The sequence below is a fragment of the Eumetopias jubatus genome, unplaced genomic scaffold (assembly GCF_037043125.1).
Source record: "Eumetopias jubatus isolate StellerSeaLion01/CBP00866 unplaced genomic scaffold, mEumJub1_p1.0 scaffold_6, whole genome shotgun sequence".
Classification (NCBI taxonomy): Eukaryota; Metazoa; Chordata; class Mammalia; order Carnivora; family Otariidae; genus Eumetopias; species Eumetopias jubatus.
In genome coordinates, this window is record NW_028274812.1 from 91,639,271 (window position 1) to 91,783,449 (window position 144,179).

General features: G+C 36.3%; 1 protein-coding gene across 7 annotated transcripts; it reads right to left on the bottom strand.

Annotated features, from left to right (window-relative positions):
• Positions 1-20,564: 20,564 nt before the first annotated feature.
• Positions 20,565-107,599, bottom strand: PHF3 (PHD finger protein 3). Of its 7 annotated transcripts, XM_028097521.2 has the most exons (17): positions 107,278-107,599; positions 106,339-106,487; positions 96,819-97,087; positions 61,691-61,852; positions 55,376-57,158; positions 49,568-49,877; positions 40,614-40,797; positions 37,581-37,728; positions 37,342-37,498; positions 35,680-35,796; positions 33,871-34,002; positions 32,942-33,077; positions 30,309-30,504; positions 29,646-29,793; positions 27,282-27,371; positions 24,953-25,148; positions 20,565-24,508 (listed from the first exon to the last, which is right to left on the bottom strand). In XM_028097521.2, coding segments are annotated over exons 2-17 (6,156 nt in total). In that variant the 5' UTR covers positions 106,341-106,487; positions 107,278-107,599; the 3' UTR covers positions 20,565-22,382. The 7 variants fall into 7 exon arrangements, with proteins under 7 accessions (XP_027953322.1, XP_027953324.1, XP_027953323.1 ...); XM_028097523.2 differs by lacking the exon at positions 106,339-106,487 and having other exon boundaries at positions 96,819-96,995; XM_028097522.2 differs by lacking the exon at positions 106,339-106,487.
• Between the last annotated feature and the right edge of the window lie 36,580 nt (positions 107,600-144,179).

Here is a 144,179-nt window from a genome sequence, read left to right on the forward strand (position 1 = left end):
CAAAAAGTTAAAAATAGAACTACCTTATGACCCAGCAATTGCACCACTAGGTATTTATCCCAAGGATACAAAAATAGTGATTCAAAGAGGCACATGCACCCCAATGTTTATAGCAGCACTGTTCACAATAGCCAAAATATGGAAAGAGCCCAAAAATGTCCATCAACTGATGAATGAATAAAGAAGATGTGGTGTATATGTATATGGTATGGAATATTACTCAGCCATCAAAAAGAATGAAATCTCGTCATTTGCAATAATGTGGATAGAAGTAGAGGGTATTACGCTAGGCAAAATAAGTCAGTCAGAGAAAGACACCTATATTATTTCATTCATGTGGAATTTAAGAAACAAAACAGATAAACATAGGGAAGGGAAGGAAAAATAAAATAAGAGAAAAACAGAGAGGGAGGCAAACCGTAAGACTCTTAACTATAGAGAACAAAGTGAGGATCGCTGGAGGGAAGGTGGGTGGGGGATGGGCTAAATGAGTGATGGGCATTAAGGAGGTCACTTGTTGGGATGAGCACTGGGTGTTATATGCAAGTGATGAATTGCTAAATTCTGCTTCTGAAACCAATACTATATATTTTTTTTAAATTCAAGGTCATAAAGATAATGAAAGACTGGAAATGCTCTAGATGAAAATACATTTAAAGAGACATGATGGGGTGCCTGGGTGGCTCAGTTGGTTAGGCGGTTGACTTCAGCTTAGGTCATGATCTCAGGGTCCTGGGATTGAGCCCCAAGTTGGACTCCCTGCTCAGCAGGGGTCTCTTCACCCTTTCCCTCTGCCCCTCCCCCTGCTCGTGCTCACTCTGTCTCTCAAATAAATAAAATCTTTAAAAAAAATTAAGAATAAAAAGGCATGACAACTCAGTGCAACATCTCATTGTAGATGTAATTTCATACTCTAGAGGAAAATATTATAAAGGGTATTTGTATCAACTAAAAAAACTAGAATATGAATGTCAGACAAAAGTATGGTATTAACATTACACTAATAACTGTACTGTGGTTATATATAAAGAGAATATCTATAAGTCGTTAGGTGCAAAGAGCCATGATGTGTGGAACTTACCCCCAAATGATTCAGAAAAAAAAAAAAATCATATAGATAGCTAGATAGAGCTAGATAAAGGGGTTGAAAATTAGCAAAAGACAAATATGGGTACAATATTCTTTGTACTAGTTTTATTTCTTTGATTTTTAATAAGTTAAAAACTACTTCCAAACAAGAGAGTAAAAATAATTTTTAAAAGAATATGCAATAATTTGATTAAACTGGTAATTCTCTTCTCCTAGATTGGCTTAATATTGGTTTAATTTTGTACATTGTTTTCTTCCTTTGAGACACAATATTCTAAAATTCTTTAAACATTATTCACAGAGAATCTTCAGGCATAAATGTGTTTATTGGCAAGGTATTAAGTCAGAGGTTATTTGACTCACTGTGCAATGAGATTTGACTTTTCTGGTTGTCTGTTTCTGCTGAGGCCTCAAGGTTGAAAACAAAAGATGTCATATATACCCACAAGTCTAAAAAGAGTTTATAGACAATGAAATATCACTCTACACTTAAAACTTAAGAAATAGAGACAATACCAAATGCTGGTGAGAATATAGAGAAATTAGATCTCTCACACATTGCTGGTGAACTTGTATAGCCACTTTAGAAAATAGGTGGGTAGTTTCTTAAAAATTAAAATGTTGCTTGTTTTAGAAATCTAGGGTTTCCCTAAATTAGATGGAGCATCATTGCAATCCAAGTGTTTTTACTTCCCTAAGCAGCCCATTCTACTTTTTTTACCAGCTTGCACTGGCCTGGTGCCAGTCAATGCCACAGCTTTTAAACAGTGGTAAATATAAATATTAGTAATTTCTCAAGGAATCCTATTTATAATTAACAAGGTCATAAAAGTGATGGTCAGGATTGAAGTTTGTGTAATCTGGAAAATCACTTGAATTATTAGCTATTCTTCCTCTCAGAAAACTATCCCTTCTGTAACTGCCCCTCACACTGACCATCCCTGAGGCTGTTGGTCAGAACCCAGTAGATCATTTATCCAAGAAGAGGGGTGTTGGTGTTTTCTTCTTAATTAACTACATTGATTAGTAAAATCTCCTAAAGATGACTCACTGTCAGAACAACTTTGTGTCGCTGAAAAACCTGGACTTTTCCCAAATTCTCCCTTTTTTCAAGCCACAGTTCAAGTGCCCAGACTTTCATGAAGATTCCTATAGCTCTTAGCATGTTCCTCCCTTATGTCATTTGTTTTGCACTGTATTGTGTTACTGTTCTTTGGGAACCTGCCCTTGCTCTGCCAGCTACCAAAAGTGACCCAGGACAAGTTGCATAACATGTCTGATCCTCCATTTCCTTCTCACAAAGTAGAGGTGATAATAGGTTTTACCTCAGCGTTTTTAGGATTAGGTGAGATTACACGGGGCTCTGTAGTTTGTCGTTTGCTATAAAATGTTAAGTATTATCACTTCCCATAACTGCATCTCTTCCCTTACCTCCCAGCCACCCAACACAAGTCATGCTGCCCTGACTCTCTGACCCACCACAGCCCTGCATGTTGGAGGCTGAGTTCCTCACCTGTGCCCGTGCTGACATACTTTCATGTTAACCAGAAGGAAAGCACCTTCTCTGATGTTGTAGCTGAATGTACATTCAGTAGGAGACAAATGTACGTTATGTAGAAAGATTTGTTTCCTGTTTGAAAATAAGGATGTACTAAGGGTAACATGGAGTAATTGCAGCTTCAAAGTCCAAAGCCAGGAACATCATGACTGCTGTCCTGATTATATTACAAATTTAACAGTCCCTGGAAGTAAATGGCTACAAATAAAGCTATTGAGATTTCTCTACTGAAAAGATGATTTTGTCATTGTTCACTGTTGTAATGATGATATCCCAAAATCTAATATTGGACATAATCCATTAGTTGACTATCATATAGTATATGGTCCTCAAGGGATCTGAACTCCTGTTGCAGTTTCTTCTCCATGTCTCATTAAGTGCTTTTGTCTGGTTTGGCACCAGATCATGTCTGAGTGACTTTAAAGTGAAGAAACCTGTCAAACACAAATATGAGCAGGTACTCAAAGTTAATATTATCAGTAGTGAGGTGGGCCTACATCATGTACCTCTTTCACGTGCACAGAATCATTTTCTGCGAAGATTTGTGGTATTTCTGATTTCCGCAAAGATTAAATGATTTGAACCCGGTCATGCAGAAACATCAGATGGATCTAAGTGGAAGGTCATCCTATAGAATACTGTCAAGGGTATGGAAAACAAGTAAGATAGAGAAACTGTTCCAGATTGAAGGAATCTGAAGAGACATGACAACCAATTTGCTGAAAGATCACACATGAGAAGGAAGAAAGACAGGAGTCCAAGATAGCTGCAAAGTTTTTATCCTGAGAAACTGGAAGGATAATGTCACCATTAACTAAAATGAAGAAGACTGTGGGAGGAACATATTTTTGGAGAAATGAGGAGCTCAGGTTGGGCACAGTTGAGATGCCTTTTAAACTTTCTCAAGGGAGTAGTTGAATAGGCTGATAATGATCTGGAAATCGATAATAGGTCAAGTGACAGAAGTCAGTAAGGAATATAGAAGATTTAAACAACATAATCAACAAGTTTGATATAATGAACAGAAAGAACACAGCACTTCCGGATACACATTCTTGTCAAAAACATCCAAAACATTTACAAATATTAACTATGTTCTAGGCCATAAGACAAGTCTCAATAAATACCAAGAGAATGATACTATATAAACATTTACAGGTTTGCAGAAAGCTATAATTCAGAGGAAAAACAAGTTAATCCTCCCTGACCATCAGTAACAGGTAGCACTAGGTCTTATAATGATCAGTTTAATCTTCACCTTTGAGGCTTTTGTTTTGCTTTGGGTTTTTAATTTGCTGTACCTGAGCTTATTTTTGAGGTGTTTAAAAAGTCATTTTGTCCAATAAACACAAAAGGTAGTTTTAAAAAAAAAGGTGTATAATGAAAACAATAAGGAAAATAATTTTTATTTATTATTTTTAAAGATTTTATTTATTTTTTGACAGAGAGAGACACAACAAGAGAGGGAACACAAGCAGGGGGAGTGGGGGAGGGAGAAGCAGGTTTCCCACTGAGCAGGGAGCCCGATGCGGGGCTTGATCCCAGGACCATGTGATCATGACCTGAGCCGAAGGCAGACACTTAACGACTGAGCCACCCAGGGGTCTCGGAAAATAATTTTTAATAATTACTTTGAAATAATTCTTAACTTACAGAAAAGTTGCTGTAATAAAAAGAATTCCTATATCTCTTTCCCCCATACTCTCTAATTCTTTATTGCATTTTCTTCTCTGTGTCACACACACATGCCCATGCAGCATTTATCATTAGTAGTCTTTTTCTGAACCTTTTAAGAGCAATCTAAAGATGTGATGCCTCATCGTTTCTAAACATCCTTGTGGTTATTTCCCCAAAATGAAAGGCTATTCTCTTATATAATCAACACACAAACCTCCAGATCAGGAAATTAACATTGGTACAACACTACCATCCAACTCATAGACCAGATTCAAATGTCCTCAACTGCCCCAACAATGTGTTTATTCATTTTGATCCAGGATGCCCTCTAGGGATGTATGCATTTGGTTGTCATGTCTCTTCAGATTCCTTCAATCTGGAACAGTTTCTCTATCTTACCTGTTTTCCATATCTTTGACAGTATTCTATAGGATCATCTTTCACTTAGATCCGTCTGATGTTTCTGCATGACCAGGTTCAAATCATTTAATCTTTGCAGAAATACAGAAATACCACAAATCTTTGCAGAAAATGATTCTGTGCACGTGAAGAGGTACATGATGTAGGCCCATCTCACTACTGATAATATTAACTTTGAAACAAAGAGTTTGTTTCCTGCTTTGGAAGACAGAGATAGTGTCTTCCTTCAGGGCAAAGAGCAGGCATGCTCACTGCCAATTATAAAAGACTTAGACCTCTAAGCTCAGATTTCCTTTTTAAGCAATACACAATATCAATTGTTTCCTCTCACATTTTTCTAAGAGAATAGGGGTTCCTGGAACTGACAAAAAAACATTCTGATACTCTTGTTACTGCTTTGCTGTAATAAACTGTCCTTTGTCTCTGACCCAGGTGTTTCATGTTTTCTGCAATTATCTATGAAATGTGGCAGGCTCTTATTAGCTTACCAGTAGGTAAAATCTCAAACACATCACAATTTTTAACAATGTGATCTGGCCCCATAACCTCTTTGACCTTCTTTTTTAAAAATCTCCCCTTCTTGGGGCACCTGGATGGCTCAGTGGGTTAAGCGTCTATCTTCAGCTCAGGTCATGATCCCGGGTCCTGGGATCAAGCCCTGAGTGGCTTCCTGCTCAGCAGGGAGCCTCCTTCTCCCTCTACCGCTCCCCCAGCTTGTGTCTGCACTCTCTCTCTGTCAAATAAATAAATAAAATCTTAAGAAAAATAAAAATAAAACTCTCCCCTTCTTTATTGCCCCTTCAGTCACACTTCCCTTCTTCCTGTTCCTTGATCATGTCAAGAAACTTCCCACCTCATGGGCCTTGCATCCATTTTCTCTCTCCCCATAGATCCACAGAGGTCATTTATTCAACTCTGTGAGATCTTTATTCTAATATCACCTTCCTTGACTCCACAGGCATACATCCTAATTTTTCTCTTTAGGACGTATCAACATCTAACATATCATACCACTACATACCGTTTTAGGCTAAAATACAAAACACTGACAACACCAACTGCTGACAAGGGTGTAGAGCAGCGGGAACTCTTATTCATTGCTAATGGGAATGTGAAATGGTGTAGCCACTTTGGTAGAGACTTGGACAATTGGAAAGATGTTATAAACATCTTTCATAATTGCCAAAACTAGGAAGAAACCAGGATATCCTTCAGTAGAAAAATGAATAAATTAAGCTGTGGTGCATCCATACAATGGGATATTATTCAGCACTAAAAGAAATAAGCTATGAAGAAATGAGATATGAAGACCTGGAGGAACCTTAAAATGCAAGTTACTGAAGAAAAGCCAAGCTGAAAGGGCTACATGCTATGTGATTCCAACTATATGACATGCTGGAAAAGGCAAAACTATGAAGACAATAAAAATATTGGTGATTAACAGGGGTTGGGGAGGAAAGGGGAGGGAAAAATGGGTGAAGCACAGAAGATTTTTAGGACAGTAAAGCTATTCTGTATGATACTCTAATGGTAGATACATGCCATGATACATTTGTCACAATCCACAGAACATACACTGAAAATGACACTTAGTGTAAGCCATGGACTTTGGATGATAATAATATGTTAGTATAGGTTCATCAACTGTACACTTACAACTCTGTAGCAGGATGTTGATAGTGAAGAGGTTATATATGTGGGGTGGGGGCTGGGGAGTATATGGAAACTGTACTTTCTGTTTGGTTTTCCTGTGAACCTAAAACTTCTCTAAAGATGGTTTATTTTTAAAAATACTGTGCGTTTAGAAGAAGTAATAGGCAAAATATGCTAACATCAGAGTCTCAAGATAGATAGTTGAGTGAAAAAAATAATAATTATTTTTTAAATGATTTATTGATTTGAGAGAGCGCACACGCATGCGAGCTCAAGCAGGGGGAAGGGCAGAGGGAGAGGGAGAGAAAGAATCTCAAGCAGTCTCCTTGCTGAGCATGGAGCTTGATGCAGGCCTAGATCTCATGACCCCTGAGATCATGGCCTGAGCCGAAACCGAGTCAGACATTTAAGTGACTAAAACATCCAGGTGCCCTAAAAGTAAATACATTATGCATAGTTTGTATATAGTATGGTTTCTTTTATGTGAAATAAGTCAGGTGCTAGATATAGACACACATCAAGTGTATGTGCATCAGAAAATAAAGTCTGGCTACATATTCAATAAACTGTTTACAGTGGTTCATGGGAATTAAGAGAGGAAATAGAACAATGGAATTTCATCTTTTTTACTTTACTTTCTTCCATACTGTTTAAATGTCTTATAATGAATATGCATTATTTTAGTAATATTTACAAACACAATTCTAAAAGGACTCTCACTTTAACTATCCCTGTATTCTTAAACCTTAATTCAATGTTTATGAAAATATGGTCCAAGTAACACCTATGTCAGAAACACCTGGGTCTTTATTAAAATTTACTTCCCAGATTCCATCTCAGCTTTATTAAGGGTCTGGTCTAGGAACAAGATATAAGACTTTACACTGTTAGGAATCATACTGGGTGATTCCAACCTCTTCCATTTTGAACTACAATAAGTCACAATGAATGATGTATTGCTGAATAATCAGCAAATGCCAACACCTCTTGGATAAACACCTACCAGTTGCATATCAATCTGAAAGTGAAGAACAACAGTTAGTTACAGTCCTGGTCTAAAGGGAGAAAAGGCAAAATAACTAGGTCAGTGGTTCAAGACATGTGGTGAACCAACATATACTCTAAGAAGCACTGTCATATAAAATGAGGCACAAAGAATCTATAGAGATAAAGGCTGCCAAATGTTCAGAACTTCCCTTCTTCCCTTCATAAACACACAGAAGCAACAAGTAATATCTGAGGGACTATAAATCTATATAATGATTCTACTTCAATTCATGTTGAAATGAATTTATTCAGATTTAACATGAAGGAAAACCCAGAGGTTAGTATTTTCTGAAGAGATATGATCACTTTAATCTTATCTTGATTTGATTACACTCTACATTTTAATCAGAAATATAGAAACTAAAGAATAATTCATATAGTGATGTCTTCTACCTCCCACAATTGGAATCATCTTTTTGAAAGCATTGTTAATGTTAAGCATTCCCAAGAATTTCTATTTCTTGAGATAAGAATAAAACATTCTCAGAATCTATGCATCTGATGCCTCTCTATAATATAATCCAGAGCAGAGGGTCTGTGCCTCACAGTACCAGCCAAAAGGAGCATAGTTACCACAAGTAATAGGTGGCTTTTCAATAATTGGCTCCATTAATTAATCCTACGGTTAGTGGGATTAGAACAGATTTACCATGGTTCAATGTATTTAGCGAGGAACAACTCTTGGAAGATAAGGTAAGTTCTTAAATGATAAAATTATGTAACTTTACTGTATTTATGAGCAGTACTGTTTTCTTAACTCATTTTGTTGTTGTTGTTGTTAGTTTTATCTATAAGTGATCCATCTTTCAGAAGCCATGAATTATCCTGGATGTCTTTTGCTTCCTTCCGTTTTCGAAAAGACACATATTCAATTGCAGTTTCAACCTCTTTCTGCAGATGGCATCTTATTTTATGTTGCACAACACTTAAAAGCACAATCAGGTAAAGTTGGCAGGATGTTTGGGGGAGGAAATCCTAACGAATTCCCAGTAGTCTATTAAGTAATGTGCAATGGAGTATTTTTATTTTTTTAAGTCACTGAGCCTATAAAAAATGTACATACTTGATACTTGTATGTTCTATCACTGCAAGTATATGTTTATGAACTGACTCTCTAAATATAAATTTTAATAAAATAGCAAGAGATTTAGAATTAAAGTTAGCAAAAACCAAATATAGTATATTCTCAACTGTATAACAGTCCTATCACAAAAGAGGTTGAAGCCAAGCATAATAGTCCTATGTCAAAAGGAACAAAATATGTATATAAAAGATAAAGGAAAGGAAGGCATGATTGATATATTTCCAGTAAATCCATCCACATTTATAGCTCCAAAAATTTTCTTTAAGCTATTCAATATATTGTCTAAATAGTAAACCTAGGATTCACAGTCCAAAATAAGTTTGTAAAAATATGTTTAACTATAAGAGTAGCACAATTATTGCAAAACAATATGAAATAAAAATATCCATGTAGTATATTGCAGTTTAAAAATTGTTTTTTAGTTTTTATTATCTTACTCTTGATTTCCATTTTCATGTATCTTTCTCCAGAATTTTGATGAAGACATTTGCATTTATAGTTACATTTTTATTGCAAAATATTTATAAATTTTACATTTGGCTTTTCTTTCATCTTGTTTCTCAGAAAATGAAATTTAATATTGGGAAATAATTAAATCAGTTTTTTTCCCCATAGTCAACATAAATGGTACCCTGATTTTCGCAGTCTAATCTAAGTAGCTCTTTTGAAGATGTCTTAATATGCTGCTAAATGATTAGAATATCATTTCCATGTTTCCATCTCAATGCACTGGTGAAATACCTTTAAAATAATTTCAAGGAGAAAAGATAATTTCAAATAAAAAAAAGATAACATGATTGAACTACAAAATATACCTTAGAAGAGATTTGTTTTCCTGAGATTTGATGTTTCATTTTAAATTCATGATTAAATCTCCCTGTGAAAATGCCAAATTAAAGAATTGTATACAAATGGAAAATTTCTACTTCTAAATCAAGAGACATTAAAAAACAATCAGCTTTAGTTATGTTGCTCATTAAAAAACTCAGGATTAACCTTTGCATGATAAGAGCATAAAATCAAGATTTTGGATCAAGATTAATTTGGAACTACACTGGCAAAGAATGTTGTACTGTAGCTTTATAATTAGTGTACTAGATACCTATTTATGTTTACATATGTAAAAGAAAAAGCTCATACACATTAACACATACATATAGGAGTCCAAGAGCATATTTTTCTTACATCTGTTATTAAATGGCACTGCATTTCAATTCATGTCAGTCAAGATTTTCCTTTTTTCTGCCTCAGACACTGTTTACAAAGAGAGATGAAAATAGATATATTAGTTTCATGTCATGGTTGGTGCTACATTTGACACTTATGTAAGGAAATCATGAAAACTTTAAAATATTAAAAACCTAAGCTTTACATTCTCAGACTTAGATTAACCTAAAGGTATTTATCAGATGAAAAGCATAAACTTATTTATTAGCGTTCAGTTACTGTAATGAAGTGGTAAAGGATGTTTCATTTATTTATGGTTGCATAAAATACAAGTGATTTCTTGTACTTTGTACCTTCTTTAAGAGTTATGTCTGATGTAAACATTAACTAAGACTCATAGCTGATTCTCGCTGAGAGAAGCTTTTAGTAAAAAATGCTCACTTAACACACAATGTAAAAAAATAAATTTAGACATCAAAATCCAGTTAAGTTTTCATATGTGAAAAGCCGAATTTTCTGTTAACAAGGTATCTCTATCTCTTTAGAGGTTAATAATTTTAATAATCTCAAATAATATAAAATTACAACAAAATAATTTCGAAATTATCTTCAGTGATTTTTAGATCTTTGATTTTGGAAAGAGATTTTAAAGAAATAAACCCTTGGCACCTGTTTATCCATTGCTGTTAAGTATTTTATACCTTAAAGTGAGTGTTTTCATACATAAAAGGTATCAATATTATATTAAGCACAAATTAATCACAGACAGCCTGAATTCATCTTGATATAGTTATAATCCTCATTAATATGTTTTTTTAAAAAGCCTGGTCATCCACAATGTAACTAATGTTAAAGCATATTCAAACAGTGCAAGATAAGTAAGTATTACCTTCGCTTTCCTTTCTGGGAGATAAAAGTGTATAAAATTTCCCTAATACACTTCTTCTATAGTCCCTTCACGAATGTTAGATCTTAAAAGGTTGCTTTGATCTCTGATGCATGGCTGGGGTGGAGGTGAGGGGTGGGGGGCAGTGGCAGCACAGATGAGGGAGGGAGGGCCCTAGACATGGTTAAACAGGCATTAAATAGCCAAGGTAAATTCATTTATGATCTTCATTCCATTTCTGAGCTCAGTTTCTTAGAAGGACTGTCCACTAGAAGTCAACTTCTAACATATACTTACCCTAATGCCAGTCTCTACTCATGACCCATGACTACAGCCAGGGCCCATATTCTAGTCTCTAAAATAAAGGTTTGCATGACAAAATCTGCTAATACAGTTACAAGAGCAATTTTAGCTTCCAGGGACACAGAGGGGGAAAAGAAAAACACCTCTTTTTGGGTCAATTCTTCACAAGACAAGAATGTACCAGCAAAACTGTGTTAAAATAAGCCTTCCTTGGCAGAAGCTATTCCCTTTGCTCTTAGAGTTGGAAACTTGACCAGTGATTTTATAGATCACAGCTTTAGCTTTCCTAATCATTTTTTAGATACTTTATATTCCAATTGTAGCCCTTCACTATAACACTGTTTACCATAGGACACTCTATGAGACAAGGAGCAGGAGAAACTTCTTCCATAATCTGGTGAGAGAATTTGTGTCCACTTAGAGGCCGCAAAGTATATTCAGAGTGTTATACATTTTTAAAACTTAGTATCAATTATGTTTCATTGTTCTAGTTTCTTATGGTACAAAAATTTAGATGATTCAGTCCACATTTAATTTTCTTTTATATAACCTAAAAGTTTGCAAATGGTGCTTCTCTCTCTTTAGACTTAAAATACTGTTCATGTTAGAAAATATATGAATAAAGCGAATTTCTTCCTTTTGTTGAGATTTTTTTTAATTTGCTCATCATTACAGGAAAAAGATGTTTTAGTTCTTGCTTTCAGCCTCAAGCTAGTATTTGAGAAATACTCTGAGTCCTCTCACCCCACAACTATACAAAGGTGATTTCTTAACTCAACAATTGTTTATTTAGCATCTAATTATATGCCAGGAACTGTGCTCGGTGCTGGAGATCAACTGTTGGGCCAAATCAGACACAGACCCTATTCTCATCAAGTTTACAAGCTAGTGGATGAGGCAGCTGTTAATCAAATAGTCACAGATGTAATGGCAGATTATGTTCACTAGAAATTCTCTGAGGAAAATGATTTATGAGAACTATACTTTGCATGGACTCATATAGTTTTCTCAAGTGGAAATCATAGGTGTAGGGCTGTAGAACTGCTAAGTCTTCCACCATTCTCCCACTGGTCTGAAGTGGACCACAAGGGTGAACAGAAGAAAAGGACACTATTTGTGGGAGGGAGGTGAGGTAGTGTGGCACTGCCCAAGGAGAAAAGGAAGGAACAGTAGCATGTGCCAAGAAACATCCTTGGATAAGAAAAGAAATTTTTATTGGTTGTGAAATGTTAGGGAGAAAGGAAAATGCTGTCTTAAGGAAGATAATGTCCATACTTTGCTAACCTCTTACATTGAAGGGCTGCATTCTTTTTCTAGGCACAGAAAGTTGCATTTACTTTTCCTCTGAATGCCTCACTGCAACTTCATGCACATGCTGGATCATATTTGTTCAGATTTGTTTGCAGATGACTGTCTAATTTTAAAATGAGATAAATATTGTGAAGGAGAGAATCATGGTGCAATTAAAGTACTAAAAGAAACAAACCTGACCAACTTTGGGGAAACAAGGAACGCTTCTCCGAGGAAGTGGCGTTTGATCTCAGACCTAAAGGATAGTAGATGAGGTGGAATGGGGATCTGGTGGAGTGTTCCAAGAAAATGAAAACGTGAACAAAGGTTCTGAGCCAAGAACAAAGTCAGTGTTACTGGAGTAAAGAGAGTAGAGGAAGAGGGAGAATACACTCCAGGTAAAGCTAGAGAAAGGGGCTGAAAACCTCCAGAGCCTCTATAGATGTTAAGGATTTTGGGCTCTTATCAACAACAGTGAATGCCATTAAAGGGTAGTATAATGACCAGATCTTTTCATTTGAAAAGATCATTTTAGCTTCAGTGTAGATTCTAAAATCAATTAGAAAGGAAGGCTCCAGCAATAGATTAAGATAGAGATGACAGTAAACCTAATGAAGGTGGCATAAACAGATAGAATAAGAAGTTTACAGTGAACTAAAATGCTAGTAAATCTCTTTCATTAGAGACCTATCTTTGATAGACTGATTATTGTGGAACAAAAAAACATATGGAATCAGGGATCAAACCTAAATTTTTGAAGAACTGGAGGATGAGGGAGTGACTCACTGAGTTTGGAAAGACTGGAAGATGCCAGATGTATCAGAGGAAGTTCACAAACTGAGATATGAACTTTGGGATTTGATGTGCCTTTAAAACATCCAAGCAGAGATCTCAACTAGGGATTTGTGTAGTTGTAGACAGAACTTGATGCCAAGGCCATGGCTGAAACCTTGGAGAGCACGTAAGAGGTGTTCATGGCACCTGTATTAACTGCTCTGAATTCTTTCTTACTTCCTCAATCTCTTTCAAAAACAGAATCAGCAGCTTGGAGTAAAACATCTAAGTTACTAATTTTTACACATTCATCCTTAACCATACAAAATCATTAAAGGAAAACCTCACTCTAAGTACCACAATACTCAGTGTGAAATATTTACAACTAGGAAAAACTTATGTGGCCAATTCCTGAATAATACAAGATATATGTATGAAATACATACACATATATTTTTAATCTCTAAATGGAAACAAAATTCTCTAACGTTATTGTGATTGAGACTATTGCTTTTTTTCCCAAAACCAGAACTTACTCAAATGGCCAAAAGGGCAAGAGTTTTTAATGTAGCAACATTTTACCGTTACTAATTAACTGGTTTTCTTTCTCAACAGGTGATTTTTTATGTATCTCCTTAGTAAATGGCTCTGTTCAACTTCGCTACAACCTTGGTGACAGAACTATCATTCTAGAAACTCTCCAAAGAGTAACGACTAATGGAAGTACTTGGCATGTGACTAAAGCAGGAAGAGTTGGTGCAGAAGGCTACCTGGATCTGGATGGGATAAATGTTAACAGAAAAAGCCAATGCTAAAATGAGCTCCCTGGACACAAATACCGACTTCTATATTGGAGGAGTGTCATCCTTAAATCTTGTAAATCCTGTCAATAGCAAGTGAACCTACAGGTTTTCACGGCTGTGTCCGAGAAGTTATTTAAATAATCAAGAACTACAGTTAACCGAATCAGGAGCAAAAGGCAGTTCAAATGTAGGTGACTGTGATGGGACACCCTGTGGGTACAAGGTGCGCAGAAATAGGGGTGAATGTATGGTAAATGGCACAACTTTTTCTTGCAGATGTTTGCCACATTGGGCTGGAAATACATGTGACCAGTCTGTGCACTGTTTGAATAATCTTTGTCTTCACCAATCTCTATGTATACCTGATCAGTCATTTTCTTACACTTGTTTGTGTGCTTTGGGTTGGGTGGGAAAGTATTTTGAAAACAAAACTTCATTTTCAACTGCAAAATTTATGGGTAATTCTTACATTAAATACATTGATCCAGATTACAGAAGGAGAAACCTTCAGTTCACTACCATATCCTTAAATTTCAGTACTACTGAAACAGAAGTCTTAATTGTATGGATAGGAAAAGCTCAAATGAAGAAAATGATTTTCTGGTCATTGGGCTCCATAATCAGTCCTTGAAAATAGCAGTTAACTTAGGAGAAAGCATTTCTGTGCCTATGACCTAGAACAATGGCACATTCTGTCATAATAAATGGCACCATGTAAGAGTAATTCAAAATCAGACTCAATATTAAGGCCTACCTAGATGACTAGGTAATTCTAATTCTAGAATTAGATTAATTACCTAGATGACTAGGTAATCTAATTCTGAGGATATTGACCCACACAAAAAATTTGTTGCTCTAAACTATGATGGCATTAGTTATCTAGGGGGCTTTGAATATGGCCAAAAGGTAAATAAAGTGACTCAAGAGATTTTTAAAAGAGATCTTGTTGGCAAAATTAAAGATGTATTTTTTCAGGATTCACAAAGAATTGAGCTAATTAAATCAGAGGGATACAATGTTTTTAATGGAGATGAACAAAATTATACAAACTAGTACTTGTGATTTTAATTTACAAAATATATATGTAAATGTTAGGTATTTCGATACTCATTTCTTTGGCACATTGTAGTCTAAATGCTAACACATTTTTTATAAGTTTATAAAATATAGCTAAAGAAATGATTTTGGTTGTTTTCCTACATCCAATATATCTGTAAATATGTTGATTCCAAAGTTTTCACTCCATTTAGTGTTTGCACATCTGTGAATTGTTCTTAAGTAAAATTTAGGTGGGATAAATGATACAAAGAAAAATAAAATAAAAAAGCAAATTAACCATAGGAAAAATAAAAATCATATAAGAAAAATATATAACCATATTCTTTTGCATGGCTCAGCTATGATTATTTACATGATTGCAATAATGTGAAATTTAAATATGGACTTAAACCAAAAGTTTTTCCATGAATGTGGGAAGGTAGAAGGTGGAGGAAAGGAGAGTTGGCTGGTGAGGGTTAAACACTTACCATCCACAGTAAGACATTAATAGTTACAGTTTTTGCAACTTTTTTTAAAGCATATAACACGTCACAAATATGAAGGCAAATATCCTAAGAAATGGCTAAAAGAATCGAAAATAGTTACCTCTGGAGAGTAGTGCAAACACTGTTGGGTTTTGTTATAAACCTTATGGACTTACTTTTTAAACCATCGAATTATATAACTGATCAAATATAAAAGCTAAACTTTATTTACATTTAACTTTTCAAGTCTACAAGTCTCAAAATTGGGCATAAAGCAGGTTCTGAATAATGTCATTGAAAAGTTGTCATACTGATTCTATCTCTACCATTCAAAGCATTAACTTGTGAAAGTCCGTTTTACCCAACCACCGTTATTAATATAACTGTGAATAGGATTTTCTCCCCACCCCACTCCACCACTGCAGATGAGAAGGTAGTTACTGCTGCTGTTATTTAGCATTTTTAGTTTAATATTTATGATAATTTGGCCACTAAGAAAGCTACTGACCACCACTGACACAATGCAGTAATAGGGAGGACTATGTGGAGAAAAAAATTATCTTGGTATAAGCAACGTGTAAAGTTTGAAAGGAAAAATACATAATTATCTTATTAAATGGAGAAGAGAGTTTACAAATAAAAGGACTGGTGCATGGTTAACGTCTCAATGCTATTAAGCAGAATTTGGCATGTGCAGGGTCCAGTCTGTATAAAGAAACCAGGTAAGTAATTTATCATTTGAAGGATTTTAGATTGGGGGGGGGGGTTGTTTCTGCCACCATTGCAATCAGAATGCTGTAGATGCCCTTGGAGGGCCCCAGAACTCAAGTTAAGAACTTTGGCACCACTCAATGGGACACAAATTGCCCCCAGGTGTATTCAATTAGAAAACGTGAGCAAAGATATAATGTAAAACTGCAGAATATTCTCTATATAGATTCAAAGTAGTTTTTTTTTTTTTTAAACAGAAACCATGCAAGAAAACTCTGTCCAATATTTGCTGAAAAACTGTGACCTAAATTTGTTTTGGTCCATACTGTTTAACTTTGGTGATATTAAAATCATAACTGCTCTTAAATTGTTTTGATGGCTGATAATTAGATCTAACTTTAAAGATACACATTTTATGTATAGAGGCAAGAAAGTTGTTCTATGTAAGGCTACAAAGCTTCAGTGAACCACACCCCCATCACAGCAGGCTACATGTTCTCTCATAATAAACGCAGAGCACCTATCCTTAAAGCAGCGCTTCCCAACGTTTGAGGGGACCCCTGGAAGCCCATAAATCTTCTGGGGATCTACAGAGTACTTCTTTTCTCAATGACAATTCCATGTGAAGCCAGATTTTCTTCATGTATTTCAAACAAAATGACATACTGCGAAACACTGAATGCAGAAGCATATAAGAGAATCCCCGTCTTAAGTCAGACTTCAGATGTGCAAAAAGGAAAACAATGACAATCTTAGTGTAAGTTATTTTTCATACAAATGTCACATTAACGTAATAGGTAGATTACTGTCAAATAAACATTTTTTAAATTGTAACATTTAATTTCTAAGTTGCTAAATGATATAATCCATAAATATTTAGGGTTCCCAGTAATTTTTTAGATTAAAAAATTGGGTCCTGAACCCAAAGTTTGAGAATTACTGCTTTTGAGCTGCTTCTGACAGCTGCACTTTCACATTAAGATGTGACAGCTTGTCTTCTACACTACACTGCAAGCTCCAAGAGACTGGAGGCTAGCTAATGGTAAGAACTTAAAACTGCTACCTAGCAATTTCCTGTAAGTCAAAATGACTTGGTGAAAATCTAAAATTTCATGTGAATTATCACTATTCATTTTTGCTATCCTTGGGATGACAGCGTTGAAGATTTCCTATGATATGCTTCTCCAAAACAAAAATTGATACAGAATAACTTTGTTACAATGCTTCTGAAAGTATTGAATGTAAACATGTTTTATTTATTTTAAAGATTTTATTGATTTGACAGAGAGAGACATAGCGAGAGACAAGCAGGGGGAGTGGGAGAGGGAGAAGCAGGCTTCCCTGGGAGCAGGGAGCCCGATGCGGGGCTCGATCCCAGGACCCTGGGATCATGACCTGAACTGAAGGCAGACGCCTAACGACTGAGCCACCCAGGCACCCCATGTAAACATGTTTTAAAGTAAAGGTGAAATATCTACTAAGCCAGGTGATGGCAATGTTTACCTTTTTCAATATTTTTTATTTATTTGACAGAGAGAGCACAAGCAGGGAGAGCGGCAGGCAGAGGGAGAGAGAAGCAGGCCCCCAGCTGAGCAGGGAGCCTGAAGCGGGGCTCAATTCCAGGACCCCGGGATAATGACCTGAGCCAAAGGCAGACGCTTAACTGACTCAGCCACCCAGGTGCCCCAAAGTTTACCTTTTTAAAGATTTTTTTTTTTTTTAAAGATTCACTTATTAGATAGAAAGTCCAAGCAGGGGTAGGGGCAGAGAGAATCCCAGCAGACTGCCCGCTGAGTGCAGGCCTACTGTGGGGCTCAACATGCGGCTCCATCTCATGACATCATGACCTGAGCCAAAACGAAGAATCCAACGCTTAGAGCCACCCGGGCGCCCCTTAAAGATTTCTTTTAAAGAAGTTGCTGCAAAAAATCATTACTTTGCAGGGTATTCTTTTAAAATAAGGAATATTTTAAAAATACAGCTTGGGCAGATATATCCATCCACACAATTATTTCACAGAAAAAGCAAAGGTATTTGGGGATATTCGTAGTAATACTGAATTCACTGCCTTTTCTTTAAGTATATATGTTGGAGTTTCCCCCCATGACTCTTCTGAATCTATAAAGTAGACTGATGTTTTCAAGAAACTTCTAAGCTATTAACCTAGTATTTCTTGCTCTATACATGAATTACTGAAATTCTTTATGAAGCAGGAATCAAAGAATCAGGGTCGGCACCTTTTAAAAGAAGTAACCAATTCTGTTCATGATTTCGCTTGGGAGACAAAAGTCAATAGTTGATTATGTATATTGCCCTTTGTTGTCATTAGTTAGTTAAGTGGTAAACTGACCAAATGTTTTAAAGGGATCCGAGATTGGAATGGTGCAACTGATATATTTAAATGCTAAAATTAAGTAAACTATTTGCTTTAATAAAATGATTCATTAGCTCTCATAATGCATTTAAAATTAATTCATATCCATCTTTAAAACACAGCTACTGGGGCGCCCGGGTGGCTCAGTTGGTTAAGCGTCTGCCTTCGGCTCGGGTCATGATCCCGGGGTCCTGGGATCAAGCCCCACATCGGGCTCCCTGCTCAGCAGGAAGCCTGCTTCTCCCTCTCCCACAACCCCTGCTTGTGTCCCCTCTCTCGCCGTCAAAAAATAAAATCTTAAAAACACACACACACAACTACTGGGGCATGGGGAGGGTGGGAGGGTGCTCAGTAGGTTAAGCATCTGCCTTTGGCTCACATCATGATCCCAGGACCCTGGGATAGAACCCTGCATTGTGCTCTCTGCTCAGCCAGGAGCCTGCTTCTCCCTCTCCCTCTGGCTGCCACTCCCCCTGCTTGTACTCTCTCGCTCTGTCAAATAAATAAAATCTTAAAAAAAAAAAACTAGTTATTAAAAACTAAAAACATTAAATTTACCAGTTTTGTTAACACATATACATAAACCTGTGTCAACAGCCAAGTGGCTGAACTGTCAACTCCATTTTCTATTGTTGGTATTTTTCTTAATTTTTAAACATATTTACTCTGGCCTGAGAGCTGTTAAAACTCCAAAAACTTGGTTCACCTACACATAAGCTAAACTTAAGAATTGTGGTAAGTAAAATGGTCCCTCAAAGTTGTCTACATCCTAATCCATGGAACCTGTAAATAGGTTATATGGCAAAAGGGAACTGAGGTCACAGATGGCTTTTAGGTTGCTAATCAGTGGACCTCAAAATAGTAAGGTTATCCTGGATTATCTGGGTGGGCCCAATGTAATCACAATGGCCCTTCCAAGTGGAAGAGGGAATCAAAGGATCGGAGATGGCAACATGAGAAAGACTGAGCCCCCTCTTGTTAGCTTTGAAGATGATGGAAGGGACCATGAGGCAAGGAAAGTGGGTGGCCCCTAGAAGCTGGAAAAGGCAAGGGGAATGGATTTTCCCCTAAGACTTCCAGAAAAGGAATGCACTCTTCCAACACCTTGATCTCAGCCTGCTGAGATCTGCTTCAGACTTCTGATCTACATAAATGTACAATAAATTTGTGTGGTTTTAAGCCACTAAGTTTTGAATAATTTGTCACAGCAGCAATAGAAAATAAGACTTGAGAATTAGGATTTGAAATGAATATAAACTTAGCAAATCTATACAAGGGAACCACGGGTTTTTGTGTCTTCCTTCTAACTTTGAGCAGCTGGGTTGTTCAATAAAGGGTTTCAGACAGATTGGTGGAATAGAGAGGAAGGGGATACAAAAGGGACATACATAGTAATCAGGCTTTTGTCTCTCTCTCCTGCTCTCGGTTCTCATACAACTGGCATGCACACAGACCTTGGAGAAAACTAGCACTGAGCTAGAACTCAGTTCTGACAACAGCAGTCTAACCTTGGGCAAGTTTTTAAATTTTTCTAAGTACCAGTTTCATCAGGAGACCTCTAAGGTAAGTCTTCAACTTTCAGGCTGACCAAGGCGTATATAAAGCACCCCAACACGGTCTGACACAGAGGGTTCACAGAGACTTTCTTATTGCCACAAGGATTACAAGAGGTGGACTTTTTAAGTACTGAGACACCCTGGTACATTTTACTTAATAGACGTATGTATAAACCATCTTAAGATGGTTCTAAATTTATTTAAAAAGCATCAAACTGTTATAGAGCAAGTTTTCCTTAAGACAGGAAAAATAAAGATGAACTTCATTTAACTCACATTTATGTAAGGCTAGTTATAGGTGAGACTTAGACTGAGAATGGCTTTAGATGTACTTCTCACTGAAAACTTTTCTTTCTCCCTTTCCTCACAAGTTAAAATCTCAGTCATTATGCCTATACTTCTCCCACTCTCCACAATACTTCAATCAACGAGGGGTCAACAGAGTTGGTTGTAACACTTAACCCTGTAATCCCAGGAGATGGCCACTGCTACTAACAGGGGCCTCTACAGGAATGTATCATGTTCCAATGAGATAGGAAGAAAGAACTTTCAAGCAAGCATCGCAACAACATATACAAGAAGCTACTAAGAAGTAATCAAAAACTAACTTAAAGGCTTTCTTCCATTCTCACTCTTCTTCACTTGTACCTTGTTAAAAAAAAAAAAAAAATCCAGTGTCTGCTCAACCCCACAACCAGATAAATCAGAGAAAGCAGACTTACTAAAACATACATACTTGAAATAAAAAAGCTAACTTTTTGGTTTGAGGTGGTTTTTTGTTTATACTAAAACCCTGAAAACAATTTCTTCATAATTGTGCAAAAGATGACTTTAGGTTTTGTTTGCAAACTGACTAGTTTTCTAACAAGTTAATTTCCAAAAGAAAAGTAGACCAAAATTAAACAAACTTTATTTAAATACAAGTCCTGTTTCAGAACTTTTATGATGATTAATTTCGGAGGATAAGGATGACAAAAAAAGGGCTGCAAATTAGACAAAATATTTGGTTTTGAATTTACACCCCTTTTCTCTCCAGTAAGAATAGCAAAGCTGATTCAATTTCAAAAGCTTTAACTGTAATCTTTAGACTTTTTAAGAAAGCAAGCTTTATCTTTTTAATTTTGTGAAGTCATTTATATTTTTCCTCATTAATATAGATGAGTAAAAATACTGGTCCCCCCCCTTTTTTGGTCTCAAGTGTTGGTATCTTTTGGTAGCTACTGCTTTAAATTATAGCAATCAATACGGTAGGTAACTTAGGGTGTAAATAAATTTAAATTTGGATTAACAATAACCTCCATGTGCTATTTCAAGCAGAACTAGCATAGAGAACTGGAGAGTTATCCCCCCATCTCCACCAACAAATTAAGAGTTAATTATACATTTTACAAAGAGATTCACACCACGTTTCTCTTAAATAAGAGTTCTGTAATTAGTCAGTGTATCAAATTTTGATGGTATACAAGTTTTCAGAAACATACCTATATAATGGGTTATAGCTACACACTTTTTCATTGGTAGTTCTCAATTCTAACCTCTTTAGAACTACATGATTTATCTCAATAGCCTGTAATCCATGACATAGAAATTGTTTTTCCCCCCATCTATTGCCTGACCTAGAGAGCTATTACCTGTATGTTCTTGGTGGAGAAAGAGTTTAGTATCTGATAATTAAAGCTTTAAAGAAGAAATGCTTTTACTACTGAATTTCAAACCACACACACAAAATAGGTGAGAAATTCTTTTATCATATTTAGAATCAAAATATCCCTTAAAATATTTACATTTTACAGTAAAAAGGATAGCAAAACACAAGATCATGTACAAGCTTAAGTATTCAAGTTTCCAAAGAGCCAAAAATGAAAAGGAAAAAAATGGCCTACCACAAAGTTGTAGTATATGGTAATAAATGCCTTCAATGAGTGCAGATTAAAGCAATAAAAGTACTCCCTTGGGCGTCTGATTCTTAGTCAAAAACTGCTCAACTAAATGATTAATATAATCTGATTATGAAGTTGCTTGGCTTTCTGTTGCTCCTCTACAGTTTAAAAACAGTGCAATTTAAAACAAACTTACAGAGCACACATTACTCTCAAATTAGTCATTATATAAAGGACATTCACTAGAGGCAGTAAATATATTCCATAGTTAACCATATTTACCAAGTAAGGAATAAAACTAAAATTTCTAAGCCTTTATTGCATATTAATAAAACAAATCTTTGAATATACAGCAATGTAAAACTTTTAAAAATATTAAATTCCTATAACTAGGGACAGTTGGTATGAAGAAGGGGTGATGGGCACTGATACAGAGAGCACTCTGCACCAACACACAGATTTTATTGTTCTGCAAACCACCAATATTAAAAATTTAAAAGATGGCACAATCCTAGCAGGCAATCATAAAGTTTTTAAGAGACAACATTTCAGTTATTTAAATGTAATCTTGAAGCAGCCTGCAAATTTTACCTTTTGCTTTTAGCTCTGTCAGTGTGGTCCCTATCTTTGTGGTATCTATCTCTGTCCTTTTCTCCTTCTCTATGTTTACTTTTCTCTCGTTCTTTGTCCTTTTCATGGTCTTCACTTTTAGGTTTGTCTGGTTTCTTGTCTACATTCCTACTATCCCGGCTTGCTTTTCCATCTGCTCCTCGATCACCATGTGATAACCGTGCCCTCTCTTTATCTTTGTGCCCTTCCTCCCTGCTTTTCCTGTCTCTGTCCTTGTCTTGGGTTCTGTCTCTGCGTCTATGCCTTTCAGATTCTTGCTCCCATTCCTTTTCATGTCGCTCTCTTTTCAAATGGTGTGAATCACTATAAAATCTCTGTCGATCTCCTTTACCCCTATTAAATGGCCTATCCAGTTGCTGTTGATCTGGCCTACCCCAAGGGTCACTATGGCGCCTTTCTGGTCTTCGAATGTCTTTAACCTGGTAAAAATTTTGTGGGCCTATATACCTTGATGTTTGTGAAAGGGGACCCATCATACGTTGTGGCTGGCCTGTCAGATGAACAACAGGTGGCCAGGGAACCATGGGATTCTGAGCAAAGCCAAAGCCTGGAGGGGGAAGTAAAGGGGGTGGTAAATGTGGTGGAAATCCAAACATGCTTTGTGGGGGAAAATTAGGAGGCCCTGGAAATGGAAATCCAGGGGGGCTAGACTTGAGATGCTGAAGGTTGGGCTGCTGTGGCCTCATGGGTGAAAAGTTTGCACTTGTTCTGGGGCTGGTGCTTCTGGAAGTAAAGTTGATGCTTTTAGAAGGAAATTCTGATTGACATGTGTTTCCAACTTCAAAATGAGATGATGCTGCTGTCGATCCTCTTCGAAACGGGTGCACAGTTTCGATATTTTGCATTAAAATATCCTCCTGTAAGGGTTTTGCTTGTTCTGTTTGAGAAGTGTGTATGTTTTCTACCAACGGTGAGTTTTGTGCAACCCCTGAATTTTCACCCTGCTGAACACATGAGTTTTTCTCTACAGAAGACAACTTTTCCTCTACATTGATTTGTTCTGTTAAGTGCTCCTTGTGTGACAGACCAGGCAGGATGTGTTTCTCTCCATTCCGGCAATTATCTCCATCCTTGCTTTCTGAAGCAGTTATCTGCTGACTTCGTCCTGCTGCTTGTCTAGGATCCCGTTTCAGGTTGATAAACTGTGGGGACCTTGTTGTATTAGCAACAAGGTTTTCACTGCAACTGACATTACTGTCTATGTTTCCTTTTCCTACATTAGACCTGCATGGAGAACTAGTATTTGAAGTCCGATTATCTTGCACATTATTCTCTTGATCTTGCAGCAGCTGTCTTTTTAATGTTCTCTCTTTATTCTCCACAGTTTCCTCCTGTTTTGACTGAATTGATAAATTTGCTAAGAATGCTTCTGTAGAAACATCTGGTGGCTTACCTCTGAGGCTAAGACTTGCCAAAGGTCCAGGAGAAATGGAAGAAGACCCCATTACTGATGTTTCTTCTCCTACTACTACTGAATTAACTGTAGATTCTGAAAGATCATCTACTTTAACCTTTACCTCCTTGGCTTCACCATCAGTTGCTTCCACTTTATCTATTTTCTCTGCTTTGGGGTCAGCTTGCTCATTTATAAATGGAATTTCTTTGAGAGTGTTTTGTTCTATCACTGATTGAGCCTGTTCATATACCTGACCAGTAGTGCCCAAAAGGCTCTGAAGTATATCGTCCACAGGAAGAGGTTTATTTGCTAATTCCAGAGTAGAAGGTTGATTTTCCCAGCCAATCAATACCCCAGGAAGGAATCTTAAAGGTTTTGGTGGCTCTTGTTTGGTGACTTCCACTAAAGGTTCAATTACTGTTGGAAGGTCTTCCTGAAGAGTTTGCTGAGGCTTATTTCTCTGCTTATGTAATACAGTTGTAAAAGAATTAAAAAAGTCATTTTCTTCCTCTGGTGTTTCTTCTGTGGAAACGTCTATTTTACTTTTTTTATCAGGTGGCAAAGCCATTGGTACACTTTCAGAAGTCTCAGCTGTGTGACTAGTACTAGCACTAGCACTATGTTGCCGTTTCAGTTTTTGACGGATAATTAAGCCCAACAACAGATTAGGTCTATGCAGTTCAAGCCCTGTATGAAATAAAAAACATCAATTAACAGTCATTTTCGGGACACCTGGGTGGTTCAGTCGGTTAAGCTTCAGCTCATGTCATGACCCCAGGGTCCTGGGATCGAGCCCCATGTTGGGCTCCATGCTCAGCTGGGAGCCTGCTTCTCCCTGTTCCTCTGCCTGCCACACCCCACCCCACTTGTGTGCACGCACAGCTCTGTTAAACTTTTTTTTTAAATCTTTAAAAAAAAATAAAATAAAATAAAAATAGTCATTTTCAACCATTACAATAAAGGGTACATTTTTGCATCCAGCTTATTACAGTCTATTAAATGGGTGCCTGCCCCTGTCAAGTCAGCTCTAGAGGGCTGGATCCTGAGAAAGCAAGCAGAGTCCATTTTGTCACTCTGGTCTCACCTCCCACTTTATTTTATTCATACTCTATTATTAAAATGTATACCTACCAGGTCCATCAAAAGGCACAAGAGGGTGTGGAATTTTATCTGCAGCACCCAAAGGAATAAGGTACATATCTTTAACCTGCTTCATGTTGTTAGCAGCTACTCCATAGCGCTTTCTGCTACTAAAGTATGCAAACAGCAAAGTATAAGAAATTTGATCTTCTTCAGTTACGGGTGTGAAGCGAACCACACAAATTTCCTATTCAAGAAAATAATAAATGATTGTTTAAAATAATAACCTAAAGAACAGCTTGGTTTTAAATATCATTTCTCAATTATAGTAATAATCTAGTAAATTTTATAATGATGATTACCAAATAACATGATTTACCAACTTAAATGCAGATAAAAAGAGTAAAGGGAAGCAACTCTTAGGGAAAGATCTTCGCTGATCCACTGATAGATTTGTTTTACCTGAAGGTGTCCCATAAGACACTGAGTCCCGAGGCAATTAATTTGCTCAAGGTGACACAACTTTCAGTGACAGAGAACATATTTAAACCCAAGTCTTTTGGTGTCTATATTATCTCATTTATATGTTTATATGTTTTTATATTTATATGTTACAACCTTCACAAAGGGCTGCCTGTGTTTTCAGCATACTGAAAATTAATATCACCTACCACCACCACCCTGCCATGTACACATACACAAAAACACTCAAATCCACTGAAAATCCCATTTACAGGGACTGGATTTAGAAATAAAAGAAGCTGTGTGAAAGACCTCAAATACACAAAGGCCATAAATTTTGTAGAATCCTTTCTTTGGCTTACTTATTTGGCACACAAATAAGTGTGCCTCTGGGTACTAGGTTTTGTTTCCAATAGAAAAGAGAGTTCCAAGGTAGTATTAATTTGGTAATGTAAAAAAAATGGATGCCTTTTCATGAAGGTACATAGTCAAAATGGAGAGAGCCAGAACTGCTACAAACCTAAATTAATGCAAGTTCTAAAGAAAACGTACAGATGAGCTAAACTATGGCTCTCCCTCTTACAAAAGGTCATCTAAACTGTCCTCTTTTAGGAGTAACAACTATTATAGTGTTTCAGTCAGTTCAGAAAGGAGGCATACTATAAAGTGTTAGGCAGAAATATATGGGGTAGATCAAGAGTGATTCCCAAAATGTCCAAGGGTAGTACCTTCCCAATGCTTTCCCATGACTTTTACTATCATGAGAAAGTGATAGCAAATAAATATTGTAATATTTTTTATAGTGCTTCAAAGTTTACTTGTATTCTAACACTGTATCAATTTAAATTCTAAAATCAATTATTGAAAAATATATATTCTTTTTAGCTTGAGATCATCCATTTTGGATTATTTCTAATCTTACTAGACGTGTCTAATCTTAAGATAAAAAATTAATGTTCTCTTATTTAAGTTTATTTTTTGAATGTATGTAATATGCTAGGTACTATCATCCTTGGAGGTAAAAACAATTTCTTCTAATGTAAATTTTCCTGTGTAGTACTGTTCTACACATTAAAGAAATTATAGAAAATATAGAGAGAGAAAAGAAAAAAATAATATTCTGATAGAGGCTACTAATTATCACCGACTATTCTCTTCCTTTCCTATTACAAAAAGAAGCCTTTTTAGCTGGGCACATCACCATCCAATAGAGATAACATTTCCAGAGATTACATTTCCCAGCCTTCTTAGCAGCTTACATAAGGCTACGTTACTAAAAAGTTCTTGCCAATGGAAGTTAGAGGAAGTGAAAGGATAACAGCAATTTCCAGGTCTTGCTTTTAAAACAACTAGACAGGCATTCTTCCACTTTTCCCACATGAGTTGGTAAGTCAGCTTTGACCACGTTTGACTGATAAGGGTAACACTCTTGGAAACAGCCAAATAAAGACAGAAGGAGACTGGTCCCTGAATGATCTTGTAGAATCAGAGCCCCAAAACTACTCTGAACCACTGACATATTAAAAAAAATAAACTTCTATATTCTTTGAGCCACTATACTTTTAGGGTCTCTCTGTTGCAGCAGCTTAGCCTATGCCCTAAGTAAACAAATGTCTATAATCAAAGCAAGGCAAAATTCCAGGAGGAATCTCAATACTTAATTCTAAAACATTTCTTCCAAAACAATGACACAGAAATCACTAAGAAAGCATACCAGCAGTCAAGAAAAACCCACAAAAGGAGTGCTGGGCTGTTTTAAACCTTAGCAAATGGCTTTAGTTCAGTTTTGTCAGGCATACTATATAGATTTAGAATTTGTCTTGGCTCCTTCCCCCAAGGTACCCTGCATATAGAACTCTCAGTGATTTACTTTTCAAATATTCTCTCATTTTGGTATAACTAAAGAAATTTCCCTTACCTTGGTTCCTGATGCTTTAATTTTTTCAACATAATCCCAGACTGTCTGAGGCGATATCCTGCCACCTACTTGAATACTATCTGGTAGATCCTACAGTTAGAAAGAAAGGTGAGCGTCATATACAAAATATAGTATAATAGTCATAATTCATTTAAATTTAGCTCTAAGACTAATTTGAAATGGTAATAAAAAAACAAGTAAAAAGATTTGCATCACAGAACATAAGAAAGTACAGGGGCAGCAATCAGGCTTGACCTCAAATGTCAACTCCAAATAACTAAGGTGGGTACCCAAGATACAACTGAGATCAAATCTGAGGTCATGTCAGTTCTCAGCAGGAATGACAGGCACAGTAAAGGGGTAGTGGCAAGCATACGACACATTAAAAATCCAGAAAGAATACAACAGATTTCAGAATATTAGAGATGGTTTTTCTTCTCTGACCTCCCCCTACCCCGCCCCCTCTTCTTGGTGGTAGTGGGCAAGGATATCATTTATTAACAGCTGCATCTCAAAAGTTATTAAGTTTAATTATAGTGCATATTTTTACACAGTAGAGAATAACACTGTAATAATGCAAATTCATTTTTTTAAATGGTAGAATCTTTCTGAAAATAGATGACTATACATAAAATCAGTTAAGTGTGTAACTGAAAATATTTAAAACTAATCAGTATGTTTCTATTTTTCTAAGAAGCTGAGAACTCATAAAAAGCACAATTAATTGATATTAAGTTTATTTAAATTATTAATTACTTTAAATATTTATTTGGGATTTTAGTCCTAAACTAAAAAAAAGCAGAAAGCAGAGGTAGAATTCGGGAAAGCAACCACATAGAAACTGGCTTAGAAAGGAGAGTAATTTGTTTAAAATCAAATTCCATTGTTTAGGACTTCTTTCCCATTTAAAAGAGTTCTCATCACCACAGACTGGTCAAAGACTACATCTCTAAACAGATTTGTTCAAAAAGAATATCCTGGGTCCATTTAATTTTCCTCTTATAAAATCAATGTTTCTAAAATATTACTTGCCAAGCAAACTATATGTAAAAGTAATAATTAGGTTGCTTATTAAAACATAATGCTAAACAAACTGATCAACATTAGTTAAGCCACATTACATGTAAACTAATTTCAGCTAGGGGCGCCTGGGTGGCTCAGCTGCTTATTCCACTCAGGCTTTGCACTCAGCAGGGAGCCTGCTTCTCCCTCTCCCTCTGCCTGCCACTCTCCCTGCTTGTGCTCTCTCTCTCTCTAATAAATAATTATTTATTTATTAAATAAATGTTAAAAAAAATAAAAAATTTTAAAATGTGCTCTAATAATTTAAATATTTTTTTAAAATAAAAATTAAAAAATAAATGGGGCGCCTGGGTGGCTTAGTCGTTAAGCGTCTGCCTTTGGCTCAGGTCATGATCCCAGGGTCCTGGGATCAAGCCCCACGTCAGGCTGTCTCCCTGCTCCGTGGGAGGCCTGCTTCTCCCTCTCCCACTTGCCCTGCTTGTGTTCCCTCTTTGGCTGTGTCTGTCAAATAAATAAATATTAAAAAAAAATTAAAAAATAAACTAATTTCAGCCGAATACAAAGAAAAGTAACATTAATAGAAAATATAATCTCAACAAAAATGCAGTACCCATGTACTGATTTATTTTCCTTCTGCATAAACACAGAAAAAGAGAACTTTCTTCAAAATAGTTCAAAAATGTCATATTTTCTCATTTATCATAATAGTATAGCTGCTTACTTTCCATAAATATTCTAAATTAATATTCCATAAATATTTCTTCCTATTCCTGCAGGTATAAAACCAAGGGTACCTGCAGCAACTACAGTCATTGGTCTCATGAGACTGTCAACTTCCTGTAATGTTTCAACTATAACCTGCATCTCATTCACAGAAAGAAGCAGGAAGAACTGTATTCATGCAGTTGGGAAACATAAGCAACAGGAGAATGAGAAGAACTGTTAACAAGGAAAAATCTTCCTGACAGGCTAATACGGAAGACCATACTAAGTAGGTCAATCTTTTATCAAGTCTATATTTAAAGAAAAACTTAAGCTATCCATGCAGACTCTCATTAATTTTTAATTCTCTGACACTGGAAAGCACATCTTAAAGTATAGGACATGTGGGTTTAAAACTTTCAGAACACAGTTATCTACAGTTCAAACACTCCATTTGTGAACTCATAGTTCCATTAATTGAATGGTTTAAGGATCACTGTCAATATTTTTCTTATGAATGAAAATAAATTTATCATTTAATATTTTTATTATTTATAATATTGTTTTCTCTCCTGCTGCTTTTATAAACACATATGTTAATCCGAGCAGAACAGAAAGGGGCAGAAAAGTTCACAGTACCTCTGTCAAATACTCGGGGGAACCAGACACTGGGTAGGCTTTGGTAACAAATTTTGCCACAGAAGGCATGTTGATAAAACCTTTCCAGATGAAGTTCAATCGAGCCAGGAAGGTAGACTCAACTTCAACAGTTCCAGGCATCTCTGGACTAAAATATAACATTAAAAATTGTCAGCCTTAAAGATCTGCTCATGAATAAATCCATTTTCTACTAGGTCATTAATTATTTCTATTTTAGCATGTCAATAAAGCCAAAATATGTAAAGACTATTGATTAAAGAGTTTAGATTTTCACTTTATAAAAAATTACATTCATATTTACATGGTCGTGTTTTCAAAATCGTCCTTCCAGGGTGGCTTAGATGAAGGTACAGAGAAGTACAAGCAATTTTTCTTAAATGACCTATCTCTTGCCTCTTGGGACCAACATAATTAAATGGAATTTTAAAGTCAAGTCCCCACATACAGACTCAAATCTCTAAATTAATCTTGAGTCTTATTCTTTTATCTCAATAAGTTTAATGTTTTAGAAGGTACAGTTACTTTCTCAAAAGAAAGGTTCCTAAGAAATATGTTACCTTTTTGTTTTTGAAGACCTCCAAATATAATCTGGCAAAGATCTATAATGATTATTATAGAAATTGTAGCTAAGAGAATTATTACCGTGGAGCAGGAGAGAATGTTGACTTCGGAGACTCTTGTTTCTCCTCTTCAAAGAATTCAGAAGCCAAAATATTTGAGGTTGAAGACAATGCATCTGCTATACTTTCTGCTTCATTATCTGAATGTTTACGAGATACTCCAACAACAACTTTAACTTTTTTTGGAGAAAGATCATCTACAGGTGGTGCCATTCGACCTAACATCAGACGACATGAAAATAAATCTTTTGTAAACTGAAATTTCTATAACCTCATCCATTTTGCTTCTAAAGTTACTGTTTTTCTGACTGCATTGTTGCATAACCTTAGATTTCCTGGGGTAATTTTTAACTATCATCTCATGATGCGTTGTATTACACCTCTCCAACTGATGGGGAATTAGGAAAAGAGGGTGCTGAGTAACCTCGGTAAGCTGACATGGAAACATGGTAACTAGAACCTGAAGTCAGTTTCTTGACTCCCTAGCAATTTTTTTTAACTAAACTATACCAAATTCTGTCTTGAGAAGAACTGAGTAAAACAACTCTGTATCCTACTTTGTGTTACATATATAGCAGCAGCTCGTGACATAAATGCATAGTGCAGGGCTTATTTACTAAACATGAAAAATATTAGTAAAGTTTAAAAAATGACATTGGTTTTAGGCTATAGCATCAAGAAGGGAAAAAAAATCTCTCAAACTTTCTGAAAATAGGTTAGGTCTAGTAGTGTTTAACAACTGTTTTTGTGTGATACCATTAAATTTACTGAAATATTACCACGGAAATGATTAAAATTAATAGAAATAACTAAGAGTATTTTTTATTAAGACAGAACTAAATGGGTGTATTTAAGAATACTATTACATCATGGATGGCTTTCTTTAAGAATAACAAAGTCTAAAAACATTCTGCCCTTTAAGTCTTTATCATTGTACAGATTGTAAAATATGTAAACAGAATTTTGAGTAAATAGGATTTTTATTATAGGAAAATTACTTAATTTGTAATACATTTCATCTAGCCTCTAATCCAATGAGGGACAGCAGCAAATAGATTAACCTAAGAATTTTTCATGTTACTGAACAAGGTACATATCATTTCTTAGAATACCACAGTAAAAAAATAAAATTGAGAGCCACATCTCCAGACTTTACAAAACTCCTGATCCTCTATTTTTAACAATAAACTGAATATAGTTTAAATTCTTCCTTAATACATCCCCATTTTTTATGCCCTAAATCTAGTCAACCTCCAACATCTATCAATATTACCTAATGTATTTCAAAGCCTCCACTTATTCCTATCTCCAATGACCACTCTAATCTCTCGAATCAAAACTATCTTCATCTCCTACTTGGACTAGTGCAAAGGCTTCCTGTGCAGTTTCCCTCCTTCCTCTTCTGGCTTCTCCCACTCTAATCTCTTCTCAAAGTCAGAGATAGATCTTGATAAAATTCCCATCTGATCATGTCATTCCCTTGCTAAGAAACCCTTTAGTCACTGTCCACCGCTCTTAGATAAAAGACCAAAATCTTCAATGCAGCTACAAAAGATTTTCAGCATTTCTGATCATGATCTATAAAGTAATATTTTATCTCATAATCCATTACTTACATACACACACTCACATCTCTGCGGGTGTCTGTGTGCATGCGTGTGTGTATATAGATGTATGTGTATGTGTGTATATGTATTTTTGTTATACAAGTAACTGAAACTAAAGTCTCACAAAATGGTACTCATCTTTATAAGTGCAGTTCCCTGTGGTACTTTCTATTTTGTTTTTCTTTGTTTTTGAAATGCTAATAACTGCTTACTAAATTGATTTCACTACTAAGAAGTCACAACCTGAAATTTGAAAGGCAAAAAGATATTACAAGACGTGATCTCTAAATATCTCTTCAAACTAATGATGTGCCTCTCTCCTCCTCTCGAATTCACTTCAAGCTCATGCCATTCCCAGTATTCAGAATGGTCTTCCCCTTTCTCTTTGCAGGCTTTCAACTTTCATGACTCAGCTTAAATGTCAATTCTTCAGCCAAGTCTCCCCAATGCCCCAGTCTAGTCTGGGTCTTCCTGCTAGCTAAATACATTTACAACTGTACTTCTGTAACCCAAATCATCACCTGCCTGTCTTTCCCACTAGGTTAGAGTTTCTCTTAAAGCCTGGATAAGATCTGACTTTTTCACCACTATATTCCCTGCACCAGAAAGTGTGCAGCAAGAACTCAATAAATATTTATTGAATGAATGACCAAATAGAAGAATGCTAGAGAAAAGGTATTTTGGGATTTGTTACATATGATAATAAAATATAAATGCTATTTTACTCCTTCACTTAATAAATGACAGTACCATCACAACTGCCCAACATTTCTGATGCCTACTCTAATGCTTAAATTCTAGTCTTTTGCCCCAGGGTTGTTAAGTTCAGATCTTAGATAGTATAATTAATTCTAGATCACAAACCATACCACAGTATAAAACTATAACTCAACTCTGAAGACTACCACTCAAAAAATGTGCTACTCCTCAAAGGGAGTGAGCAGGTACCTGACCCCCAATTCAGAGAAAACAAAAACCTATTTAAATTACAAATACAAGTATCTCTCAAAATGAAAGCAACATTTCAGAAAGAAAAATTTCCAATTACCTATGCAAATTTTACAGTTAAGATCAAAAAGATGTTGTCTGTGTTGACTAGTGGTATCTTTGGACATAGAATCAATCTCTTCTTTTTGTTTTTCAGTTCCTTCTGTCTTTTCCAATGACTTGTTAGCTGTAGGTTCCTTAAAAAAAAAAAAAGAGTAAAAAAGTTTTAGCAGACAAAATTTGGCCCTAATTATTAAAATCAACTTATATTTCATATTGATTTTTTTCTAAAATGAAAACTATTCCATTCATAGGTTTTCACTATTTTTTTTTAATTTTAAAGAATTTTATTTATTTAGAGCGAGTGAGCAAGCCGTGGGGGGGGAGGGAGAGGGAGAGAGAATCTCAAGCAGACTCTATACTGAGCACAGAGCCTGATGCAAGGCTCAATTTCACAACCTGAGATCACCACCTGAGTGAATCCAAGAGTCAGCCACTCAACCAAATGCACCACCCATGTGCCCCCCTTCACTATTTCTTTAAAAAATAAATGCTAGATACTAATTATTACTTAAAGTAGAGCAAAAACTCAGACATCCTTCATTCTTTAAGGCCTCTAACAAGATTTCATATTATTTCCTCACTGATATTTGAAATAAGAAAAGCTGTACCAAGCTCTCACACCACAGTCTACCTAAGAAGCACTTACAGATTTATAGGCCTATTAAAGAATTCACCAAGTCAGAGACCCCAGGAATCTACATTTTAACAAGTGTTTAACAGGTGCTTGTGATGCAGATAGTCTGCACACTACAACCAGAGAAACAATATTGTAAACACTCAAAAAAACCATGAAACCAATAAAATTAACTACTAAAATATATACATTTTTAAAAATTCTTCTTTTACCTTTAAGAACATTTTAGACAAACCTTTTCTGAACCTTCATGTTTTGAGCATTACAAAACATGACATTTTTATTATTTTTACCTGAATCTCCATGGCTGCTTCCTGTTCTTTCATTGGGGCATCACTCTCAATTTCAATTTCACCTTTATGAGTTATTTTTGTGATTGGTCGTCTTTCCACTTCTCTCTGCTCTTTCTCAATCATTTCTATGGTCTAAAGGAAATATTTTAAAGAAACACTTCATAATTAAAGTATACATATTTCCAAATGTACAGCTTTAAATAATAGCTTACCTAAAAATGAAAGCAACATCACAGATGATTTTTAATCTTTAGGTGGTCTCTCAAACAACAAACATATATTGAGTACTTACAAATGCCAGATACTATTTTAAGTGCTGGGGTTATAAACCTTGAGAAGTTCACATGTAAATTAACCAGAGACAACTAAAGTGCAATGTAATTTGCAAAGGGTTGAAACATGATATTTATCTAGTTTTTTACTGGCTGCCACCAGGGAAATGAGAATTATCTTCCTCAGATTCCTAACTTGATGTTCTTAACATCCCCCCAAATAATGGAAGTTTATTCAAACACCAAAAATTATCAGGTAGTCCCTGTCAGCTGTCTCCTGACTAAGCATACTTTGTGACAGTGGTAATTTAGTTGAACAAACTTGGCAACAAAATGTTAAGCAAGTGTAGCAAGAACTACTGAAAAGTAGTCAAGAGTGGAATGGGTTAAGAAAGGTAAAGATGGGTCTGGTCATTAATCTTGCCTTTGTTAGGTGCAAATCATCCTTTAAAGAAAGAAATCAGGTACATGCCCTAAAGAACAAGCTGGTCTCCAAAGCAGATGGTACTTGCAGCCACAGTTTCAAAGCAGAAGAAAGCCGTGTGCATATTTGGGATATGGAGGGAAAGATGAGGTGATACTATTTTCAACATAAAAGGAAAAATTACACAGGCTGAAAGTGGAAGAATTATATGAATAAGTTTAATATAAGAAATCAAGGCCTCATGCTTCAAACTAGTTTGGGCAAAAGACCTACAGAGAGGTTTAATGCCTGAGATACAAGTATTTAGAATCAGGTAAATCATGTACAGTTCCTATGAACTATAAGTAACCAGTATTTTCTAGCATAAAAAGCTAATATTCTGAGGCCACTGTAATCAAAATAGAAGATAACGTGGTCATCCCACTGTCACAATAACCCTAAGTCATATTCACTTAATCTTTAAAGGTACGTAAAAGTTCACAACCCCCAAATGAAAACTCTTGGCATTGGTTACTTTCATAATTTTTTAGTTTTAAAAATGGACTATGGTGCACATACTATTTATGTTATATAGCACTTCAACTGAGCTGGGGCTGAGGTACTTAAGCCCACAACAAATATGAACACTCATACATGACAATTTGGATCAGGTTTCATCAATAAATGTGTTAAGGGAAAGAAAACCTTGTTTTTCTGAGCTTTTGACTTTTGAAACTTATGACTAGAAAGGAATTATACACCTACAAAATTTTCAATCTGACTTAATCTAGTGCTACAAATTACCAATATTCATAATACCTTCAAATTGTGTTCTGGAAAAGTACAGATGTGATTAAGATGTGCTTATTTTCCCACCTTTCTGATTTACAAAACATAACAAAATGCAAGTTAATTATGTACTCTCATAACTGGAAAAAATGAGAAAAAAGCAGCAGAGATAAAAACAAAAACTGAATTTAAGAACTCAGTTAAAGGGGGATAAGCACAGAACAGGAAGTTTGTATTACCGTGCATTCTGTGTTAAATTACCTCTGTGTATATATAATTTTCCCCCTATGGCTGAAAAATATAGGTTCTGATATAGTCAAACACCATATTCATAGATAATCTTACATGTCTGTTTTCTCTCCGTCTCCATGCAGCTAACTCTTTAGAAGCCAGTTCTTCTGGACTCATTCTTATAAGATGATCAGGGGTTACTTCTCCTTTCAGTACTTTTTTAAATAATATCTGGAAATATTTAAAAATGGGAATGGAGGAGAAAAACAGTTTTAAAATAAAGAAGAAATGCCGTATAAAAACTTGTAATAAATAAAGATGTAATAAAAAAAATCAGTTCTGAAACCTGATTTACAAATGTTTAATGATTTATATATTATCTACTACAGAGAAATTTATTGACAGCCTTGTATTCTAGGAACTTATCATCTAAGGCAGCAAAATATACCTTTCATATGAAAATCAACACACAGTGGAGAAGCATGTAGAACCATTATGTCTATCCAAAAATTGTACTGAGACTGTTCCCCGCACCCCCCCAACCAAAAAAGACTCTCAGAGTATTCCTAAGGACACACACTCGGTCTTATTAGCCAACCTGTAGTATAGCAAGGTACTCCATAAAAGAACTTTACTGAATGTGAGGTCCTTCATATTTTTAAGATTTCATGTTTAAGTTCTAACAGGCTTAGAGGGGACTCCAGAGCAAAGAACCCACTGCAAGAAAGAAACCTAAAGGAAATAAATGTTTACTAACTGAAGAAAAGCTTCCAGACTACATAATTCAAGATGTATCTGATCCCCTAGACCATGATGACGGATTGCACATGTAGATTTTTCTTAAGCAGCTGTTAGTATACCTCAAGGAAAACCTCATATCACATACTATCTATTGCAAATATCATTATACAAATTGATGAACTATTATCACTTATGTGAAAATCTTACAAAACTTAAGCAAATATACAAGGAGTTTGCATTTACACACAGTTTTTAGATATCCTCTAAGTCCCAAACAGGAAATGCCAGGAAATGATTAACAGTTCAAGTACTGTTTGCTTCACTGCTAAAAGATATTTATGTATGTATGTGTATATATATGTATTTATTTTTAAAAGATTTATTTATTTGACAGAGAGAGAGAACGAGAGAGGGAACACAAACAGGGGAAGTGGGAGAGGGAGAAGCAAGCTTCCCACTGAGCAGGGAGCCCAATGTGGGGCTCAATCCCAGGACCCTGGGATCGTGACCTGAGCCAAAGGCAGACACTGAATGACTGAGCCACCCAGGCGTCCCACTAAAAGATATTTAGAATTAAAATCATATTCAAATGAACAAAATGTTTTAAAATAGGATTCTTTTTTACCTAAATGTCAGTTTTTTCTTAAGGGCTGTTAACTATTTTTAGATTTAAATCAGAAGTACCAATATGCAATATTGTGTTTGTTATGAATTTTGGCTTAAAAGTAATTTTAAAGAATACATAATGAATGAATTTTTAATAAGTTGGATTAAATAAGGGACACAAAGGAAAGAAAATTCACATAAATCAGGTTAAGGCAGACTTGGTATTTTACATTTTAATACACTCATTATATAACACTAGTTACCATTATGCAGAATTCATAACTCAGTTCAGTAGCAAATTGACTATTAAAATGACAGTCTCACTTGGAGAAATAAATTATAGATCTATTGTATTATCATCTTAAATTCCAATGTATTCAGAAAAGCTGGAAGGATAGATATCTATAGATATGAACAAAACATACTTACATTGTTTTTAGGATCTTTCAGATTGAACATCAGACTTCTGTATTTGTTCTTATATTTAGCATCTGTGTCCCGAAAAAAAGAGAAAAGCTCTTTTTCAATTTTTGTGGCAACTTTTGCTGCTTTTTCCTCTGGTACCTTCAAATTTGAGTCTGTAAGTCTTAAAATTAGAATAATTCAATTATTCTTCAAATACATGAAGCATGTATTATTTAATCTTCTATAATAATAATGTGTGTTACCTTTTCATAAGAATGTCTTTGAGAGAATGTCTGACACTTTGTCTGATCTGATCTGCAGAAGGCTTGGAAGTAGACGTAGCAGGAGGATGCATATTAGGCATTCCCTTTTCAATTTTCTTCTTTTTTAGCTCTTGCTTCTCATGAACCCCTAATTTAAACAATTATCAAAACTCATTGTTTTTAAAAAGGTATCTTCCTTTTTAATGCATAATGTAAGTTTATAAACAAAATTGACTGATTAAAAATCACTATTTAGAAATAAGATCAGAACCCATATTCCATACTGAAATATTTCTGACATTAAAATTCTAATCTACATATGGTGACAGATGTTAACAAGACTTACTGTGATCATTTTGCAATATATAAACATCCAATCATTGTCATACACATGAAACTAACATAATGTTATATGCCAATTATATCTCAATTAAAAAAAAGAAATTCTAATTTAAATGAATTTTAATGACAAATTGACTAAAAAGTGGCTTAAAGCTATGAAACGCATATGCCCTTTTCCTATTTTATTTTTTCCCATTTTTTTAAGCTTTATTTAAGTAATCTCTATACCCCACATGGGGCTCTGACTCACAACCCCAAGATCAAGAATCACATGTTTTTCTGAGGAGGCCAGCCAGCCCCCCCAGCCCCCGCCCCCTTCCCTGCCCCAACAATTCTGAAATCTATCATTTTTATCATTTATGTCTTCATTTTCCTACATAACCAACTTTGATTTGACAGTCCAACATTATTACCCCACCCTTGCATACTAAACACCTTTATCCTCTCTCCTTTAAACATCTGCATTTGCAAAACTACAACCCCGATAAAAGCCAAATAGCCTACGACCAGCTGAAGGCAACTGGAGAAAAATAAACACTGATGCTAACAGATCTTGCTTTAAATTTATAACCACAAATCTGAAGTAGATAACAATCTGCTGTCCTAATCCTATTAAGTTTTCCCAGTAAATCGGCTCTCCACCACCCAACATCTATTTTAGACTTCTTTCTCCTTTCTTCTCAAACCAACAATACCTCCTTCCCCAACTTCAACCTCATTTGATTTTTTTCACTTCATATTTTACTAAGAAAACAGGAAAATGACAGCTATCACATCTTCCCATCACCAAATCTAACCTACCTGCATCTACCCTCCCTCCCACCATATACAATCATCTTCCCTACTATTAAAATGGATAAGCTGTCCTTTTCTATGACCAACCCTTCTATGTAAATCCCATCCCCTCTTGTTTCTTCATGGATTTTGAGCCCCTCAATTACATCATCAAATTCTCTCTCTCGGGGCGCCTGGGTGGCTCAGTCGTTAAGCGTCTGCCTTCGGCTCAGGTCATGATCCCAGGGTCCTAGGATCAAGCCCCACATCAGGCTCCCTGCTCCGCGGGAAGCCTGCTTCTCCCTCTCCCACTCCCCCTGCTTGTGTTCCCTCTTTCGCTGTGCCTCTCTCTGTCAAATAAATAAATAAAATCTTTAAATAAAAAAAATTCTCTCTACTGGATCATTCCCAGAGTCTCACAAACATGCTATATCTCCCTTAAAAAATTCTTGACCTCCCATATCCCTCTAGCTACCACACCATTTCTGTTCCCTTTAACAGCAAAATTCTTTAAAACACTAATCAGATTCCTGGCTTTCCATTCTTCCATAAACCACTACAACTGGCTTTTATCCCCAGTGCTCCACCAAAACCATTCTAGTCAAGGTCACCAATGATTTCCATTTCACTGAATCACATAGGATCTGTGCTCATCTTATTAGATGTCCAGACAACACTGAACTGATCATTCCCTCCTTCTTGAAACTTCATCATGGTCCCTTAGTTCTCTTACCTCACAGACCATCTTTTAGTCTCCTTTGCTGGAACCTCTTGTCTTCTCAACTTCTAATGCTGATGTGCCCCCCAAGTGCTGTGCTTCTGCCTCTTCATTATCAAACTCTTTTTGTAACTATTTATATCTAAGTCCATGATTTTAAGTAACTATGCACTGATAAATCCCTTGTTTATATACCACCCTTTAAGTCTTCTCTAAGCTCCAGACTCATCAGCCAAAGGTTTACTCAAACATCTTTACCTGGGTATCTAAAAGGCAGCTCAAAGTTAAAACACCCAAATATAATTTTTCAATTTTCCTCCCCAAATCTGTTTTTCTCAATAAATGGCACCATTTATTTAATCCTCTGCTAAGACTCTCTTTCCTTCACCTACCTATAACTAATCCACCAGCAAGTTCTGCCAATTCTACTATAAAATATATCGGAATCTGACCGTTTCTCAACCTTCCACTCTGCCTCTGTTCCAAGCTACCATCATGTCTTTCCTAGGCTACTACAGACTCCTAACTACCCTCGTTCTCTCCTATTCTCCTACCAGCCAATCTTCACAGGAAAACGAAAGTAACCCATCATTACCTTGTACAATATCCTCTGAAGGTTTCTCATTACATTCAGAATAAAATACAAACTCTTGGTCATGGTCTCAAAGTTCCCACATAATTTTCTCTGAACTCACCTCGACCATCATTCCATCCCATGTATTACTGTCTAACCACTCCACAGTGGCTTTCGTGCTCCTCAAATACCAAGCTTGATTCTACCTTGAAACCTTGAGACTGCACCCTACCCAGTCCTCCAAAAAAGAGTTCCTATCCCTTCAAATCCCACCTCACAATTTACCTCCTCCTACCTAAAACAAACTCCCACCATTCTCAACTGTGACTCTTAACCCCATTTACATTTTCTTCACAGTGCCTAAATGCTGTAAAAATAGCACACCATTTTGTCTACTTATTGTGTCTTCTATTAGTGTTTAAGTGCCATGAGGATGGGGTCTTACTAAGTTCATTAGTCCTTCCCAGAATTTAGAGCAATAGTTTTTAATTTCAAGAAATATCACCTAAACTATTTTTATTGCCATTAAAATGTTAAAATGGTTAAATTTCCCTAAAATATACTAATTGATAGTGTATGAAATATAACTTTATTAATACATAATAATTTTTATTAATCTTACTACCTGGTTTGGAACCTTTTTCTCCTGTGCAAATAACAGCTGTAGTCTCTTTTGGCATTTTTTCATTTTTTTCTTCTGAGGATCTCCGAGGTAAAACTGGTTGTCCCGTCTTTCGAAGAGGAGCTAGCTGCCATTTTTTTATTTCACTATCTCTACAGTCTGATGAGTTTTTGCCTTCACCAGATTCCTTGGAAAAAATAGTATGTAATTCATTAGAATGAAAACTACTAAAGCAAGGCTCCAGAGTATGTGGATGAGAAAAATTAAACCTAATTAGTATTACAATCTATTAAGATAGCAAACATTATATTCTTTAGCCTAATAAGTATTTAGAAGTTTTTTTTTTAAGATGTACAAAAATAACTCTCAATTAATAGCTAAAAGGAGTTTCAGTCTCATTCAAAATCCATTTGTTAAGCACCTATTTTGCAAAACACGTAACAGCCTATAAAGGAGAACTAAAAAACTTGGATACCATTTTCCCAGTAATGATATTAGAAAAAAAAAATCAGATATAAGATAGTAAGAGTTCTTTTAGTTGGCTGTAGATATGGAAAAAGGAGGGAAAGATTGTGGAGAAATAGGTATCTATGTTTTACACTATTTTCTAAAACAAATGAAATCACACCCACCTATAAGTTTATCACTTATATTCTCACTGTCTCAATTGGCACTTTTAACTTCCATAAATTAGAACAAACCATCAGGATACTTGCTACTCTCATCCTAATTATAACCAACAAAGAACTACTAGTGAACTAGAATTCTGAGAGCCTTTAAAGTAATTAATCACACCATGGTAGTGTTTGAAAGACAGGGAGAAGTTTTTCCATAGATGGTGGAGGAGTAGGAGACCTTAGTTTCATCTGGTCCCAGGAATTCAGCTAGATAGCTATCAAGTCATTCTGAACACTTGCGAACTCAACCAGAGGTCTAAGAAAAGGATAGCTGCAACTCTAAATAGAAAAGCAACCACTTTCTGCAAGGTAGGAGATGTGGAGAAGTGACTCTGAGGTGATATACGGGAAGATAAACTGTAGGGGGAGGGAGCGTCTGGCAGCCAACACCAGAAAGTGATATAGCAGCAGAGCACAAAATCAGAACTTTTAAAAGTCTGCTCCAGTGAGGGACATCCCTGCCTGAAAGGTGCTCAGATGGCGAAGCAGGGTGGAATCCTGGTGAGACAGTGTGGTCTCAGGATCCTCAGGGGACACAGGAAGACCGGGGGGTGCCTGAGTGCGGCAGTGCTCCCAGGCATCAAAGCGGGGAAGCCGGCCGCAATCAGGGAGCCCAGGAGAGGGCTCTCAGCTCAGCATTGCCATATACTGCGAACTGCAGCATGGTCGGGTGACCGCCTCTGAGCAGGGGCCCAGCAAACAGGAGAACCACCCCGAGACCCCTCCCCCGTGGAGGGGGGCACTACAGGAGTCTGTAGGGTTTGGAGACTCGAAACAGGGTCACGTGCCATGAAATAGGTCACAGTCTGGGTGAGCAGAGAGTGCAGCCAGAGACCAGGGAGACCAGAGTGGTTGACTACTTTTCCCTGAGGGCACACTGAGGAATTGCGGGGGGGGGGGGGGGGGAGTTCTGGGTTTTAGGACTGGAGACTGGGAGGCTGCCATTTTCATTTTCATCCTCTAAAGCAGCACAGAAAGCCTTCAGGAAACAAGAGTCACATAGAGCAATCCAGAGCCACTTACTTAGACTGGCCCCATGGCAAGAGCAGTGCAATTCTGCCTGAGGAAATGACACCTGATAATCAGCACAACAAGCCCTTTTCCCAGAAGATCAGCAAGAACATCCAGCTAACACCAAGTTTACCGATCATAGAGAACTGCAAAACTCCAGTACTAGGGGAAAATAATATACAGAAGTCATGGTTTTTCCCATGATTCTTTAGTCTTTCAATTTTTTTCTCTCTCCTTTCTCAACCAATTTCTTATTTTATCAACTTTTAAAATTCTTTTTTAATTTTCATTTTTACACTTACATTCTACCCTTTCATTGTATTTAATTTTATTTTTGTACATACGTAAGTTTTTCTTTCTTTATAATTTTGGGATGCAGTTTCTAACAGACCAAAATACACCCAGAATCTAGTGTATAGCTCGGTTCTCTTCACCTGTCTGATCATATTCTTTTTTATTTTTTTTTGTTTTTTGTTAAACTTTTTTAAGTTTTCATCTTTACAGTTACATTCTATCCTTTCACTGTATTTAATTTTATTTTTCTATAGATATATAAGTTTTTCTTTCCTTACAATTCTGGGATGTAGTTTCTTCTAACAAAGACCAAAATACACTCAGGATATAGTGTACTGCTCTGTTCTGTTCACCTGTTTATATTCCTTCTTTTTTGTCTTTTAATTTTCATTTTTATAGTTACATTCTATCCTTTCAATGTATTGAATTTCATTTTTGTACATATATAAGTTTTTCTTTCTTTAAAATTTTGGGATCTAGTCTTCTAACAAACAGACCAAAATACACACAGGATCCAGTGTATTGCTCTTTTCTGTTCACCTGTCTGATTATATTCTTTTTTTTTTTCCCCCAATTTCCAGTCTCTTCTAACTTGTTTAGTGTATATTTCTCTGGGGTCACTGTTGCCATTTTAGTATTTTATTCTCTTGTTCATCTATTCTTCTCTGGACAGACGATAAAATGGAAAAACTCACCTCAAAAAGGAGAACAAGAGGCAGTACTGACTGCTAGGGACCTAATCAATATGGATATAAGGGGTCAAAACTGGAGTTCAGAATAATGATTATAAAGATAAAGCATAGAAGACACTAGAGAATCCCTTTCTGGAGAAATAAAAGAAATAAAATCTAATCAAGTAGAAATCAAAAAGGCTATTAATGAGATGCAATCGAAAATGGAGATTCTAACTGCCAGGATAAATGAAGCAGATGAGAGAATTAGTGATACAGCAGACAAAAGAATGGAGAATAAAGAAGCTGAGAAAGAGATAAACAACTACTGGATCAAGAGGGGAGAAGTCGAGAGATCAGTGATACCATAAAGCGAAACAGTATTAGAATAATTGGGATCCCAGAAGAGGAAAGAGAGAGAGAGAGTGTGTGTGTGGCAGAAGGTATATCAGAGTAAAATATAGCAAGGAACTTCCCTAATCTGGGGAAGGAAGCAGGCATTCAAGTCAGGAGGCACAGAGAACTGCCCTCAAAAGCAATAAAATAGGTCAACACCTCAACATATAATAGTGAAGCTTGCAAATCAGGACAAGAGGTCCGTAACCTACAAGGGTAGAAAGATTAGGTTGGCAGCAGACCTATCCACAGAGACGGAGTGGCATGACATATTCAGGGTGCTAAATGAGAACAATATGCAGCCAAGAATACTTTATCCAAAGGCTATCATTCAAAACAGAGATAAAATGCTTCCAAAACAAAGAGAAACTAAAAGAATTTGTGAGCACTAAGCCAGCCCTGCAAGAAATATTTAAGGGGATCCTTTAAGCGAAGAGAGAGTCCCAAAGTAACATAAACCGGAAAGGAACAGAGACAATATACAGAAACAGTGACTTTACAAGTAATACAGCACTAAATTCGTATCTTTCAATAGTTACTCTGAATGTAAATAGGCTAAATGCCCCAATCAGAAGACACGGGGTATCCGACTGGATAAAAAAACAAGACCCGGGGGCGCCTGGGTGGCTCAGCTGGTTAAGCATCTGCCTTTGGCTCAGATCATGACCCTAGGGTCCTGGGATCAAGCCCTGAGACAGGCTCTCTGCTCAGCAGGGAGCCTGCTTCTCCCTCTCCCTCTGCCCTTCTCTGCCTACTTATCTCTCTCTCGCTGTCAAATAAATAAATAAAATCTTTAAAAAATTAGAAATTAAAAAAAAAGCAAGACCCATCAATACGCTGTGTGCAAGAGACTCATTTTAGACCCAAAGACACCTCCAGATTGAAAGTGAGGGGGTGGAAAACCATTTATCATGCTAATGGACAACAAAAGAAAGCTGGGGTCACAATCCTTACATCAAATTAGATTTTAAACCAAAGACTGCAATAAAAGATGAGGAAGGACAATATATCATAATTAAAGGGTCTATCCAACAAGAAGATCAATTGTAAATATTTATGCCCCTAACACGGGAGCAGCCAATTATATGAACCAATTAATAACAAAACTAAAAAAATACATCTATAATCATACAGTAATGGGGAACACTACATCAAAAACTAATGATGTAATGTATGGTGATTAATATAACATTAAAAAAATTTTAAAGAAAAAAAAATAATACAGTAATGGTAGGGGACTTTTAACACACCACTCACTGCAATGGACACATCATCTACGCAGATCAACAAGGAAACAAGGGCTTTGAATGACACACGGGACCAGATGGGACTTCACAGATATATTCAGAGCATTCCATCCTAAAGCATTCTTCTCCAGTGCACATGGAACATTCTCTAGAATAGATCACATACTGGGTCACAAATCAGGTCTCAACTGGTACCAAAAGACTGGGATCACTCCCTGCATATTTTGAGACCACAATGCTTTGAATACGGAACTCAGTCACAAGAGGAAATTTGGAAAGAACTCAAATACATGGAGGTTAAAGAGCATCCTACTAAGGAATGAATGGATCAACCAGGAAATTGAAGAAGAATTTAAAAAATCCATGGAAACAAATGAAAAATGAAAACTCAACTGTTCAAGACCTTTGGGATGCAGCTAAGGTGGTCCTGAGAGGGAAGTATATAGCAATACAAGCCTTTCTCAAGAAAGAAGAAAGGTCTCCAATAAACAACCTAACCTTACACCTAAAGGAGCTGGAGAAAGAACAGCAAATAAAGCTTAAACCCAGCAGGAGAAGAGAAATAATAAAGATTAGAGCAGAAATCAATGAAATAGAAACCAAAAGAACAGTAGAAGACAGTAACAAAACTAGGAGCTGGTTCTCTGAAAGATTTAATAAGATCGTATAAAATCACAGCCAGACTTATCAAAAAGCATTTGACGAAGTACAGCATCCTTTCTTGATTAAAACTCTTCACAGTGTAGGGATAGAGGGAACATACCTCGACATTATCATAAAAGCCACATACGAAAAGCCCACAGTGAATATCATTCTCAATGAGGAAAAACTGAGAGCTTTTCCCCTAAGGTCAGGAACATGGCAACAATGTCCACTATGACCACTGTTGTTCAACATAGTACTAGAACTCCTAGCCTCAGCAATCAGACAACAAAAAGAAATAAAAGGCATCTGAACTAGCAAAGAAGTCGTCAAACTCTCACTCTCTGCAGATGACACGATACTCTATGTGGAAAATCCAAAAGACTCCACCCCAAAATTGCTAGAACTCATACAGGAATTCAGCAAAGTGGCAGGATATAAAATCAATGCACAGAAATCAGCTGCATTTCTATACATTAACAATGAGACAGAAGAAAGAGAAATTAAGGAGTTGATCCCATTTACAACTGCACCAAATACCATAAGATACCTAGGAATAAACCTAACCAAAGAGGCAAAGGATTTGTACTCAGAAAACTACAGAACACTCATGAAAGAAATTGAGGAAGACATAAAGAAATGGAAAAACGTTCCATGCTCACGGACTGGAAGAACAAATATTGTTAAAATGTCTATGCTACCTACAGCAATCTATACATTCAATGCAACCCCCATCAAAATACCATCAACTTTTTTCACAGAGCTAGAACAAATAATCCTAAGATTTGTATGGAACCAAAAAAGACCCCAAATAGCCAAAGGAATGTTGAAAAAGAAAACCAAAGCCGGTGGCATCACAATTCTGGACTTCAAGCTGTATTACACAAAGCTGTAATCATCAAGACAGCATGGTACTGGCACAAAAACAGACACATAGATCAATGGAACAGAACAGACAACCCAGAAACGGACCCTTAACTCTATGGTCAACTCATCTTCAGCAAAGCAGGAAAGAATGTTCAATGGAAAAAAGACAGTCTCTTCAACAAATGGTGTTGGGAAAATGGGACAGCCACATGCAGAAGAATAAAACTGGACCACTTCCTTACACCATACACCAAGAGAGACTCAAAATGGATGACAGACCTAAATGTGAGACAGGAATATATCAAAATCCTAGAGGAGAACAAAGGCAGCAACCTCTGTGTCCTTGGCCATAGCAACTTCTTGCTAGACATGTCTTCAAAGGTAAGGGAAACAAATGCAAAAATGAACTATTGGGATTTCATCAAGATAAAAAGCTTCTCCACAGCAAAGGAAACAGTCAACAAAACCAAAAGACAACAGACAGAATGGGAGAAGGTATTTACAAATGACATATCAGATAAAGGGCTAGTATCCAAAATCTATAAAGAACTTATCAAACTCAACACCCAAAGAACAAATAATCCAATCAAGAAACGGGCAGAAGACATGAACAGACATTTCTCCAAAGAAGACATACAAATGGGCAACAGACTTGAAAAAACTGCTCATCACTCATCATCAAATACAAATACAAATCAAAACCACAATGAAATACCACCTCACACCAGTCAGAATGGCTATAATCGAGTCGGGAGGGAAAGGACAGATATTGGCGAGGATTCGGAGAAAGGGAAACCCTATTAGGATGTTGGTGGGAATGCAAACTGGTACATCCACTCTGGAAAACAATATGGAAATTCCTCAAAAAGTTGAAAATAGAGCTATCCTACAACCCAGCAATTGCACTACTAGGGATTTACCCCAAAGATACAAATGTAGTGATCCAAAGGGGCACCTGTACCCCAATGTTTATAGCAGCAATGTCCACAATAGCCAAATTATGGAAAGAGCCCAGATGTCCATCGACAGATGAATGGATAAAGAAGATGTGTACATATATAAAATGGAATACTATTCAGCCATGAAAAAATGAAATCTTGCCATTTGAAATGATGTGGATGGAACTAGAGGGTATTATGCTAAGAGACATAAGTCAATCAGAGAAAGACAATTACCATATGATCTCACTCATATGTGGAATTTAAGAAACAAAACAGAGGATCATAGGGGAAAAGAGGAAAAAATAAAACAAGATGAAACCAAAGGGAGACAAACCATAAGAGATTCTTAATCACAGAAAACAAACTGAGGTTTGCTGGAGGGGACGGGGGTGGGAGGGGGTGGGGTAAGTGGGTGATGAACATTAAGGAGAGCATGTGATATAATGAGCACTGGGTATTATATAAGTGATGAATCACTGACCTCTACCTCTGAAACAAATAGTACATGTTACTTGAATTTAAATTAAAAAGTGAAAATTTAAAAAAAGAATGACAGGGAAAAGAACACTATGATATATAATCATAGGTTTTTATAGGCTTTAAGAAGACAGAGTACATACAAAAAAACATTTTCTCTAGACTAGGAATCCTCTAATTTTTTATTTAATTATTTTCTATCTCTCCAACTAGATTTACTTGAGAACAGAAACATATTTCAATCAGTGCTATATACCCAAGTCTGGTACCATGCTTGGCACACAACAGGAACTCAAGAAATGGTTCAACATAAAATCTAGGTATAAGAAGTGATATTTAAAAAGCAGATTCCACAAACTAATTATCAGCAGAGTCCAAATAAGATTCAACAGTTCACCATCAAAAAGAAAAGGAAGCAGTAATTACTTGGATTGCACGTCCTTAAAAATCAAACTTCAATTTCTTTTCTGATACAGAGAATAGATAGAGTGGTTTCCTCAAAACATTTAATGTTTCATGTCTTTTCAGACAAGATGGAGACAACTTAGCTAAATGACAAAACAATGAGCTATATTTCTGAATAGCCAAGGGATTACATCCAAGAAGCAATGATTAATAGTTAATAATTAACAGAAATTTTCCAAAGATGTGCTATAAACTGTTCTCAATGGAGCTCTCAATTCTATATCAATTACTTTGGTGCTAATCAAATCAACAGAAAAAGGAACAGCAAATGTCAGAAGGACATACCCTAATTCTCAAAATGGCTGGGGAGCCAGAAAATACTGGATGCTACAAGGACTGGCAAACGGCAACTTAATCCAGACTTGAATATAAGAAATATCTCAAAGAACTGAGTTTATATATAATGAAGAAGATTTTGGAGAAAACATGGTTATGTTCTTCAATCTCAATGACTAGACTAAAAGATTTCCATGGTTCTTCTAACACTCCAACTCATGTTCACTGTTTCTTGGATTATTATATTTGACTATCCACATATATTTGTTGCCTCTGTTGTCTCTTTCCTACCATTATAAGAACAAAAATAGAAAAATCATAGGTATTAAAAAATATAAGACAATGAAAATTATAAAAATTTAATCAGATAAAGCATTGAATCTTTTATACATCTCTCTGGTAACTGACTAAGTATCCTGAAATTTCTATTTAGAAAATACATTTAGAAATTAGTTAAAAATATAAGGTAAGGGAAAACTGACTTTTTAAAGAGAAAAAGTAATGAAGTTCCAAGCAAACACTGGGACAAAATCAAAAAAATTAAGTCTACTTTTCCTTAAAGAGACAAAATAACTCTTCTACCTGAAAATAATAATGTCAAATGTGGTTTAAGAATTAGTAGATAGTTATGGACTAAAAAGTTTTAAAAACTTATCAGCAAGCACAATGTAGAGCCCAGTACCACTTTAATATCACAAAATCACACACACATCATATCAAAGGAAATCCAAGTATCAAACTAGAGACTAGAAACTGCACAAAATACTGTAAGAAATAAGATATACATATTTTGAAGATTTCCTGGTTTCACCAAGACTGCCAAAATACTTTGAATAAAAATCCATTTTTTATGGAAAAATACAAATGTTTGAATAAAAATCCATTCATTTTTATGGAAAAATACATACACTTAGAACAATAAAACCCAGAGAAATTTCAAATTGTCAGACCATACAAAGTTCTTAAACAAAAAGAATGCATTAATGAGCTTACCCGTTTTAAAATTTTGACCTTGTGCTTCACTGTATCTTCTATATATTTGGTTTTATCATTTGTTGCTGTGTGCTTTGATAACCCAAGCTTTTCACATTCCATTGTTCTGTCTTCACTATGGACTTCAACTTTAGCCTGGTTTTCCAAAATATCTGAATCTACTATTTCAGTCTTTTTATCTTCTTCAGCACAACATTTCACACACACGTATTCTTTGTCTTCTTCTCCCATTTGTTGTGCTTGACAAAGACTTAAACCAACACAATCACCATGAAACCAGTCATCACATCTCCCACAGCCAACCATAAACCTGGGAAGAGGGGAAAAAAACTTTGATTTAATACATTAAAAATAAATGTTAAAAGTGAGCCTAAATTAAATTTTTAATCATTTTCTGATATGTTTTCCATCTTTACCTATTCTATTGGTTCGCCATGGAGCAAGTTTTCAAAGAATATTCAAGACAGAACTTTTAAGTCAAATATACCCACTCTAGTATGAATGAGAAAATACACAAAACCATAAAGGCAAAATAAAGGGCAACTGACCTTTGTCAGCATATTGCATAGAGTAAGAAAGTATAAAGTAACATTCCTCCACTGAGAAGGGTGGTAAGATCTGCGAAAATCTGATCACAGACAATCCGTCAAAGTTACGGTAACATTTACCCCACACACCAGAAATCCCACCTAAAACTGAAGAATCGGTCATCCAATGAGTAATTTTGAATGACAAGATCGGAGCAAAAACGCAACTCAAAAACTAACAAAATGGAGACTCAGATTGTTTATTAACCACTTTAACTATGTCACTATTCTTTGAGCTCAAAATATTCTGGCTCGTGGTATCAGTGATTAAGCTGAAGAATCTTTTTACATACTTGTGTGTGCAGACTTCCTTACTACTGACCATGCTTTAGATAATAAACTTGTTTCTCTGAATAAAGATATTTTAACATGAAAATATTAATATTCAGGCTGAATTTTTTTTAATTTCCAATCTCTTTATAAAAGTTTCCCTTTACTACATTTTATCTAAATAACTTCACTAACAATGAAAAAAATCAGTGGACACAAGATTTAGTCTAACTTAATATCTGCAATTACTTTTTAAATAAAATGGTAAATAAGATGTACAAATGGCAATTTGGGGGATTTTTTTTTTAATTTTAACCCATTGTTAGGTAAACTAGAGAGCTCACTTAATCATGTTTAACATTTTTCTTTCTTCTTCAGGTTAGTAATTCATGGTATGTTTTTGAAAGGTTAAGATAAAAAGATTTAGGTATATTCTTTAATTAAAGACTTTCTGCTGATTTTGTAAGAGTGGCATCAACAATGCCAAAACTCATTTTAAGGTAATACAGTAAGTGATACAACCAACTCTCTTACACCAGAGATTTTAAGGTTGAAATTACACTTTCAATCCTTACAGGTCTTGAAAAAAGTCACAGCAACTACTCATTCCTCAGCAGCAGGTTTTTCTCTTCTTCTTGTGCCTTTCTATTGTGTATCAAACTATTGCTGCGCATTAAGGAAACTTGACTTCATGTTTGTAATTCACCATTCTTTACCCTCACAAGTAATGCCTGCGCTAGCTTTATCAAGTAAGTCCTCATTTCCCCAAAATGATGGGGAAAGAAACAGAAAGAAGAAAACCTCCTGTCTTATGTCAAAACAAATGTTTTGGATTCATAAGCCAGCAAGAAAACTTTCAAAAAATGTGGTATTTGTTTACAAGATAGAAATGGTCTATCTAAGCTTGGGGAAATTTTAGATGGGTCCATGCTTCAATGATACAAATCTTCCAGCCAACAAAGTAAATGAAAAATGCAAGTGCACAGTTTTTCTATTGCAAAGTTGTAAGAACTATTTCTTCAAAGTGGGTAATATGAATGTCTTTGAAATACTGAAAGCAAACTAGCAGTCGTTTCCCTTTACTTCCACTATCAGAGCTATAGTATGATTTCTTCAAAGTAAGTCTAAACTAGTTTCAATAAGACACTACTTAAAAACCTACACATTATGGCCATAGCTATACTGTTAGCCCATATTCAAATTTAAATATCAAATTATAAAGCACATATTTAAAAATTTCAAATTCTTAATCAGGAAAAGAGTTGTTTTATGATGACAAAACTAAATATTTCATCATGCTTCCTTTCAAGCTTACTTTGGAAATGTCTCCTGAAACTTGACGCTCTGAAAAGCAAATCTCTAGTGCCATCTACAGAGTTATCGTAATAGTTTAGGATTTTATATAAAAGATATTGTGGTTATATAAATTCTGAAAAGTCATTTATAAAAATAATTTCCATATGTCCTAGGGAAAAATAGAACTAATTCATCTGAAAATAAAACTGATTTTGTAAAAATGTAAATATGGATCATTTTTAGGTCTGAAAGTTAGAGGTACTACAAATTTTATGAACCATATTGGGGGAAAAAAGTCCTACCACAAAAAGGGAGTATTATTTTCCTTCCTTTTTGTATTTTTCTTCATGGTTTAAAAAAGGGGGGAGAAGGGCGGGAGTATGAATCACATAGCTAACAGAATTATTCCATTTTCTGCTCTGGCCATGAATTTCTGATTACTAATAGGCAAAATCACTTACAGAAAAGACTATAACCTGGATGTTAACTATTTCACTAAAAAAAAATAATGTTGTATGGAGTTTACCACTGGCTCGGTTAAGTAAACCAGATAGACATGAATCAGTTAAACAGAAGAGTTCAGAAATATTTGTTGTATTCTTTTACTGTTAAATGTTCATACACAAAATTTAAAAATAAAAACTAATTAGGCTTGTTATAAGACAAAAACTAATAATCTTTTTGGCATAAGCCAAATATATTCTTAGAAAACTTCCAAGTTTCTTCAAAGTAAATCACAAAGGCAAGCAACATTTGAGAACTCCTGTTCTTAGCATATCTGTGTTATAACTACTAACAATGGACCTGTTACAAGATGGGTGTTCAGTTCTGATAAGTGTGTGACAATCTATACCATATTACTGTGAATGTAGATGCACTTTTTTCTAAAATGATTCTATTCCATATAAACATTAAATCACTGTTTTTGTCACTAACAATCTAATACGCAGACAAAAATATTTATCTGTCAAACTCTTAAAATCTTGAGAAAAAACAGAAATCTTTTATTCTGGAAGAAAATTTCCTTCTCAGAAAAAATTTCTTGTTTGAGTATAAAGCTATGAATTCATCCTGCTATGGAGATTTTTTTTGTTTCTAAACTTCATCCAATATACTAATCATCTACATCTGGGCAAGAAACTGCAATACAAACTAAAAACATAAACACCTTCTGGAGGAGTAGGGAAATACCAGAAACTGCAAGATAGGTAATATGAAAAGACCCACACTTCTTCCTTCCAAAATGCCAACTGGCTTATGTAAACATGTCCAAAGATCATTTTTTAAAAATGACTATTAAGTAGTCCGGTTTTGAAAATAATGAGTTTACCTTTGTTACAAGGCAAATGAGGAAAATAAATGGAAGCAAAAACAAAAGCTTGATGTGTAAATTGTTAGAGTCCATACCTACTGTCTTTAGGGTGTGTACAGAAGTTGCTTATGGTCAAATATTTATTACATCTGGTGATGCCATGAAGAAATCTATATTTAAAAATGTAATTTCCAACTGAAGCGCAGACAGGAAGCTAACTTCAGTTGTAACACATGTAAAATGCTGAAGTTATAAAGTAGTCTTACAGAAGCAAACCTGTCACAAGTGCTAGAAAATGTCATATTAACAGCTTTCCATATGGCTAGTGCATGAAATGAATGAAAATTATTTACAGATATGCCCTTCCTAATAAATTCAAAATCTTACACATGGATTAAAATAGGAAAATTACATGCTGTATGTCAGGTACATTTTCTGAGTAAACTCAATGTATACAAGCACAATGTATCAAAAAAGTAGTGAAGGCTAGTTAATATGTAAAGAAAAAACAATTACTTAGGCTTCTTTATTCACAAAATTGAAATAATGTGAAATGTTGCTTCCTAAATTGTTTCCAGTGTCATTATGTATGATTCATGTTAATTACATTGGGTAAACTCAAAATCTACATATCTACATATCTAATATTCTAAGTCATTTTCCACAATGAGGCAAAGAAACTCTAGGTTTTATAGAGTAGATACAGAAGGTGGCATGGGGGGGGACCACAATGGGACTTAAAATTTAATCTTCATTTTAGGAAAATAACTGATGTTGGTAAAGTGAGCCATGGTTAAAAAGCCTAGGCAAACTCCTGAGGACCAGGCCATCAGAAGAGCGGCTTATCTGCAACAAAGCTATATGGTAATATACCTAACATGACTTCCAACTCTAGGCTCAAGTTTCACTTTAGAAACTCTTTCAAGTGAAGGTTCCTATTCTACTACTCTGACCACATGTCAGTGTAATGATTTTTAGAAGATTCTGGCAGAGAGAAAAGTGTTGGCTTAAAAGAACACTTAAAAGCACCACCCAGCCCTTAATTCTGAAAATTTAGCAGGCCCACTTTAGAATATCTGAATAAGCTGTTAAAAAAAAAACCAAAAAACTTAAAAGAGCATATATGTGAGGACAAATGTAGAACTATACTCAAAACACAATTTTTTAAAACTGGAATATGCTGTTATGAAGAGTAACCACTGACATTTAAAAATAGGACATGGGCTGAATCATAAATGAAGTAATAAAACTTTGTTATGTCTTTGACATAACAGTTGACATAAAACTTTTTACAGAATAACCTCACAAACTCCCACCCACTCTCCCCAACCACCAGCTCCCACACAAAATAATTACACAACGTACTTTACTAAATTTTCCCTATCTAAGAAGTTCCATATTTTTATGTAATCTGATAGTACTGGGAAAAGTCATCCTAATATTTACTTTCATGAGTAAGGATAATATTACAATGTGCAAGTTATAATGTTCTTTTATCATGTCAGCGTTGACAGACGTTCCAACAGCAATCTCAACACTTGAACAGGACAATCTTGTACTGCAAACTCCACTTCATCTCCTGTTTTCCTTTTCTTAAAAAGCTAGCAAATAAAAAATTCATGGGGGAGGGTCGGGCAGTATCAAAAAGCTATAAACACTGAATCCTAAAATGACTTAAAAGATTAGAATTCATAAGAAATCTTTCAAATCATTAAAACATTCAAAAAAGAAATACAGCTTTTCTATCGTGTTACATACACAATTCACCAGGATAATTTAACAGTTGTTTTAGCTACCAAACTTCATTCCAAGGTTAAGTTTGATAGTTATGAAGTGGTGGTATTAAGTCATGGTTAAGTGTGCTTCATTTACCCAAAAAAAAAAAAAAGTCTTCGAAAGAAAAATAGAATTTCCATTATGACCGTTACACTTTATTACTAGTTCTTCTCAAGCCAAATAAAGTAATATATAACTTACAGACCCAAAGCAGTGTAACAATTTTCTGATTAGCAGCAAGCTTTTTTTCTCTTTCAGATGCAGTAACTAAATCACACTAACTGGTTACAACGACAAAACATTTCAATATATACCAGCCATTGGTCAGGCTATGCTTTTTCACATGTTCTGGGATGATATATTTATAAATTCAGTGGCTCCATCTTTCTATCATTTATCCAGGATTGATGAGGGGTTTTTTTGTTTCTGCAAAAGTCTTTGTATGTTAAGTAATTTTTCTATAAAAAAGTTCTTACATAACCCCACCCTAAAAAGCAAGTTCTCTTTAATGCACATGTCACACAAACACACACACACACACACACACACACACACACACACACACACCTGTTGCCATGTGGTTTTTTGCAAAACCCACACTGCTTGCTGGGAGTCCACACATATTTGCTTTCGAATGAAGAGCTATGATCTGAGCCTTCTCTTTTTATAGTAGCTATGTTGTCTGGAATGAACAATGGTGGCTCATCCAAAGAAAAACTTCTGCTGCTTCTTCTCTGGCGGGGTTGTAGGTTCTTCTCAGGTTTTTTTAGCTTCAGTTTATCTTCCTCCTTAAAAAGCTCTACACCACCTATATGTTCAAGCTCTTCCTTCACGTGACTATTGGTTTTCATTGCTGCAGCCAGCTGCTGGGGCTTATGGCATTGTTTCTGGCTGGAATGTAATAAATGTCCAGTTTGTGCAGGATGATGGGGTTCTTTAGAGCAACCAGGGTGACCATGAGGCTTATCACTCAAAGAATGGGTTAAGGGTTTGGGAACCTGTACTAAATTTTGATCCTGTGATGTTTTTTTCAATACAGAATGAGCTTGATTTTTCACAGATTTAACACCAGAATTGCAACTCTGAATTTTTGAATCCTTCTCAACTTGTTTTTTTCTCACTTTGACCGGCCTATGAAAATTTTGCTGAGATTCTGGTTCATCAACATTTCGTTTCACACTTTTGACATTAACTTTAGTTTTGTTATGCATTAATTCATGCTTTGCTGCGACAATTTTTTTCAGAGTATCTGTGGTCATGTTTTGCTTAGAATGAATTATAGGTTTTGTTTGTTTGGATTTTACAGTTTTTGACTCTAAGCAAGAAACACTACTTGACTGGCTGTTTCTATCATCCTGAAGGTTTGCTATTTCATGAGACTCCATTTTAATACTTTCAACAATATTCAACTGTTCTGAATTTTGGTCAGGTGCACCACAAATAGCATTTTCTAAAATACTACTTTCTGGTTCAAAAGCATTAGTATCAACCATCTCTAAGCTTGAGTTATTAAATTCTGCGTTCCCCAAATGCTTATCATTAGACTCTGTGTCTTTACAATAACCCAACGGTTCTATTTCATTTCTTGGAAGGGAGTTCTTAGCTTTATCAGCAACTTCCATGGTATTCTTCAATTCCAAATTACATTTGTTTACTTCATTCACAGAACAAGACAAACCTACAAGGTTCTTTTCGGTCTTAATTGGATTTGTACAAGCAGCAGCATCAGAGAGAGAAGCAGAAGATGCAGGTTCCTCAGTAATTTGGTCATCTTCATGGGATAATTTTACTGTCTCATGTGATTCCTGTTCAACTTTCCCCTTTTCCCTCACTTCTTCAACAACAGTGGCATCCGTTTTATCTGCAAGAGAATCATTCTGTTCTTCTTTATCTGAAAACTTAAACTGTGGGCTACTAACAGTCTTGACTTTACATTCCATCAGAGCTTCATTTTTCTTTTCTTCAATACTAACACAAGTCTCTGAAAGGAGTGAACAATTTAATTCATGAGATGGCACATTTGCTTCTCCCTGATTATTACACTTCTGCTTAGAATCTAATACAGCTTCATCCTTCATTTCAAGACAAGATGACACTGAAGAATGACTTGAAGACACTGATACTTCTGGTACCACTTCAATTTGTCCAATATGTCGGCTGCTCCTTCTGCTCTCTTTATGGTACTCAGGTTTCGGTGACACAGAAACTTCTTTAATTGGACACCTTTCTGGATGTTTCACCCCTGCTTTAGGGGCAGATACAGTCTTCCCAGACGCCTTTTTTGTGCTATTTAAAGGTGCTGCATTTGAACGCTTGGCAATAGTGCTTTGTCGCAAACTTCTTACTTGTTCTATCACAAGGGAAAAAAATAAATAAAAATAACTTAGCTATTTTGCCATGTGTTTTTATTTCAATACAATTTAGAATATATTACTTCTTTACTCTGAGTTATAAATTTGCTCATTTCAATGAAAATGTACTGAATAGTTAACTCATGATGATGATTTTATATATATATACACACACACATACATATGTGTGTATATATATATATATACACATACCCATGTTAAGTTTTATATTTATCAAAGGTCTATAAATTCTGGCAGGAGAAAAAACTACAAAATTCAGACTGTTGTTATACTTTACTACAAAACAAGAATGTTTACATCAAGTTTCTTTTCTATAGTAAGTAAGCCAGGAGTAAAATAAGCTTCCTTCACATTAATGGCCATCATAAAGCAAGACTGTCATACAGTTTTAAACACCAAATGTCTTTTTTTTAACATTAAATATCTTCAAATAAATAATACCAAACAAGTTCCGGTCCCAGCCAAATATGAACTAGACCACCTATCATAAACAGGATCTGTGTGAATTTCAAAACACAGCCTCACAAGAACACTAACTCCTTTTTATGAATGTCTTTCACTTGTATCACCATTTTAGCATACAAGCTATTCCTAAGAAATGAAGCACATGCTAGAGTACTAAACACAGATAAAGAGAAATTACAATCAAAGAAATTTAAGCCAAGAAAATATATCATAAAAGAAAATGTGGAAAATATGAAAATAATTTAATAAAGCTTCCCACCTTTAACTATATTCCTAACTAAGAATCCACTATATAAGTTTTTCCTCTTTTCCCTATCTGGATAAACCCTCCAGGAGAACAAATGGAATGAAAAGAAACTAGAAGGAAAGAGAGCTAAAGTAGATTCATTAATTAGAAAAACCCACAAACTGAAATACAAAATAAGCTATTTCCAAGCCTATGCACATCCAATGCCTCTGAATAAACTCTGCATGAAAACTGAACACTATCAATTACCAAAAAAAAAAAAAAAAAAGACTCCCTCCCTTCAATGCAAAACCCTACTATGCACCAATACTTAACCACTTGCTTATTTGTCATATACCACTAAACTCTTAAGGAAGGTATCATGTGTCTTCATTTGTGTATAACAGTCTTAGGTGACACGTACAGTCCTGATGTGATTAATAGCACACTTTTACTTTCAAAAAGTGTCCTAGTTTGAAAAAAAAATTATTTGTTCATCCTAGTCTTAGAGACTCCTTCTAATTCTCCCAGAACATGGCACAGTATTTCATCATTAGATAAGTACCCAACAATTTTTAAAAAATTACTTAGTGTGGATTATTAACCATATATCACATGTCCGGATATATAACATTTTTAAATAACTAAAAACTTAATGGTTCAATATCAATATCTGGATATTTTTATATACTTTAATAATATTTTTATATATTTTAAGCTTTGAATACAGCCTGACATAAATTACAGCTCTACCCTGTCTGCCTTGAAATAAGATAAATGAACTTTTAACACCCATTATCTAGGTTGTTGCTAAAAATAACAATGAACAGCATATTCAACTATCAGGGTAATTAAGATGAAAAAAACATTTTCCAACAGTAACTGATTTATTGAGCCAAAGATCAAGCTGTTTTTCCTCCTCTAAATATAAACTGCCTTAGTCTGAATCCTGGCTGAATAGGCCAAACATTAATCATTTGTCCATAATTTTCATCCTATTCTTTTCATTACTCAAAATGACAAGTATTACCAAATAACATTTAAAAAGCTGATCAGAAATATAAATTGAGAGTGGGGAGACTGGGTGGCTCAGCTGGTTAAGCATCTACTTTTGGTTTCAGCTCAGGTCGTGACGTTTGGGTCGTGAGATCGAGCCCTGCGTCAAGCTCCACACTCAGTTCAAAGTCTGCTTGAGATTCTTTCCCCCTCCCTCTCCCGCCCTTTCTGCTCCTCCGCGCACTCACTCTATGAGAAATAAAATCTTTAATCTATATACACACATATATATACACATATATATACATATAAATTGAGGAAAAGAAGATAAAGTAAATACATGCATCTACCCCACACTAAAGCTATACAAAAGCATAAATCTAAAATGAAAGGAAGAACAGGAGAAAACAGTAACAATTCTGGAAGTCAAACAAGAGATGCTCAAGAAGTAACTGATGCAGGAGAGACCCCCCAAAAAAAGACAATCCCTAAGATGGCATTGTCAGCAAGAACCAATACAATTAATACTTCAAAAAAGGGCTAGGAATTGGTGACCCCAGATGATTCTAAAGTGTGGATGAAGGCAGTGAGTTAAAATGAAGATGAGATGAAAGCTTCTTACACAAGAAGCACTTAGATCCCTAGCTCCCTCTCCTCCACTCCATCTGCCAGGCAACTGCCCTTTCCTGGCCCTAATCCAAGACTGGAGGCTTGCTCTCTGGAAGAGTATAAAACAGGGTTTCTAGACTAAGGAACATCAGGCACAGTTAAAAGTGGCAGTAAAGTACACTGAAATTTGTGACATTAAGTGAATTTATATATATTGAAAGCTGAGACACCCTGTCAGCTTCCCTGAAAGGTTCCCATAACATGTTACCAATCTAATGAGCCTAAGGGAATAAATGACCTCAACTCTAACATCAGGGATTCCTCAAAAAACAAACAAAACCCCGCATGACCAGAGAACCATACAGTGAAGCTCACAGTAGACAAAACCCAACTCACCCTCTCTTTTAAGTGTTAACCTTTTAGTTTCGTACAGTTTTAGCTCCCTACTCTTAAACACGAGCAAACTATCATATTTTAGAAAAGTCTCTTCACATGAAAGATGGAGACAGAAAAAGAGAGACAGAAAGACAGACAACATGGAGAAAAAAGAAACTATAACTATGAAAGGAGATTAAAAAAAAAACTTTTTAAAACATTTTTTAAAATGTAAGTACCTTATGAAAGATAGCAGAAGATACTGTGTCCATGAAACAAGACGACAATGCTACAAAAGGACTATTCCCAAAACAAAAAAAAGACTATTCAGAAATTAGAAATGTAAAATTTGATGGAAAAGTTGGAGGATAAACATGAAAAGACTTCAAGTAGAGGAAAAAGACATAGAGGTACAAAAGTAGGCAATATAAAGAAAATGGAAGGGCCAGTCCTTCCTACCTAACACTTGAATAATGAGTTCCAGAAAGCAAGAGCTGAGAAAAAAAAAGAGAGGAATTACCAATGAGATAATACAAAAAATTTTCCCAGAATTGATACTTTTCAGACTAAAAGGACCTATGGAGTATCCAGAGCTCAATACTTAAAATACACTTACACCAAGATACATTACCAGAAATATCAAAATACTCGAGCTGAAGAGGAAGATTCCACAAACTTCCAGAAGAAAGTAAATAACATCAAAAAAGAAAAAAAAGGAATCAGAATAAACTTCTCAACAACACTTAAGTTAGAAGAAAATAGAGGAGCACTATTAAATTTCTGAGGGAAAATTATGTCCAACCTTGAATTCTATGTTCAACCAGACTGTAATTCCAACATTATACCAGATTAAATACATTTGCAGACACACAGTTTTAAAATAACATATCTCCATGTTCCTTTTTCATGGCAAACTACTAGAAGAAGTGTCACCAAAATGAAGGAGTTAAGCCAAAAAAAAAAAAAAAAGGAAATAAGAACTACACCACCAAACAGAATCGTCAGAAGAATAGTAAAGGGAAATCCCTGGATAATAGCTATGCATCACGCTTATACAGGGCTAACAAACCAGTACACATGGAAGCAGATCAGAAAGCTCCAAGAGACTTCAATAAAATGAAAATGACAGAGTATCTGATATGCACACGTATTTTTAGGAAAGATTTAGACAACTACCAGAGTAGCTGAGGTGTTATTACTGATAATGTACACAGAAAACTGTGTGTACAAATGTACAAAACTATAAGCAAATGAACAAAAACAATTATTAAATCAGAAAGACAAAAAGTTGTATAGGAAAAGTACCCTTAGTTTATTAAATCAATCATCTCGAACAGCACAGAGTCACAATAACATAAATAATTATTACTGATCTAACAAAATTACTTATTAGAAGGATGAGAAAATATACTTTTCTGAGATGAGGACAAGAAGACAAACACTAAGTTCATCATCTAGAGTGGGAAATCAATAAATACCTACACATCAGAATAATCAAAAAGTAGCAATATACAGATGTTACTTAAGAGACATGGAAATAAATACCAGAAAAAATTAGTAAAAACAGCTGGGAAAGTTAATAATGATTTCCTCTGGGGAAAGGAAAATAGACATTAGAAACTTAAAGAATTAGTGAACCCTTCAAATTTTGTAAATATATAATTTCAACAAAAATTTTTAAAAATTATACCAACAAATTGATATAACCTCAAAATTATTATCAAAATGCTCAGACTAGCAAACATCATGAAAATACAGTCTCTGCTTAGCAAGTTTACGAACTATCACATCTGTCCCTGTACCTTTGATTTTCTAGCTCAACCTCTCTGGAAGGATTACCTTGTGCCATTAAACGAGGTGATTTTCTTGGTGATCTCACTGAATTTTCTTCTACTTTGTCCCTCAAATTCCTGTTAGGTAAAATCAGTTCTTCTTCATCAATGGTATCATTGCCACTTTCTTTAACAACTCCTTCATCCATAATATCGTCAAGACCAACAACTAGAGAAAAAACAAAAACAACAAGAAAATTAATTTTTAAAAATACTGACTACCTTAAGTATTTAAAGGCAGTTACAGAAAACATTGTGAGACATTTTAATGCAATACTATACTACACAGTCTTGAAAATCTAGGTCTACTTCTATTATGTGATATTGCCACTACCAAGCTCCCAATTCAGCTTTACAAACTTTTACCTTATGAGGTAACTAATCAAAGAGTAGACTAGCTGTAATTGTTCTTGATTTGACCTCCACTGTCACTCTCACTTATTATTCACTGTACCTCTGTGAACATCATAAGCAACTATACCTGAAATACTCAATTATCCCAATTTTAGTTAAAGTAGTACAAAATTTTAATACCCTGAAAACCTTGTGATTCTAAGTTCATGCTAGACCCAAAAGATTCTAGTTCGAAGTATAACTCTATTAAAGACTTTATACTACATGTGTAGAAAGTAATATAGGTACACCTTTAAGTGGTAGCAAAAAAAATATACACAGAGAGAAATGAAAAACATAACATCCCCCTCTCCCAAATGCCAGGTAAAATGGTAGGTGTATAGCTATATAATTAAATTATCTTCTAGTCAAAAGAGAGAGCATTTCATTTAATGGGGAGGGGGAGATATAGAAAAGGACTGGGGGACATTGAAGAAAATATAAACACTGTATTTATATTGTCATTGGGTTTATTTCTGTATATAACAAATTTATTTCACTTCACTAGCTGACATATAGCAATTCTAAATGTGCAGCTGTATGAAATCTTGTAAAAAGAATGTGATTATTTAGATCAGAAGGCTTGGATTCAAATCCCAGCTAAAACACTTAAATAAAACTTGACCAAGTCACTTAACCTCTCTTTCAGTTTATCTCTAAAATGAGAATAACAATACCTGTCCTACCTACCTCACAGGGCTGTTGTGAGGATCAAGTGAGATGATGTATGAGAACTCACTTTGTAAACTTTAGAGCACTATACAAATGTTAGTTATTATCTTCATCCTAGGGGTTAGAAGGAACCTCAAGAAGTTATCTAGTCCTCATCTTTGTATCCAAGAAGAACTTCAATTAAAAGAGCTCAACAAGATAGTGGTCTATCCTAAAATTTAAAGAGAACAAAATTCTTTATAAATATACTTTCAAATGGTACAATCTTTTTGAAGAGCACTTTGACAACAAACAGAATAATGAAACTGCTTATATACTTTGACCAATAAATTATAAATAGAATAAATTATGGGAAAAAGGCTGGCTAGAAAACACAGTGTGATCTTTGTTAGTAAAAAACAAAATGCATGTGTATGTACATTTAGACAAACAGAAAAAAGATTATTAGCAGGAAATAGATGAAAATTATAAGTTATTCTATAAAAGATAATATACTTTCCTGTTTTCCAGATTTCCTGCTATATGCATGTATTACTCTCAAAAATAGTCTATGCTTCAATCACTATCCTACGCACTAAAAGCTTAAAGAATATCACTTCAGGAAAATTCATCAGGACTCACTTAAGATATAATTAGGGGATAAATGGGTGGAAAGTTCATTTAGAAGGCTATTTCACCATGATGAAATACTTATGCTGTCACACATTCACACACATTCTCAAAAAATTTTAATATTTATTTAAAAAAGTAAAATTTAAGACTACTTTTCATTCCAATTTTATATAAAAGTATATATACAATATATGCATTACAAATATGCATAGATAGAAATAGGGGGAAAAAAGCACTGGAGTGTTATCAGTGATTATCTCTAGTGGTAAGGCAGATAAGGAATTTAAGTTTTTTACATCATTGTTATACTGTCTCTGTGTTTTCCAACTTTTTTTACAATCACAATGTATTTTGTATTGTAATCAGGAGAAAAAAGAAAAAGTCAAGAGTATGAAAATAGTCCAGGAGAAGGGCAATTAAAGCCTGATTAATAGTGTTTGTTGGCAGGGAGTGAAAAGGTATGTTCTAGATTTTAGGGCTATATTGCAAAGCAAAAATCAATGGGATTTAGCAAGCCAAATCCAAAGGTCAATTATTAGGTTTTTATCTTACTCCCTTTCCTCCCGACATAGCTGACCCATCTCTCCCTTCCTGAATCCCTTTCTCCTCACTTAGCTTTTGAACATCACACATCTTCCTATCTCTCTAGCTATTTTTCAGTTATCTTTTGATAGAACTTCCTCTTCTTGCAGAGGTCTCCACACTGGAGAACTTAAGGGTTCAGTCCTTCTATCTCTCTTCTTTATCTACACTCAAACCTCCCTAAGTGATCTCATCCAGCACACCTATACTTGGATGACTCCCAAAATTATCTTCTCCAGCCCCAAGCTTACATTTGACCTCTGGAAGAGTACAATTTGACATCTCCACTAGGTCTAACAGGTATCTCAAGCTTAACACACTGAAAATAAACACTGCTTCTACCCATTCCTCAATAAAACTGTCCCTCCTAAAGTATTCCTGGTAATGGAACCTCCATTCACCCAGCTGTTCAAACCTAAAACTCTAGAACTATCTTTAGCCCCTCTCTCCTCATATACCACATTCAAGTGATCAGCATATCCTGCTAGTTCTATAAAACACTCGGGGTACCTGGGTGGCTCAGTCAGTTAAGCAGGCCAGCTCTTGATTTCGGCTCAGGTCATGATCTCAGGGTCCTGGGATGGAGCCCTTCCTTGGCTCTGCTTGAGGATTCTCTCTCTTCCTTTCCCCTTCCCCCCAGCTCGTGCACACACACTCTTTATCCTCTAAAATAAATAAATCTTGGGGTGCCTGGGTGGCTCAGTTGGTGAAGCACCTGCCTTCAGCTCAGGTCATGATCCCACGGTCCTAGGATCAAGTCTCCCTCTTCCGCCCCCCCTGCTTGTGCTCTCTCTCTGTCAAATAAATAAAATCTTGTTTTAAAAAATAAAAATAAATCTTTTAAAAAAGTAAATAAAAAAATAAATAAAACCTATCATTCATCTGACCATTTACCACCTCCACAGCTGACATTCTACTCCAAATTACCACCACCTCTTACCAAAATTATACCATAACAGCATCCCAAGTTCTTCTGACACACCCCCTACACACATACACAGTTTACTCCCCACACAGTCATCACTGTGATCCTTCTAAAATATAAAGTCCTATCTTGTTACCATTCTTCTGTTTAAGACCCTCCAAACTCTTACCACCGCACTTAGATTTAAGTCCAAAATCCTAGCCAGGGCCAACTTCTCTGACTTCTCACCTACCAATCTATGACTCACTCTACTCCAGTCACACTGGCCTTTCCTGACACAGGAAAGCCTAAAATTATCTCATGGTCTTTGTACTTGCTATTCCCTCTGCCTGGGTGCTTTTCTCCCACATTTCCATGTGGCTCACTCTCTTCAAGTTATATCCAAATATCACCTTCTCAGAGAAACTCTTCATAACAATCTTATCCAGAACAGCACATACTCCCATCACTGCCTACTGATGCTTAGTGTACTTCATTCTTTAAAACATTTTTCACAATACCTGATGAAATATGTTTATTAATTATCTTCTCCACTAGAATGTACGCTCTTCAAGTCAGAACTCTATCTCTTTATTCGTTGCTGAAACTCCAGAACCTAGAATAACCTATAATACAGGAAGCACTCCAGAAATATCTGCTGAGCAAAAGACCTAGGGAAAAGAAGGGGTCAGGAAAATTTAATGTTGATGAGTGAGAGAACATGTTTTCACTAACCAAGAGAGAAGTTGGAAAGAACAAATTCCGAAGTGAGGCGCTGACTTCACTTTTTGGATATACTGATGATACAAAGAAAAAGAGCAGGCAAAAGAAGAATCAAGATAATACAACATCACACACACATAAAAAGGCTAAGGAGAATTTCAATGAAGTAGGGATAAGGAAGGTTAATGCAAAAGAGAAAACAATGGAGAAAAATTCACTATTTGACACACAGAAGCAGGATCAGATGACAAGAAGTTAAAAAGTGAGTAAAGAATGACAACTGCAGTCTCTTTTATTTTTAAAGAAGTTTAATGGTAAAAGACAGAAAGGTGGACAACCAACTAAAGGAAGTTAAAGGGACAAAAGATAATTTTTCTGTATAAGTGACAAATGGGAAAGGGGAAATGGAAGGAGGTCAGGAAGAATCACCTTTACCAAAAGAGAGATGAGGGAATGGGAATGGGAAGGGAGAGAGAATGTGGCCCAGAAAAAAAAAAAAAAAATGGTGGGGGACAGGAGGTAGAGAGAGGAAAGGGAAAGAAGGGAAATCAACAAAGATCCCAGCATGTTTGTGTTGGTAAATAACTCTGAAGATAAGTGATGCTTTGAGGTCCCACTATCATACAAAAACCTCCTAGGTCAACAACCTACAATTAGAATACCTAAGACTTCATTTGAGATATCTCTCAGAGTTGAGATTACCAAGAATGCAGCCTTTTTTTGTACTCCTGCTCTATCTGGCAACACATACATTTCCTTCACCTCAAAAAGCCCATCTTTATATTAAATCAAGCTCTACATGGTCTCCTAACATTTCCTGTGCTCTCATCTGAACAAGGCCCCCAACAAGTAAAGCACCTACTTAACTTCTCTGTGCCTCAAATTCTTCAATAAAATGGAGAAAATACTAGTGGGTCAGAGAGCTACTGTGATGATTAAACTATTATGTTTAAAAGGCTTGGAACAGTATCTGGCACTTAGAAAGCCCTACATTTCCTGTTAACTTCTGTTTCAGTCTCCCCGCCTCCATGTACCCACCATCAATAATTATGTATTCCTTCTCCCTCATTCCTTTCCTCAACTCCTCCTAGAACAAATCAAATTTTGAAAAGTATCTGAAACTTCTTTCTTCTAATCTATTCATCTGATTGCAGTAATTCACAGTGCAGAATGAATACTCTGGGGCAAAACCTTCCCAAATAGGTTTTTGTGTTTTAAAGAGTTTAATCCAGCTGGTTCTGCTAAGAAAATGAACAGAAGTAAAGGAGAATCTGGGCTCTTTTCAGAACCCTGCCTATTCTCAGGGACCTCCCACATCTCCCCCTCCCCCTCCTTCTGCCACAAGGCTAACCAAGATTCAATATTTGATATCCAACTTTTTAAATTCACTAAAATGGGAACTTTGAGTTACCAAAAGAATGCAATGGTCCAGATTCTCTAGGAGACAAGTGTATGGTCACGGCATACAGAAAAAAACAATACACTTTTTCCTCCCTCCCAGATTCCAGAATTAGATGTCACTCTCATTTTGAAATTTTGGCATAAAATCTATCATCATACTCAGAAATCCTTGAGCTTGAGTTTAGATCACATTAAAATTCCTCCCACCCATCCCTATCCACAAATGGGCCTAATTAAATCTACTGAGTTCTGGCGCCAGTCAAGTCTATGTGACGTCCTCCTGACACTAATATTACTTTATTCCAGACTATTTCCAATCTATCTTTTTGGGAAGAGGAGGTAAATGAGATAAAGAAAATAAAACCAAATGATTTGGAGTTAAACTTACTGAATTTCTCAACAACTAGGATTAGTTTAAATCACTTTAATACCATATAAAAGGGAAAAAACCACAAGTACAGTAGGAAATTCTTCACATTTGACATGCCTTAATTCACACTGGCAGTACAAAGGCCAAACTAAACTGCTTTTATTTCCTCAACTACAATTATTTTCTGTTATAAAAGTTGGCATTAAGTATCAGACTTGAGATAAACCTAACGAGCATGATGTTGCAGCGTTCCAATAAAGGTTAGGTATCTATTTACAGGACTTGTGTTTGAAGTAGAAAAAGAAATTATATGGTAATATCCTCCTAAGAGAGGCACCACAACTTTCTCCTCCAATATTGTAGAATACCACCCAGCCTCTACTTAAACTCCCTTCAGTGAGAGTTCTTTCCTTTATGGATGATTCATCCATTCATTCCTAGAAGAAGCTGTGGCATGATATATATCAAGTTGTATGTTACATAAAATAAACCATTTTGGGTGAATTTATCCTTTTAGATATTAAATGTTCCTAATTTGAAAATATAAATATTGCTACTATGCACACGTATCTTTTTTTTTCCTCTTCAATTCCTTCTCTACAATAAACTTTAAAACATAGTCAAAGAGTCAAAGAATGAAAATATACTGAGTCAAAGAATGAAAATATACATATTTTATTATTTTATATATCTCATCATGTCTTTCCATAAAGATTATAAAGAATTACTGTGCAGAGAGCGTGTTAGTAAGAACTCACTGGCATTGAGTTTCAGATTTTTAAAAGAAACAGTTACTAAAATACCTTGAACACTTCAGATGTGTATACTGACTTTTTGTATTTCTTTAGCTCTGCCTACTCCCCCACTCAGGTGTTAAGGTGTTTTTCTCTCCAATGTACAGGAATATTTTTTTTGTATATGAATATTTTATGTAATATCTATGTTACCTATCTGACACAAGTATTTTCCCTTGTTTACCTTATTTTAGTATTATTTGGTGTCAATCTAAGCTAATTTTTCTTCAGAATGTTATCTTCAGTTACTCCAATACTATCAAATTATCCATCCTTCTGCTGTAATTTAACAAATTTATAAAGTTTTATATTTAATTGTGCACAAATACTTCAACTTTTGCCAAACTCAACTTCATACTTTGGGTAAAACTTATCACTTTGTCTTGGAAAGGGGATTTTCCATCAAATAAGTATAAAAGAAAGACACTGAGTTAAAGCAAATTAGAACAGTTTTTTCACTACAGATCTTCAGTCTTCAATATGCCAAACAGGCATTATACGAGGGAAAGAACCGCATGTGGTACAACTGTCTTCCAAGCTTTATATTCAGACACACAAACCCCAAAAAACATACACCAAAAAACTAATAATAGTTATTTCAGAGATTTTTCCTAATAGTTATTTCAGAGATTTTTCCCTTTCTTCTTTTTCACATTTGCTAATCCATTTCACAAAAAATAGTTCTAGAAAAAGAAACTAGAAAGATACACACTGAACAAAGGTTTTCTATGTAGAAGTAAGCAGTATTATTGATGCCTCTTTATTATTTTTCTTTTTTATCAAAGTTATACATGCATATGGTTTTAAAGAGTTGTCTCTAGTTTTATAAAGTTTGTTAAGAAAAACATTAATGCCCAGGAACCACTTCTCCACTTCCCCAACTAACTTCAATAACCTCACAGGGAAAAGGAAGACACTGAACCCTTCATTGAAAGGCTGCTGTGAAAACTGAATTGACTAATATATAACTTCTAATACTGTGCTTGGTATGCAAATAATAAGATCTTAAATGGTAGCAATTATTAATATATCTTGGTAGATTTTTTCAAATAACTTTCTGTAGCCCTAAGTGCCCTGTATCTGACCCCTTCTCAACTGTCTAAATAATTTCTCTTATTTTTTTAAATAATTTCTCTTATTGCCAAGATCATTCTATCAAGCTAATGTAAAAGTGAGATGGTAATCATTCCTTAAAAATTTAACATTTTAATTCCATCCTAGAATACTATAAATTACTTACCTTTCAGTTAACTCCTTCAAAAACATTTACTGAGTACTACTATATATCACATGTTGGCCTCAATTATTCTAGATACCAATGATACAGAATACTTAAGATGAAATGACCTGGTTTCTTCAATAAATAAGTACCAAGAAAGGAGGTTGGGGGGACTTATATAGACTGATACATACTTACATACTAACCAGATGAATATATTGAACTTATTTCAATTCCAATTCAAACTTAAAAAAAATTTAGGGAACTGGGTTAAAACTGAAAGCTGACAGACTGCACACTTGAAAATATTAAGAACTATCTTTAAATGTTTTAGACTGGATAATATCATTTTGGCGTTTTTAAATAAAGAATTCTCTTATTTTATTTATTTATTTTTAAGATTTTATGTATCTGAGAAAGAGAGAGAGAGAGCACAAGTCGGCGGGGGGGGGGGGTAGACTCCGCACTGAGCAGGGAACACAATATGGGGCTTGATCCCAATACCCCAGGATCACGACCTGAGCCAAAGGCAGATGCTTAACCAACTGAGCCACCCAGGTACCCCAAGAATTCTTATATTTTAAAGATACATGCTGAAATACTTACAGATGAAATTATATGACTTCTGGGCTGTGCTTCAAATAATCTTGTGGTGGGAGGTAGGTAAGGAGAAGTGAGTAGGGTATAAATGAAATAAAACCAACTACTAACTGTTTAAGTTAAGTAACAGGTACACGTAGGTTCATTACACTATTCTCACTGCTTTGTTTGATGTTTTCCATAAAATACAAAATTTTTAGGGCACCTGGGTTGCTCACTGGTTAAGCGTCTGCCTTCGGCTCAGGTCATGACCCCAGGGTCCTGGGATCAAGTCCTGCATCAGGCTCTTGCTCAGCCGGGGGCCTGCTTCTCCCTCTCCCTCTGCCTGCCGCTCCCCCTGCTTGTGCTCTCTTTGTCAAATAAATAAATAAAATCTTTAAAAAAAAATAAGAAATTTTTAAAAACTGTTTCCATGAAGCTTCAGCTTCATTTTAATGAGGGTGAGATGTTAGATGGTAAGTCTTAACACTTAAAAGGAAAAAGTAATACAGAGTGTGAGAGGGGAACAAAGTATGGTTTGTAATTTTAAACAGAATAGCCAGGGAAAGCCAGGGATACTTGTACTCGTTGTTTGTTGTACTGGTTGTTTACTGCACAACAGCTTCGGGCCCAAAGGAAAAGTGAAGACTGACATCCAGGCCTCTGTCTGCTCTCCTAGAAGTGCACAGGAGTAAAGGATGACTTTTTCTAATTCCCCAAAAGATACTGTATAGTCTAGAAGGGGTCTGGGGATGACAATGCTGAGATGACTGTGCAGCAAAATCCTGAGCAAGTTGAGGCAACAGCTATCTAGAAGCATATTCAAATACCTAGACTCTGAAGAAGGAACATGCCTAGGATGTCAGAACAGATTCGGGGGCAGGTCTGTGTGGCTAGATTAGGGAAAGTGAGGGGGAGAATAACAGATAAAACTGCAGAAGTATCAGGGGAAACTAAGAAGGGTCTAGGCTACAAGGACTTTAGTTTTTTTCTCTGTGTGAAATAGAAAGTTACCAGAGCACTGTGAACACAAGGGTGATATGACCTAACTTTATAAAGGATTACTTATGGTGGTGCTCTTTTCAGAACAGACTGTTAACAAATCCCCAAGGGCAGAAGCTGGAAAGCTTATAGGCTTTCCTCTTACAGGCTAATGGGATAATCCAGGTGAGAGATGGCAATGGCTAAAACCACAGCGGTAGTGAAGAAAATGAGTACAAGTAGTCAGATTCTGGATATATCCTAAAAATAAAGCCAACAATATCTGCTGACCAACTGAATATGAAAATGTGAAAGAAAAGGACAGGTAAATAATGACTTCAAAGTTTTTTGCCAAGCAATTCAAAAGAAGGAGTTGCCATTTATAGAGATGGGAAAGACTATAGGAAGAAGTGGTACTAGGGGAAGTGGGGGGTGGGAAAGAAGGCACTGATAGTTCAGTTTTAGACATTAAGCCTAAGATGCCCAACAGACACCCAACTTTAGACAAGAAGTTAAGAAGTTGAGACTAAAGATATAGATAGATAGATAGATACAGGTATTTATATGAGCTTAATTATAAAGAGTATTTTTTTTAAGATTTTAAGTAATCTCTACACACAACATGGGGCTCGAACTTACAACCCTGAGTTCAAGAGTCACATGCTCTACCAACTGAGCAAGCCAGCTGCCCCACGAAGAGTTTTTTAAGTTATAAAATTGGATAAAATCAGCACAACAGTAAGTAGAAAGAGAGAAGATACCTTAAATCTGAACCCTGAGATACGCCAATGTTTAGAGGTCAGGAAAATGAAGAGGAGTACCAAAAGAAACTGAGAGAGAGAGGACAGGAAGTCGAAAGAATAAGGAAGAGAGTTATAAACCAATCAAGTGAACAGATCATTTCAAAAGGCAGAGATCCGCTGAGTTGAATACCACTGATAGAAGAAAAGAAAAATGGCCTTGAAAAGAAAAATGGCCTTGGTAGAGTGACAGTAACTATAATCCAGGGGAGTATGTGGGGTAAAATCAGAATTTGGAGGAAAGATACTGGAGATAGCATAGATAATTCTTTCCAGGAATTCTGCTGTAAGCAAAGAGCAAAAGAATAGGGTAATACAAATATATGACAAATATACAAATGTATACAAAATGAACTTCCAAACCATGATGTATGATAACAATAAAATTCAACTGTAAAGAATTTGACAGGGGTGCCTGGGTGGCTCAATCGGTTAAGCGTCTGCCTGGGGCTCAGGTCATGATCCCAGGGTCCTGGGATCAAGTACCGCATTAGGCTCCTTGCTCAGCGGGGAGCCTGCTTCTCCCTGTGTCTGCTGCTCCCCCTGCTTGTGCCTGCTCGCGCACACGCACGCTCTCTCTCCACGACAAATAAATAAAATCTTTGCGGGGAAAAAATGCACGTAACAAATTTTCACATGGATTAGCTCCATCCCATGCTTCTAAAAACAAGCGCAGAGAAGAAAGCACTTGGTCACCCACTAGCTAACTCTGGAAAAAAGTTATAGTGACCAGGTAAACACTGTTAATATAAGCATAAGTGTTTAGGGAATACTGGGGAGTACTTAGTTGCTTAGGGATTGCTTCTGGTTATCTAAATTTCATTTTTTATTTCTTAGTTTTTTTCTTGTTTGGTGGGACAGCACATGGGGAAATCTGTGTTTCATTATTCATTTACATATTCTACCAATTATAGAGTCACCTGGGTGAAAAATTAAGTATGAATGTAATCATGTAATCACAATCCAAGGGGACAGTAGAGCTATTTATTAACAGTGGATTACTTTAATTTGACAAAAGGACTGACTAATCACCACTTAAATTAATGCATACTTTTCACTTGCTATTTCTCTACATGGAATGTACTTCACTTACCCAGGAACCCAGGATCTTCAAAGGCTGGCCACTACAAGTCTCTAAGAATGCTGCTATTTTAATGTCACCTCCACAGAGACCTCCTCTGACCAGCCCAACTCAAATAAACCATGGCCTCCAGCACCAAACAACCAGACATTCTCTATTGCCTTACACTTTTTGTAAGCTCCATGAGGACGGGCTTTATTTGTCTCAAACAAAACTGTACCCTCCAGCATTGAAAACAGTCTGGTACCTGATGCATATGCAATAAATACGTGTTAAATGAACAAACAGTACCAACCATTTTTATGCCAGAACAAATCATTATACTTCACACTGTGGACTATGCCATAAGCTCCTGAAGTCTGGAATGCTATTTAATGAGAATGATTCCATAAAACAAAAATCGTTTGAAAAAAATGTGATATAACCATCTTGTAATATGGATCTTACCAGTATTAACTGAGTTTCCCATTTCAGTGAATCAGAACCCAGTTATGCACTTTGTTCTGTAACACTTGGTTCACTTTTACTCAAATACAAGAGAAAACCAAAGGCAAATGAGGCCAAGAAAAAAGTTCGCAGAAGATTACGTATTTTTCAGTAGTTAAAGACTTAATTAATATCTCTAATCTGTAACAGCCCAAGGAAAGACTTTTTTTTTTAAGATTTTATTTATTTTTTAACAGAGACACAGTGAGAGAGGGAACACAAGCAGAGGGAGTGGGAGAGGGAGTACAGGCTTCCCACGGAGTGGGGAGCCCGATGCAGAACTCGATCCCAGGACCCTGGGATCATGACCTAAGCCGAAGGCAGACGCTTAAATGACTGAGCCACCCAGGTGCCCCCCAAGAAAAGATTTTTAATGACATGATAAACAATGTAAAATAAAATGTAAACTCCATGAGTGCAGGAATTTGTCATTATGCCTTCTGATATATCCCTAATTCCAAGAACACACCTGAACATAGTGTTCACCCTTAAGCACAGTCTGAATGAACTGCATGAAAGTATACAAAAATGTTATTGTTCCCAAGTTTCCATCTCAAGAGATCTGAACTTAAACTTTGACTCTAATCAGGAAATTACCCATAGCAAGCAAAGAAACAGAATAAAACACCTCTACTTCATCATAGTAGTGCTGACTGACCCCTTGCACTCTGACCCCTTGCAGGACTCAGAGTAAGAATGCCAACAGTTGTTTTCTAAACAAAGACCAGAAATACCCCACCACGGAACAACCAACAACAAAAACCTACTCACTCAAAAAGATACAACCGGTAGCTTTTTTTCAGGATATATGCACAGGAACTAAATCCTCTAAAAAGTAGAACGGATAAAGTCTCTAAAAGGAACTTTGGCCAAGTATATTACATAGAGATTAAAGACATAAATTTCCACTTACAACGGCTTCAAAAAGAATACGATACTTAAGAACAAGTTTAACGAATGGGGTAAAAGATCTGTACACTGAAAACTGTAGGACACTGATGAAAAAAAAAGGAAGAAGACACAAATAAATGGACAGATGTTCCATCATGGATTAGAAGAATTAATGTTAGGGGTGCCTGGGTGGCTGAGTCAGTTAAGCGTCAGACTCTTGATCTCAGGGTCCTGAGTTCAAGCCCCGTGTTGGGCTCCATGCTGGGCATGGAGACTACTTAAGAAAAAAAAAATTCCTGGGTGGCTCAGTTGGTTAAGCGACTGCCTTCGGCTCAGGTCATGATCCTGGAGTCCCAGGATCGAGTCCCACATCGGGCTCCCTGCTCGGCGGGGAGTCTGCTTCTCCCTCTGACCCTCTTTCCTCTCGTGCTCTCTATCTCTCATTCTCTCTCAAATAAATAAATAAACAAAATCTTAAAAAAAAAATTCCAAAAAAAAAAAGAATTAATGTTAAAATTCCCAAACTACCCAAAGCAATCTACAGATTCAATGCAATCCCTATCAAAATTCCAATGGCATTTTTCACAGAAATAGAACAATCCTAAAATTCCTATGGAATCACAAAAGACCCCAAATAACCAAAGCCATCTTGAGAAAGAACAAAGCTAGAGGAATCACACTCCCTGATTTCAAGCTACTAATTACAAAGCTATAGCAATCAAAACAATATGGTACTGAGCACAAAACTACACACAGATCTATGGAACAGAATAGAGAGCCCAGAAATAAACCCATGCATATATAGTCAATTAATTTATGACAACAGAGCCAAGAATATACAATGGAAAAAAGATATTCTCTTCAATAGATAGTGTTGGGAAAATTGGATAGCCACACGCAAAAGAATGGAAGTGGACCTCTATCTCACCCCATACATAAAAATCAACTCAAAATGAATTAAAGACCAGAGCATAAGACATGAAATCATAAAACTCCTAGAAGAAAATATAGAGGGTAGGTTCCTCATATAAGCCTTGGCAATCCAGGGCATCTGGGTGGCTCAGTCGTTAAGCATCTGCCTTCGGCTTGGGTCATGATCCCACGGTCCTTGGATCGAGCCCCTCATCGGGTTCCCTGCTCGGCGGGGGAGCCTGCTTCTCCCTCTCCCACTCCCCCCTTCTTGTGTTCCCTCTCTCGCTGTGTCTCTGTCAAATAAAATCTTAAAAAAAAAAAAAAAGCCTTGGCAATCCTTTTTTGACACCAAACACTAAGGCAACAAAAGCAAAAATAAATAAGGGGAACTACATTAAACTAAAATGTTTCTGCACAGCAAAGAAAGCCATCAACAAAATGAAACAGCAACCTACAGAATGGGAGAAAATATCTGCGTATCATTTATCTGAAAAGGGGTTAATATCCAAAGTACACAAAGAACTCACAAAATAGCAAAAACAAACAATCCAATGAAAAAACAGGCAGAGGAACTGAATAGACATTTTTCCAAAGACGACATACAAATAAATAAGACAGGTATATGAAAAGGCGATCAACATCCCTAATCATCAGGGAAATGCAAATCAAAACCATAATGAAAGACCACCTCACACCTGTTAGAATGGCTATCTTCAAAAAGACAAAAAAATAACAAGTGTTAGTGAGGATATGGAGAAAAGGGAACGCTTGTTCACTGTTGGTGTGAATGTAAACTGGCATAGGCACTATGGAAAACAGTACAGAAATTCCTCAAAATACTAAAAACAGAACTAACATATGATCCAGCAATCCCACTTCTGGGTACATATCCAAACCAAATGAAGACAGGGTATCAAAGAGATATCTGCACTCCCATGTTGCAGCATTATTCGCAATAGCCAAGATACAGAAACTGAAGTGTCCATCAATGAGTGGATGAAGATGTGGTGTCTAGATAGAGACAGACAGATAGATACACACACACATTGAAATATTATCCAGCCATGAGAAAAGAAGGAGATCCTACCATCTGGGATTACATGGATGGACCCTGAGTACTATGCTAAGTGAAATAAGTCAAGAGAAAGACAAAGACAAATACTACATGGTATCACTTATATGTGGAATCAAAAAAAAAGTCAAACTTATAGAAACAGACTGTAAAAATGTGGATGCCAGTGGGTGGGGGAAATAGGAAGAGGCTGAGGTTTGTAAAGGGTACAAACTTCCAGCTATAAAATGAATATGATCTGAGGATCTAATGTAAAACATGATGTCTATAATTGATACGACTTTATTGCATAATTGAAACTCAGTAAGAGAAGTGAAATGTTCTTAACAAAAAAAAATATGAACATGAATATATCAGGTGATAATTATTAACTAGATGGGGGAATCCTTTCACAAAGTATACATGTTATCAAATCACCATGATATACACTCTAAATACCCTACAGTTTTATATGCCAATTATATATAACTCATTTCCTCTAATGGTTTTATGCGTCCATTGATGATACTTGGTGAATCATTTGTAGTAAAGTGGTGATTTTCTAATTCTATCTTTTCTTTTACATTTATTTGTTGAAATTCTTCTGGCAAAGAAAAGTTTTCCCTTATTATCTGGTTATTCTGAACTAGTTCCTCCTGAAGAGGCAGATTAAGGGGAAAGAATGAACATTTGATTATCAGTTTCCAGATCACATCCAGTGCCAGAGGTGGCAGATTATTTTTTTGGCTCTTTCCTTTTAGGTCGTCCTAATTGGTGCACAGATTTAAAAAATACATTAATTGTGTTACTTTTTTTTTTTTTTTTTAAGATTTTACTTATTTGACAGAGAGAGAGCAAGAGAGCACGCACAGGCAGAGGGAGAGGGAGAAGCAGACTCCTGGCTGAGCAGGGGGCCTGATGCAGGGCTCAATCCCAGGGTCCTGGGATCATGACCTGAGTGGAAGGCAGACACTCAGCCCACTGAGCCACCCAGGCGCCCCTACGCTTTTTTTGTTGTTGATGCTCAAATTGTCCTTTTTGTTTTATATGCTCAAATTGCCCCAGCTGTAATCAGTGAGATGGAATATTTTAAATGTATGTATTGATGTCCAGTTATATACATTTTTATAGGGAAAATTTACATACTTTGGCTTTGTTACAGAGGTAGAGTGCTTCTTAAAGTACTACTGATTTCCTTTTTTCATTCTGAGATTAAATATTAATTTTGGCCTTAGAACCATATTTTCCTGTTTTACATGTGTAATCCAGTCAATTTATTGAAAGATTTCCTGATAAGCAGCTTTACAAAAGTACATCTAATGTGTAAAAAGAAGTCATCTTGGTAACGAATCTGTTGATAGGATTTGACAGAAAAATTTTCCTAGGTTTAAGGTTTAACATTGATAGAAAAGCTTTAAATCAAATTTGATACACTGTGGTCACAGGAGAATTGTCAAATAAATGACCATGACTAATGGACAAGCAGTACTGGCTTTTTAAAAATATATTTTTAAAAAGATTTTCTTCATTTATTTGAGAGCACAAGCGGGGGGAGGGGTTAAGGGAGAGGGAGAAGCAGACTCCCCTGCTGAGCAGGGAGCCCGCCACAGGGCTTGATCCCAGGACCTCAGGATCATGACCTGAGCGTGAAAAGCAGATGCTTAACCAACTGAGCCACCCAGGCGCCCCAATATTGACTTTAATAGAGAAACACCGATGTGATGTTTTAGGAAAGTAATTATCCCATATAAGATAGTCCCCAAGAAAGAGTAGTTTTCAAATGATTTTTTTAAAAACTATTTTGGGTGGGTCATTTTCTAAAATATGTTACATAACCTTTTTTTTAATCAATATAGTGAACATGAATTTAGTAACTGTTGACTGAATTAGGAAATAAATTATTACATCATTCAATATTAGTGATATCCTTAGGTACTGTTGTAGTAGGTAGGGCTTTTGTTCCCTATGTTAATTAGACCTGAGACAAATATACTTGGAAAAAAAATTTTCTTAGTGATTTACTTTTCCTTTTTAAATAATAATGTCTTTGGAACTATTAGTGTATCTTTCTCAAGCACTGAGTATATTTTGTTAAAGCTCAGGGAAATGAGATTGTTAAAAATACACGAAATAAAAGTAAGGGAGTGCATGCTTGTAAATAAAGGTGTGTGTAACACAGACAAAGATAAACTTTATTAAAGTAGTTTTTCACTGAGGTCTGCTATTAACTTTTCCTTAGGGAGGGCTCTAGAATTAGAATCTTAACTGAAATGAACTTGATAAGGACTCACCCAGTCCAGTTTGTTCATAAGAGCCCAGAGAGACTTAGTGAAATGACAGAAAGTGTGTACTGACTTCTAAACCTACATTATGAAATGGAATGAGATATGTTTTACTATATATACTGTTGCTTCAAGGCTAAATACATAAAGTATTAATTCATGTTTTGCTCATTAAATCAAGATCTTTACCTAGGTATATTTAAGTTTATCAGGTATTTTTATGCTCTTTTCTTGTGTTTTCCAAGTTGTAATAATTCTCTTATGTGTTCTAAATTTACTGGAGTTGACAGGTTTTTTTAATTTATCTTTTTTTAAATTTCAGTGTTAACTGAGTTATAAAAAATCACCACTTTACTTCAAATGATTCTACCAAGTCTCATCAATGGATGCCTAAAACCATTAGAGGAAACGCTACTGAAGAACTAATATTTTAACGTTGCCAAAATTCTATCTCTACAGATTACGTGCTATCTCAAGTATTTAGGAAGCACAGTTTTGGCTATTGCCAAACCCAGTAATTGAATTTACCATCGAAATGAAACATTGTTAAGACTTCTTGATGTTATATAATATTAACTACAAAGCTTCACCTATGAAGGAATCTTGCCAAAATGTTTAACCTGAATCTAATCACGCTTTTAAACCTAACTTCCAATTCGCAGGAAATAAAAGGAATAGAAAAAGCTAACTAACATCACAAAGAAACAATATTAAAAATCCAAAACTTGGGGCATTCCTAAGAAATATTTGGTCTTATTTCTTCAAAAAGCCAGTATCACTGGAAAAGAATGTGGGAGGCTTCAGAAACAGTATTAAATACAACACTTAAATCCCTTGATTTTATCTTGATTTGAACAAACCAAATGAAAATGATATTTTGTGGACAAATGGCAAACTTGAATATGGACAGAATATTACATTTAAGGGAATTATCTATTTTTTAGGTGTGCTTATGACACTGTCATGTAGAAATCCTTTTTTTTTTTTGTAGATGCATGATGAAGTTATAAACTGATTAGATGGAAGGAGTGGGTAGATGATCCGGTTCACTGATAAATGGATGCAGCCAACAGAGCAGAACATTAATAGTTGAATCGTGCTGATGGTGCACATACACCATGTGTGTATACTGTACTATTCTTCCTGTTTCAGTATGTTTTAAATTTTCAAAATACAAAGTTAAATTTTTAGAAAAAAAGAGAAGCTCGGGGCACCTGGCTAGCTCAGCTGGTAGGCAGAGATTGTGACTCTTATTCTCGAGGTTCTAAGTTTGAGCCCCACATTGGGTACAGAGATTACTTAAAAATAAAATCTTTAAAAAGATAAAAAAGAGAAGCTCAAAATAAAATATACCCTTAATCAGGTATCTGAACAGCATACATTTGATTTATAGCCCACTTTGTTCCAAAACAAACTTAAAGTGGTCTTACAAAAGATAAACAAGCTAATATTTAAAAAGAAAAAAAAAAAAACCTAAGCAAAAGAAAAATATAAGTAAGAAACTAAGATTAAGTCAAGGATAATGTAAGTACCCAGAATGAGTTACATGTATTTACATTTTATGAAGCTTAAAAGTCAAACTTTGTCAGGTATTTATCAAAAACTCTTTAAAAAGAAAAATATGAAAAAATGGTCAGTATACATTAAAAAGGTACTGCCTCTAGCTAGTATTTGTAGATGAGTTTTGTCAGCCTTTATTTCTATGTGTATATAATGAGGATCATACTAAATTGAGCGTGTATCCTGATTTTTTTTCCTATTTTATTTTTAGGGGTTTTCCCCCAGTTTTATTGAGGTGTGATTAACAAATAAAATTGTACATATTTAAGATGTACAACATGATATTTGGGTATACCAAAAAAAAAAAGGTACTGCCTGTAAATAAAATACCATTTCAACAGATACCCTTATAACAACTTCCATTACACTTCAAGTATATACTAAACAAAATGGTCTCTTAAGGAGGTATATAGAACTAAAGGCGTGTACACACAATCTCTGTCCAGGAATGAAGTAATATTACCTACTGTTATCTAAAAACTAAAAAGAAATTAAACTTCACCGATATTTAATCAAACTGACACTAGTATCCTTGCTGAATTGTCAGTCACAACTAATCTAAAGAGAGATACCCCAAGAGAAGAGTGAGAATTCCATAAAGTTGTGGAGTTGGCACCCTTAAACCACTTGTTTGTCTTCAACATTTTGCAGTTACAGGATGTCATCAACACAGTTCTTTTTATATTTAAAAACAAAAACAAAAACAAAACCTTTATAAAGGGTGGACTGTTTACAGTAAGTTTCATTAAATGGGAAAGGACCATTAAAATCTTTATACTACAGTAAGATTCTCCATTAATTCATAGCAAAGTCCTTAAGAAGTGTTATACTTGGGGCGCCTGGGTGGCTCAGATGGTTAAGAGTTGGCCTTCGGCTTGGGTCATGATCCCAGGGTCCTGGGATCGAGTCCCGTGTCGGGTTCCCTGCTCAGTGCAGAGCCTGCTTCTCCCTCTCCTTCTGCCATTCCCTCTATTCCCTCTGCTTGCGTTCTCTGGCTCTCTCAGATAGAGAGACAGAGGGAGGGAGGGAGGGAGGAAGGAAGAGAAAGAAGTGTTATACTTAAGGGTGAGTTATACATTTTTTTAAAATAAGATAAATGTTTTATAAATGAGACAAGTGTTACAAGCCTTTTCTATTATAAGCAGCTGTAAGGGATAGGTCACATGAAAAAATAAGCACCCTTAATCTGTCCTTTTTAGATAAAGGTGACAATTTTAGTAATGAGTAAGAAATTGTTTTTCAAAAAGAAACTTGGGCTAACAGACTCTTAACTATAGAGGACAGACTGATGGTTACCAGAGGGAAGGTGGGCAGGGGAAATGGGTGAAATAGGGATGGGAATTGAGTGTACTTGTCATGATGAGCACTGGTGATGTATGGAATTACTGAATCACTATACTGAACACCTGAAACTAATATAACACTGTATGTTAACTATACCAGAATCAAAAGAAAGAAAAAAAAACTTGGGCTAAGAAAACTGAAGTTTAGAAATGCTTCCATTATTACATGATTTGTAACTAAAAATGAAATCTGACACCTACAAAAAACTCTTATCTGGACACTTGAGATTTTATTTATTTATTTTATTTATTTATTTATTTATTTATTTATTTGGGAGCAAGAAAGGGAGCGCAGACAGGAGGAGGAGAAGGGGGGGAAGAATCTCAAGCCCACTCTGTGCCAAGTGCGGAGCCTCATCTCAGGATCCTGAGATCATGGACCTGAGCAGAAACCAAGAGTCAAACTCTTAATGGACTGAGCCACCCAGGCACCCCTCTTATCTGGACACTTTAAAATTTTTCCAAATAAAAAGGTTTAGTGAGTTCTGAGCTCAAATGATAAATATTTTAAAAGGTAAAAACTTCCTATTGGTTTAAAAGAATAACAGACACAGTGAAGATCGCAGAAATGTTCCCAGTTTAGTTGCAATAAAAGCCTTTGTATACCTGATAGATAGGAACAAAAACCTAGGATTATAATCTGTTATATAGAGCCTACAGTAAATTTCTTCCATTTAAATACATGTATCTTTCTTGAGTTATGGCTTTCATCCATGAGAGCCATTAAAATAAAGATCAAAATAAACTCAACTTGGAACCAAATGTATAAAACACTGTATCAAAGTGACAAGATATAATTTTCAAAAATAATTAAGTATAATTAAACTGCACTCCAAAAAAGTTATTGTACAATTTATAATTTTTAAAGTGCAAATATCATTTATGTTATCTATAGCTTATTTTAAAATATCTTTATAAAAAATAAAATATCTGTTACATGTTATATAATGGACATTAATATATTGATGAACTCTCCAAAATGTCTAATAAACATGTACAGTCAAAAAGGTTTGGACACCATTATCGTAATGAAATAAAGGCTCAGATATACAAGCAGCAATTCTGACACCCATCCCTTCAGGGTGAAACAACAGAAGAATTCTCCTAAAATTTTTGAAATGAGCAATCATGATCTATGAACAAGACCTGGAATTTTATGAACTGGGACCCAAGTTCCATTAGTTGGGGGTAAAAAATAGATATACAGCCTTGGAAAGTCTTTGGTGAGTGAAGCAGAATCAACTCTGAAAACAAGCCAAGTATTCAAACCTCCCAGGATAACCTGTATGCTGAGGTCGGCTTACCAAGAAAAAGATCCTGATCTTAGCCTCTCCACAGAGTGAACTACAGAACGTGTGCTTGCAAGGGCTGGCCAAATGTTGCCCAGTATCTGTTCATCCACCCTTCCTCATGCAGAATTTCTGTCTTCTAGCTGAGTATATGGTCACCCAAAATAAAGACTACACTTTTCAACCTACCTTACTGCCAGATATGGCCACTAAGTTATGGCCACTGGAATGAAAGGAGAAATGGTACATGCAACTTTCAGGACAAAGGAAGGGGGCATACCTTCCCACTCTTTTCTCTTTTACTGACTAGAATCCAGCTTCATAGCTGGAGGAGCCATCTCAAACTATGAGGTGAACCCGAAATTAGGGATCATACATGACAGTACAAGGTAGAAGGAGCTTAGGTCCCTTACACTGTGAAGCTCCACACCAACTCTCAGTTACCTTCTGAGCTACTACTATATAACAAAATACGTTTTTCTTCATACCACTGTTATTTGGAGTTTTCTGTCACTCCCAAGCTGAACTTAATCCTAGGCCAAAAAGCCAAAAAATTTTATCAAGATGACCCAGTAAATCATAATCTATGAGAACCAAATCCATCCCAGCAACAGACTAGGGAAAGAACAGAGCCTGGAATAGGGAAAGTATTTCTGGGATCAACCAGTAGGCTGAGGATGCCTACATCTATGATTTGAGTAATTCTAGGTAATTAGGCTTTCCCAATTCTCTAATAACAGGAATCCCAGTGCCAAGGAATTATGAAATTCAATTCCTCTGGCTGGCAGGTACAACAATCACTAGGACAGGGAAGGTACGCCAGGACAGGGCCTTAAAACAAGTTACTCTCTCCAGGGTCACTAAAAGTCAGCCAAACTGTCTCATCATTGAGATCCCATAAGAAGTGCAGATGCAGCTCACACTCTTTTATCAGAATTCCTTTTGGTCAACATCCTAAAGAGATAGAAAAATCAAGAGATAGCAAAATGAGAGTTCATTATTCATTTTTCTTACCAATGGAAAAAATGGTAAGGAAAGGGCGCCTGGGTGGCTCAGTTGGTTAAGTGACTGCCTTCGGCTCAGGTCATGATCCTGGAGTCCCAGGATCGAGTCCCACATCAGGCTCCCTGCTCAGCGGGGAGTCTGCTTCTCCCTCTGACCCTCTTCCCTCTCGTGCTATCTCTCATTCTCTCTCTCTCAAACAAATAAATAAAATCTTTAAAAAAAAAAAATGGTAAGGAAAAAACTATAGGATTAATTAGACAAAGGAACAGAAGATCAAAACCAAAGCCAAGAGGGGCGCCTGGGTGGCTCAGATGGTTAAGCGTCTGCCTTCAGCTCGGGTCATGATCCCAGGGTCCTGGGATCGAGCCCCACATCGGGCTCCTGGCCCAGTGGGAAGCCTGCTTCTCTTTCTCCCTCTGCCTCTCTCCCTGCTCATGCTCTCTCTCTCTCTGTATCTCTGTGTCTCAAATGAATAAATAAAATCTTAAAAAAAAAAAGACTAAAAAAAAAAAAAACCAAAGCCAAGAAGCATTTGCACAAGGACCCTTGATTTTCTTTTTATACCAAAATTTTTAAATTGCAAAGCAGAATTCACTACTTTAAAGATTAAAAAGCTGTTCACAAACCATCTAATGCTGATTAATAAATACGCTAAATATCAATGTTTTCACATCTAGTATATAACAAATATTCTGTGATGAGAAGTATATTTGATCAAACTGCTACCACATTAAACAGCTGTCAATTTAAGAACTCGTCTTTTAAACTGCAAAGTTTAAACTTTTAAACTTAGAACATTAGCTTTCCTGCCCAAAGAATACTACCCATCATCCACATATAATCCAGAAAACTTTTTTACCAACTATGTTAGAATGTACAAACATCCAATAACTGCAAAATCATTTGCATTAGAAAGCATTCTCTTTTAATAATATAAGTAGTTCTGGAACTGTTAAAGAGTTACCAGTCATGTCTAAATTAGCCAGATAAGCTTACTTTGCTTAAACTGTGACTTGAGATCACAAACAAGGTAAAAAATACATTTTGATAATAGAGTAAGCAGTTAATTCTGGAGAAAAAAAAAAAAACCTCACAGATAAAGAATGAGGCTGAAAGGGAATCAGCTAGGAAGAAAGAGGTAGGAAGGTGAGAGAACTGAGATAATAAAATATAAGATGGTCAAAAACAAGTATATCACATATTTTCAAAATGCACCAGGATAAGGGGTTTAACAACACTTCTCTTTCATACTTCTCCACAAAACCAGGCACCAAGGTCAGGCTTACTCGATTATTCTAATTCAACAGAGAATGCGTTTAAAAAGCACATGAAAGCTAATATGAAAATCTGACCATTCCTAACCCTATTAATGAGAAAAGTAAATTCAAATTTATACATCATCAGAACAGACTCCTGTTTATGTTCTTCATTTTAACTATAATTAGGATATCTTTAATATGTGACATTATTCTCTTCAAAATACTGTGCCAGCCATATTTTATAAATTTTACATTTTTCTTTTTGAAGATTTTATTTATTTCAGAGAGACAGTACACAAGGGATGGGGGGAGACAGGCCCAGGGAGAGGGAGAAGCAGACTCCTTGCTGAGCTGGGAGCCCCATCCCAGGAACCTGAGATCATGACCTGAGCTGAAGGCAGACGGCTTAATTAACCGTCTGAGCTACCCAGGCACCCCAAATTTTATATTTTTTAAATAACAAGAATATTTCCTGTAATGAAAGTTTTTAAAATTAAGACTATACTTAGCTCTGGGAGGAGAAAAAAATACCTTGCTTTTCTGACTCAAAATACAGGAGATATTCTTCTCTTTTCTTGCTATTAAAAAGCACCACCACTAGGTCATGGTAGTCTAATCATCACAGACAGAAGTCTAGTTTTAGACTAGTTTTTCAAACTAGTAGTTTTTTAATGAGATTTATCAGATATGATGTTCCTCCTATTTAAGAAAATTAAAAACTATTAAAATAACCACAGTGTAATTAAATAATTATCAGACATCATTTTCAATAAAAATATCTAAATATAAACTTAAAATGTTTACTTCCCTAAGCTATCCCAGGCAGCTGTTCACTTAAGGAGGTATTTTTCACACTGTATTCCTGGACTGGTACTTACTGAAGATTAATTACCCAACTAATGCTTTCACCTTAATCTGAGACTCTGATTATAGGAAATAGCTTTACCAGGTAAAAAGGAATTACACCAATTATGCTCAGAACAATTTTGGGTATTTCTCTGCTTTAGTAAATAAACTTCTAGTTAATCATCCCATGATAATTTACCTCTTTTATTAGAAGTATACATTTTGTAACTAATTACCATTCAAGATGCACTTAGACTTAATAAAGTCTATGAAAAAAGAAAAGCAAAATTAGAGAAAGGCAGTATTTTAGAGAAGAGATGGCAGAGGACAATACCAACACTAATAGCTAAAGCTAAAAAATCTTTTTAAAACATTCACTAACTAAGGCAAATAAATATGGAGGGGAGAAAGGTACAAGGGGCAGAAGTAGAAAGAACAAGCCTAAAGAGTTCCAAAGGAATCTGGGCAGTGATAATAGTGAAAATAGCCACAAGGATTATGCAATCCTCCCATGACTAGAGGAGAACAGCAAGAATAATCGATTGGAACTAAAGAGGGTAGAATCTATTAATTTTACTCAACAAGTTGCTACTTAAAACAAGGGCTATAAAACAAAGATTAGCTATGCCAAATGATCTTCATTTATATCTGAAATATGAGGCTTCTCCTGTTCATTTATGCATTATGGAGGATCCCAAAATCATTTTCTAAGGAAAATAATGGCTCTGTCCTCCTCTGCTATGGAGGGAGAGAAGCCTCCTATTCAAACAAATACCCCCATCAGAGCTTTTAAATTTACACAATCCCATACACAGCCCTGTTTATTTATAAGGCTTATGTCTATGCATTTACAGTGGCAAAAAAAAAGGGGGGGGGGTAATTGCATTCCCACCAGTTCTCAGACAGTATTATATAACTCACCCTCACATGAATACATTTAAAAATCTGGTGTAAGAAATGACATCCAAGTAAGGTTGTTTGAAAGACAGTGTAAAATCTAACGTAGGATTGGGTCAGACCATTCTATTAGTCCTTGTGATAGTGCTCATACTGGGATACATATTGAGTGTTGAGCCCTATGTTTATTGAGAGTATGTTGCTAAGGATTTTTTTTATGATGAGACTGAAGCGCTACCTACTGTGCTAACGAGGCACCTACTAAGAATTTTTTTTTTAAATTGCATCACACATTAGGACAAAACTTTGTGGATAAAATTTCTTTCTAGTTTTAGTGTCAGAAATAGTTTTCCTTTTCCTGGGTACTGGATTTGGTTTTACTTTAAGACACTAATTTTTCACCTTGGAATGTTTTCCTCTTCCACAATGACTGCTAGCAATCTGAGAGCCAAAACTGTGCCCCACCTGCAGCAAACATTTTATTTACTACCTTAACTTCTGGTCCCACTACCTGGCCCTACTGTTTTTCCTTTCTTTGTCCCTTCCCACCCACCCCAGTTAAAATTTACTGAACACCTACTATGTGCTAGACTAGGAACTATTCTAATGCCAGTATAAACAACATACGGTATTTAAAGCTATCTTTGCCTTCACGGAAGTAAATCATTTTTTCATATTTAATAATTAAAGTGCTTGGTAATAAGCCCTCATATTATCATTTCTGAACTTCAACACAGTAATGCTGAGAACTATGAAGGGTTTGGGATTTTACCCTACTTGCAAACTAAAAAACTAGCCTGTTACTGATACATGGTGTTGACAAAAGACATGAGACTACTGGGTCAGAGACAAAGAATTCTGTCATCATGGCAGAGCAAGCAGCATGACCTCGATGTTGTCAGTCCTCTTTGCCCCCCCCACCCCCAAGTTCCATAGGGGCAACAGGTGGGCCTACATAGTGGGCTGAGATACAGAAGAGGAACAGTGTGGAGAATTTATCGTTTTCATAGTAAGCAATAAGCAAACTTGCAATTTGTCTGGTGTGGGGGGGGGGGTGAAGGAATAAATGTTATCTTAGTCTTCAAGGTTGCTTGCACAACCTTAAAAATACAATTTTTTGTATTTTTCAATATGCAACCCTAAAAAAATAGTCCGGTTTCAGACTGGTTAAGACCTTGCATTCTTGGCACACTCAGCAGGAACATTCAGGAACACATAAGACCCATGACAGACTACCTCTCCCAGCAAGTACATGTTAAATAACTAGACTTATTAAGCAACCTCAAAATATCAGAAACGTTACTTCTATACTAAACTTAAAGCTCCATTAAAATTGAAACAGTTTTGTTTTACACAGCATTGTATATCTACGGTCTGGCACACTACCTGATATAAAATACACACTCAGTAAGTGAATAAAGCCAAAAATGACCCACTGTTAACAAAATTTCTTCAAGTTAATGTTTAACTCTTAATCAACTATAAAATGAGAAGAGGTTTGATTTTTTTTTCCTTTTATCTAACTGAATACCATCTTGAATCAGTACTCTACCTGTTGAAGAAAGTTTTACGTAGCTTGTAGTACACTTCTACCTGTTGACAATGAGTTAAAAAGCACATCCTTAGAGCAACTTTCTAATATTTACAATTGCCTAAATCACTGGCTAATGACTATCTCTCTCTAAAACACCTAGTCTTTAATAGTGAAGATTCATATCAGGCATTCATAAATCTCTCCTACAAATCCACAAATTCTTTGAAAGGAAAAGAAGACAACTATCCCCTTTGTTCTTTTAAAAATGGAACTTAAAACAAAAAGAAAAACAAAAACAAAACAACACGCCTCATGCTACTTTTGCTGACTATGAAGCCGAATGAAATTTGGGATACAGTTTAGAGCCTTGACCAAAAGAGCACTCATGTACTTGAAGGCAAAAAAGACTGAAAATCTTTTCTAGCCTAAGTTACTATGACATACTTATTAGTGAACTTGGAAAATGAGTTAACTCTCAAAATCTCAGTTTATTTACCTATGAGATTAATAATAGTTATTTACAGCTTTTAAGGTTTTTGTAAAGAGTTAATAAGATAATGCCGGCCAAATAGTTTTGTACAGTACTTGTTACATTAACATCCACAAATACTAGCTTTTCTATCAACTTCCTTTATATATAATCCCTTACAAGAGAAAAGACCTGGGGGCTTTATAAGATACCTCTGCCTGCAAACTCCCCATGAAACCACTATCTCAAAAATCCTGAGATTAAAAGTTGTTTTCATGACAACATACATAAACTAGCACTAATAGTTCAAAGAATAATCTATCATGTTCTGAGAGTTTGGTACCTTGCTCTGATGGTTAATATTATGTGTCAACTTCATCATGCCACAGAACTTAGTTATTTATTGACATGCCTATCTAAATGTTACTGTGAATATATTTTTGATGAGATTAACATTTACACCAGTAGACTGAATAAAGCAGATTACCCTCCATAACATGGATCGGGCCCATCAAGTCAACTGAAGACCTTAAGAGAAAAAAGATGGAGGTCCCCCAAGTAAGAGGGAATTTTTCTTCAGACTCAAGATTCTTCAGACTCATGATACAACATCAATTCTTCCTATGGTCTCCAGCCTACCAGCCTACCCTGCAGATTTTAGGCTTGCTAGCCTCCACAATCACATAAACCAATTTCTTAAAATAAAACAATCTTAATTTTAATATCTCTCCCTATCTCTCTCTCTCTCTCTCTCTCTCTCTCTCTCTCACACACACACACACACACACACACACACACACCCCCTACTGGTTTCTCTTTCTTTGGAAAAATCTGACTAATAAACCTGCAAACTCTGAGGAGTTTGTTAATAGCTTTATTACTAACAAAAAACTAGCAATTAAGATTAATACTACTAATAGGTTAAGAAATCTTAAAAGGAAGGGAACAAATGCAAACTGACCATAGAAGAAATAAAGAACAGGGTAAAATTCTACACTGACAAAGGCAAGATAACAATGGACAGGGTTCCAAAATTCTTAAGCAGGAATTACTGGTTATCAGAAATTTTATCTGATCTAATTAAAAGAGTCATTGGCTCCATATGGCCAATTTTTATCTCCTATTTCTACCTAAATCCCATTAAAATGAGAATAAAGAAATAAAAGGTAAAGCCCATAATAACAAAGAGTAAGGAGAAGCCCAAAAACAGATGAAAGATTGTAACACACTTCTGAAAGATGAAAACTGAAGAGAAGAGATTAATGAAACAGAGCATGAAAAAGTTACAGCCTAGAGCCAAAAGGAGCTGCAACTCAAAAGGGAACAACCCCACCCAGCAAAGGGCATTGGTAGTGACTGGGTTAGAAATGAAGAATTAACTTAAGGACTAATGTGCTAAGTGGTCAAGCTCATCTTTTCTCCTGACTTCATTACCATCCACAGCAAGGTCTGCAGCCAAGCACTGAACTCCAAGCAAGAAAATCTTTTCTTAACCCTAAACTGAAACTGAATGAACAAGCTGGAGAGACTAAGACAGTTAACACCTCATGATAAAGGGCCTCTCACCCTGGTATTCAGAGGTTCCCCCAAATAACTGCAGGCTATTTAGCTAACATTCACTTATCCCACAGCAAACCTGGCATAAATTTCCAATTCTCCCAGTTTAAACATCAACAAACAACCAAAAATAACTAGACATTTGAAAAACACTTGCAACACAATGAGAAAGATCAAAATATACAAATACACGAACCAATGTGGACTATAAAGAAACTCTTACTATATCCCTATAACAACAGAATACTATTTTTAAAATGGTACGAACAGGGGCTCCTGGCTGGCTCAGGACATTACTGCTTGTGACTCTTGATCTTAGGGTTGAATTCAAGCCCCACACTGGGTATAGAGCTTACTTAATAAAATAAAATAAAAAATAAATAAATAAAATTTTTTAGAAAAATGGTACGAATGAACACAAGAGTTCTTAGAAACTGTAATATAGTTGTCAAAATTAAATATTCAAAGAGAAAATATGGCAGTGAACTTTAAAAAGACAAAAGATGGTAAAGATGCAAGAAAGTGATTAAAAAAAAAAAACACCACCAACCATGGGCTCTAGAAAGAGGAAAATCTGTCTACTAGCAGTTGCAAAAAAAAAAAACCAAAAAAAAAAAAAAAACAGAAGAAAATTTCACAGAGCTGAAGGAATCACTCTTCAAACAGAAAAGGACCACCAAGTACCCCGCAAAAATTAAATGCTAAACACCAAAAGATAAAGAAAAGATCCTAAAGCAGAGGTGCGGGGAGGGCCACCTAACAAAGGCCACCTAAAAGTCTCATACAAGAAATCAGACAACCCACCCACAATACCAGGTGCTAGAAGCTAAGAAGCAATGTCTTAAAATTTTAAGAAAAGGAGATATTCAAATTTGTTTTCTATATAAAAGCAAATTATTACTGAAATATGATGTTATAAGAAAGTTACTAAGGATGTCATTAAGAGGGCACAGATAAAGAAAATGAAATACAGGAAAACAATAGCTCTCTACTCCAGGAGCACAGTGAAGCTCAGGGATGACAGATATTCAACAGGCCTAGAGAACAGCAAATCCAGACAAGAACAAGACAAAGGACCCTGTGAGGCAGACCTCCAGAAAAAAGGTAGATTCAACAGAATCAAATGTCCAAGACCTTGAAAAGAGAAGCCTGTTTTAACAGCATAGATATGCAGGTTAAATTAAAAAAAAAAAGATTCAGTCAGCAACCCAAAGAATAAAAACTATTCTAGTCTTGATCCAAGGTTTGTATTTTGTTTTTAAGTGAAGTAAGCAATGGGTTACAGGAATAAAAATAGAGATAAATTTTAAGTAATAAATAAAAGAAAAAACTAAAAGACATTAATTAGGGATATAGTGATGAAGACATGATTTCAGATTTCTTTTTAAATTTTATTAATTTGAGAGTGAGCGAGAGTGAGTGAGCACAAGCAGGGTGGAGGGGCAGGGGGAGAGAGAGAAGCAGACTCCCCACTGAGCAGGGAGCCCGCCCAGGACCCTGGGATCATGACCTGAGCCAAAGGCAGAAGCTTAACTGACTGAGCCAACCCAGGTGCCCCATGATTTCAGATTTTAAATTGAAAAGACAAAAAATTAAAGGCTCAGTCAATGCAAACTAAAATTAAAATACACTTGGTTTTATATTTAGCTCAAGCTAAGCAGAGCAAAACTCAATTGTAAAAAAAAAAAGTGTAAATCTCATATCCCCGCGAAACTATTACTCTATTTTTGGGGAACCCCAAGTTCCTCCTTTTAGCCAAACTGTATCTCTAACTGCTACATAATGGATCCAGCTCTTTCCCATTACCCATTAAAAGGTCAAATCTCTTGCCATGTGACAAACTCTCAAGGATCTATGGCTGCTACTATAGCCTACTCGTCCCACCTTCCAGCATTTTCTCTCCTCCACTATGTTACATCTCCAATTCCACAAACTTTTGCCAATCTTTTCTTCTCTTTTTTTAAGATTATTTATTTATTTATTTATTTGACAGAAACAGAGACAGCGAGAGAGGGAACACAAGCAGGGGGAGTGGGAGAGGGAGAAGCAGGCTTCCCGCGGAGCAGGGAGCCCGATGCGGGGCTCGATCCCAGGACCCTGGGATCACGACCTGAGCCAGAGGCAGACGCTTAACGACTGAGCCACCCAGGCGTCCACCAATCTTTTCTATTTGCTCTCTTCTAAACATATCCTCTTTCACCAAAATCCCTCTAAAGTAGAACTCAAAATGATATTTAACATTAATCAATCTTAAGAAATTAAGTTTTATTCTTAAAGGGCTATGAATGTTCTTACAAGGCTGATCAGTTACTCTACCAATCAATTAACAGAATACACTTTGTCTTAAACAGTATACACTTTGTCTCAAACAATATATTTCATCTCATTTGTATAACTACTTCACTTACATGTATTAGATTTGTATTTTCTCGTTCAAATGCAATTCTCAAAAAGAAGATCAACCACACAAGAGGTTCATTGATTTTGACTTCTTGTAATGGCACAGGAAGTTAAAAAAAAAAAAAAAAACTACTAGAATAATAAACAAAAACAGTGAAAAAGGACCCCAGTGCAAATATGGAATGAATTTATATGTGTACTTGGATCCACGCGCCTAAATAATTTGCACAAAGAGTTTGCCATCCCTGGACAAGAACAATAATTAAAATTTGAAAACAGAATTTTATTGGACCAAAGGTCCACTGTGTTTAGTTCAATGTACTGTCTGATTGGATATTTGTCTAAGAGAAGCATGAAGCCATAAAAACTTATAAACACCTTTTAAACAAATCTCAGTGATGCACTAAGACAGAAATTATTTTTTCAGGACAAGTACAACACCATTTTTCTAATATTACATAGATGAATTCTACCTCTAATGATGAAGAAGCCCCAACTATAGCGCTATGATTGAAAGTTAAAACTTGTGTCCCAAAAAAGGGACTAAATCACACTACTGCTAAGAGGCTTATAAAACCAGTCTTAACAAGTATTATGATACTTTGGTGAGAGGAAAGCAGTATAAGCTAAAATTCTTTTAAACAAAACTGCCTAATGTCATATATTATCAATGTCATTCATGATAGGAAAGTAACTATCACATATGCATGCTAGCAGAAATTTTCCTTTACAGTTGAAAAAAATACTTAAGTATACAATATGAATCAACTTAGCAAATAAGCAAGATACCTGTAAGAATTTAATGACTTTCTGAGTTCTTTAATCTCCAAACAGCACACTACAGGAGGGGCTTTTTTTTTTTTAATTTAGTGAATGAAGATTTTGTAAGCCATGATGTAGCCTGGAAAGAACACCCTGATATTAATGAAGGGTGCAGTAACTATGAGTGCTATCTGAATGAAAGGCTACTCTGAATACCCATATATATACAATGTATCTGTCTTCCTGGTCTTAAGAAAATAAATCAAATTATAGCCACTTAACTTTTCAATATACCATGTAAAGAAATAATTAAATACAAGGTTTGCTTCACATTTATGAATCCTGTCATCTATGTAAAAGGGGAACATGTTTGTAAAATGATAAACTATTTCATGACACTCTATACCACCAGTTTTTCAAAAACCATTTCAATGATTTTACATATACTCTTCATGTGTTTATATAAATAATATATTTGGCATCTTGAAACTATTACGTGGGCAAATATTTTAATTTTAAGGATAACAGGATTTTTAAATACCAATAACTGGCTTGATTGAACATCAAGACCAAACATTTCCCCAACAATACTTAATGATTTTCCTTACTAGACTTAAAAAAAAAAAGTTTACTGGGCAAATCTAAAAACCTATGTAAATACGGCAATATGTATATAAAGAAATACTTTAGAGTCAAAAGCATTAAAAAAAGGGGTGGGGATGAGAAATCTACTGGTTATCTCCCAAAATGAAGCAATTAGCATCCTAACTCTTTTGCCTTGAACAGAGCCCTAAAAGTAATCTTCCATGTTTCTTTCCTATTTTTGTACTTGTTAAAGCTATCCTATGATTTCTGGAGACAACTGAAATGTATGCAAGCTACTCAACCGTGTCAACAAAAAACTGGTCTTTAACAACTAAAGCAAATCAACTTGGTTCAGCATAGCAGAGAACAAGACATAGCAGTTACTTTGTTTGCTAGTTTTAGCACTATCTAAACCAAGGTTACAAAATAACCATAATCTATAGCTTTCATTGACATGAGTAATACTGCCAGGATCATTTCCCTGCTAAAGGTCAGTAAGGACAATTAGTAAAAACCTATGGACCCACAAACAAAACATCTGGGCAAAAACTCTGTCCTTTTTATAACAAAAAGCTGAAGTAGTATGTGAATAGCTAAAACATATAAAAGTTGTCCATATAAGGTTTTCACTAGTTTATAATAAAATTTCTTCTTTCCAACTTTCTCTTAAATCTAAAATTATGTCAAAACAAATTCTTTTAAAATTGAAATGATTTCCATTTTGCTATCATTAGAAAATATACAGGTCTTTTACTCAACCAAATATCCCAAACCGCAGAGGGAACGTCGAAGCAATCCAGATAAATGCCCTACCTGGTGGCAAAGAAATCTCAACAATCCAAGACAGAAAGCTTTATTATTTAAAATTTCCTCTACAAATTCCCTACATACCTTAAAAACACATATACTACATACATGTTAACACAAACAATTCTGCTTCAGAACAAAGATAACTGTAGCAATTTAAAAAAAATTTTTAGAATTCACTTAAGTTCTTAAATAAAAAAGTTAGTTTGTAAGATAAAAGAATCACAAATGAGTATTAATTAATCATACTTCAAAAAAATTGTCAAGTATCTTCAAATAACAAAAGAAATGTTCACCAAACTGAAGAGACTTTTCACATCAATAAAAACTTTTCATATCAGCAGAAATAATTTTTTTAAAAAAGGGGGACAGCAAGTAGGAATACCAGTAGTATTACTAAAGGGCTGAAATTTTATAAATAAAGTCTAACAGGATGATACATTTGCCAATTTCAGACCTAGAATAACATCCTTAAGAGGATCTATATTTCCAGTAACAAGCACATTAAGTATGCAATAAATGTTTTTCCTGAATTTGGACTGAACTGTGAAACTGTGTATACAACCAAGAACCGTCAAAAGCACTTGACAATAAAGATAATTAGGTATATTGTACTGACACAGGAACCAAAGTAAAAAACTTGAACAATGCATACATAAAACAAATTTTAAAAGCTTTGTAACATTTAGAATACAACAAAAACAATAAACCTATGCAATAACACAACACAATGTATATAATTCAGAGATACACCATTAGCAAGCAATTCAAAAGATCTCAGCATTAAAGAGTTGTTAAAATGAAAAAATTCCTAGTAGTCAAAGTGTTGAGGTCTTCAAGCAGAGTAATCTGACAGATTTATGGATGAATAGCAGGCCAGCCTAATCCAAACTTTAAATATCATTAAAATATTAGGTAGAAAATACTAAAAGGAAACAAAAACTATACTGAAAAACTACAGTGCAGAAGTCTAGAGTCATTGAAAGACAGATCGACACCACATAAACCTGTGAACTATTCTAGGGAACAGTGAGGGGAAGCCTAACTTCTCCATGTGAAGCTGATTTTCCTTTATTTAATTTTAGCTTAAGGAACAGCTAATTGCCCCAAGATTTGTTGTAATATTTGCTTTGCTTTATAAAAGAAAGCCTACATATTCTTCCACATATTAATATATCTCTGAAGTAGTAAGAATTAGTTTAGCCTTACAGAAAGTTACTATCCTCAATCAGTTACTTCAACTACAGAACCTAGAGCAGTGTTATCCAATAGAAATATAATGGAAACCACATACATAATTTTAAATTTTCAAGTAGCCACTTTAAAAAAAGGTAAAAAGATGAAATTAATTTTAATCATATATTTTATTTAACCAAAAGTATCTAAAATATCACAAATGTAACCAACATTTAAAAAACTCTGGTAAATATATTTTATATATTTTTTCATATTGAGTCTTTAAAATCTCATGTGCACTTTATAGCACATCTCAATTAAGACTGGACTCCTCTCAAGTGATTAATAGTTACGTGTGGCTAGTGGTTACTAGGTTGGACAGCACAGGTCTAGAGTTCTCAAAATGCCAAAATATCTGAAATGGAAGCACACAATATATTAAATTTGAAGGGCTGGAAGGAGCACTGAAAAAGGTCTATTCAGCAATTCCCCTTGACTCCAGCAGGCCTAGGGTAATATAATGTCCCAATTTGCCAGGAAACCCCTATATACTAGGGAGAGTCCCAATTTATACTCTTTGTCATGATGTAACTATTAACAGCACCCCTGTAATTCTCAAAAAGTATCCCCCTTTGGATAATAAATTATATGGTCATTGGTCATCCTATCTACATCCATAATATCCTCAAAGATAATTCCACATTCCTTGGAAGAAAATTTAAAGTCTAATTCTGATGTCTAGAAAAGAAGCTCTAAATTCAAGTTAAAGAATCCTAAATTCACTACCCTCATCAAAAAAAAAAAAAGAAAAAGAAAAAAAAAGATGCTGCTGAAAATTCTTTTTATTTTAAATTGCAGACTAAAAAAAAAAAAAAAAGAAAAAGAAAAAAGAAAAAAAAAAAGTAAGAATTACCTGTTGAACAAGGCATCTGGAAATTGGGATCATTGCTATCCAAAACAGGCAAACAGAACTGGTTACTTGCAGATCCTAGCATAGGATCCTTATCGCTGAGCATGTTCTTCAGCGAGTCCTCTAAGACATTTTGACTTGTACTAAAATCCTCACAGACTTCATTCTCCAGGTTGGATCCTAGAAATAGGGCATCATCTAAGTGTTCAGTAGGAATTAAATGATTAAATGTATCAACTATATCCATGAAGACTTCTGTGTGTCTTTCAGCCCTATAGAAAGACAAAAAAAATACCATAAGAAATAAAGCTATCAATTGATAATCACCTAAAACCAAATTATTTTAATAGTTTTGAGTCTAAGAACACACTTAGGTATTTCTGAATTGTTTAAAAAAAATCCTCTCTGTTTTTAAAATAAACATTTGGACATGTAGAACGAATCTTTACTAAATGTTTCTTTATCACACATGTAGAGTATCATTTTACCAGAAATCCTATTAAATGTTTACTCAATTCATTATTTTGAGGGGGGGAAACCTATGTATATAATCCATTAATTTGATACAGTTGAAAGAATGACATGGCTTAAACCATAAAAACCATATGTTTTTAACCATAATCTTCTCATAAATTAAGAATGACACTGCTTTTACAATAAATCCATATAGAGGAGCCAAAATCAAATTATTTAAATTATTGTCCCATACCTATTAAAACTGTAAAATAGCCTTGTTTTATTTATAAAGCATTTACATTATTTAAAGAAAGGTAATATAGAGAGAAAAGGTTGTTTGCAGGGGTAGGAGGAAAAAATGGAAAGAAACTATTAATTAAACCCAACAAATCAAAACTCAAAAAACTACACATATGCAGGAGAGATGTGAACATACACGCATTTTAGTGGGGGGGGGGAACTCCTTTAGTATAAATTGAGATAAATGACAAGAAAACAACATAGCAGAGATTTAATTTTATTTTAGTGAGTTATGTGAGATATATACAGATGTCAAGCTAGTTACCTACTGATACTAGATACTGCTCAGAAAGGTGATCTAATGCCCTAGAAGATCCTCGATTAATCAAAAGTTGAATTATCTTCAATACCGGTTTCAGAAAAAACTGAACCAATGTATTCTGGAAGGTGGGGGGGGCGCATCAACAAAAACATCTAATAATATTCAGTTAGCTAGAAAATCAATTAACTGATAGTATCTTGGGTTCCAAAATTCCAATGATTTTTAGACTGCCTCCAAATCTACCAAAATTTCCTCAAACTGTCCTTGATTCTTTCTCCTATAAAAATGATGAAAGAAGAGGAAGTCCAAAGACACTCAACAATTTACTGGTTATATATTATATGCTGCTAAACATTTTACTTAAATTTAACACATTTATTTCCAGTAATAGGCTCTATATAGAAGATACATGTAAATAACTTGTTTTATAAAATAAAATTCATTTAAACAATTTAAATGTCTTCTCCCCAAACCAAAAAATAGCCAAGATTCAATCCCAGGTTCCAAGGCTCCATAGCCCATAGCCACACCTCTTCCTCTTTCACACTGAGCTACAAAGCTAGAAATTGACTAGATTTGACTCATCAAAGGCTCTTTAAAAATAATTGTCCATAACTTTCAACAAATCAGTGGTTGCCTGGGTCCTCGGATAACAGAAGGCTAGAGTGCAAAGGGACAGGAAGATACTTTGGGAGATGATGAAAATGTCCTAAATCATAAATGTATACATACACTGAAATTCATCAACCTGTTCATTTTAAGTGGAAAGTTTATTGTAACGCAATTTAAAATCCTAAAAAAAAGGAAAGAAAATTTCCTCATTCTCACAAAAGTTAATCCCCTTCTAAACAGGATTTTACTACCTCTTCTCAAATTTTGCAATTTACTTATATTAAAATATTGATAAAACACTGAAATAAAATGTTAACTATTTGATTGATCTGCTGGTTATTTTACATGCATTCTCTAACTATACCATTAAAAGAAAATTATAGCTCACAAGGCTGACGAAAAGTCAGGAAAAGTTTTAATTCCCTAATTACCTGATTCTCAGTAACTAAGAAAGGCTCAATTATCATACATCACCAATACTTCCACCAATATGTTTTTAAGTTCAAAAAAAAATTTTTAGTATAATAAATTTCTGGTAATTAAAAATAATTTACAAAGATGTTAACTAAATGTTTACACAATCAAGTAGCTAGAACTACAGACAAATTAGTTTATCTGAATGTGCTGGAACCCAAGACTACCTCCTCTTCAAAGTTGCATCCCAATTAGTAATCTTTTCTTTCCTCAGATAAATCAAAAAGAAAAAAAGGGCAACTCCAGTTCTAAAAGCAAGTAGTTAACTTTCCTTCTTTAAAAAAAAGTATGCTGAACCTACTAAAAATGCACTCAGTCTCACAGCAACACGAGTCTGGTAAATTCTACAAACTTCACCTGAAGTCAGCCTTTCTGTTACTACTAGCTGTGTGCTTTCAAGTGATGGAGACATTCAGAGTATTGAGAAATTATGATCACACAGCTCAAACTCACAAAGCTATAGGGAAGACCAGCCCACTCAAATAGTGACCTAAATAGGCAACATATTTTTTTCAGTAACACTGCTATTAGTGAACCATCCTTACCTTAAGAGCCTGTGGCATATTTTTTAATCTCAATGGTAAACAATATTTAGTCTTTAAAGAACAATTAAAAAAAAAAGTAAAACATATTGTAAATAAGATGGGTGAACCAAACTTTCCAGTACAGGTATTTGGCCAAAACTGGTATATGACTTAAAAGGCGTGTTTTATCTGGATTTAAAGAAGAACATCAGGGAAAAAGCTTCCATGGTCAAATGTTGAGAAGGACTGGCAAAACAAAATTACATTTCTTTAATAATACCTTTAATTCATTCAACAAACATTTGCTAAGCATCTACCATTGAGACATCTTTAATATGCCAACAGAGAACAGGGTATAAAGCATCCCAAACTTAAGGGTCCCAAGAAGACAATTTTTACACAGCACATCACAAGACGAGTTTTCTTGTAAAACTGCTATAAATTAGTAAGACTGACTTTTCATAAGCAGTTGCAACTGGCTCTGGGGGCAATTCCAAAGAATTCCAAAAATGATAGTATATAGTCATCCCACAAGACTATCTTGAAAGTAACATTTAATGGAAGTATAAAGTAATTTATTTTAAAAAATCAGTTTCAAGCATTATCAAAAATAAAATAATAACATTTTATTGTTATTTCCATGCTAAACTGGAAAACAAGCTGACTGCAGGAGTATTAAGTCACTTAACATGAACGTAAAAATCTACTAAACGCAGAGTGGTAAACTGGGTTGGATCATGGAAGAAAAAAAGGACAGTAGTAGAAAAACTAGTAAAATCAAAATAAAGTCCGGAAGTTAGTTAATAGCAATGTACCAATTTTAATCTCTAGTTCTGATTAAGGCACTAGCATTATGTCAGATGTACCAATCAGGAAATTGGGATGAGGATATATACGAACTCTATACAATGTCAGCAATTTTTCTATAAGTCTAAAATTATTCCAAATAAGTTTTTTAAAACACTAACCTAAAATTAGAGAAGGGGCAGCTGGCTGGCTCAGTCAGAAGAGCAAGCGACTCTTGATCTTGGGGTCATGAGTTCCAGCCCAAAGTTGGGTGTAGAGATTATTTAAATAAACAAACTTTTAAAAAATGATATTGTTTAAAGGTTTATTTTAAAAATAATAATAAAATAGAATTAGGGGAGATACCTAGTATTGTGGATAAACAATCAGATCTAATTAAGAAAAAAAATTAAGAGTTGATTCAATACCTGTTAAGTAAACAGACTGAGTTAAACAAATTCCTATTTCTTACAATGACATTATACTTAAATGCTTCCTTATATTTGCCATTATAAGTTTAATAATTAAAACAAGGGAGCCTGGCTGGCTCAGTCAGTGGGCATCCAACTCTTGATCTCTTGGTTGTGAGTTTGAGCCCCACGCTGAGTACAGACATATTACTTAAAAATAAAATCTTCAAAGGGCACCTGAGTGGCTCAGTCAGCTAAGCGTCCAACTCTTGATTTCAGCTCAGCTCATGACCTCAAGGTTGTGAAATCAAGCCCGCATCGGGCTCTACACTGGGTGGACTCTATTTGAGATTCTCTCTGTCCCTTCCCCTCTGTCCCTCCCCCCAATAAAAAAAATAATAAAATCTTCAAAAAAATAAAGAAAAATAAAATATAACAAGCCTATCTAGGGTGTACGCTATGTGACTAATGACACGAATATACCCAATTAAATCGATACTAATAATTTGGGAATATATATATGCTAAAATCAGAAATTATTTCTCAGTTCACAGTCACAACTCATGTTTACAGACCATAAAATATATCCAACTAAGTCAGGGAATTGGATAATCCACTTAATCAGTTATCACAGGTACCTGTGAAACAAACACAATTCTCAAAATTCAAGGAACTTACAGACATATAAACAAATACAACAACATGTAAACATCACAACAAAATATGAAAGTGTCATATTGAAGGACTGACATCATCACAGAGGAAGGTGAAACTTATGAGGCCAAGAAAATCTAAGCAGCTGGATCCTCAAGGTCCAGAGGATACTCCAGGCAAAGGGAACAGCATATGCTAATTATGAATGACAGAGTTTAGTCCTAACAGACCATTTAGAAAGACTCAGAATACAATTAAAAAATAAGTATTACTACCAACATTCTGAATAAAATTTAATCTGAGTTTGAAGATATTTACCACTTTAAAATACTTATTTTATCTTAACTCACAAAAAATTATACTGCAGCCAAATTTAGTTTATGCTGAAAAAAAACCAGCATGTATTTTTCCATGTATGACTAGAAAGCAGAAAGATTTAGAAAGCACCAACAGCACACACACACAAAATTACACTTCTACAAAAATCCCCTTTAAATTAAGAGTACATTAAAATTATCTCAACTTTTCAGAAGCATCTTCAAAGTAAAACTACGTATTCTATCATGTTACCTCCTTAAAAAAAAAATATATATATATATATATATCTAAGCCTAACAATAAATCACTAAAGCTATCAAAGGCCCTAAGAGGTTATCCCATGATGAAGCTCTGTCTCATACAGTCTGTCTCATACAGTCTATATTTGTGTGTAAGTGTATGGGGATGGCATGGGGGGTACAAATATATTCAGGAGATTATAAAATCTATGATGAAAACTTAGAGTAATAGTGATGGGGGGAGGAGAGTTTCTATATACAATGCTAAATGAAGATCTTATTACAGGGCAACATGTAAGCCAAAAACTGGAAAGAGAGAGTGATCCATACAAAAATGGGGAAAAGCAATCCAGGCAAAGATCTAAATGCAAAGCCTGGAAATGGAAACTTGGTGCCTTCCAGCCCCTATACTACAGTTTAAATTAAGCCATCAATTCATTAGTCATGCTTACCATAAACAAATTTCTAATAGGCAGTAGTAGTAGAAAAATAAAAGTACCACTAATGGTGACGAAAAACGTAAAATGACGTGCTCTAATTTCACACCAGGCAATGTTCTACATGCTTTACATCAGTAATTCTCAATCAGAGGTGATTATGCCCCTCTAGAGGACATTTGGCCATCGCAACTGAAGGGCAGGCTACCGGCACCTAGTAAATATACTACAATGCACTAGGAAAGCCCCACAACAAAGAATTATCCAGCCAGAAAACTGCTAAAGTTAAGAAACTTGCTCTATATTTATTAATTTAATCCTCACAACAATGCTATATTATAATCCAGTAAACAAAGGAAGAAACAAATGAAGGAAGGAAGAAATTAATTGGGATCAAGGAGATTAAATTACTTGTTATAGTAAGTGGTGTTGAAATCTGAACCCAGAAAATTTCATTCGAGAATCAATGCACTTACCACTACCCTATAATATCTGTTTATAAAGTAAAATGCATTGAATATTTATTATGTGTCAAGCACTATACTAAAGCTAAATGCATGTCATTTAATCTTCACAACCACACAATTAGTAAGGTACTATCATTATTCTCAAGTCATAAGAGTGGGGCTAAAGCTTAGCGAAGTTACACCCAATATTATAGAATAAGTAAGTGACAGGGCTGGGACTCAATTCTGCTCTGAGACAAAGGTCAGTTCTTAACCACCATAATATAACAACATTAAGGATGAATAATAAATTATCCTTCCACGATAGAGGTAAGGAAAATCACTAAATGGTTAAACCATGTGGTATGACACAATTCTAGAAGTATAATCCTATAGAGCAACACAACCTCATCAACTGCTCTAAACACACACATCAAATTCTACTCCAGTTTCACTGGTTAGAATCTGTAAGAAGCACCAAGGTTCATAACTTTTCTGAATTTATCAGGTAAAAGAATATAAGAACCCAAGGTGTCTGCCATACTAAGACTAAAGCTGACCTAAGAATCTAGAAAAAGAACTATCAAGTACAAGTTGAAACTGGCAAAAGCAGAATCACACTAGCCAACTGTACTGAGTTAACTTCAAAGTTTATAACTATATCCTATTGATATTATGGAAAGCATTAGCAGTTTGGATTAACCACAGAAACAGTGGAAGTAGTTCATCATTAGAACTATGGCCTAGGTAATAACAGTCCTGCTAACACGTACTTTTAGCATATACTATGTGCCAGGCCCTATGCTCAGTGTATTGTATGCATTATCTCATTAGTTCCTCCCAACAACACTGTGAGGTAGGTGCAATTATTGCATCTATTTTACAGATGAACAAACGGAGGCCCAGACCATTATGTAATTTACCCAAGGTCACATATCCAGTATACCCAAACTGGAACCCAGGCAGTGTTGTGATTCCTGAGTCTGCACATTTAAACTACCATACTTTATGCACTCTACTCACATAACACAAACTAATTTTTCTGTTCTTAATATATCATTAATGAAATCCTAAAAATACTAAAACTAAAGTGACATACACTTCTTCCAAAATAAGTTAGAAAATACGCACTAAGCCACTCCCTACATATAAAAAATACAGTGGCTATCTATCCTCAGTGTGTATAAACATCATTTTGGAAGTTATCCACTACAAACTCTGCAATTTATTTTCACAGTCTACAATTTTAGAATTTTTTCATGTGGCCAACTCTCACGAATTATGAATGAAACAAAACTATTACGTTTAGCCTTTCTGTACAATCTACTATGCCATTTAAAACTTCATCTAATAGATTGTGTGGATTAAAACTTCTGAATAGTATTTTGAAATTTTTATTCAACTATTTCTCTTCATCCATCACCTCTCTTCATGGTACAAATGATGATAAAAATGAAAATCCCGACCATTAAAAAATGATCTAAATTAAACATACAATGCATAGGAGTAAGTATCCAGTCTATACATTTGACAATTCCTCACACAATGCCTTCTGTAATTCTTGAAATTTCTTCTTTTAACTCTAATACAATGATTTAACGCCTCACGTCTTTGAATCTTGTTTCTCAACCTAGGTTTCTTGAGGGTTTCTTGAGGGTACAAACAGCACCTGGGTGTCAAACATTTTGAATCAAATCAATACCCTCAATTATCTTTTCCCAGTAATCAGACAGCAGAAACTAAAAGGGAGTTACCTTTTACTGTTCAACATACAACTGTATTTTAAGTGTCTAACAACTTGCCAAGACATTTTTGTAGTTAAAAAATAAAATGTCTAAGCTTCTGAAAAGATACTCCAGGATTCTCAGAGGTGCTCCAAGAAGAAATGAGAGAGAAATAAAGCCCAAGATGTACTGCTCCACACAAGAAAGAAATCAGCAGCCACTTGTCAGAAAGAATTCCTGAAACATGGATGAATGAAAATATTTTGAAATCAGCCCTCCTCCTGATACTTCATGACGCTGGTGAAGTAGTTATGGGTAACCTACAAACCTGAGATGGTGATTAATAAATTTCATTACCTCAAAAAATAAAAAGATTTTATCTCTAGACAAAAAATTAAGTAAAAAGGATTTCATGAGAAATCTGTGTAAAAAACAAGGAAAAAAGTGCACATTTAAGAAAGCAAAATGTATCAAAAAGGCAACACCATATTACCAAGGAAGATAACCATTACATTTCAGCACTCAAAACAACAGAACTGTATGCCTAATTTACATTCATCAGTTTTTTCCAAATATAATCCATACTATGTAAAAATCTAAATTCAAGATAATTTTGCAGTAATCCAAATTGTCAATTGCTGCTTTCCAAACTTTTATCAATAATAGTTTTATTAATATGCTATGACAGAACTCAAAAATTACCAACCTTTCTTATCTAATTCCAATCTCAATACATTTTAAATTTTAATAGTATGGCTTTAAGCCATTTTAACATAGAGACAACTTCTTTACCACTTTTCTATTCTGAAATTTGCATTTAACCAACGCTAATTTTCACCTACATTTACATACCACTTCTTTTAGATTTGACTTATTTGAATATGCAACAGATGAGTATACCAAAGGATCAACTAAAGTTATGTGAAGTCTATCCCAACGGCATGTGATAGATAAGGAAATTCACTACCTTCCCCAAGGATGCAAAAGCAGTATAATAAATTACATTTTCATGCTCTTCAATAAACGGACCTATAAAGCATGCAAGGAACAGGGGAAAACTGGTCCCATCAGTAACTCATTTGTTATCCTTTTGACAAATCACCAATACAGCTATCAAATAAAGCTTAAAATCTATTGTTGAAATTCTGCATACTTAAAAAGTGGCCCACTTCAGTTGAGTAGAAGTCTTTCTGCAGCTCAAGAATTGACTGAACAGTGTGTGGCTTAATCAGAGCGATAATAGCTCCTAAGTCCCCTCTCAAATTATATTACTATCATGGGGAAGTTTGTAATTTAAAATAGTGATAATGAAAAAAGATAGTGATAATGATGGAGAAAAAATTCGTTATTGTACTATAGGGCTAGTAAACAGAAGCACTGGACAGAAAATAATAGAAAATTAAGAAAAGGTCGAGTGGTAGTAAAGGTAAAAACTACCCGAAATAATATTTACACATCTCTTGTGCTCCGGAATGAATATACAAATTCAAAAACAGAAGAATGCTGCAAAGATTTCTTGGTTCTTTGACTCATGTCTCTTTCCAACCACAAACACATCTACAAACATTTTCACAATCCCAAACACTTCATTCAAGAATCAAAAAATGGTAGGAAATGAATGAGTAATGCAGGCGTAGTTTCGGAAGATCTCAAACAACCAGTTTGTAAAAAGGAAGACAAGTCCGACCCCAAAATAGTAACTAAGTAGAACAATGTACTCCCTAAATAGTTTACTGCATCTTTTTTTTTTTTTTTAGCTTAAAATAAGGTAGTAAAGCATTTGGGAAAGGCTCAGTAACCAATGTCTGATTTTAAATTAAGTACCTCTACACGTAATTAAGATTTTAAAAAGGTAGATAACAAAGCGTTGTTGCCACTTACATTAATGATTATCCATGATCATAATCTGCGAATGATTCCTGAATAGCACCAATAACCATGCATTCAAACTACCTCGAATCATAGTCTCTAGGAAATGGCACTTAAAAATCCAAAGATGGGAAAAGGTCGTCGGACCCGGCAACACATTGCTGGGGGAAAGAAGGGAAACAGGACTATGCGCCGTACCAACATTCTCTCCCTTTCTTCCTCCTCCCCGCCCCCCCCGTGTCAGGTGATCAATTATTTAGCACCATTAACACACACGTATCGACAAGTGGTTCATTAAATTAATCGTATTACCCGAAGGCCAGATTCTAGGCTTCCCATTTCAAACTAAGCAAAAGGAGTCGACAGTTTGGGTCCCGAGCACAAAAGCGCGCGGTTGCAGGAGGATGGATAGAGCGCCAACTCCCCCCTCTCCAAAAGCTGGGACGAGGCTGGGCCTCGCGGCAAAGGCCAATCCTGGCTTCCCAGACCCAGGGCCCAAAGCTCAAAGCCGGACTCCTTTGGAGAAAAGAGGTCCGAAGGGCCGGGTCCGGGGGCCTGCGGACCAGGCCTTCCTGGCAGCGCCCGCGGTCCCTGCGGGCCTGCGCGCCCGCGCGGCGGCGGCGCCGGCTGTAGGGCACACTCACCGCCGAAGGCCCGGGAGCAGGAGCCGGGGAGAGGCCGCGGTCCCGACCCTCCCCGCCTGACGACCTCGCCGCCGCGCCTCCCTCCCAGCCCAAGGTCCAAACGGTCCCGGGCTACAGAGGCGCGGCCCGGGCAGGCCGAGGACGTTGCGCAAGAGGTCGGTCAGGTTTCCCGGCTGCGCGGGAGAAAGGCGCGGAGTGCCCGCCGCAGGAGGGGCGGGGAGGCCCGCGGAGGCGCTGTGCGTGTGGAAGGGGATGGGGGAGGGGAGGATTGCCCGTCTCCCTGGCCGCGGCCAGAGCCGCAACTCACCCAGCTCCGCCAGACGAGCGCTACCACTGGCAGCAAGAGGAAGATGGTGGCCGCTGCCGCCGCCGCCGCCGCCGAGGAGGAGGGGGCCCGGTGGGTGCCGAGGAGAGGGGGTACGCGCAGGACGTCGGCGTCGCTGCCACAGCCTCTTTTCCTCACCGGGCCGAGCGGCTGCTGCTGACGACACTAGCCCGGCTTCCGCGCCGCCCTCTTTATCTTCGTAGCAGCCACCGCCGCCCAGGGCCCGAGGGTCGCTCGCCTCGTGGGGACCGTGCGGCGGCGCGAGACCCCGCAGCCATCGGCGTGCGGCGGCGGCGCGGGGGCAGGAGCCGGGCCGCGTCACGTGACCCCACTGTTTACCGTTCCGGGGGCCGCGGCCTGCACGCTGCGCCTGCGCAGTGTGGGCCCTCCCGCGCCGCGCCTCCGCGGGGCCCAGGCAGTCGCACTTCCCTGCGCTTCCGCGCCCCTCCCAGTCTTCTGAGGGCGCGGCACGCCTTCGGGCCTTTAGCTATCATCTCGCTGGCGGCCCGAAGAGGTGAGGCAAAGATCAGTTTTTCTCGATTGTAATAAGCACGAAGGCTTCATAGATAATGTAATATTGATAGTCAAATTTGCCCCCCCAATACTTTTCATTAATTGGGTTTGCTTTCAAAAATGGAAGACTAGAGCGGAGTAGATGAGCCCCTTGCCCAAGAATCCCGGCTGGGTGTGCACAACAGTCCCATCATTAACCACCTCCATTCCCCTCCTTAGTCATCTTCAGGACTCAAGTTGCCTTCTCCAAGAATCATTCCTGGTCGAAGTCAGCAGTTCTCAAAATGTATCAAGAGGATCCTCTGAAGGATTCCGGAAACCTTTCAGAGAAGCTTTAACTCTTTGACAATTCCATATGTTTTAAGGCCAAATTTTCTTCATCTTCTTCAACCAAAACATGTAGCAACTGATTAAATTCAGAAGCAGGAGAATCCAGCCATCTATTCAGCCAGACCCTGAAGAAATGTGCAAAAATTTAAAACAATGCCACCCTTTTCATTAAATTTTGTTGGAAAATGTATTTTTCATAATCGATTATAACAATGAATTTTGTTATTTTTTAAAATGTTTTATTCTTAGATTTAATTCCTATGATGGTAAATAACTAACCCATATAAACAAAAGCTCTTGGAAGTGTATAGGGGTCCTGAGACGAAAAAGTTTGAAAACCACTGGTCTAGATTACTTGCTTCCACAGCAGCTTGGGCTGACCTCTATCTCGGTCCATTATAAACACTGTGAGATCATTGTTGCTAGTCATCACTAGGACCAAAATGAGCCCGTTTAAGGACAGGGATTGTGCCTTCTTTTTGCAAAGACCATTACAGTACCCACTAAAGAATGATAGCCAGCACCTGCTAGGCTCTTCAGAAACCTTTACTTGTTAATTTAAGCCTCATGCCAACCGTAGTCCACACTGTAGGTTTTGTGCAGAGTAGAATAATAGCTCACAGGCATGTGGTGAAGAGCTGTTCTTTACTCTCTCCAGACTTCTGGTATTTCGAGCACTCCCAATACTAAATGCTCTTCCACAAAGGAGGTTTAAGATTGTCCTAATTCTATTGGAATCCTAGAATTCCATCCCTTGCCTTGACTCATCAATCCGTAAAAACTTGGTTTTACTATCTTTTTTTATGTTGTTTTTTTTTTTGAGAAAGGAAAATAGAAATGAGTAATTTTTTTTTCACTTGGAATGTCTGGGATGAATTGCATAAATAAATCATAAATTTATTTTTACTCTTCTTCTGGACCTTAACGTGAAATTTGAAAAAGGCCTTGGGGGGCGCCTGGGTGGCTTAGTTGGTTAGGCGACTGCCTTCGGCTCAGGTCATGATCCTGGAGTCCCGGGATCGAGTCCCGCATCGGGCTCCCTGCTCAGCAGGGAGTCTGCTTCTCCCTCTGACCCTCTTCCCTCTCGTGCTCTCTATCTCTCATTCTCTCTCTCTCAAATAAATAAATAAAATCTTTAAAAAAAAAGAAAAAGGCATTGGGAAAGAATAAGATTATAAACAAAATCCAATCCTAAGGGACTTACTAGAGTAGAAATCAAATGGAAAATCATTAGACAGAAAATTTCCTTGGAAGATCTGGGGAAAATTTACCTTGTTAAGGAAACTTTAGTAAATTTATGAAAAAACACAATGGAGGTAAAAAGAAAATACAGAAATGACAAGCCTGTCACATTCGCAAAACAAAGATTTCTCATCCTAAAAAAGTCAACAAGCTTACCACAAAGCATGATGTTTTGACTCTTATTTTGAACCAGCCAAGCACCCAGGTTCACATTTGTTCATTAATGATCTTTGCTTTTTACTTCTAGATATAAACACAATCTGTCTTTACCCAGTCTATAAAAAGGTTACAAGAAGAAAGAACCATCATAATCATACTGGGAATGGCTTTAACAACATGGAGGACACTGCTTTGGTTAAAGGACTTATTGGAAAATCAGATTGTATTGATAGTGTTGAAACCTCCAAATTAACGCAGGAAAATTAAATTTGGTAGAAGACAAGACAAGACAACTAACAGTGGCTAATACTGACCAGTATACTTGTAAATGACTAAAAATGATGGAAAATGAAAATTGACAAAATTTGGATCTTGCAAAACTTTACCCAGGAATATTGAGCCTGGCAGAGAGTGAGGCTCACCAAGCTGGTATGCAGGTTAAGTCTGATATGAAAAATGCTTGTCATCACTGAAACACTGGTCTCTACAGTATCAGTTCACTAAAGATGAAAAAATGGGAAGAGTTAACTGCAGCAAACAAAATCAATAAAAATATCAAATATATTTAATGGTTTTTTTTCTGGAAAACACTTTCTGTATACACAGACACACTTTCCTGTTAGTTTAGAATAGATGTAAATGTTTTTATTCTTAAACATGGGACCAAGGCAGTGAAATCAAAATATTCTGAATTCATTTTACTAAGATCATTGTGGAATTTAGGGGCTTAACCCAGAACACCATCGTTCCTTATGTCAGGCTTCCTCCCTTCCACACAATTTTTTACCTACTTTCTCCAAAAAGATAGCTCCTAGCTACTCAGGCTTTCAGCAGGAAACAGTAGGTGAAAAAGAAGTGCATATCCTGACCCAGGGTAAATCATTTGGACAGCATACTAGAGATCAGGGGGGCCTAGAGAGGCTAGGTCAAACAATAAAATAAAACTTTTCCATGCACAAGGCATAGAAAGGACCTTTGCAGACTTTAGCACAGGGAAGGATCAATTCTGTCATTAAGTGCTTTGACAGCGCTTGGCACAGAGGACATGTATTCATGTTTTAACTGGCCTGGAGTGGAGAGAAGGCATTTCTGACATAGCAATGCCTTCAAGGACAAGAAAATTCCAGAAAAATCTCTGTGGTTCTGGAGCTGCAAACAATTCATTATCTGGTTGGACATACTGCAAATGAAAATAATTGAAAATCTTTTAACAAAAAAATATGTTAATGAGGGATGCGTGGGTGGCTCAGTCAGTTAAGCATCCAACTCTCAATTTCCGCTCAGGTCATAGTGTTAGGGTTGTGAGATCAAGCCCCACTGTCAGGCTCTGTGCTGACCATGGGGCCTCTCCCTCTTCCCCTCCCTCCCATCTCTCTCTCTCTCCCTAAAAATACATAAATAAAATAAGTGTGATAATGTCCCTCAGTGATAATGTCATCTCCCTACTTGAAATCTTTCCCTGGTTCTCCAAAATAAAAAGAATAAAATCCAAACTTCTTAATATGATCATTAAGACACTTTAGGATTGGTCCTTGTCCAGTTCTTCAGCATCTTTTCTCACTATTCCCTGCTTTTTAAATTTATGATACAACAACATGTAAGTTCATACTGGTTCCTACACACATCCATACTATCTTTCAACCTAAAGTCTTTGCTCATGCTGTTATCTCTGACAGGAATGCCCTCTTCTGAACTGACCCCAAACATCACCAAAGACCCTCCTACCATGTTAAGTGGATTGCTCCTGCATCCTCTTAAGAGGCAGCTCAACGATAGCTATAGATTTTATTTATTTATTTGTCAGAGAGAGAGAGAGAGAGAGAGAGAGAGAGAGAGAGAACATAAGCACAAGGAGCGGCAGGCAGAGGAAGAAGCAGGCTCCCTGCTGAGCAAGGAGCTCCGATGCGATGGGACGCGGGACTCCATCCCACAACCCTGGGATCATGACCTGAGCTGAAGGCAGACCCCTAACCAACTGAGCCACCCAGGCATCCCAGAATATATAAATGTATCATAATAAAAATGGCATGAGACTGTCTGGAGAACAGAGACATGGTCGATTAACAGAATAGGATGGCCAGGAACAGTGGGAATGAGGATTTGCTATTTAATGGTTACAGAGTTTCCATTTGGATGATGAAAAAGTTTTAGAAATAATGCAACATTCTGGATGTAATTAATGCCGCTAAGTTGTACATTGAATCATGGTTAAAATGGCAATTTTTAAATATGTTTTACCACAGTCTTTAAAAATAAATAGTATACCAAAAACATTTAAATTGCACAGTTTAGATGGGTTAATTGTGTAATTTGTGAATTTACATCTCAATAAAGCTGTTAAAAAAAGTCTGGAAGCAGAAAAATGAATATAAATAAAATTTTTGTCTCTAATAAAGATGCCATCTCAAGTCTGTAGGGAAAGGATTATTTGCTACATGGCAACAATTGCGGGGAAAGTTGAAGTTGAATCCCAATCTCACACTGTATGCTAACAGTATTTCCAGATATGTTTAAGACTCCAGAAGAAAATGAATCTTTAATAAATGTGTCAGAAAATGGTCAAATGGGGCACTTGGGTGGCTCAGTCAGTTAAGTGTCTGCCTTCAGCTCAGATCATGATCTCTGGGTCCTGGGATAGAGGGAGTCTGCTTCTCTCTCTCTCTCTCTGCCCCTCCCCACTGCTCGTTCTTTCTGTCTCTCAAATAAATAAACAAAATCTTTTAAAAAAAGAAAAGAAAATGTTCAACCACATATCATATATCAGCAGGCAGATAGGTAAAATATTTTTAAAAGTCACCATTTAGTGTTGATGTGGGCATGTATAAACTCATATACTAAGGATGGAATATGAATTGATGATTTTCTAGAAAAAAATTGGCAAGGTGTATCAAAAGCCTTTATTTTTTAAAGATTATTTATTTATTTATTTATTTATTTATTTATTTATTTATTTATTTATTTATTTATTTTAGAGAAAGAGATAAGCAGATGCTTAACTGAATGAACCACCCAGGCATCTCTGAAAAGCCTTTAAGTGTGCACACTTTTTGATACAGAATTTCCATTCTTAAGACTTTATCTAAAGAAATAGTAGGAGAGGAATCTAAAGATTTATGAATAGGGATGCTCATAATATAAAATTGAAAACAACCTATAAGTTCAGTCATCATATTAGTATATATCTTACTGACTTTTTTCTATATAACAATATATATGCACACATGCACACACACACACCCCTGCACCCCATCCCATATATATTTTAAACTTTTAATCTTCTGACTTTAGAATTCAACCTCTAGAAATTTATCTTAAGAAAATAAAAGTTGAGTATGCAAAGATTTATATACAAAATGGGATTTACTGTATGTATTACTTTAAGTTTGTTTTTTAAAAATCAATTATATATAGTAAAGATTCCTCCCAGTTAATCATGTAGCTCTACAACAACATTTTAAAGGATGCGTAAAACTTAGGGCACCTGGGTGGCTCAGTCAGCTGAACATCTGGCTCTTGATCTAGGCTCAGGTCTTGATTTCAGGGGTCATGGGCTCATGAGCCACATCGAGCTCTATGTTGGGCTCCAAGCTGGGCGTGAAGCCTACAGGCATGAAGCCTACTTAAAGGATGTGTAAAACTTTATTTACAACTTCTGAATATTTAGAACATTTTCTCTGAAGTAGTGACTAAGTTATTGGAATGACCAAATGAACAGAATGGTGAGAAATCCTATCCATTCTTCCTCCTAGAGATCTCCAAAATCTGCCCCTCCTCTGGACTTTATTGTGGAAGTAATCTCCCCTCTAGTTCCCCTTCAATCTATTGACCACAGGCCAGGACACAATTTTTCCCAAAAACCAAAGCTGAGTTAATAATGTTAGTCCTCTCCCTATGACCTTTCAAAGTTCCACACTGACATATAATCTTATGTTTAATTTATTAGCATGATTTATAAGATCATCCATGATCTGATCTCAATCCACCAGTATCTTTTTCTTGCTCTTATGGTCTAGCCACCAAATTCCTATTATTCTGTGGGGCAATCTCATGCTTCCATTCCTTTGCACATGCTTCCTCTACTGGAAAATTCTATTTGGCAAACTCTTACTCATATGTCTCATTCATAAAATCTTTCCTAATTGTCTCCCTCCCACAGCAAAATACTTCATCCTCCACTTTGTATCCTGTACACACTTCTATTGTAGAACGTACTAGGCTGCTGTCTTTCCAGTTAGAACTTGAGCTCTTGGGGGCGCCTGGGAGGCCCAGACGGTTAAGTGGCCGACTCTTGACTGGTTCAGGTCATGGTCTCAGGATCCCGAGTCAGGCTCTGCACTCTGCGTGGAGTCTGCTTGAGATTCTTTTCCTCTCTTTCTGCCCCTACCCACCCCCCTGCTTGTGCACTCTCTGTCTCTCAAATCAATGAATAAATCTTAAAAAAAAAAAAAAAAGAATTGAGCTCTTCGAGGACCAAGACATCATTTCTTTCCTGTGTCCCTAGCAGTAAGCACATCTATTGCCTGGCTTATTTGGTTAATGTTGCCCCACACTGCACTGATTTTTATGTTACTTGGTTCTGAAATATTTTTCTTTAAAGATATGTATATTTAAAGCAGCCATTAGTAGATATTGATATATTTATGTATTTATGCATGTTCTGAGTGCTATTGCACACTCTAAGACATTGAGAACTAACTTTGGGTAGACTGAACTGTAAACCTTTAGTCAACATGCGTTAGCACAAATCCTGCTGAACCCTCTCTTGGGCACTGTAGGTTCTGCTGCTGTTCTCATCATTATGTTCTACAAAGGGTATGCTTTGCTTTGCTGGAATTCTCTTTCTGTAATTTATTTTAGGTTAATCAAGAACAGTTTTTGGCTCATAGTGTCTAATAAAAGATGTGCAATTCATAGTGATGGCTTTGCCACCTAAGAAATAAAAGAATAGTATCAAGCTTGAAATGAAAAAACTAGCTGATTTGCAACGAACGCTCCCTCCATAGAAACAGAAGAAGAAACAGTAGGTAATGAGCACTAAATAGGCACGGAGGCAGAGATGTTGTGCATAGCCACTGATTTGAGAAGTTTTGTTGTTAAGGGAAGCATAGAAACAGAGCAACAGCAAGAGGCAACAGAGCTCTACTCAAAGGAGAGTTGTGTGTGTATGAGTAGTTAGTTTGCTGGTTTAAGTGGTGACCCTAAACCTTTGGAGGTTGGCCTTATATAGGCATAAGGATACTCTCACCATTTTAAAGGAGGGAAGAGTGGATAAAGCTACAGTTAAAACTGTTGTTTTGTTGTTGTGAGAGGATGAGGGAGTTCTTCCTAATGACTAACAGCAAGCAAAGGAAGCATATTGGAATATTTGAGGAGAAATGAAAAACAATGAAGTTGATGTTTCTAGGAGTGGAAAAGCAAGCCTACCAAGGAAAATGGAAGAGACGTTTTGGGTAGTTTTGGGGGTCTATTTAAGGTTTCAGTGATGATAAAATGAAGCCAGTTAGCCTGGTTGTGTGATTTACCTCAGCAACAGTCTACTACACAGCAATAGGTATTGAGAATGTGGATAATTGGATTCAATTAGAGTTGAGGTTTTGCCAGACAAGTGCAGTGGAAGAAAAGAGAAGCAATGAGTGGTAGATAATTTTTAGGGAGTAGTAACATTGTTAGACCAGAGACTATAAACAGAGGGATACAGGAAGTAAAGACAAGAAGAACATGCTAGATAATGAGAAAGTAGTGAGGTTCAATAGGCTGGCATCTGAATGAGGTAGAAAATAACAGTACAAAGGATGATAAAGTAAGGATGGTAGAAGGCCAGGCTGGTGACCAAATTGAGGATTTCTGAAATCAAGACTATTGGAAGTGTTATAATTTCAGGCGATTACAAGTTTTCAGGTATGACTATGGGAATGAATACTTAAGGTGAAGTGGGAATGAGTGTCAAGGATGTGAGAGTTCAGTGTATTAAATGAGTCTTTACATGAAAACTTACACTGTGAAAATGACATGGTGGTTGGAGTACAGATGGCTGAGCTAGAAGCTAAGGGCATCATGGAAAGACCAGGGACAGGTAGATGATGGTAATGAGAAGGGGGGTAGAGCTGTAGCAGTTTTGCTTTGCGCCCCCCCCAAATGGAAAGAAATGAATGAGCTAGAAGAAGCTGGAGTGGAGAAATGGAAAGCCAGCCCAAGGTAAGAGGGGTGTGAAAAATAGGTAGTCTCTGCTTGAGAGAATTGCAGAGCAAATAAGGTCCTCAGGGAATAGCCAGATTTCAATTAAGTCAAGAACATGAAGGGGATCTGCTGAGAGGTGGTTAAATATAACTTTCAACTAGTTGAAGACTGATCTCCCAGTTGCTAGAGCTGTGATTTGTTCTCTGAGTAGTAGAGAACCAGATTTATCAGATATGATTAAGACAAGTTTTATGCTGCCTGCACTAGGCCCACTCGCAGTGGAAAAGCAAAAGGGTAGATCCATAGCCCAAAGGCATGGGAAGGATTACAACTGTCTTCACACCAAGCAGAAGATAAAGAAGGAGATGGTAGTCATTTCTGCAGCTTTCAGTTTCCCAAGATGCACTGAGTCTATGTCACTCAGGCCAGAGGTAGAGAAGCAACTTCAACAGGAAGCTCAGCAAGTTACAACAGAACATAAGCCCGTGAGGCAAGACTGACTTGGAATGAGGTGTGAGGGACTTCTTTTTTTTTGGTACTAAATGTAGTCATGGCTTTGTTCAAAAAGGACCAGTCCTGGCATTCCTAGGCCAGGTTGCCCATTTAAAACTTTTTCGAATTATATCACTGAAAGCTAATAACTTGTTTATAATTTGTGTTTGAATTCAAACTATTGCTGAAGAAAATAAGTTACAAAATATTATGTACAACCTAATGTCTATAGAGACAGAGCCTCAAGAAAATGTCGCATTTGCTAGAAGGGTCCAGGCTTTATGAGAAAAGTTCTCTCAGGTAGTTCATTCAATAGAAATATGTAGGAAATGAAAGAAAGAAAAAAGAGAGAAAGAAAAAGAAAGAAAGAAAGAAAGAAAGAAAGAAAGAAAGAAAGAAAGAAAGAAAGAAAGAAAGAAAGAAAGAAAGAAAGGAAGAAAAAAGAAAGAAAGAAAGAAAGAGAGAGAGAGAAAGAAAGAAAGAAAGAAAGAAAGAAAGAAAGAAAGAAAGAAAGAAAGAAAGAAAGAAAGAAAGAAAGGAAAGATGTAGATAACTTAAAAAAAGTGGGGGGAAGAACACATGTACCTGGCTGACTCAGTTGGTAGAGCATGTGACTTTTGATCTTGGGTTGTGAGTTCAAGCCCCACGTTGGGTATAGACATTACTTAAGAAATAAAATCTTTTTGAAAAATTAAAAAAAGAAATATATAGGAAACTTTACTGATCCTAAGTTGGAAATTAGAGCACATACTGGAAAGACTGGAAGGGAGAACCAGAGAAAAAGATTTCATCAGACAAGAGGAAGTAAGGGGATGAGACTGTGTGACAAGAGACAACCAGGGAGGTCACAACGGAAGAGTACTCTAGGGAATGAAAAGGCTAATTCAAGACTGTGATGGTAATGAATTTGGGATGCTCTAGAAACAGAAAAGGCTAGTGTGACTGGAGCATATGGTGCAAGACAGAAAGCTGAGAGATTGGCAAGAACCTGGTAGGCTAAAGCAGAGAAATTAGAATCTATTACAGACAAAATTGAATGCCACTGGAGAATGTGTTAAGCAAGGAATGACATGATCTGATTTTTTTTTTGTAACAGCTTTATGGAGACATAATTCACATACTGTATAATTCGTGCATTTAAAGTGTGTAATCCAATGATTTTTAGTACACTCACAGTTGCGCACCATCACCACAATCAATTTTAGGAGGTTTAAATCATTTCAAAAAGTAATCTCATATCTTTTAGCGATCACTGCCTAACTTCCATCCTCCTGCCAGCCCTAAGCAACCAGTAATCACTTTCACTAATCTAATTTCTGTCTTTGTAGATTTGCCTATTCTGGATGTTTCATTTCAATGGTATCATGAAACTATATAATTTTTTGGTTTTAGCTCAAACATCACTTCTTTCAGGACACCTACATCACAGGTCCTCTGTTATATTCTCTTGGGCATCCTTCAACTTTTTCCTAACCCTGCCCACTTGTAACTATTTTATTAAGCATGTATATATTAATTTTTTAGTGTTCCTTCTCTCTTCTGGATTGTAGGCTTCAAAAGAACAGAGACCATATGCAGCTCAAATCTTAGTCTCTAGCCCTCAGCGCAATATTTAGCTCATAGTAGTAATTCAATAAACATTCCATGGCCTGATGACTTAAATCTGCCAAGAATGGATTTGCAGGAAGAATTTAACCTCTACAAAAGGATTTTTGTTGTGTTTCGTTGTCATGCTTTCCTCTGTCTTTATCCCACCAATGCCCCAATCACCCCACTCCAGCATCCCCCAAGCCAGGGGTCAAAGAAAGTGGTGTCTGGACAGCATATTGGCTCATAAGCCAAGGAGACCATTATTTTGTTCCAATGCTTCTGTAGGTAGAAGCCAAAGAAGTTCTCAATGAAGGCACTCATAAAATGTGAAGATACAAAGCACTGCCTCTTTGGTATCCAGAAGACTAAGTGTGGTGTGGACGGGGGAGGAGCTCATTCCTCCATGCCTGGAGTAGAACATAAACAGCTTTGGCACCTACCCTCAGGGAATGTGGTGCTTTGTTGGCACTTTAAGTGTTCACAGTTTTGATAGCTCTGAAAGACATGACCTTCAGCCCGCCATCACTATTTTCACAGTGCTTCTCCCTCACCAAATATATTTGTAGTGATTTAGTAGGCAATGAACATGAGGAGGAAAAGTGGGACATGGTAATAGGAGAAGACTGTGAGCATATATGAAACCCACAAAACTTCCGATTAAAGCAAATACATCTAAACCAAAAATTTTAGGGGCAAGTGGGTGGCACAGTTGGTTGTGCATCCCACTTTCGGTTTTGGCCCAGGTTGTGATCTCAGGGGCTTGAGATCAAGCCTCGCGTCAGGCTATGTGCTTGGCGTGGCATCTGCTTGGGACTTCCTCTCCCTCTCCTTCTGCCCTTCCCCCTGCTCTCTCTCTCTCTCTCAAATGAATAAATAAGTCTTTTAAAAAAACAAAGGCAAAAACAAAAATTGTAGCCATTGATACTTCTTATGGGATCACTAGATTCTTGTCTGTCTGTGTCTCTCCCTCCTGCCCCCCAATAAAAGTGGTAGGAGGGATGTTTGGTTCAAATATGTTATCACTAACTAGAATATGAGGAAATCAAATTCCTACACACTAAAGATGGACTGGGGCACCCCAGTTCCAGCTGGGGCAGGAGGAAGTGAGGATCTCTTTCATGTTACAATAAAATGAAGTAAGTACTTAGTCACATAGAGGTGAACATTTTAGGCAAATGACATATGGCTGAATGGTAAAATGAATATGCAGCAAAAACTGATGCCAAACCAAATGGTACATTAAAAGAATAAACCTCTAGGGATGCCTGGGTGGCTCAGTCAGTAAAGCATCTGCCTTCAGCTCAGTCATGATCCCAGGGTCCTGGGATCAAGTCCAACATTGGGCTCCTTGCTCAGTGGGGAACCTGCTTCTCCCTCTACTTGCTGCTTCCCCCTGTTTGTGTGTGTGCTCTCTCTCTCTCTCTGACAAATAAAGGAAGTCTTTTTTAAAAAAGAATAAACCACTAGAAAACAATAAAACTTTAAAAATTTTTATTATTATAAGTTTATTATTAAAAATATTAGCAGTTCAATTTTAGGTTTGATTTTTAAAAATATTTTATTTTATTTTTATTTAAGTAGTCTCCATGCCCAATGTGGGGCTTGAATTCACAACCCTGAGAGCAAGAGTGGCATGTTCTACTGACTGAGCCAGCCAGGTACTGCAACAGCTTGATCTTTGATCTTATAGTGCACTCATGAAAAACCATTGTTAAATACACAGCAACTATGTTGCCCTTATGGTCAATATATGTTCATTTGTGAGACTAAGTATCATATTGGAGTTTTTTATTTACTTTCAACTGAGATCTTTAAAGGAGCTACAGATTTTTCTGGGTAAGTCTGTCAGTGTAGGTACTGCTGATAGTGATGTTGCTACTGAGGGGATTAAGCTTTCCTTCTTCTCTAGCAGTAATTGACTAAAATAAAGATTTATTTTTATTTCTGGACTTGAAGATTTGGTTGGTACTTTTGATATATATATTCTTAAAGACAATATTATGATAAACATCCTGTTCTTCCTCAAAAAGATGTTCCTAAGAGTTATTGTCACAAAGAGAAATTTATTTTTTCCTTTCTTTTTAATTTATCTGTATGAGAAATGGATGCTAGTTGAACCTATTGTAGTAATCACTTTACAATACATGTAAATCAAACCATCTTACTGTACTCCTTAAACTTACATGGTGATGTATGTCAATTATTTCTCAATTTATAACTGAAGGAAAAAGATGTTTCTAATTATTTTTAGAAGCAGTCTTTTTAATTTACTTTTTATTTATTTTTATTACTTATGTATTTATTTTTTAGAATCAGTCTTAAGATTGTTGTTCCCTTCACTATTAAGATACAATCAGGCAAATCCAGAATGTGGAAAATTCTACAAGTCAAAACACCCAGTTTCTTTAACAAATTAACATTACAAAAAAAGAACAAAAAAGAAGGGAGAAATATTATGATTAAGAGAACCTTAGGGATGCCTGGCCAGCTCAGTAGATAGAGCATCCAACTCTTTATCTCAGGGTCATGTGTTCAAGCCCCACGTTGGGCATGGAGCCTACTTAAAAAATAGAAGAAAATAAAAGAAAAAGTAAAAGAAACTTAAAGACATGTGAAACAAATACAATGCATAGATCTTATTTAGATTCTGATTTGAACAAGTTAATAAACAATTGGATGAACTAATAACTAAACCACAAAAAAGATTCTTAAACGCAAAGGGTAAACACTGAACATAGACTGGGTGTTTACAAAATTTTAAAAACTTTGTTAAGTGTGATAATAGTATTTTTTTTAAAGAATCCTTATCTTTTAGAGATACATGTGGAAATTCAGATGGGGTGAAATCATATGATATCTGGAATTTTATTTAAAAGACTCCAGAAAATATAAATAAATTTAAAAGTTACTGGAGATTAGATAAAAGAGGAGTAATAAAATGCTGGTAATTGTAGATGATAGGTGACAAGTCCAAAAGGGTTTATTATACTGTTCTTTCATGTGTGTATTTGAAAAGTTTTATGATAAAAAGTAAATTTTAAAAATTTGCTTTTACATATACACATCTTAAAAAATACTTTTGCATCAACTACTACCTTTACACAAACATTTTGTGCTTACACTTTGGATTAAAAAAATGTGGCAGTGGAAATGGATTTGGCTTTAAGGAAAATAGAATCAACACTGAATTTCCATGTCCTTCTCAGCATTCATTACAAGCTTACTAATTCCAGAATCTTCCTGGAGTTAAATGACGGTAGGATCTTTACACTAGGTATCACCTGAGAAAGGCTTATCTTCTCCAGGCACATCATTTTATTTCTTCAGCAGCAAATGAGCTTCTCTTGCAGGCAATCAGTGGTTGTTAGTAAATTCTGATATGCTAGTATTATTATCTGCAAAGCATAGTAAAAAGGCTTCCTTTGGTTCTATACATGTGATAGTGGATATTCCGTCTTCCTTGAATGGTTTGTAAACAAGCAACTCCAAAATCTGAGTTGACAAATTAATATTCTTTTTAATTCTGCCTCACAGAAGTAAAAAAATTCCCAAAGGGATTTTTCTTCAAAGACTTTTTACTATAAATGAAATTAAATAGATAAAAATAAAATACAGTTCTTGAAGGTTATTTTGTTTGATGCTATGAATTTCAGCATGTCAAGTGGTTCTACCAAAGTTCCACAAAGATTATAACTATGATGATGATAAAATCTCATCTCTTTTGTTCTTTTATTATTACTTAAGCTTTTATAAACATCTGTTCACTCAAAATGGGTATAGCATTCTTCTTAAAGCTTCCTAGCAAATATTTTCTCTTAACAAAAGTCATACATTGAAGCCCTAACCTTCAATGTGACTGTATTTGATTAAGGTCTTTAAAGAGATAATTAAGGCTAAATGAAGTAATAAGGATGGGACCCTAATCTGGTATGATTGAGACTTTACAAGAAGAGGAGGGGCCCCCAGGGATACGAGTGCACAAAGAAAAGGCCATGTGAAGACACAGAGAGAAGGCAGACATCTGCAAGCCAAGGAGTAAAGCCTCAGGAGGAACCACCCCACCTTAATCTTAGACTTCCAGCCTCCAGAACTGTGAGAAATAAATTGCTCTTGTTTAAGCCCCGCCCCCCGCCCCAGTCTGTGGTATTTTGGTTTGGCAGCCCTAGCCGACTGAAATATTTAATATGTAGTGAACGTTCAGATTCTGTCAGCTCTTGTTAATATCTATTATTTTTCAAGCCCATTAAGGGTCTAACACCTCTCCTGTTAGGTTCTCAAGATGAGAAGGCTGTTCTTTCTTCCACACTTACCTACCCCAGGTATCATTTTTTAAAGTTTTCTATTCTCTGAAGATATCTTCGATGCTGTATTCATTCCTTTAAATGGTCAGCATCATGTTTATGGAATCTCCATGTGGTGGTTCCAACACCTGAAGTCTCTGAGCATCTGCTTCTCGCTCATAATAGCTAGTTTTTGGAGGTGCCTGGTTATGTCAGTTTCCTGGGCATGATGTTTGAAAATAAAACACTTTGAAGTTACTTTCCTCCAGAAAAATTAGCATTTGTGTCTGGGCATGTTATAAGTCCTGGGCCATAGAAAACCAGGTTCATGTTGAGTTTTTCTGGATGTCCCAGGGAATTTGACTGGGCTGTAACTCTACATACGCTCTTTCTCAGTTTGAAAGAAGAGTCCCTGTTTATTGCAGGGATGATCCTTTAGAGCACACCCCAACCCCCAACCGTTGTTCCAGATTTGGATGAATTTATCTGCCTTACAGTCCATAATGACATCAGGTTCTTCTCTCACTCTTGGGAAAACGTTTTGGTCAAAAGCAGCTTCTTTTTTTTTTTTTTAAAGTAACTTCCTAGGTTCTTATTTTTTCCTTCAAATTTGGCCTAATAACTTTTTTTAATAACTTGCCATTTATTCCATACTATTAAGGATATGTGGAAGCCATATTGTAAGGGAAGGGCAGCATTCCAGAAAGGTAAAAAAACACCTCAGGGAAAAGTGTAAGGGAGAGAGAGGGAGTTTCCCTGCTGGTTCAGGGAGAGACTTAATCAGCTCCTTCTAGTTTTCCTACTAGCTCCATCTAGTAAAGCTATGGTTAGAGGGCAGGCTTCAGGGCCCTTTATGTCTCTCACATATGAAATAAGAAAAAAAATGGCCTCTGAGCAGTGTTCAAGATGTCAAAGCAAGGACATGGTGGGTCCTCTGGTGTGAAATTCCAGATTTCCCCATTTATTTGAAAATAACATGGGAGTCATAGTAAACAATAAAGGTGAAATGAAAGGTTCTGCCATCACAGGACCAGTTGCAAAGGAGTGTGCAGACTTGTGACCCAGGATTGTATCCAATGCTAGCAACATTGCATGATTCTTTGGTGTATTTGTTTAAAAATTTTTTAAATTATTTGCTCTCCCAAAATGGCCTTCTGAGAATGAGAAAATCTATAGCTCAACAAACCAATCTCATGTTAATATTGACACCTGGTATGCACTCAGTAAATATTTATAAAATGAGTGAATTAAGTTAATAGCCTGAGTACAGTTATTTAATACTCCTTCCCCCCCAATATCACCATCTAAGTGACAATACAGAAATACAAAAGAGAATAAACCCTTAATAGTGAATAAAATGGGGACGTGATTGATTATTTAACCAGAGTTCTCAATGAATTTCTGGAAGATGGAAAATGGATGGTAGTTTGTTGACAAATGACACTTGGGAAGCTCTACAAAGAGGAGAAAGCTATAGCGTGATAGGATCTGAACTTTCCAATGGAACCTAGAGAGGCTCTGGTTGTAGAACTGGCATGTTCTAACAGGATAGTTATTAGTCCACTTCAGGAACAACCATTCAGTTTGTCCTTCTGACTTTACTCTCCCCATAGGAGCAGAGCAACTAAATGCCCTGAATTTACCAGTAGGGCTGAACAGAGGCTGTTTTCTAAAGAAATTTAAAGAACTTCCTACAGAGGTTTAAGGCTTCTAGTACAAGAGTTATATCCCAGAGCAAACTGCCCTCATCCCCACTCTGACTCTTTGGTGTTTCTCCAAACTGTTCTCTTGCTCTCCATTTGAAAAGCCTAAATAAAGTTGGCCAACCAATACCTCTAACTCATCTACATATATGTTGCTACTAGTCAGTGGAGAGGCCTATTGGAGAAACAACACACAGCAGTAGAAACCCACGCAAGCATGCATCAATCAATCTACTTTTTTTTTTAAAGATTTTTTTTTTATTTATTTATCAGACAGAGAGAAGGCACAAGCAGGGGGAACAGCAAGCAGAAGGAGAAGCAGGCTCCCCACTGAGCAGGGAGCCTGATGCAGGACTTGATCCCAGGACTCTGGGATCATGATCTGAGCCAAAGGCAGTTGCTTAACCGACTGAGCCACCCAGGCGTCCCTCAATCTACTTTTTTAAGATAAACATAAATGGAGAAATAAGAAGGAAATTGACAGTCTAAATGTAGAAATGCCAAGGGGCACCTGGGTGGCTCAGTTGGCTGAGTGCCTAACTCTTCATTTTTGCTCAGGTCATGATCTCAGGGTTGTGAGATCGAGCCCTCAGCTGGGCATGGAGCCTGCTTTCTCTCTCCTCTGTCCCTCCCCCCACCTCTAAAATAATAAAAATAAAAATAAAAATAAAATAAATGTAAACGGCCAAGATGAACAAACAGTAAAACTGGCAAAAACAGAGACAATGTGTGATTGAGAACGTATAACACTAATAAAACTCAGAATTTACCCTCTGAAAAGTTCAAAATGATATTTTATTCATAAAACTATGCTATAGACTGCTAGAAACTATGAAAAATAAACAATCAGAAGACAAAAACTTTTGGAAACAAAATATTATTATATTTTTAAAAGATTTTACTTATTTATTTACTTGAAAGAGAGTGAGAGTAAGAGGAGGAGAAGCAGAGAGAGAGGGACAAGCTGACTCCACACTGAGTGCACAGCCCAACGTGGGGCTTGATCTCACGACCCTGAGATCATGACCTGAGGGGAAATCAAGAGCCAGTTGCTCAACAGACTGAGCCACCCAGGAGCCCCAACAAAAAATTATTCTAAAAAAATTAATAGAAGCACTGCAAGAAAATCTCCCAGAATGAGAAGGAAAAAGATAAGGATGGAAAGGTGGTATATACAGGCTCAATCCAGGAACTCCAACATTTAACTAACATGTATTTCAGAAAGAGAGAATTGAAGAATTAGAGAGAGGAAATTATAAAAGAAAAGAAATGTTTGGGGATTGAAAACAAAGTTTTTAAATTAAAAATACCTATGAAAAGTCAAGTCAATTATATATAGAATTACATACACACATGTCCTCATTATATTTCAAATTACCAAGGGTGAAGAAAATTCTAAAGCCTCCATAAAGAAAATCCAGTTTCACTAACAGAGTAATGAGACTCCAACTAGCCTCTGTCTTCTAATTAGCAGCACTGGATATGAACAAATACTGAAGAGAGAAATGATTTTGGACTCAGTATTTTATGCCCAGTTAAATAATCAGACAATTATGAGGGCAAATAGTACAATATTAGACTTGCAAGAACTCAGAAAGTTTACCTCCCAATCATCTAGTTTAGCAAAACAAGGAATGAAGTGAATGATGAGGAAAGTATTAGAACAATGAAGCTAAGCCAAAGGAAAATCAGGACAAAGTTTGTCCAGATGGAAGCAGGAAATCAGAAGGATCCTGAAATAGTAATGCAACAGATAGTAGTATGTACAGGTTGGATAATCTTCAGCATATGGTAAAGGGTTAAGTTTCTTTTACCAGCAGGGCAAAAGAAAAGCAATTAGAAATACCAGTGAAAAATAAAAGCTTTATCAGAAACAATGGTATAAATACAGCAAACTAAAATATGGAATGATTTGAATAGATGATTGAATGTGAGAAGAGGAAATATTTTATCAATGTTTGGAACATCATTTTTTGTTTTTTGTTTTTTGTTTTTTAAGATTTTATTTATTTATTCGTGAGAGACAGAGAGAGAGAGAGAGAGAGGCAGAGGGAGAAGCAGGCTCCCAAGGAGCAGGGAGCCCGATGCAGGACTCGATCCCAGGACCCTGGGATCATGACCTGAGCCGAAGGCAGTCGCTTAACCATCTGAGCCACCTAGGTGCCCCATCATTTTTTGATCGGTATGTGGTAATGATGTTGGACTTACAAAGAAGTATAATCATATCATCTGCTTCTTTTGTTTGTTGAATAATATTCACATCATTACCATAATGTAAATGCTGTCTTTTGAGGGAGAGTTCAATTTTCAAGATCATTCATTGCAAAACACAGAAACCTTAATTTTGGTTACAAAGCAGAATTAATTATTGAATTAAATTAATGCAATTAAATTATTTAATTCCAATACATTTGGAGGTGCAAGATCAGAGGTCAGATGGAGGAAAACGCAAGAATAGCATTTTGAGTAGGGAGCTAGTATTTATTTTCTAAACTGATGGAATGAGAAATTAATATTTAAGAATATAATGTTAATTTATAAATGTAGTCATTTGAAGGAAAATAGCAACAACAAGTCATTACTTATGTAATATTTACTGTATGCTAAGCACAGTTCTTTACATATATTAACTCATTTAATCTCCACAACAATCTTATGAAGTACTCAGATTTTCTTTTTTTGGGAGTCAGTAAAACAGAGTCACAGTCACACACAAAACACAGTCACAGAGTGCCTAACAAACTGAGTTAGGCACTCAGCCACTTACACAGGTAAGTTAAGTAACTTACCCATGTTAACCTAGTAATGATGGATCAATAATGGAAATAAAGCAACTATTTAATTTGGCAGAAGGTGTGGATGGGAAAATTAGTATGAAAAATAATTTGTATTAGGGGTCAAGATGTAGTACATATTAAATAAAGGTGATAAATTTAGAAATAATAAACTACAGCTATGGTGCGATGAAGGTAATTATTAAAAGAACTAGAGGCAGGACAGCAGAGTATTTTCCATTTTAAACCATTTTGAACAGTCATTTACTTAATATGTGCATAATATTTTTTTTTAAATTTAAACTCATCACTTCCTCCCAAGCTTCCCACTCAGTCACATTTAATAAAAAGTCTCTTAACTGAGGGGGCGCCTGCTTGGCTCAGTTGGTTAAGCGTCTGCCTTCGGCTCAGGTCATGATCCCGGGGTCCTGGGATTGAGCCCGGCATCGGGCTCCCAGCTCAGCGGGAAGCCTGCTTCTCCCCCTCCCACTCCCCCTGCTTGTGTTCCCTCTCTTGCTGTCTCTCTCTGTCAAATAAATAAATAAAATCTTAAAAAAAAAGTCTCCTAACTGAAAGATGGCTTCTTCTCAATTTTAGATATTAGTATGGTCATATTTGGGAAGATTGCAGGTAACAAAATAGAGTTCATTCTGGTTGAAAGTGCCTCATCTGCCATGTGTCTGCATAGAATTCATTTTATGTTCATAAAAGATGACATTAAAAATATGTTACACAGATATTGAAGTATGTCACCATGTCACAAGACCTATAAAAGCAGTGTAGAAAAGAAAGATCTCATGGCCTTAGAAAGTAAAAATGAGGGAAACATTATAGCAAGAGCTATATAGTAAAAACACTAAAGAGTCAAAGATGCCAAATGAAAGAGAAACCAAAAGCAGAGTCATCATAGAGTTGTATAAAGGAAGAGAATGTTTATTCGCACTCTTTTTCAACATATTTATTTATACATTCTTAATATGTTTCAGATGTTCAGTGGTGAGCATATAAAAATTGAAAGTGCAACTTGTTCTTAGATAGCTTACAGTCTAGCAGAGACTATGAAGGATGTGTATACAAATATCTTTTGTATATGAAGGAAATTGATAAGTATCATCAGATGATAAGAATTTGGTACGGTAAAAAAAGTAAGGGAAAAATGATCCAGGGAGAAAAAATAAAGAGAGCAATTTAGCAACTGTGTTAGCGTTATGTGCTCCATGACACTCAGGAAGCAAGGTAAGGTCCACCCCTGGGGTTGACAAATACGGGTTAGGAGATAAGGAAATATTATGTGACGCCTCTAATAAGCCAATCACATGCAAAAGTAACCATGTATTTTTGGTAAGAGACTCCACCTCCCCCCAGTCTTTTCCTAGGACAGTTACCCACAGCTCTGCTGGGGATGTGGCTCACCCAAAGCTGGGATACTACAAGGAGAACAAGATGGAAGAAAAAATACCATACTCTGGCAAAACTACACACTTGATTCGATACTAAAAGAAAGTTTCGTTATCTTCATGATTTTGACCTTGAGGTGGTCAGCTTTCCCTCTTCTCCATTGTGTGTAAGATTTGATAGTCTGCAGTGCCCTCTAACCTCCCACCCCACTTCCTTTTCTCCTTTCTATCTTAGGCAGTTGTTCGTCAGATTCAGGACTTTGAGTCAGAGAGTGAGGAAAAGGAAGTAGGGTGGTGGGGATGGGAGGGAAGAGGTGGGAAAGGATGAAGAACTTTATAGGGATCTTAAGGGAGGATAGGAAGAGAGAGACCAAGAGAAGGTAGCCTCAACACTCACCTACAATAGACTCAGGACGATCCGACTGGCAAGAACTTCACTCCCTAGGGGTGTTTGATCTGTAAGAGTTCCTTTCTGGTAATGAATGGCTCAACTTTCTCTACCTCCCAAACATGGTTAAAGCTTTCATATTTTTTGGTATAAGTAGTTGCATACAATATGTCAGAGGATTTTGGAAATTGTGAGAGTGGACTTTAAGTGCGGAGGGCAGTGTCTGCTCTCACTGCATGGACTGCTTAATTTATACCCTGCTGTCCTTAGGGTGACAAAAGCTAGTGAGCACACCATCCACATTTTGCACATGACACAAAAGCAGAACTGAAATTGATCAGAGCATGTGAAGAAATTATTATCGAAAGAATATACTGAGTTTAAATCAAGCAGCTGTCTTAGGATATAGAAGGTTGGCTTTGAAAGGATAAAGGAAGTGGTGTGCTGTGAAAGCCAAAGAGCATGTCTAGATAAGGCAGCTCCACAGAGTTAAAATTAATAGTGTAGCCCTGTAGGATTTCTTTTTTTTTTTTTTAAAGATTTCATTTATTTATTTGACAGAGAGAGACACAGCGAGAGAGGGAACACAAGCAGGGGGAGTAGGAGAGGGAGAAGCAGGCTTCCCGCAGGGAGCCCGATGCGGGGCTCGATCCCAGGACCCCAGGATCATGACCTGAGCCGAAGACAGACACTTAACGACTGAGCCACCCAGGCGCCCCAGCCCTGTAGGATTTCTAATATCACATATTCAGTCAGTTACTCATGTATTTACTCTTTTCTCTAAATTGCAACTTGATGGGCACCTGGGTGGCTCAGTTGGTTAAGCGGCTGCCTTTGTCTCTGGTCACGATCCCAGGGTCCTGGGATGGAGTCCTGCATTGGGCTCCCTGCTCAGCGGATACCCTACTTCTCCCTCTCCCTCTGCCCCTCCCCCTGCTTGTGCTCCTCTGGTCTCTCTCTGTGTCAAATAAATAAATAAATAAATAAATCTTTAAAAAATAAATTACAACTTGAATAGCTGATGGCAGTTAACAATAATAAGTAAATTCAATAGTTATGGATATGTTTACTTTGGTATTGTCAACTCTGGCCATTTATCTGTTTAAACACCCTAGTCCCCTTTTATCTCTGTTATTATCTCAGTTAGATTTCTACATTTCCTAGTAGGACTCTGGCTACCTCATGGTTTTACAAAATACAGTAATAATCAAGATACATAGTTTTACGTTAATTAACAAATTATTGCCCTTTTAACATTTATGTTAGTTTTAAAATAAAATTACAACAAAAACCAATTCAATAAATATACTAATTATATTTTCGTGGGCATACTCTCATTTATTCATTAATTTATTCATTAAACACTGTGTCACGTCTTATGCTAAATTCTAGGGAGTTGTTTTTTTCCAAAAAGCCCAAAGCACCTCTCAATCTATATTTAATAACAATGTCACCTGTGAGATAGGTAGGAGTGGAGAGGCAATTCACCATGGGCCTTGAGCATCCCTGTACAATCTTGCTAGGTATGCCAAAAATGCAAGGCTCTTACTGTTCCTTCCCTGGGACATTTCTCAGGGTTGTGTTTGCAGTGAGCAAACTTGATGAGGTGACGCCTACCCCAGACAAAGAGTAGGTTTGTTTACCGCTTACTCTAAAAGTGATGAATTCCTGAAGCTCAGTATTCCTCAGCCTCAGTGGAAACTGACTGTATGCATAGCATCCACCCAAAGCTCATGCAGCTTTACTGTGCGGTGAGTAATGAAGTCCTTTCTTTCCTACCCTTCAGTCTTGTGTTTTGGGCCAGTATCCACAAAACAGTAACATATTAACTTATTAGTTTATAAGAATAAAAACAAATCTTGCCAGTCACCTTCCAGGTCCTCAAACCACAGACACTATTGCTTTGACTACTCAATTACGGATGTGCCTTAAGGAAAGGGCCACAAAGTTGTAATGATTTAGTCAGTGCCTTAGCTGTCTCAGGTACTGAAATCAGCACAAGCAGTTATTATTATCCCTATTTTACAGATGAGAAAACTAAGACTCACAGAAGTTAATAACCTTCCAGGTCAAACGGCTTATTAGTGATAGAGCAAGGTGCCAAATGCAAGACTTTGTGACTCTAAAAGCCAGGTACATGCCATATGTTTTGAAGAGAAAAGATATTGCAACTTAATTGCATTAATGGCCTATTTGAGATTTAATAAGTTCTAACTACAGAAATTATTTTGCAATGTCAGTTTAAGATAATTACACCAAAAGAACACACAGTTAAAGAATCTTCTAAAAAAGACGTGTCTTTGTGAATTGCCTTAAAACTGCATTCAGTTGACTGCATTCAGATCTAGTACCTGTTTTAGTGGACATGAAAAGGTTTTACACATATAATTACAAAATACTGAGTGGAACCTAAATGTTCAAAAGCATAAAAATTCAGAGCATAGCTGAGGCTTATCAAAATGCTCTCCACATGCTCACTTAGAAATAAGATTCCAGGGGCATCTGGGTGGCTCTGCCGGTTAAGCCCTCGACTCTTGGTTTCACCTCAGGTGGTGATCTGGGGTCTCCGCGCTCAAACTCTCTCTCCCTCTCCCTCCGCCCTTCCCCCCGGAATAAATAAATAAATCTTTAAAAAAATCTCCAAAGTGTTGGCAAAATTTGGCATCGGAAGTTAAGGATGTTTTCCTGAACTTTCTCTGGAGGTTGGGCTCCAATCTACAGTTACCATGGCAGTGGAAAACACATTCATCACTTTTCATTGTGAAGTTTAGCTCTCTAACTCTCCCAGCAGACCATGGGTTCCAACAAGGTTAGATTCAGGTCTTACTTATTTTTCCAATATTATTACTTTGTGCTCTACCAGGTTTCTTTTCTTTTCTTTCCTTCCCCCTCCCATTTCTTCTTGCTTTCTTTTTTTAAAAAGAATGTAAAAAAATGTTTCCCAAAGGCTAAAAAGTACAGTAGGAAGAATCTCTTAATTTAAAAAAAGGCTTCCTTTTGTATTACATCATTGTTTTCATTTTCTGTGATGCCAAATGAATTTTAAGTAGAAGGCTATAAGACAAAAATTCTATAAATTAATGTAAGATGATTAATAAATAATATAATATAGTATAACAACTAATAGCTGCTCCCATCCTGACAAGGGGAATTCTTTTACCTAATTCCCCTTACATTTATCACTCTAAAATTTCAATTAAGTGATAGCACAGGGAAATCATTACAATTTTTAAAAGTAATGAACTGCATATTGCAATAAGACAAAACATTTGCTAAGTCAGTCATTTTATGTTTCATGCACTTAACACCACTATCTTATGAAGATAATTTTATGAATTCAAAATAAATAAGCATTCTTTTTAAATTTTTTTTAAAGATTTTATTTATTTGAGAAAGAGAGAGAGAGAGAGACAGCGAGAGAGGGAACACAAGCAGGGGGAGTGGGAGAGGGAGAAGCAGACTTCCTGCCTAGCAGGGAGCCCGATACAGGACCTGATGGATCCTGGGACTCCAGGATCATGACCTGAGCCGAAGGCAGATGCTTAATGACTGAGCCACCCAGGCTCCCTAAGCATTCTTTTTTAAAAAAATAATCTTTACAGGATGGCTTGAACTCATGACTCGGAGATCGAGAGTTCAGATGCTCTTTTGACTGAGACAGCCAGGCATCCCTAAATAAGCATTCTTACCAGATTTAGAAAATCATATTCAAAAGCAGTGTATCAGGAAAGAAGAAATCTTTAACTAATATTTCCAAAAAACTGTTAAGATAGCAAACTCATGTTCATATGTTAGATTTTTATTTGTTACTTCTTAAAACAAACAAGCAAATATTTGAACCATGTGCTGATTGCAACATGAGAATAATATATATTCTTCCTAAATAAATTGTATGTACATATTATTTTTTATATTACATCTCATATTACACCTATGTATATATATGTCTATGTACACAAATGCATGTATAGAAAACATTTGAACTTTAGAAGATGTTTAGCTTTGGTCTCTATTAAAAGCATGCAAGAACAAAAGAAATTTACTCTATTTTCAAATTTTATGGCAATCTTCTAATAATTCCTTGTTAGTGGATATATGGGCAAATATTAGCTTTATTTAGGATCAGATTTGTTTCTTTGGTTTATGCATATAGTTTTTGTTGATTGCTTCCTATGTTAGTTTCTTAAGAAACCAAAGAGTATTTTGAGGGGCATTGTGGGTGATACTGAAACCCAGTGAACAAAAAGAAGCAGGAAACACGACTGAACAATTTTTATAGGATAAAAAGACATTCAGAACTCATAATGTGCTCTAGAGTAATTACTACTTAGCAGTCATAACATTATAATAAACCAAATGTCAGATTTTTTAAATTTATTTTTTATTTTTAAGTAATTTTTATATGCAACATGTGGCTCAAACTCACAGCCCAAGATCAAGAGTCACATGCTCCACCAACTGAGCCAGCCAGGTGCCCCCAAATGCCAAATTTTATTTATTTGTTTGTTTGTTTGTTTGAAATAGAGAGAGAGAGAGAGAGAGAGAGACAGTCATGAGATTCAGCCCTGCATCAGGCTCTGTGCTGGGTATAGAGCCTACAGAGCCTGCATCTCTCTCTCCCTCTCCCTCAGTCACTCTCCACCCCCCCCCAAAACCACATGCTCACTCTTTCTCTCTCTCTCTCTCTTAAAAAATTTCCACAACTACTAACTGTCAGATATCATAGCTTATGGGTTTTTTCTCCCTTAAGTCATAGATTTTTTTGGACTAGTTTTAGGTCAATTTTAGAAAATTGAGCCGATAGCCCAGGGAGTTTCCATATTCCTCCTTACTCCCAGGATCACAGTTTCCCCTATTATTAACTTCTTGTATTAGTGTGGTATGTTTTTTATAATTTATAAACCAATATTGATATATTATTAACTGAAGTCCATAGTTTACATTAGGGTTCATATTTTATGTTGTACAGATCATGGGAGTTGACAAATGCACAGTTTAAAATCTTAACTCCACATCACAATAAAAAGATACTTAAACAATACCAAAATCTTATTATAGAGATGTTGGTTTTTTTCAGATCAATCTGTGAAGTTATTGCAATTCCTATTGTACTTCCAATGGAACCTGAAAACCCCATTCTAAAACTCAAATGGAAAAAGCCAAGAAGAGCCAGGACAACTTTAAAGAAGAGGGAGGATTATCCTTACCATTTATCAAGTCTTACAAGAAATCTATATTACTTAAAACATGCCCTTGTTACAACCAGTTAGATAGCCAAATAGACCAATAAAAAGAGATAAGGATATAGAAACAGACACATGCGTACATGGATTTTGACTTATGACAGAGGTGGTATTTTTAATCAGTGGAGGACATTTGGACTATTCAATAAATAATGCTGGAACAATCAGCTGTCCATATGTGGGTATAAAAGAATCTTTTGCCAACTCCACCCCCGCAAAAATAAATTCAGATAAAAATAGGTGATGAATATGGAAAGTGAAAATATAAAACTTCCAAAGAAAAACATAGAAAATATCTTCATTACATCTAGGCAAGGATGGATTTCTTAAATAAGGCATAAATGGCACACTCCATAAACAGGTTTACAATAAAATTTGAAACTTTGTATGACAAAGTTTGATAAGGCACAATAACAAGTGAAAAGACATCCACCAACTAGAAGAACTGTACAATTCATATAGCCAAAGTAGTTATAATAGGTAGATAGAATTTAGGAAGAACTGCTAGATCAATAAGGAAAAGCTAGAGAAAAAAATGGAGCACTTGATTTGAACAGAGGAGGAAAAATGGATGACAAAAGAAACACATGTGAAAATGTTAACTGTACCATTAATCAAGGAAATTTAAGTTAAGAACACAATGCTAGGCTATTGCATACCCATTATCTTGAGAAAATGGAAAAGTTTGACAATATCACATATTGGTAAGAGTGTGAGGGAATAGAAATTCTTGTACACTCCTGGAGGCAATATAACTTATTTCCACTACTTTGTAAAATGAAGGAAGCAGAGAATGCTAAGTCTTTACGAAATCCATTCTCCTCCTTTTCCTGGACACACAACTAGATACTAACTTTCCCAGCTTCCCTTGTGGTTAGATGTAGAGTGTTACTATTGGAATGGGATTCAAAGCAATGTGCTTCTCCATGTATTTTTCCCTTTCTGGCTAACTGGGATGGCAATGCACAGGGAAAGTTGGAAGCTGCAGGTTAAAAAAGGGAGAATCCCGGAGAGCATGGTTACCTGAACAGCTGTGTGGAGCGGAGTCCCCATCGCCCAGCCCACTCTGCAAGTTATCTAGTATTCATTCAAGTAACTATGAAGGTCTAAGCACATGCCATTCTCAGCTTTTGGGTGAATGAGAAGTAAACTACTATTGAGTCAAAGTATTACATTTTGGGGTCCATTTGATACTGTAGCCTAGTATACCTTAGAGATACATTTGGTAATATACAGTATCTACATACCCTAGTTGCCAACAATTCTGTTTCTAAGTATATTTATTCCCTGTGAAACTCACAGTTATGTGAACAAGGATACATGTTCAAGAATGTTAATTGCTGGGGTGCCCGGCTGGCTCAGTAGGGTATGCAACTCTTGATGTTGGGGTCCTGAGTTCAAACCCCATGTTGGGTGTAGAGCTTACATTTTAAAAAAGAAAGGGGGAAAAAAAGAATGTTAATTGTGGCACTCATGTTTGTAGAGGAAAAATTGGGGGAAGATATAACTACTTTCACAAAGGAGTGGATAGATTGTGGTTTGTTCAATGGAATACTATAGAGTAGTAATACTTATTTAGACACATTTATTAACTAAAGTAAGTAAAAAAGCAAATTTCAAATTAATTATATAATAGTATCAATGTAAAAATTTAAAGACCAGCACATGAAGAACATTTATACATTGTCCTTATTTGTAGTAAAAGTATAAAAATTAGGATTATAATGAAAACCAATAATTTTGTAATTCTGGGACTGCCATGAATAATTGTGTTCTAGGTGCATGACCCTCTGGATCAACATTCATGTTAACTACAATGTTTACACAATCTGTACAGTCTCTTATATGGCAGACCTGAGAAGCAAGGGCAGAAATATGGGAATCATTTTAAAATTTTATTTGTAACTTATTTTGGGGGGGGAAAGAAGGGGAGCTAATGTGGTCAGATGTTAACTTTTGTTTAATCTTGTTGTTCATTAGTAGATGGCTTTTTATTTTCACACTCTTTGATATGTGTGAAGTGTTTTAATTTAAAATGAAAAATGAAAAGATAACTAAACAATGTCCCAAGAGCTATTTTTTAAATGATTTCATTATAAGGTATTTCTGAAAATGTAAGAACATTCAGAAACCAACGAAAAAATGAAATTCCTAATAAAAATGTGGTTTATTCAATGATACAATTTTATGCTTGTTAGCTGTAAAATGCCATGCATATACTATGGTTTGTCTATAGAATATGTGCCAGGAAATAGGAATATCAGATACATAGGCTATAAATTGACTGCTATGGTTTGTAGAGATCTCTAGTCTGTCAGAACAAAGCTCATTACTTCCAGCTGTTTTCAAATAGGAATAGAGATGGGGTTGGTGGGAGTTTATAGACACTTTACAATGGACATGGCTATCACCGGTGGGTTGTAGCTCCTGAAACAAAGCACATTGTGTCTTTTATTTGCTTTATTACTCATTCATCCATATTCACAAAAGTGAAGGTGAAATCTGGTTTAAACAGTATTAAGGACAACCCAGGCCTTAACCAAAGTGTATGACACAGTGATGCTGTGGGATTTCCAAGGAGAGGTCATAAATAGGCTGCATATGTTCATTTTGATCTTGGGATGCTCACGCTAGGATGCGCTACCCACATATCACCAGTTCAAGTGCTCTGAGGCTGCCCTGCTGTGAGGAGGCCTAAACCAACACCCACTGAAGGACAAGGAGGAACTCTGGGACTATTTGGAAGGACAAATGCCTGACCTGCCCCCAGCTGCTCTAGCCCTCCACGGGTCCCACGCTCTGACTGCAACTGTATTCAGAACTAGATAGCCAAGCCCTTTCTGAATTCCTGATCCACAGAAACCATGAAAGATAAGGCAATGATTGTTGCTTTCAGCCACTAAGTTTTGGGGTGTTTTTTTTTACACTGCAATATATGAGTGCAACATGTGGAAGAGAGGGTAGGACCAGGTACCAGATCCCGAATTCTCAGATTTAATAGTATCAATTTCTTCTTTCCCCTATTCTGGTCCCTGGCTGTGCTTTATCATCAAGAGGGAACAATCAATGTGTGTTGAATAAATGAAGCAGTCTGAAGCAGCTGAGCCCTTTCATCTCATCATCAAAACAGGGTTCAGGGAAAATGCACCAATACTGCACACCCTTGCATTTGAGTCATTGTTCTTCCCACAAATGGGAAATACGCCTATTTTGTAAAGTGGTCTTATAACTCATCCTTCTAGAGTTTGGCTTCAAAGTTTAACTTCATTTTTTGAGTCTTGGTGCTTTCTTTTCAGTATAAAGTTTACACTAACTTCAAATAGGCACTTCAAAATGCTAGCCTATTTATCTGAGTTTTTTAGCCACTGTATACTTAAAGAATGAGTTTAATTTTGAGGTATTGCCTCTACCCAAGGACTTCTTTCTCTGTATTTTTACTTCTCATCCTTCAAATGTGGAATAACAACCTTCAAAGAAAGGTTAGAAAGGAGGATTTCCAAGGAAAAAAGATTAAAAATTAACTTTAAAATGACCAAATCAAACATTAAAAAAAGTTAAAACATTAGTTTAACTAAGATTGAAAGTATAACTAAGTATTAACTAAGATTAGTTAACTAAGATGTAATTAGTAACTGGTAAATTTCCAGAGTATTTGTCTAATAGGTTCATTATAACTCTTGTTTGGAAGTCAGAAAATCCCAGTTTAAGGGACTAATTTAGGCAAAAAAAAAAAAAAAAAGGAATTTGTTGGCTTGTGTAAACAGATCCTATCAAGATCAGCAATACAACTAGCCTCAGAGGTGTCTGGAACCAGACTCAGCTGTCATTAGGGTCTCCTTCCCGCCCTTTCTTTCTTTTTCTTCCTCACTCCCTAATTCTTGGTTTGTTTCTCCTTGGTTGTTGATCCCCACACCACTCCCAAGACTGACTCTCTCCCCAAGCCTGGGAAAATAGGTGTTAGCAGCTCTTGGGCTCACATCCTCGGAGACAAAGGAATTCTCTTTTGATAGCTCTAATTACAGAAATTGTTTCCCTCCCATTAAGTCATACCAGCTTATTCCTTTTGGAAGAAATATTTTTCTTTCTTTTTAATTCCGTAGTACTTCATCTGTTCTCCTACGGAACTTTTCCATTCTGCCCTCCGTTGCCTCCTTAGGGAGCTTAGCTCCCTTAATAGACTGTAAATTCCAAAAGGGTGGTGATTATGATTAGGTCTCGGGGTTTTGTTTTGTTTTGTTTTTCTGGTTACTAGAACCTATAACATTAACAGTAGTAAGAGGCTTAAGAATATTTTAAATGAATGTTTATTTCTAAAGCAATAGTCATAGTTCAATCTATTCATCCAAGAGATAAATATTCTTCACATAGTTTTGTGAAGCAGCAACTTCATTCAACAGCATGAGGAAAGGTACATGCAACCCAGTGGGTGTCTCACTGCAGGAGAGAGTGAAGTGGAATAATGATTGACCACTATGTGGGGGATGGGAATGTTGGTGGGGAGGGATACAGATAGTTAATAGGGCAAAAACATCAAGTCTATAGTGAGTGATACAAAGAGGTTCCAGCAGGCAGGCTTTTAGTATCATGGTAGAAGTCACTGAGACTCGGAGTCATGAATCCAGATCTTGGAAAGGGACTAACAAGAAAAAACGACCTAAGAAGGTGCCAGAGAGGTATAGCCAAGGATGACCCAAACTGATAAAATACTCTAGCAGACAAGTGTCAAAGGGGATTTGTCAGAAATTAGAACTGGCAATGCTTGAAGATAGTGACAGGACAGTGGTTCTAGGAACCAGAGGAAGAATTGAGTTTGAGGCTGGGGACCAAGGGACTTTAGTTACTATGTAAAGAAGACAGAAACCAGCTTGGGTCCTACAAGTATTGCGTAGAGGCAATATCCAGAAGCAGGTTTGAGAAACAAATGTGTGAAACCAATGATACCTCCCACTCCCCTCTATGACACCTTCAGGATTTTACCTTTTATTATGAGTTTGGAAATATCATGTGTGATGAGATGAAAGAAGAGCAAACAGTACTTTCATCTTGAGGTGCTTTTTACTCTTCAGGATAATTTTTTCTCCTAATAGCAAACTCCATCTTGCAAAAATGGTATCTTCAATATATTGACAAATTTTGAATAGAAAATATCAAACTAAATGACACCATTGGCAGGTTTTTTTTTTTTTTTGGTTTGTTTAATGCTCTCATTGCTTGTTTTGATTCAGGTTCTAGCACAGTGCCTTGCAGAGGCTGGTAAAATGTAGAATGTATCACCCACTTCAAAGATGGAAGCTTACTTTGAATTAAGTTCTACCGATCATTGCTATGAAACACAGAAAATATTATTTCATGTCTCTGAGATGGGGTTCTTTATCTGTAAAATATGACTGTTGCTAAATATCAGGTGATTATGAAGATGAAGTAAAATGGTGTATTAATAACATTTGATAGAGGACCTGTCTTACAGTAGACAAAGTGAATGCCAGCTACAGATAAATGTCGATGGAATTGAGCAGTTGTCCTTTGTTCTTATCTTATTTTTAGAGACAACAAATTTAAACACTTGTTGGTTAACATGTTGTATGTACTAAATCTTGGTAACTTGGAAACTGAAACAATATTGCCACTTCAAGTACATGTGGGGAGGTGGTGGGGCTAGGGGAGGGGATCAGAAAAGTTCTGCTTAGACCATTTTGGTTCATCCTTCTGACTAAATGTATTTTTTTAAAAGATTTTATTTATTTGACAGAGACACAGCGAGAGAGGGAATACAAGCAGGGCGAGTGGGAAAGGGAGAAGCAGGCTTCCCGCGGAGCAGGGAGCCCGATGCAGGGCTCAATCCCAGGACCCTCGGATCCCAGACCCTGGCTCAGGGCTTGAGCCAAAGGCAGATGCTTAAAGACTGAGCCACCCAGGTGCCCCCTGACTAAATACATGCTGAGGTTGATAGAAAGTCAATCTGAAGGCATCAGAGAGCAACGAAAGAAGTAAAACTCTGTGGACCAAGATGGAAGAGAGGAGGGAAGCCAAGAGTAGTGAGCCTGGCACTTGAGATGCTTTCTTCCTTAAGGTGGTCATCAATTTCAGAAGCAGAAGCTGAAAATCTGAAAAGTTTGGTTTTAAAAATTGTTTTTGAATAGGTAACATATTCATAAGGTACAACATTTACAGCATATAGGGACAATAGTGAGAGGTTCCTTTTCATTCCTGTTCTTTGGATACTATTTCCCTTTCCGGGGGGTGACCAGGGTTACACACAGTATATTCTTGTGTGTCTGAAAATTAGTACAAAGTGCTAGATAGATTTCTAGGGAGTCGCATGGCAGATCCATCAGTGCCTATTTGAAGTTAGTGTACCACTCAAATAAAGCTATAGTTTGGGTCAGTCACTTTCAACCAATATTCTTAAATATTTGTTTAAAATGTATTGAGGGGAAAATGATTTTATTTTTTAATTTTTAAAGATTCATTTATTTATTATTTTTTAAGGAATTTATTTATTTATTTGAGAGAGAGAGAAAGAGCGAGCTCAAGCAGGGGGCAGGGCTGAGGGAGAGAGAAGAAGACTCCTGCTGAGCAGGGAGCCCAATACGGGGCTTGGTCCCAGGACCTGGAGATCATGACCTGAACCAAAGGCAGATGCTTAACCGTTTGAGTCACCCAGGTGCTCCTATTTATTTATTTTAGAGAGAGAGAGAGAGAGAGAGAGCATGAAGGGCAGAGGGAAAAGGAGAGAGAATCTCCAGCAGACTGTGCTGAGCAGAGTCCGCCTTAGGGCCCAGAGCCCATCTTGGGACTTGAAGCCCGACTTGGGGCTTGATCTCACAATCCTGAGATCATGACCTGAGCAGAAACCGAGAGTCGGTAGCCCAAACGACTGACCCACTCAGGAGCCCCAGAGGGGAAGATAATTTTAAAATAAATATTGTGTGTAGATATCAATCCACTTATTCCATTCATTAGCCAATATTCCAAAAAAAAAAGGTAAAAATATTTGCTATAAGTCTTGTAGTTTTCCTCTATCTTCTATTTTCTTTTATGGGTTATGAGTATTTCAAACCACACAAATTTGTGAGAGCCATGGACACTGTGTGTGGGTCTTGCAAAAATACTCAACAGAGACATATTGGCATAATGAGGACTTCTGAAAGCCTCCACTAGAACTGTTGTCTACATTGGTTAGAGTGGGGTCAATTTAACTTTTTCTTAGTGTCAGTTGCCTCTAAAAATCTGAATTAATTATAATTTATTCTATTCATCCTCTTCAAGTTAACTTCACATTGTTTTAATTAATATCCTTATCTACATGTATGCTGTTTTTTGTTCCTTTTTTGTATTCTTCTATTTTACTATGTAGCTTTAAAATTAGAGGCCTCCTGTTTTAATTTCCCACCCATTCTAATTTTCCCACTTACTGAGTGTTTTTAATTTTTAATCAATCTTTTTTTTAAAGATTTTTTTTAATTTATTTATTGAGAGCGAGAATGGTAGAGAGAGAGCATGAGAGGGAAGAAGGTCAGAGGGAGAAGCAGACTCCCCGCTGAGCAGGGAGCCTGATGCGGGACTCGATCCCGGGACTCCAGGATCATGACCTGAGCCGAAGGCAGTCGCTTAACCGACTGAGCCACCCAGGCACCCCAATTTTTAATCAATCTTTATTTTTAATATCAATCTGCTTCTTTAAATTTTAATTTATTTCATTTAAAAAATTCTTCCTAGCTTTGAATTTTTGTCCTTATTTCATTATTGTTTATAGTCTGTGCTTATTATTGATTTATCTGTATAAGAGAGAAGTACCAGAACTTAGTCAAAAACAGGCATGGACCTACCAAGTTTAAGGAAATTGATTTTAATTTATAATAATTGTGAAAGGCAAGTGTTTGAAAGATAGCCAGCTGGTATCCTCATCCAAATTTGTCTCTATTACTGATTTTAACCACTACATTTAGACTTTCCAGAAGGATTACAGCTTGTTTATTCCATTTCTTGGCTAAGATTGGGAACTGTATTTCCCAGAATCCCTTTTCCCACATGGTTCCAGGTTAGAATTGGACAAAAGAAGAATTTGTATGGGATTTGGAAAGTGCATGAAATTGAAGCTGTTATGCTCAGAAAGTTATTGCCTTCAAACTGGGTGATGGTAGAAGTACCTAGTGAGTCCTACCTTGTCTTTTCTTATCTCAAATCAGTGTCTTGCCTCTCTTGCCACCTACTGGTCCTGCTAACCAATGGCAGCCCCTGACCTACACTGGATGTGTGTGGTTGCAGACCCAGAGGTGGTAGCTACACAAAGGCAACTATTTCCTAAAGGTGACAACTGGAAGAGACCTCTCCGTGAATTCTCCCTTTGCAGTCCCACTTTGGCAAGCAGTTGAGCTTGGTTTGTTGGATTTCTCTACCAGCTCTAGTTTGTCCACTCACACCTTGCCTATTTTCCTGATTCTCTGACTCCCTCACCAGACCTTCACTTTTGAAACTCTTCTTATATTTATGTAAGGTTCAATTATTATAATAAATCCCTAATTCTCATTATATTTACAGTGGCTCTGTTTTCCTACTCATACACCTGGAATCTTTTGATCTTTCTGCTCTGTTGTCTTTATTACTTCAACAATATCTTTCCTTTTTGGCTGCAAAATGGCCACCACAACCAAACATTATGCTCTCGCATGACATCACCACAGGCAAGAAGCAGGAGTATTGGCACCTAAAAATCTTTCTCTTTATATTCTTTTCCTATTTCAGGGATGAAAGATTTTACCAGAAAGCCTTAGCAGAATCTTCCTTAAGTCTTCAGTCAGAACAGTAGCAGGTACCTTCCTCTGGCCCCTGACAAATGGAGTGGATTGCCATAATTGGTTTAGACCCGTGGTCCTGCTTCCTGGCTGCTCATAAGGATAACCTGGAAGCTTTTAGAAGATACTTTCGCCTGTGCCCAACTTGCACAGATTCTGACTTAATTGCTCTGGGGTTATGCCTTGGTATTTGTAAAATTCTCCCACGGCTTGGCTCAAACATGATTCATTCTTTGGAGCAACAAAACAAAACAAAACAGCAGACAAAAATCAGAGTTCTGTACAAGGAAGAAGGTAGAAATGCCTGTAGGGTAGACAATCAAGAGTGACTTAGGACTTTTTATTCTATTTTATTATCAGAGTTCTGTACAAGGAAGAAGGTAGAAATGCCTGTAGGGTAGACAATCAAGAGTGACTTAGGACTTTTTATTCTATTTTATTTATTTATTTTAAGTAATCTCTACATCCAACATGGGGCTCGAACTCATGACCCCAAGATCAAGAGTCGCATGCTCTTCTGAGTGAGCCAACCAGGTGACCCAGGATTTAAAAAAAAATTTGTTTTTTAATATCTCATTTAAGGATGATCGATAGAGGGGCACCTGGGTGGCTCAGTCAGTTAAGCATCCAACTCTTTACCTCAGCTCAGGTCTTGATCTTAGGGTCATGAGTTCAAGTTCCGCACTGGGCTCCATGTGGGCGTGGAGCCTACTTAAAAACAAAGTTTGATCTACAGAACAGACAGCAATATGACTAAAATCCCTATCATCTGCATCATATAAAATCATTAAGCACTACCATACTTTATATGTTATTTGAAGCATATGTTCCATTTTGATTAACTCTAGGAAATTTAATAGGACGGCTATTCTTCCATTCCTTGGTTACTTGAACTCAAGTCATCTTGAATGTGCTACCAGACTATGTTGCACAGGGCTTAATAAATAACTATTCCTTTTGGGGGCGCATAACATTTAAAAAAATCTAAATAAACATACAATATCTTTCCTTTTGGCTGCAAAATGGTCACCACAACCAACCATTATACTCTCGCATGACATTACCACAGGCAAGAAGCAGGAGTATTGGCACCTAAAAATCTTTCTCTTTATATTCTTCTCCTATTTCAGGGATGAAAGATTTTACCAGAAAGCCTTAGCAGACTCTTCCTTAAGTCTTCAGTCAGAACAGTAGCAGGTACCTTCTTCTGGACCCTGACAAATGGAGTGGATTGCCATAATTGGTTTAGACCTGTGGGGGTCAGTCTGTTAAGGGGCTGTTTTCGACTCAGGTCATGATTTCCGGGTCCTGGGATCAAGCCCCATGTTGGGCTCCTGGCTCAACGAAGAATCTGTTTCTCCCTCTCCCTCTGCCACTCCCCTTGCTCATGCTTTCTCTCTCTCTGTATCTCTCTGTCTCAAATGAATAAATAAAATCTTAAAAACAAACAAGCAAATAAATAAACAAATCCCTTATCAGGAAAAATATTAAGTGACTTTCAGAAATTTCACCTAGCCTTGTCAAAGATTTGATGAGGTGATATTCCAGTTAAAGAAACTATAGAATGCTAAGACGTTCTGAGGTTGACTTTGATCAGAGTACCCCAGTCCAGCTATCTCTTTGCCAAATATGCTTTTGCTAAGACCCACAGAAAGAAAGAAAAAAGGTATAACTTTGAGCGTAAGAAAGTACATGTTCCAATATGCAGGTTACTTGAAGGAAAGGAAACACATAGGGTCCTTCATTTTAGGATCAAATCCAACTACTAAGAATATTAGTCACTGAAAGGCACATTCCAGAA

Coding starts and splice junctions, on each gene's coding strand:
- PHF3 (XM_088023930.1), bottom strand. CDS start 97,113: ATGGTATTTTTTTTGTCTTTCTATAGGGCTGAAAGACACACAGAAGTC. Junction 30,505..32,941: donor TAACTGTAAAATTTGCATAG/GTAATTGGAAAT, acceptor GTCTGATGTTAG/GTCGAATGGCACCACCTGTA. Junction 24,509..24,952: donor TGTGCCTTTTGATGGACCTG/GTAGGTATACAT, acceptor TATTTCATACAG/GGCTTGAACTGCATAGACCT.